Source organism: Lissotriton vulgaris, chromosome 12 (assembly GCF_964263255.1).
Source record: "Lissotriton vulgaris chromosome 12, aLisVul1.2, whole genome shotgun sequence".
Lineage (NCBI taxonomy): Eukaryota > Metazoa > Chordata > Amphibia > Caudata > Salamandridae > Lissotriton > Lissotriton vulgaris.
This window is the reverse complement of record NC_141700.1, coordinates 58946090-59090268: the sequence shown is the minus strand read 5'-3', so window position 1 is coordinate 59090268 and position 144179 is coordinate 58946090. Positions and strand designations below refer to the sequence as shown.

Genomic DNA, 144179 nt, shown 5'->3' with positions numbered 1-144179 from the left:
AAACAAAGTTTGCAAAGCTTTGAAGAACCTATTTACAATAGGGGATTTAAAGAGGGACTGCTGATCTGGTAGCTGCTGGAAGGCGGAAATGGCAGACAAATAACCCTTCAATATGCCCAGTGCAGAACCTCGTTTGGTAGTGTAAGGATAAACATAAGAATGTAGGAAAGAGATACAGATAAGGGGTCAACCTGTTTGGCTGTGCCCCACGCCACAAATTTGTTCCAATGGCTGGCATATGCTGCCTTCCTGGAGGGAAGCAGGGCTGTCAAAATAACATTGCAGCCTTTGGGCGGAAGGCAACAAACTGGCAACTCCCGAAGGGGCAGCCTGATCGAAGGACTGATGGCGATGCTCAACAGCTAAGGATACTAAACTCTAAACTCAGTCCAGAGCCACGAGGATGACTTTGGCTGGTCATTCCTGATCTTCCTGAGAACTCTGGGCAGGAGTAGTATAGGCGCAAAGGCTTACAGGAGGCTGAAGATTTGCTCAAGATGAAAAGAATCTCTTAGCCGCCTTGAAAACTTCAGTGCGCAGAAGTGGTGACATTGCAAGTACGCGGCGGTGGCGAATAGATCTAACCAAGGCTCTCCCCTCTGCTGAAATAGATCTTGCACCACCTCCAGATGGAGATGCCATTCATAATCCACTAGGTGTCTTCAGCTGAGTTTATCTGCTCTGGCATTCAGAGATCCCGCCAGGTGTAAAGGCCCTGACGGTCCACTCATATCCAGAAATTCAGGGCCTCTTGGCCGAGGGTTCACAACCCCACCCTGTTCTGTTTGTTGCAGTACCACATAGCAGTAGGGTTGTCCGTGAACACATGCACTAGCCTTCCCTCGACAGAGGGTAGAAAGGCTTTCAATGCCAGTCACATCGCTCGGAGCTCCAGCAGGCTGATGTGGAGTCCGGATTCCGCCAGAGACCATGGGCTTCTCATCTCCATCTTTCCCGGATGGATAACACTAGCCCATAAGTGATGCATTTGTTACTGTCAGATGTGGTTGGGGAAGGGAGAGGTGTCAGACTCTGAGCCAATCGTGGCTTGTTAACCACAACTGGAGGTCTTTCGCACTGCCCTCCGTGATCTGGACCATGTCGGAGAGATTCCCCTTATGCCGCGTCCACTGGAACTTCAGGTCCCACTGAAGAGCCCGCATATGGCAGCAGGCATGTGTAACAAGCAGGATACAGGCGGCTATAAGGCTCAGCTGTCTCAGAGTCAATTTCACTGAAATCCAGGATAGAGACTGAAACATCAGTATCATAGCCTGTATAACCCAGACTTGCCACTGTGTCCAGAACTGCTCCGATGAAGAGAAGCGTTTGAGAAGGGGTCAGGTGTGACTTCAGCACGTTTATAGTAAACTCCAGTCAGTGCAGGAGGTCTGCCATGGTCCAGAGGTGGAAGACAACTGCCTGGGGCAAGCCTGTCTTAAAAAGACATTAATCGAGATAGGGAAAGACTGGTACCCCTAATCTCAGCAGATGAGCTGCAACCACCATCATCACCTTGGTGAACACCCGAGGGGCGTTGGTAAGGACGAAAGGGAGCAAAGTGAACTGAACGTGTCTGTGACCTGCTGTGAACCACATATAACATCTGTGCTCAGGAGGCACGGGGATGTGGATGTATGCACCCGGCAAGTCCAACACCACCTTCCAGTCTCCTGGGTCCAGGGCAGACAGGACTTGAGCGAGCATGAGCATTTGGCATTTGTCATTGTTTAGGAAGAAATTGAGAGTGTGCAGGTCTAGAATAGAGCAAAGGCCTACGCCCTTCTTTGGTGCCAAAAAGTAGCAGGAATAACACCCACAACCTACTTCTGCTGCCCACATCTTCCCTATGGCTCCCTTGGCAAGAGAGCTGCCACTTCCTGTCGGAGTAATGAAATACGGTTCTCTGTCAGCCTGTCAAAAGTGGGTGGCAAGAGTGAAGTGTTAGTCACAAATGGGAGGAAGTAGTCCTTTGGACAATCTGGAGAATCCAGCGGTCAGATTTTATCAACCTACTGTGGTGCAGGTGATGGTGTATCCTGCCTCTCCCTGGGTGCCTATGGTGGTCAGAGGGCACACTAAAGAGGCTGACCTCTAGTTATCTGACCCAAGGGATCCGGGGGGTACAGAGTCCTCTGCCATGCAGAATCTTGCATGCCATGGTGGCTGGGTGGGTAGAGACGCAGCTGGAAGCCCCTTCACTGTCCGCGAAAGGCGGACTGGGGTTGGTGAGGGGCCATGGAAAGATCAAAGACATGGCTCTAGCATTGTTCTCCTTGAAGTGCTCCAGCGCTGAGTTCATCTTTTCTCTGAATAGACTGGAACCATCAAAGGGCCATGTCCATCAGGTAAGCCAGAACATCCCCTGAAAACCAGAGGTTCTCAACCAGGTGTGGTGCCTAAGGGCCACCAATGATTAAACCGTTCTGCCTAGTGAATCGGTCGTGTCAAGCCCACAGCATATGGCGAACTTAGCTGCATCGCTCTCATCAGTAATGGCTTGGGAGAGTATGACTCAGGCCTCCTCCGAGACTACAGGCACGACCTGCACAACCGTGTCCAAGAGTGAGTGGGGGTATCGGCCAAAAGACACACTGTATTCACCGACCGCATAGGTATCCAGCCTCTTGGTTTCCATGTCCGGTGGAGTGGTAGGGAATGCGCCAGGATTTAGTTTGGAAATGGAGGCTTGAATCACAAAGCTACCCAGGGTAGGGTGTTGGCTGAGGAAGTTGGGGTCCCCTGATGTGGGGCGATGTCAGAGGGAAATTGTCCTGCTGACAGGAGCCCCTATGCAGGACTTGGCCCACGCCCAGAGCAGCATGTCCGTGAGGGCTTCATTAAATGGGTGAAGTGGTTCTGAGGGGGTGTCTCCTGGCTGAAGCACCTCTGTCAAGATGTTAGTCATGACAACTGAATGTCCAGGACCTCGGCTGACCTCCTCACTACCATGGCACATGGGGCTCCTTCCTCCTCTGCCATGGTAGGAGGAGAGACCAGGCCAGTATATGGGGAGGTGTCCAGTCCACTGGCATCCACCAAATCCTTACGCTAGGTGTCCTCATGGGGGTCTAGAAACTGGTATCCATAAGGGTCCCAGTGGCCCCTCCCAATCTTCCCCAAGTCCTAGCCCGTAGCAATAGAGCTCAGGCTGCAGCCTGGAGGAAATTACTCCAATCGCCATCTGACGCCGCCCATCTGGCTCTGTGTTGGAGTCGCGGATAAGAATGCAGTTCACATCCGTCTATAGGTCTAAGGGGCTCGATTGGCACCGGGGGCGTACCCGCCAGGAGAAAACCAGTTGGGGCCCCTCCCGGGGGCAGAAGGGCATGCCAGCAGGGACTGGCCGCCCAAATATGAAGTGCATCGCCTCATAAAACTCGTGGATTTGGGCTCAAGTCGTTCCTGCTCCGGGAAACTGTGGGAGGCACAGAGACGGCGCAGGTTCAACCGTGGAGACAGGCCCTTGTCTCATGGGATGACTTCGACAGATTGGGCAAAGTCGAAGACCTCTTTGAATTCTTGTTCTTCTTTTTCTTGTGGGACTTACGTGAGTGGGACGACTGTGACAAAGATCGATGGCTCAACGACCGATACTGGGACCTTCCTCTCGACCAAGATCAGGACCATCGCAGCTTCGCACAGCAAGAAGCTTGAGGATTGGTCCTTTCCTTCAAGGCCTTGGGGTGTATGGCATGACAATCGACGCAGGTCTTGGCATCATGGTCGTGCTCGAGACACAAGAGGCAGACCAGGTGTGGGTCAGTCACCAACATTTGCCAGAGGCAGGCGCCACAGGGCTTAAACACAGCCGTTCTCGTAGATATCCCTGCCACGAGACAACGTCTCAAAACATTCTTTCACAAAAGATTGAAAAAGTTCAGTCAAAAAGTGACTAGGTGCAACTCTCTCCGAATCTGTGCTCACTGGCAAGGAAAGAAAAGAACTGACATCCGCACTCAGGGATGGCACCGATAAAGGCACTGCGCATGTCGCTCTCGGCGTAAAAGACAACGTCATACAGAGCTGAATTATGCCACCTACCAGCATGCAGGGCTACTGCTCATGAAAAACCTCCATTACCAGTCTGATGCTTGGGGATAATACTACAGTAAGGAATCTGCAGCTAGAAGTCTCTACCAGATTGTGTATTTAAAAAAGTGACACATTTGTAGCCACTGTATCTAACTAATAGCTTGTGAGGAAAATATGCTCAGGTCCACAAACTGGTTCATGTTCCTTCAGAGTTTCATATCCTCTAAATGCCTGTCTTCGAATATCAAGGGCCACTGGTATCATATGAGAGTCAAGCTGCACGGCTTGAACTAGACCCTTCCTAAGTACTGAAACTTTTAACATGGAGTAAGTCAAGGTGCCCCGTGCGCAAGGCAGCTCAATGCCACAAAGAGCCTGATTCTGAACTGGGATTTTTTAAATGTCCATATATTTTTGGCTTCTTTTTTTCTTTGTATTTCATGAAATAAGAAAAAAGTGATCATAAAAGTGAATAAAACCTGAAACAATTTCTCTCATTTCTGGAGAGACATGGTGAAATATGATGGTTCACCTTCCCTCGCTCTCTTCTGGAAACCAGGGTCATCTTTGGCTTCACATTTTAAAGTAGAGGTCACAAGAGGCGATAGTGATCAATAACTTGTGACCTACTAGTCACAGTCCAAAAAATTCCAGAGCTGCCTAGAGAGCTGGAGGACCAGGTCGTAGGTATTTATAATGAAAATGCCATTCTCTTTTGAACTGCTGGCTGCAGAAGGAAAAAAGACAGATACCACTGAAAGCTGTTTCCTTCAGCCTCCAACTAAATTTATAAAGCAGAACTGGATAGGCCAGACTAAGGAAAGATGGGTACACTGCCAGTTTGATACTTAATCTCTACACAGCCTGACATCATTGATGGACAGACTCCCAAAATGTGGCACGCGCCACTTATTTCCAAAAACAATGAAATATGGCAGTGCAGCAGGGAAACTGTAGCGGCGCTGGGGACCCCAATGGTAATTAAAAAGGGTTCACATTGGGTCCAGGGGTGTGTGCTTCCCAAGTAGAGCAGTCACGAGAAGAAATAGACACTGGCATTTTGGTTGTGTTTCTGCAGCTCGCTGGGGTGGCTTATGGAGTGCAGTATAATATTAAAGGAGTCCTGGTGGTCTCTGGTCACTTCTTGGCGGGGGCGGGGATGGTGCGGGTTGGTGCAACAGCTGTCCTCAGACAGATGTCTCCAAGCTGAGACCCTATGTGACAAGTGTCCAGAAAGTGGCATTAAAGGTCCACTTTAGAGGCAAGAATGTATCAAAATACTGTCTCAGTGGTTCTGGTTGGGTTCAGTTTGTGGGACCAAGCCAGAAGGGGTTTCTGTTCCAATCAGCAACATAAGAAGTTTGAAACAAAGTGCTGATTGGTAGGTTTTTCCTTGCCAGAGTTACAAAAAATACAGGATGAAGTAGATTTCACTGTCCAAGCCAGATACTAAAGGGGTTTCCTCTTACCTTTGAACAATACCTGGCTAGTGATAGACATCGATGATACAATTCATTTTAACGATACAACATGCCCAATTAGTACTAATTTACTGTCTGACTTAGCGGCCATGAATATTACCCTACACAATTCAGACCCTACCCACAAGGCGGGCAATCTGCTTGACCCTATTCTATCTAATTTGGATGCAGTATCCTGCAAGCTCCCCTTACCTGTCCCGTGGTCTGACCACTTTGTGCTAGAATTCTCTATTTCATTTGATCGATCTATTAACCACCTAGCAACTACCCCTAAACCTAGAATGACCCGTAACTGGAAGAAATTAGATTCCAATAAATTCAATTCTGTTTTGTCTGATTATATGCCCCTTACTGAGATCAGTAGCATTGATCAAGTGAACGTCATTCATCGCTGGCTCACATCTGCTGCAGACATTTGTCTCCCACTTCGAAAGCAGACATTTAATATACATCACCCCTTACATCACTCCTTGGTTCAATGACCAACTAAAAAAAGAAAAAACAAGCTGTAAACATCTTGAGCGGAAGTGGCGTTCAGAGTACGATCCACAAGCTAAACTACACTATAAAGCTGCTCTAACCAAATACCATTCTCTCTGCAAAACTGCCAGAATTGAATATGTTAATTCATCTATCCTGAAAGCTCAAAATCGTCCTAAAGCCTTGTTCAAGGTAGTGCAGGAAATCTCGGGTGCCACTAGTCAACCCAAGGTCCCATGTCTAGATAAAGCACAATGTGACTCCTTAGCAGATTTCTTTGTCTCCAAAATCGAGAGTATATATGCTGACTTTGGTCCATCTAACGCTCATCCAGTCTTTGAACCTACTGCCTCTACTGCCTCAGACTTCTCTCAGTCGGAAGTGGCGGACATCAAGATCTGGGACCCCTTGACCCCTTCCACACTACATAACTTAGTGAAAAGCATTAAATCTGGTTCCCCTTTGGATCCCTTCCCTCCTCAAATCTTGCTCACTCTTGACCCACCCTCCCTAAAGCGCATAGTGGAATTATTGAATACATCTCTTAGGGAGGCTAAGGTTCCCAACTCCTGGAAACATGGGATGGTCGTACCATTGCTGAAAAAGGCCAATGCTGATCCAAGTAACCCCGCCAACTTCCGACCAATTTCTCTTCTTCCAGTCTATTCTAAGATTCTGGAAAAACATATAAATAAACAACTTACTAGCCATATCGAATCTCATAATATCTTACACCCTTCACAATCTGGTTTTCGTTCTGGTTTTTCTACAGAATCCACCCTGCTGGGAGTCTCTGAAACCATTCGTCATCTGGTGGACAGAGGGGAGACCGTGGCACTTATTCTATTAGATTTAGGTGCCGCATTTGATACGGTCTCCCACCCCATTCTGATTAACACTTTAAAAACATCTGGCATCACTCATTCCGCCCTTGAATGGCTCATCAGTTTCCTGTCCGATCGGACGTTTCAAGTCTTTTCGGCTACCTCGACGTCTAAAATTCATACATCTGCATATGGTGTCCCTCAAGGCTCCATCCTGAGCCCCCTCCTTTTTAATTTATATGTCAGACCCTTTGCGGCTATTGCGGTGCAGGCAGGGCTCTCCATATTTTCATATGCAGATGACACACAGATCATCTTTTCCCTCTCCACCAGTCATCTTTCCACTACATCATCCCTCTGTCATGGTCTCAACAATATTGCCTCTTGGATGTGTAACAATAAGTTAAAACTGAACGGAGGGAAGACTGAACTCCTCCTATTTGGCAACAATCCTCCCTTATGGGGACCCTCTCACTGGCCTGTTCAAATGGGCACCCCTCCCAACCCTTCGAAAACTGCCCGTAACCTGCGAATAATATTTGATGACCAGCTGTCCATGAGACAACATGCCGTGAGAGTCTCCTCCATTTGTATAACCATCATCAAATGGTTGAGGAAATTCACCTGGATGCTTCCTCTGGAAACCCAGAAAACCGTAGTCCAGGCGTTAATAACATCTCGCCTGGACTATGGTAATGTTCTCTTTCTGGGAGCGGGCAAAGAGGTTATTCGGAAATTACAAACGGTTCAGAACATGGCAGTCCGTCTACTGTGTAAACGACCTTATAAATCCTCCACTTCCCTGCACCATCGTAGTCTTCACTGGCTAAGCATTAACAATCGTTGTAAATTCAAGGCTCTTTGTCTTGTACATAACATTAACACTGGCAAGGCCCCCCAGTATTTGAAATCTCTTATTCATCCGTACCTTCCTTCCCGCACTCTTCGCTCATCTAGTCAACATAAATTTCTGATCCCCAGGACGAAGAGAGCCAGAATGGGAGGTCGATCTTTTGCTTTTTTGGCCCCATCCTTGTGGAACTCTCTCCCTTTATCTACTCGGATTGAATCCAACTATCTAAAATTCTGAAGAGATGTCAAAACGTGGCTTTTTGATCTTTAGTTTTGCTACTGTACACTTTCCTCACTGGTTTAGCGCCGGGAAACCTCCGGGTAGCTGTGCGCTCTATAAAATTAAATATAAATAAATAAATAAATAAATATGAAAGGGCTGGCTTTCAGCCACCTATCCACACACTACATAGATCTCTATTGGGAATTTAACTAATTTGTATTCCACATTTACCTGTACAAACCATTAATAAATATTCAACAAACCTCTTAACCAACCAAAACTACACACAAGGTACACAACCAACTGCGGAATATCCAAGATTGTGAGGAGAAAGCACCCAGGTTATGAATACACCAAGGTGTGAGAAGTTTCCCTGATATGCAGTGCTCACTATTCTAGTGATCACTATGTATCAGTCCAAACGACCCTTATTGATGATTGGTTGTAAGTCAACCTTATAGACCAGCTATCCTAGTAGCATGGACAAGAGCAGTCTTTAGGCTAGACTCTAGAAGGCGTGTTAAGCCAGCTATTATACCATCACATATACCCCTTGAACACCAAGTGAAAGGACACCACACAAGTTGTTATGAAAGTAAAAGGATATTTATTTATAACACAACAACCCTGGACTCTTTATGAGGACAGGGCGCTAAGCACAATACAAAACTCTTAAAGAAATACTGAAAGTCGCACAATTTACACAAATGCCCGAGGGGCACGAAAAACCATATACTATGGAAGTGGAATGCGAAATTACTAGCAGGTAAGTACTACTCTCAGAGACTTTAGAACCGCTGGGCCTACAATGCTGAACCCTTAGATTAGAAGCAGGAGGCCTAGGGATGTCGTGTGCAGAGTGGAAACTCTCACGCGTAATGCGGGACAAAGTCTATGGATACTAGTAAATGCAAAGTTAGTGTTCTAGGGCGAACCCGACTAGGTAGGTCAAAAACGAAAGTGGATCTAGACACTTAGAGATTTGTTCTACGCTGGAGCACCGTGGTACTCGGTTTACCTAGCCCAGGGGCTGCGGCTGCATAGGGTTCAAGTGTCGTCGGGAATCCTCGTTGACGAACCAGGAGCCTGAAGTGGAAGTTGCTGGCAGGCGACCAGTGAAGATGTTCCGGGCTGATCCAGGGACGGATCAGTGAAGAAGAGTACCTGTAAGCAGAGGGGACCAAGTTCTGAATCACTAGCCAGTGATTAGGTGGGCACCAGGATGGCACCGGACGAGGTTACTAAGCCAGGCGAAGAGGTGACACTGGATTCTGCTGCTGCACGAACCAGGGGCGCTGATGTCGACCAGGCTGGAGGTCTGCGAGCTGTCCAAAGTCGGATGTCTGCTGCTGGCGATGCTGGATCCGGTGAAGGAGGCAACAAGCCGTGGCTACGGCAAGCCCATGTGGCGACACAAAATGGCGTCTTGAGTGGACCAGGAGGGTCTGAGGAAGGTCCCCTTCAGGAGGAGACTGGGGCCAGTCTAGAGGAGCTAGACCAGCGGTGAAACAAACGTAGGACGTTGTCTGGAGTGTCACTAGCCAACGGGCAAGTGACCGGACAACGTAGCAGCAACCCAGGAGCAAAAGGGCCCCACGCAGATCTGGTGGATGCTGGGGGGGCTGGACTTCGGTGCTCGTGCTGCTTGGGGTTGGGGCTTCTCTTACCCCAGTGCACGCACTCGAGGGTCCCTCGGTGGTCGTGCTGGTTGAGTGTCGAGCTGGTTCTGATGATCGCCGGGTCCTCTGGTCTCGTCGCACCTACGGTTCTCAGCTGTGCTGTAGAGGCAGGTTGAGGTCAGAGAGGGCAGGGAGTCCGGGTCTCGTCGTGCTGGTCAGTCTGGTTCCGGAGGAAGGACGTCGTAGCAAACCGCAAGATACTTAGTTGGTGCCTGCTGCTGCAGGGTGACTACTCCTTAGTCACAAGGGTGAAATCTTGAGAAGAAGTCTTGAGTTCCTTTCGTAGAAAGTAGTTTCAGGATTCAAAGATGATCTAATTTGGAAGGGTCCCCGCTCCTACCTTTATTTTAAAGAAAGGGGCTGGTACGCGACTAGGTCCTGCCCATGGGTGGGACCAGGAAGGGGGGTGGTTACACCCCTCTCCCCTGTCCGGACTTTCCCCAGCTCAGGGGCTGGTGTGCCCCTGGAACTGGTTCAAGCCGGCATATGCACAGTAAGCACCGGGGTGCCACTTGAAGTCACCTTTTATTCAGCCCTGCCTACCTAGGATACACAAAACCCTGTCTGGGATGGTGCTAGCACCGCCCCTGACAGGAAACCCTTTGTCCAAGCTCTCCTCGCTGGAAGAACTCCCAGCAGCAGGAGGTCAGACTTGTGTCTGTGGTGGCAGGATCCATTTTGTGATGCTGAGGCTCGAGTTAACTTTAACCGGGGTTCACAGTTACATACATGTCGTGTCCCTCTAGAAGGGTGGACTGCTAACCCCGTCGCCAGAATTGGCGAGGGGTTAGTATTCCAATTCGTATGACACCTTAATCAACATGTTTTGATAAAGCGATACCAGAGTTGGCAAATAACCGCGAGGATTATAATGCACTTAAGAGTATATGGTATGTGTTATCATGGAACAGCTATTAGAACTTGGTTCCGCAAGCTGCAAACGGGCTCAGCTCATGCCAGAGCACCATCTCACATGATTCCAAGCACTCTGCCTTCAGGATTGTTAAGGCCTGCCATAGCAGTGACTGTTAGGAATACATGTGTCCATTTTAGGGTTAGATATAGGTATACTATATCTAAAGCAAAGGGTGATTACACCACCTTGCCACAGCTGTCGTGCAGCCAGTTGTGTCAGATTTAGATGGCCAGCCAGGGGTGGCATAATACATGCTGCAGCCCTTGGTAGGCCCTGGGTACACCTATGCCCTGAGTTACAGGGTCTGATAAGGTGGCCCAGTACCAATTGGTATATGCACCTAAGGTACATGGAATCCATTTTACAGAGAGAGCAGTAGGCCTTGGGCCCTGAATAGCAGGGTCCCAGGTCAACTAAGTCGGAAAACCAGCAAAACACCAGGCAAAAAGTTGGGGGTAACCACAGTCAGGTATCCACCTTCCTACATAACCCCCCCAAACGAAAGGAGATAAGGCTATCCATGACCAGGTAAGCCTATATTGCCTGAGTGGCCATATGAGGTGGTACATGCACTGGCATGGTTACCCCCTGTATCATGGTCTACTAAGCAATCCCTCACCCTAAGGGTATCTGAGGGTCTCCACCATAGGGAATCTCTACCTGTGGTGTGTTTTGGAAAAGTAAAAGGCTGGTGTGGGAATGGAGTACTGAAGTGAGGCTCCACTAAGGTTGGGCTCAACTTCCTCCAATCACTATCCACCATATGTGCCTTTCTCTCCAGGACTGAGTTGCTGTGAGCTCTCAGGGTCAACCTCTGGCTACCTAAAGCTGGAGGCTGAGTCCCTCTGTTTGGCTTACTGGAGGGACAGGTCAGGTTTGTTTTTTTTTGGCTCCGGGTTTGGCTGTGCCCAACAGTGTCCAGCTGTGGGAGGTCCCTAGCTAATTTTAAGGGGGATCCCTCAGAAGTGTGTTTTATTTTCACTGGGCTAGGATTACTAGCTTCAGTGCCCTTAATCTGCTGATTGGAGAGTTCCTTTGGACAGGGGGCCCTTTGGGGTCCACCACTGGCCTCCCTGACCTCTACAGCCCTAGGCTGACTGAGGCAGGGTAGAGAGGGGCAGGTTACCTGCTCCAGACTGGGTCCCACCTTGGAAGGGTCCACTGACATCAGAGGCTCTGCCAGACTAGGCCTGACCACCTCTGGGGCAGTTTCTTCACAAGGGGTCAGATCAGTTCCCTGAGGAGGCTGATCCTTTCCTAAAGTCTGGTGGGAGGGAGATTTATGTTATGTTATGTTATGTTAATATTATTTTTATAGCGCACAGCTGCCCCAGCAAAGGGGCGTCCTGGCGCTTAGACAGATACCATAACATAACACGCAGAAAGAGAAGAAAAAAAGGGGGGAGCGGCTACTCAGAGACAGGAAACAAAAAAGTTTTAATAGCGCGCCTGAAGGTGGACAGGTTATTTAGAGCTCGGATGTGCACCGGGAGCGAGTTCCCCAGCCCCGCGGCAAGCACCCTGTAAGAGCGGCCACCCATTCTACTGAGTTTGAAGCGGGGGCAGACCGCCAGATGGAGACCCTCCGATCTTAAAGATCTCGGAGGGATGTAGGGGATGAGCAAGTTGACATGAGCCGGCGGCGAGGAGAGTTTCATGATTTTAAAGGCCAGACAGAGCGCTTTAAACTTAATCCTTTGTCTGACCGGTAACCAGTGAAGGGCAGAGATAGTGCCGGAGACAGAGCAATGTCTGGGAAGACCAACAATGGCCCGCGCCGCAGCGTTTTGTACCCTTTGAAGCCTGGATGCCTCAGCCTGGTTTACCCCTAACATCAGCGCACTTCCGTAGTCCAGCCGAGATAGAACCGAGGCTTGGACCACGAGCTGCCGGGTGGGAGGGTCAAAGTATTTAAGAACCGGCCTTATGCCTCGCAAGATACCGTAACAGGTGGCTGCAACCTTCTTCGTGTGACCTGTGAAGGTGAGCGCAGGATCCACCCAGATCCCTAAGTTTTTCACTTCGGAAGCTGGGATGGGAGTAATGCCCAGCTCTGGAGGCCACCACTGGTCTCCCCATAGCTCAACATGTTTCCCCAAGACCAACACTTCAGTTTTAGTGGCATTCAATTGTAAACAATTGGTGCGTAGCCAACTAGCTACTGCCACAAGCGCGCTATAATAGTATTGCTCAAAATTAGGGACGTCAAACCCGCTCAGGCGGTACGGCAGCATAGGTGTAGTTAATTTCAGCCGTGCTTGCTTGCCCCCCCAAATAAGACGAACTAGCTGTGAATTAAGCATACGAAAAAAGAAGGCTCCAGGGTAGTACGGGATATTTATGAATAAATGTAAGAATTTCGGAAGTATGTTCATTTTAATCAACGATATCCTCCCTGCCATTGAAAGGGGTAGTTTAATCCACTTGGAGATATTATCTGTCACTTTTTCCATGGCCTGCCCATAATTAAGCCTCAGTAGAGCGTCCCTATCACTGGTGACGTGGATGCCCAGATACTTAAAGTCATCTGTCTCCCACGTCAGAGGATAGTCCAACGGATGTGGCCGAGTTTGGCCGGTCAAGGGGAAGACCGCAGATTTATTCCAGTTTATTTTCACTCCAGCCACTGCACCGAACTTAGTGATTTCCCTCAATACTGGGTTTAGATGATCCTGTGGCTTGTGAACATGCAACGTTATGTCGTCTGCATAGAGCGACACTAGCAGCTGCCTAGATGGGTATATGAGACTCCTATGGTTATGGTGCTGTCATAACTTCGCAGCAAGGGGCTCTATCGCTAGGGCGAATAAAACAGGGGAAAGTCGGCATTCTTGCCTTGTGCCCCTGGCGACCGGAAAGCTGGCAGATCTAGAGCCGTTAAGGAGAACCAATTGACAAAGGAAAAGGGCATCCCCATATGGGGCAGTATCCCTATCAAGTAGTCCCATTCGACAGAGTCGAACGCTTTGGTGGCATCTAAGAAGACAGCCACCGCCGCGCTATTTGGGTCAATGTCTTGTAGGACCGCTAAGAGGGTTCGTAGATTATGAGCAGTAGCCCGATGGGGCACAAAGCCAGCTTGGTCAGGTAAAACTAGTTTTTCTAGAAGTAAATTAAGCCGCGCCGCCAGTACTTTGGCTAGGATTTTTGTATCGCTATTGAGGAGCGATAGAGGCCGATACGAGTCACAAAGCAGCGGTGTCTTACCGGTCTTTAACAGTAACATTATTTGGGCCTCCCTCATTGTGGCAAGTAAGCGACCTTCCTCCAGGGCTGCATAGAACACCGCTTTAGGTATGGGTGCAGGGTAGTTACGAAGGCTTTGTAAAAGTCTATAGGAAGACCGTCGGATCCCGGCGCTTTCCCGGACAACATTGACATAATAGCCTCTATGATCTCGTCGACCTCCAAGTCATGTGGTAGGAAAAGTTGGGCTTCATCTGGCAGTAATAAGTGCGCCTACATTTTGAATGGAATAACCGGGACTACAACTCCCACGACTCTTCATTTAGCCCATTGGGGCGGGACTTTGTATATATTAAGAGAGCTGCCCACCGCTGCACGAACTTTCCGACAGCCTGTGAAAAAGAGGAAACTCGAAACGCGTCGGCGTTTCAGAAAGCTGCCTATCTAGCCTGCTGTTGACGCTTGTCCATACCTCAAATAAAGGCTGGTAACCTTGTGCAAAATTGTGTGCGTCTCGAGTGAGTTACCATGTGCAATCAACATTAAAAGCGGAGGCTCATCCGCTGAGATAGCACCAGCCCAGGATCCCAAGGGCGCCACGTGAAGGGGATGCACTGTTCATGCTGTGGAGCTTTGCACGAAGGATTTAGGACACCGAAACATGTGAGGGCCCACGTTGGGCTTCATCTGGCAGTAATAAGTGCGCCTACATTTTGAATGGAATAACCGGGACTACAACTCCCACGAGTCTTCATTTCGCCCAATGGGGCGGGACTTTGTATATATTAAGGGAGCTGCCCACCGCTGCACGAACTTTCCGACAGCCTGTGAAAAAGAGGAAACTCGAAACGTGTCAGTGTTTCGGAAAGCTGCCTATCTAGCCTGCTGTTGACGCTTGTCCATACCTCAAATAAAGGCTGGTAACCTTGTGCAAAATTGTGTGCGTCTCGAGTGAGTTACCATGTCCAATCAACATTAAAAGCGGAGGCTCATCCGCTGAGATAGCACCAGCCCAGGATCCCAAGGGCGCCACGTGAAGGGGATGCACCATTCATGCTGTGGAGCTTTGCACGAAGGATTTAGGACACCGAAACATGTGGGGGCCCACGTTGGGCTTCATCTGGCAGTAATAAGTGCGCCTACATTTTGAATGGAATAACTGGGACTACAACTCCCACGAGTCTTCATTTAGCCCATTGGGGCGGGACTTTGTATATATTAAGGGAGCTGCCCACCGCTGCACGAACTTTCCGACAGCCTGTGAAAAAGAGGAAACTCGAAACACGTCGGCGTTTCGGAAAGCTGCCTATCTAGCCTGCTGTTGACACTTGTCCATACCTCAAATAAAGGCTGGTAACCTTGTGCAAAATTGTGTGCGTCTCGAGTGAGTTACCATGTGCAATCAACATTAAAAGCGGAGGCTCATCCGCTGAGATAGCACCAGCCCAGGATCCCAAGGGCGCCACGTGGAGGGGATGCACCGTTCATGCTGTGGAGCTTTGCACGAAGGATTTAGGACACCGAAACATGTGGGGGCCCATGTTGGGCTTCATCTGGCAGTAATAAGTGCGCCTACATTTTGAATGGAATAACCGGGACTACAACTCCCACGAGTCTTCATTTAGCCCATTGGGGCAGGACTTTGTATATATTAAGGGAGCTGCCCACCGCTACACGAACTTTCTGACAGCCTGTGAAAAAGAGGAAACTCGAAACGCGTCGGCGTTTCGGAAAGCTGCCTATCTAGCCTGCTGTTGACGCTTGTCCATACCTCAAATAAAGGCTGGTAACCTTGTGCAAAATTGCGTGCGTCTCGAGTGAGTTACCATGTGCAATCAATATATATATATATATATATATATATATATATACACATATATATACACATATATATATATATATATATATATATATATATATATATATATATCCACGCTCTGTTTGTCACCTTCACACAAACAGTGCACTCTTTTCGGCGGGTGCTGGTTACGGTCGTGACTGACAGACCGATTTCAAATTAAAGCTCGTTTTTCTCCAATATCCCAAGAGAAAATACCGCACTCAAGGTGGGGGGCTCACACAAGACTTTATTTGACAAGCCAAGAAACAAACGTTTCGGTGTAGAGCCTTCTTCTGTCTCATTCCTTCAATCATGAGACAGTGTTTATAAAGCATTATTCAAAACAGGCAGTGAAATGAAAAAGGGACAAAATACCTATCGCGACTTCAAACGCCATTTTGTAGAGGCTAACCATCTACTTCTTTTCCTATGGAAACTTCCCTTCACAATTTGTAGACAACAGTGCTGTGATTACACCGTAAACCTTTTCCAAACGCTTAAATGTGTGAAAAACATTCATTATGTATTTTCTTTCACATAAATTGTTTGGCTATGATTTCGAACCACAAGCACAACCATATCTAGCCGTGTATCGGCAGGTGTCCCTTTTCAGATTGTCATTACATCATGCCACAATAAATTCGAAATTCATGCTATTTACAACATATTAGTGAAAACTTCATTAATTAAAGGTCATGTCAATTTCTAGCAAATAACAACAAACCTAATCAAAAAATGAATCAAAAAATTATAAATCAACAAAATTATAAAAAATTATTGTAAAATACTAAATCGATTTCTAATATCGGGAAAGATCATGCATGTAGAGCTGCAGATCACTACACTTTGCATTAGATTGCCACCTGGTGTTGGGCTCGGATGATTGCATGTTGTCGTCTTGGAAAAAGTCTTTTGTAGTCACGAGATAGGTGACTCCTCCCTTGGACGATAGTGCGCATGGGCATCGGCTCCATCCCTAGATTGTTTTTCGCCATGATGGGAAATGATGGAGTTAGTAGAAGTAAAGAAAAAGATGTCCATGCGTGTGCATCTAAGTAAGATAAGAAGAACAGATGCATACTGGTAAGTAGCATTTTCCATTCGAGGCATATGAGTTGCAGATACTAAACTTTGCATTGATTGTGCAGCAGTGTCTCCCCTAGTGGTGGTCACCTGTATCTGTTGCAGTTGTTTGAAAGAGAGTTTTAAGGATAGCTTGGCCTACTGCAGCTTGCTGCTTGGCTTGCACATCAACACAGTAGTGTTTAGTGAAGGTGTGTGTTGTAGACCATGTTGCTGCCTTGCATATGTCTTCTAGGGGGATGTTCCCTAAGAAAGCCATAGAGGCTCCTAGCTTGCGTATGGAGTGCGCTCTAGGAGGAACTGTTAACGTACGTTTTGCTTTTTGATAGCATACTTGTATACATTTTACAATCCACCTTGCAATTCCACCCTTAGAGATGGGGTTGCCTTTATGAGGTGGAGAAAAAGATACAAACAATTGTTTTGTTTTTCGAAAACATTTAGTCCTATCTATATAGTAGAGAAGAGCTCTTTTAACATCTAGAGTGTGTAGAGCTCTTTCTGCTACAGAGTCAGGGTTTTGGAAAAACACTGGTAATTCTACAGATTGGTTTAAATGAAAAGGAGTAATGACTTTCGGAAGGAATTTAGGATTAGTTCTTAGAACCACTTTGTTACGATGTAGTTGTAAAAATTGTTCTTGTATTGTGAAAGCTTGAATCTCACTTACTCTTCTAAGAGAGGTAATAGCAATAAGGAAAGCTGTTTTCCATGTGAGGAATTGCAGTTCACATTTGTGTAAAGGTTCGAAAGGGGGTCCCATGAGCCTTGTAAGAACCACATTGAGGTTCCACACTGGAGAAGGTGGTAACCTGGGTGGAATGATTCTTTTTAATCCTTCCATAAATGCCTTAATTGCAGGTACTCTAAAAAGAGACAGATGTTGTCTGTTTTGCAAATATGCTGCAAGGTGCAGGCGTATGGATGAATATGCCTTTGTCAATGTAAATGTAGCAAATGATATTCTGGATAGAAGCATCCAGGGGATCAATTTGATTATTGTTGCAATGAATGGCAAATCTCTTCCATTTAGCAGCATAACAAGCTCTGGTAGTAGGTCTACTGGCCTCTTCAGTGATGTTCATACAGTCTGGTGGTAGATTAAGATAACCAAACTCTAAGACTTCAGGAGCCAGATCGCCAGATTCAGTTTATTTGGCTCTGGATTTCTGATTTCTCCATGGTTCTGCGTTAGCAGGGATGGAGCTAGTCATAGCTTTTGGTGTGGAACTAGAGAGAGTTCTAGCAGTGTGGTCAACCACGGTTGGCGTGCCCATGTGGGAGCTACCAGGATTAATTTGAGAGACTGTTGTCTGAGCTTGCGTACTACTAATGGTATTAGTGGTATGGGCGGAAAAGCGTACGCAAATCTGCCTGACCATTTCATCCATATCGCATTGCCCTTGGACTGCAGGTGTGGAAACCTGGCGGTGAAGGTTGGGCATTTTGCGTTTTCGTGTGTGGTGACAAAAGATCTATGTCTGGATTACCCCACTTGTGAAAGAATGGGTGAAGAACCTGCGGATGTAGTTCCCATTCGTGAATTTGTTGTGTCTGCTGACTCAACAGATCTGCTATCTGATTGTGAACTCCTGAAAGGTGCTCTGCCAACAGATATATGTTTTGTAGAATGGCCCATCTCCAAATGCTCTGTGCGAGCTGGGACAGTTGTAGAGAGTGTGTCCCCCCCTGTTTTTGTATATAATACATGGCTGTCATGTTGTCCGTCCGTATCAAGACAGCTTTGTTCTGTACTTGTACTTGGAATGTTTTGAGTGCTAAGAAAATTGCCTGCAGCTCTAGATGGTTGATATGGAACAATTTATGTTGACTGTTCCATTGTCCTTGAGTCGTATGATGTAGGAGATGAGCTCCCCATCCTGTGAGGGATGCGTCTGCTGTGAGCACTAGTTGTGGCACAGGCTCGAGGAACGGCCGCCCCTTTGTCATGTTTTTGGTGTTCCACCACTGCAGAGAGCGATGTGTGCGGCTGTCTACCAACACCAGGTCTGTTAGTTGCCCTTGAGCCTGGTTCTATTGCTGTGCTAAACATTCCTGCAACGGACGCATTTGCAGTCTTGCCTATGGTACTATGAAGATGCAAGATGCCATCATGCTTATTAGTCTCATGAAAAATCTGGTTGGCAGAGATTGTTGCTGTTGAAAGACTGTGACCAAGGCTTAAATGCTCTGTATCCTTGCTGGACTGGGTTACGCTAGAGCCGTAGACGTGTTTATTGTAGCCCCTAGATACTGATGTATGTGAGAGATGAATACAGGCCTCAGCAAGGCCCGTGAGTGCGAAAGGGTTCGCCCTTCTGTACGCAAAGTCCTCAGACTACATAAGAAATTGGCACGGAAACTGGAAATACAAAAACATAGTTTTAATAAACCTTTAAAGGTGGTACTACAGCCCACACAACACTCTACAGTATTGTACAAGGTAGTACAAAGAACTCGGACATGCGGTCCCCTTTTATACACAAAGAAGGGGCTCATAAGTGGGCGGTTACAGCTCAAAAACATGATTTACAACCATATAAGGACATTTCTCGAGCATGATCGATACATGGGTGGAGTTAACGGTTCATGAAGCCCCCCGAATGCACATTCCGATCCCCTCTAAGCAGGAACAGATGTTATACGTACTGGGCATGCGCTAGATAAGCTGGAACTATTTATAGCCTGTTGCTGGGCAAACTCCAGGGGTGACAGTCAGTGAGGTAGGACTTGTCTCGTGGGGAGCACATGGCAGAGCGTATCCTACAAGATGGACGCCGGAAACAAAATGGAGTCCGGGCGCACTTTCAAGTATGAGCGGGAAAACTATACTAAAGACACAATAGCATGTCTTCAGTGAATGCTTAATATTATCGCTGTTTTATTTACAACAGACGACCCTTTCAGCATTTGCTGAAGACATTCGGTTTCCTTGGATAATCTAAATACTCATCGTTTATATTGATGCTCATCATATCCGCTATCTCTCTAGTTATAGTTTTCTTATGGGCAGCATCCGCAACAGCTTGTTTATTGGGTATACAAAGTGAGACACATAACGAACATATCATAGGACTACATTGAATGCATACACAACAAGTGAACAATATGGCAATAATTATGCATAGCCCAGTAAGAACCTTCCAACCCCATGTGGAAATTAAGGTCCAGAACCACCGAGAGAAAGTCCAAGACCCATTTTCTTGATGTATATCAGCTGCAATTTTGTGCAATTTGTTAATGGCTTTGTACACAGAAGGAGTATGGTCAGGTATAAAAACACAACAGCTGCTTCCGATAATTCTGCAAGCTCCACCTCTATCTGCTAACATAACGTCGAGAACCATTCGGTTCTGCAACGCAACAATCCTAGTAATTTGTAGCTCTTCAGTAAGGTTCCCAAGAGCTGCTGCAGTTTGATTAGTAACAGCTTCCACTACTCTTGTCAATCGCCGTATTTTCCTGCTATTCAGAGCAGCTCCCAGAAAGAAAAACAATCCTAAATTGAAGTCTATGTATTGTTGCAGACTAGTGTCCGTTTGATCAACATCATCTATGGATAAAGTCCGTTTGAATCTGTTCTCAGTTACATTGTTTAACAACTTCAAATCTTTGTGATATGATGCAGGTGCCAAAAATACAGGTGGCAATAAAAACGATACATAACATACTCCAGACCATCCAGCTGGTAATCGATAATAGCCCTTATTCCCACATACAAAATAGGTGTTATGTGAAGCAAGGAAAGTACTGTTGTTCAGGCCGTCAATGTTCAGCACAACAATGCAATCGCTAACGCCTACAGGAATGTGGCCTACACTTTGTACACATAAATCAGCTTGTGCTTGTGCCAGAGAAATTATGAACTTCTCTTGTCCAACAGTGTCTCTAGTGTTCGTGAAGATATAAGGGGTCAATTCATTGTCCGGTCGATATTCTTCCCACTCCCATATAGTTCAGTTGGCTTGTGGATAGCCGTCTTTATCTTGATGGCATTCTTTATTTAGTTTGAAAATCAATCGTCCTACGGTAGGCTTCCTTGTAGCAAAAAGCAAAGTGTACCACGCTCTACAAGAGCCATTGTGAGAAAAGGGAAGTGGTATGAACGGTGTTCCCCCTTTCTTTTGGCGAGCTGGCATCATCCCACATATCCAGCAATCTGTGGCATTTGTAGCAAGGTGGATATTATGCAACATCTGAATGTAAGTGTTATTCAAATATGACTGCCGATGTTTCAACTCTTGATAAGGGAGTGTATAGAAAAAGTGCTCATCAGGGACTGGAGTAGAAACAACATACAGTTCACGGGCAGGAGCTTTCTCCTCAACAAACCACATGACTGCAGCGATGACTGCTATGACGAGAATGAACCCTACAGAACCAAAAATCTTTCTTTTATCCATCTCGAGCAAAGTACACTGTATCTTCCTGAAACTAAAGTGTTGTCAGAACTCTTACCCCTGAGGTAGCCGTTGTTTTCTTCACCATCGGGCCAAGACGGGTGTCACTACTCTAATACATGGCTGATCCCCCCCCTTGCCTTATTGGCTCTCCGTTTCACAAACTTAGGGACCGTTCTGACAACTTCTCATACAATTACAGCTTCTTTCCTTGGTCGCAGGTTGTATCTTCTTGATGCAGGCGTTGTTCGGTCTGGGAAGAACTCCTCAGTATCATCAGGTACCACAGCACGGCCTCTCTCCCTAGTCAGGATATCTCGATGGTCAGTCAGTACAGCAGGTTCCACCAGATCAGGTTGCACTTTCCGGCAATGTATCGAATGAATCCAATTTTTGCGATTCGTCACCCGTACTGCTGTTCTCGTGGCTAGGAGGACTTGTTCAGGGCCACACCATCGTGGTTCCAAACTGTTCGACCTCTCAAATGATTTCACGAGGACGAAATCACCAGGCCAGAGATTATGACCTTCTCCTGTGGACCGATCAGGGAGTGCTTCTCGAACCTGTTGATGAATGGAAACCAAGCTATCAGTTAATTGTGCCAAATAGTCATTCATTAAAACACAAGGTACATCATACACTGAACTCGGTTTGGGCACCCCCCACATTTTATCTATGGGACGCCCGAAAACTATCTCATAGGGCGTTAAGCCCGTCCGGGAGTGTGGTACCGATCTGATAGACAACAACGCCAAAGGCAGAGCATCTGGCCAGGTCAAAGAAGTAGAAGCCTGTATTTTCGCAATTTTCAGCTTTAAGGTGCCGTTATACTTTTCCACCAATCCTGCTGATTGAGGGTGGAACATGCGTGGAACTTTTGCCTAATCCCTTCAGGACATACTTAATAACGTCCGCCACAAAATGGGGCCCGTTATCACTCCACAACAATCTACAAACACCAAAACGAGGAAAGAATTCCTTCAGAAGCACCTTAGCAGTAGTCATTGCGGTATTGTCCTTAGTAGGTTATGCTTCGATCCATTTACTGAATGCACAAACCACAACCAGGATGAACTTCAGATTATTGCAACGTTCCAGCTGAATATAATCCATTTGCAATACTTCAAAAGGTGCAGTGGGTGTTGCAAATCCTCCTGCTGGAGTTCGTGTCCCTTTTCCTGGATTATATTTGAGGCAAATCATGCAGGTCTGTACCACTCTCTTAGCTGTGCTAGCAATCTCTGGATGCTCCCATACTTGTGTAAGCAATTTCACAATTGCCGAAGCTCCAACATGTGCTAGCCCATGTGCCATCTGAACCATAGGTTGCACGAAGGCGGTAGGTAACTTCCACCTATCCATCTGCCTATTCCTCCAACAACCCTCATCGTCCAATTCTCCATCTTTGGACCATTGCTCTCGTTCTTTTTCAGTAGCAGTCTTTTGCATTTCTCGTACTTTTTCCCTAGCATCGTGCCACCGTTCAGCTTGTGACTTCACGACATACATTGAAGTAGAGCCAGGCTGCATCGCAGTTTCACGTGCTACTCGATCTACAAAAGCGTTTCCTTGTCCCACTTTGTCTGTCACTTTCTTGTGTGCACTACATTTCACTATAGCTATCCTCTTAGGGAGCGTCAGTGCAGTCAAAAGTTGTTGTACTAATTCTCCATACATGATCTGAGTTCCATGTGATGTCAAGAAGCCCCTTTCCTTCCAGAGCAGGCCAAAATCATGCGGCATCTCAGACGCAGAGAGCGCTTGCTTCAGTATTCAACTAACCCCTGCACAATCCCTCTCTGGAATTCTGATCTACCGCCCCCCGGGCAGTATTAAGCACTTTGTTGACTCTCTACTAGAAGTCACCCTGGCTGCGGCTGCCCGGGCATCCAACTTTCTGGTACTCGGAGACCTAAATCTTCATTTCGATGACCCCAACGACAAAGTAGCTGTAGAGCTTAGGTCGAATCTCAAATCATTCGAACTTAATCTCCTTAATGAGGAAGCTACTCATAACAAAGGTCACTTGTTAGACCCTGTTTTCTCTAACAACACTCAGTTCCTAGTTACTTCACCTTTGCCCATACCTTGGTCTGATCACTTTGTAGTTCCCTTTTCTTGGGAACTCCGTTTGGAAGTGACCGGCGCCCCGCCCCCACGCATTCTCCAAAGAGCCTGGCCGAAACTCTCAGTGGAAAAATTAAAATCGGCCCTGGAGCAATCTGCTCCTGAACCAGAATCTGATGTTCTGCTCGCAGATCAGAATTTTCAGAATTGGCTCAATAGCTCCCTGAACATGGTTCTGCCCCAAACTATGGTGACAAAAAAGAGTAGTACTTTTAAATCCCCTTGGTATACCACAGCACTGAGAGATCTTAAAAAAGCCTGTAAAAAGGCAGAACGTATCTGGAGGAGGGATTGGGCCCTTAGCAGCAAAACCTCCTACCAGGCTGCCCTGAGACTCTACAAAGACGCACTATAAACGACCAAGGCCTCTTTCTTTGAAGAGAAGATTAAACAGGCAGCCAACTCCTCAAGGGAAACCTTCAAAATACTCGCTCAACTGACCAAAATTCCAGCCCCGATCACCCCACAAAATGATTCCACATCTAGATGTGACCTGTTAGCAAACTTTTTTGACCAAAAAATACAGAAAATACTAGACAGTCTTCCTTCAACAGGCACTCCCCTGGCTTCTGACCCCCCCTCCTTCCACCTCAGGTCCTTTACTCAAGACATTTTCGTGCATCTCCAGGGAAGACTTCTGCACAACACTTTCCAATATCAAAAGCGGCTCGCCTTCTGATCCAGCTCCCATGCACGTTCTTAAGCAAATCATGAGTACCATCGCCCCCCTTGCTACTGATCTCTTGAATACCTCTTTCACTACCGGCATTGTCCCCCCGAGCTGGAAACAGGCAAAAATCAGAGCCCTCCTTAAAAAACCAGGACTTGATCCCGCCGACCTGGCAAATTTCCGCCCTATTTCATTGTTACCTGGATTGGGCAAAATCGCCGAAAAGTGGGTGAATCGGCAGCTCTCCGGATTCTTGGAGAGTAATGACCTGCTGGGCAATTCCCAAACGGGATTTCGCCCTGGCCAGGGCACAGACACTGCCCTTATAGTGGTTGCTGAAGAGGCTAGGTGCATCTTAGATTCAGGGGGATCAGCAGCTCTGATCCTCCTGGATCTGAGCGCCGCGTTCGATACCGTAGACCACCCTACCCTTGTCCACCGTCTCTCCAAACTAGGCATTGTAGGGTCCGCCCTCGAGTGGCTGAAATCATTTCTCGACAACCGGTCCTTCAGGATCTGGGAGAACGGTACCACGTCAAAGCCCTTTCCTCTTCAATGTGGGGTTCCTCAGGGATCTTCCCTGAGCCCCACATTGTTCAATGTTTGCATGGCTCCGTTGGAGGACTTAGTAGACCCATTCGGTATTAAATCCATCAGCTATGCTGACGACACCCAACTTGTCGTCTCTCTGACTCAACAAGGGGGATGCTCGGACAAGCTCTCGAGCTGCCTCTCGGCAATCTTCTCCTGGATGACTGATTCCAAGTTGAAACTTAATGGAGCCAAAACGGAGATCATGCTTCTAGGCCACCATTTCACATCTCTGCCTTCTGAGCTTTGGCCCCCCTGCATGGGTGATCTGCCACCAGCAAAGGAGAAAATCAAAAGCCTCGGGGTCTGGTTTGAACCCCAATTAACATTCAAGACCCACGCCCAGAAAGTCGCAGGCAGCTGTTTCGGCCTGTTGCGGTCAGTGCGGAAAGTGCTCCCCCTTCTGCCTTTCCAATCTAGGAAGCTCCTAATTCAAGGTCTTATACTATCAAGACTGGATTATGGTAATGCTCTCCTTCTGGCTGCTCCCAAAAAGACAATTAACTCCTTGCAGCGGGTCCAGAACGCTGCAGCAAGAACGCTCATGGGGGCACCCAGAAGGGCCTCGGCCAAACCACTCTTGAGATCCCTGCACTGGCTCCCCATCCAGGAACGAATTGTATTTAAGACCCTGTGCATTACTCACAGGACATTGCAAGGCAAAGGCCCTCCTGCCCTAAGAAAGCTTATTAGCCCCTATAAATCTTCAAGGACCCTCCGCTCTGATGGGGAGAACCTGGTCTCCATCCCTTGAGTGAGAAAAGCTCGGACGGAGGACGCCGGTTCTCCCTGAATGCAGCAAAACATTGGAACACCCTCCCTAGGGAAATTCGGATGGAATCCTCCTATCCCAAATTCAGAAAATCTCTCAAAACTTTTCTCTTTCCTATAGCAGAATAATTCTATCCCCCTCCCTCCCTCTCTAGGGCTTTTCTGTTTTTCAGTTAAGTTAGCGCTGGGACGCTCAAGGGCATCCATGCGCTTTATAAATCTAATTTCATTCATTCATTACTCCGAAAGCATAGCGGCTGTCTGTGTAGACATTCACGCATAACCCTGCACTAAGCTCGCAAGCTTGTATCAACGCTATCAGTTCTGCTGCCTGAGCTGATTTCTGTGGTATGCGTGCTGTCTCCACTATCGTGTGTAATGTGGTAATTGCATATGCTGCGGAGGTGGTTCCGTCTGGTAACTTTAAACAGGACCCATCCACCCACAGCTCTCCGTCCACATCTGAAAAGGGCGTATCTTGTAAATCAATACGACCCTTTGTCTGTTCCTCGGTCACAAAGACACAGTCATGCGTCTCTTGCGCCTCAGGCTGAGTGACTGGAAAGGGCAACAACGTAGCTGGATTCAGTGTTGCACATCTCTTCAATGTAATATGAGGAGCCAACAATGTCAGCTCGTATCCTGTCAGACAAGCACTAGTTAAATGCTGCGTCTTTGTCTGATTCAAAAGGGCATCAACAGCATGAGGGACCAACACCAACAGCTTATGAGATAAGACTATCCCTTCACTCTGGCGTATTGACACAGCTGTCGCCGCAACTGAGCGAAAACACCCAGGCAACGCTCAGGCAACAGGATCAAGTACTGCCGAGAAGTATGCACAAGGGCGCTGCTTATCGCCGTGCATCTGTACTAACACTGATAACGCGCATCCATCTCTCTCATGCACATACAATGTAAAGGGTTTTGTGTAATCAGGAGTGCCTAGTACTGGTGCTGATCAAAGGGCCTGACGTAATTGGGGAAAAGCACTCTCACATTCATCCATCCATGGGAGGGGAACTGGGGTATCCTTTGTCAACAAGCCTAACAATGGCTTAACTATGTATGAAAACCCCAATATCCACTGTCTACAAAAGGATGTAAGGCCCAGAAAAGCTTGAACCTCCTTCTGCGTAGTTGGTACTGGTGTGTCTAAAATAGCTTGAATTCGATCTGGTGTGAGTGCACGCCCCTCCTTAGACAAAAGGTGACCTAAGTAGGTTACCTTTGGTCTACAATATTGCAGTTTCTTCTTCGAGACTTTGTGATTGTGAGATGCCAAAAAGGTAAGCAAAGACAAAGTGCACTGCGCACATTCTTCAGGGGTGTCGGCAGCCAACAAGATGTCATCGACATATTGTATAAGCGCCACACCGTCAGGTAAGACAAAGGAGTCTAATTGTCGTTTCAATGCCTGACTGTAAATACTAGGGCTCTCAGTATAGCCTTGAGGAACTCTACAAAATCTGTACGATCTATTATTCAACGTGAAACCGAAGAGGTATCGGCTATCAGGATGAATAGGGATCGAAAAGAAGGCGCTCTTCAAGTCTATAACAGAGAACGTTGTTCAGTTGGCGGGACCAAAGTAAGGAGTGTCGTAATGTCAGAAACCACTGATTATTGAGGTATCACTATCTTATTAACCTCTCTCAGATCGATAATAAATCGATAAACCCTGGTGTCAGTATCTTTCTTTAAAATCGGTAGGATAGGACTGTTACACACATTATATGGAACTTCTTCAACCACCCCTACTTTAATCAAGTCCTGCACTATCTGTATGAGCGCCTCCTCCCCCTCCTGCGAAATCCGATACTGAGGTAGGCGTGGCAGCGTAGCTTCCTCCTTTACACTAACGTGCACCGGAGGGATGATCATCTGTCCCACGTCGGTATTGGACGTTGCCCACAAAGATTCAGGCAAAGAGGCCAGTGCAGCCTCCACAGTAATCATATACACCCTCTCCATTGATGGATGATTGTCATTTAGAATAACACATACTCCTTCAGGGGAGCACCGTATCGTGGCCCGAAAACATTTGAGCATATCCAGGCCGACAATATTATCAGGAGTGTTTGGGGAAAGTAGGAATGGACATGGTGCAGCAAACTGACCTACATAAAGTGCAAGAGGTTGTGACAGTGGGCTAACAGAAGACGTTCCATCGAACCCTATTGACGTAATTGTTGAGCCAGACAGGGGAGCCCTCGGAACCAATTTTTTGGACAAAGCGCTACGAGTAGCTCCTGTATCAACCAGGAACCTATCAGTAGAGCCCAAAACATGTGCTGTAACATAAGGACCCCTCTGATCTACTGGCACTTCAACTGGTTCCTTACCCCATCCTACTCAATCCTATGCATACTGTGAATCATGCTGCTCGGGAGGTGTATAGTCAGACATTTGGTACTGATTTCGTCGATCAAAAACATTAGACCCATCTTGGGGTCGTACTGTCATTAGAGTTAAATCTAACTCGGTCATTCGTGTTATTTCCAGGGCCTGAAAAGTTCCCTCTACCCCTCATAGACCCCTGCCCACGCTCCTGTCGCTGAGCGGGCAACAACGGGCACTCATTCGCCCAATGGCCTTTCTGCCTACAATACGCACATTGATCCCGGGCCAAATCAGTACGGCCCGAAGGGAAGTTAGGAAAATTCCTGCCACCCCGATCATTACCTCTACGAGGCGGCCGATATACTTGCACTAACATAACCTTCGTTTTCAGATCTTTAGATTTCTTTTCCTCACTCCCCTTTGCTTCAAGTTCCTGACGCTCATAATACTGAGCCATCGTCAGGAGGGATGCAGGTGTCGAAGTCGTCCAAGAACTTTCACTCGCTTTTAACCGAGCTGCTATACTTGGTAATAAATTCGAGACATATTTATCAACAAAGAGATGTCGACCCGTATCGTCCGTGAGTGACTGACCGCTAAAATCATGGAACGTTTCCTCAAACCGCGTGAAGAAATCCGAAACGGATTCATCTACTTTCTGTTTACAGGATGCTAACATAGTCCAATCAATCTTTTTAGGGGGAATAAGCGTTTTTAATTTAGTTACAATTGCAGTAGGAAGATCTAAAATCGATTGGGGCGGCTTCTGTGCTGGTTTTCTCTCCCTGTCCTCATCCTCAAGATCCGCCCATCGAGCTTTAAACGCCGGAAGATCATCAACCTTTCGTATTGAGCTCCACATATCTGGTGGTAATATAAGCCCGAAGAACAACTCAATATTGGCCAAAGTCATAGTACAAGAATTCAAAGCCCCCTCAACTTCCTCATAAAAGGCTGCTGGATTCTTTCGAGGATCAGGTAATGCTGCTTTCAATGCCATAACATCTGCCCTATTCCAAGGAGTATAAACCCAATTATAGATGAAATACCCTTGAGCATCAGGAGACCCTCTATCCGTACTAGTACCCGCTCCTTAAGGGGGAACGTACAAAGGCGCGGTCTCCCGTATTGGTTTAACATGCACTGCATCGATCTCATCTGAGTAAAGGATGGATGACTGCTTCCCGCCGCCAGCCGGATTCGATGGCTCGTCGCCAGCCTTCCGTTTCCGTGCTTCATCCCGGAGCCGAAACATTTCATCCCGTAACGCAAATAGTCGTCGAATTGCATTGGGCACCTGGGGAGAAAGAAAAAGACCTTTACGCAATTCCTTTGCATCAGCTATCACATCCGCTGGTTCAAGAACATCGGAATATTTGCGAAATGCTGACACTACTTCATTAGAAAGATAATCAGTAAAATATAATTTCTCCCTATCTTCCCATGACTCTAGTTCTGTTAGCAAATCAGCGAATGTAATAGAATCCTTGTTAACCCGATGAGCAATCTTACGAAGCTCAGTCATAAGGTCGGTCGATAACATAGACCGCGTATCCCTCTTCTGGTCGGGCGCCCTAGAATCTTGATCTCCTCCATTCGGGGCAGACGGACCAGCATACGGCGGTGGTGAACGATCTAATAACGAAAAATCATCATCCAATTTATTAAGGACAGGATAGAGAGGCTGACGAACAGGGTACTGGCCAGATATTTGCAACCGACGTTCTTTCTCCTGCCTCTCTTCTAATTCTTTCGCTTCGCGTTTTTTCGCCTCATGCGCTTTCTCACGCTCACTCTTTAGTTTCTCTTTCTCAATCAGTGCTTGCTCACGCTTCTCACGTTCTCGCACCTCTTTCACCCACATTCGTATACATTCAAACATATCTTGTTGCACTCTCCGCTTACACATACATTGCTCTACATACTCAATCTTCCTCAAATCAAACGATCCATACATAGGCCATCACAACTCAGGATCCTTCTTTGTGTATTTCCTCCACAGCGTGCTGTACATTATGGGGGAAAGACCAAATTTGACATACATATCCCTATTCGGCGTCCCCTCTGGGGGAGCCGGCTGTTATTCTTCAAGTACCAACCGGTCATTTCCAAAACAGCAGCACCACTTGCGGAGTGCGCTAAAAACAGGCATGTCTAAAAATAATGCAGAATATGCAATATTATACTAAAATGGCACTTAAAACATTGCGCCGCTCAAATTCACAGGTCAGGAGAAATATCCCCACATTGCCTGCCTATATGGGTTGCAACTCATTTATGACTCTCACAAGATCCACAATATGACTAGTCATTACCAAACAATCAAACAAATTAGTCGGGGCAAGCGTATAAAACTGCCTAGCCAAACAAGACTATCAAAGGCTCGGAGCAAGCATCGTACAGCGATTCTTACCAATCAAGAGCGTCCAGATTCCAACTGCCAAGTTCCGAATTCGCCCAAACGGCCACTACGCGGAAAACCAACAGAAGAGGTCTCAGTCGATGACCAGCGCCACCCAGATGGTCAGATCGGAAGGGAAGGAAGAATACCTCGGGATGCCAGGACTAAAGGCGCCGCTGGCAGTGATCACGTCCCCGGCAAGGTTCCAATTCTTCGTCACGACCAGTCCTTCGAGCATCCGAGTCATCGATGAGCCCCACGTGACGGGCGCCAATTGATGAATACAGGCCTCAGCAAGGCCCGTGAGTGCGAAAGGGTTCGCCCTTCTGTACGCAAAGTCCTCAGACTACATAAGAAATTGGCACGGAAACTGGAAATACAAAAACATAGTTTTAATAAACCTTTAAAGGTGGTACTACAGCCCACACAACACTCTACAGCAGGGGTCTTCAAAGTGTGGGGCGCGACCCCCAGGGGGGCCGTGAAGTGATGGAAAGGGGGTCGCGCATTCCCGATCACACTTCTTCCCCAGGCCCATCTGACTACAGGCATTCAGCCCCCCTCCTCCCCCGTAGTGTGTCTCAGCTCGAGCTGCTGTGACCTCCGCTGGGCTGTGTCTGCAGTCTTATCTCCAGCACAGCCCCGCACCCCTGAGTTTTTCACAGGTCGTTAACGACCATTTGCATATTTACATACCTTTTGAAAACTGGTTACTGAGGCTTAGTTTTTTTTTATAGTTCCAGTACCCCCTGGGCCCCAACTCAGCCTTTTCCTTAAATTTGTATTTTACATTTACTGCAATAGTGTGAGAATGCATTTCATGAAAAGAAATTTTAAAAAAGTAGGGTTGCCAGGAGAAAAAAATACCAGCCATTTCTTTTGTAACACACTGTTTGCTACCTCTCACATTTTGTTTGCTTAATATACTTGCACAAGTGCCACCATTGCCAACGTAACTTTTTTTCTGGTGTTTGAGTGTCTGCCATTTATTGCAGTATTATACCTCTATTTGTACTTTGTACGCTTTTGTAACCTGCACACACATCAATTTTTCCTCCTGTAATGTACAGTTTGCTACCTCTTGTATTTTGGTTGCTCACTATTGTCACTATTGCCTCATGTGACTTAACGTTTGCTTTTGTAATTTGTTCACTTGTAATTTTCTCCTCATGTAACATTACTGTTCCTATTGTGAAGCGCTCTGACACCTTCGGGTAAAGTCCGCGCTATATAAAAACGCCTAAATAAATACATTCGTAATGTGACTTTTCTGTCTTTGGTCCCTTTAATTATCAGTCATGGATCATCGAGGCAGCGCTAGAACACATTTAAAAGTGCTTTCTATTTAGATTTGCTGTTCCAAGTATGCACAGATGGGTGCTGACATATACAGCTTTAGTTGACTGCTTATTTTTGTACCGTCTGGGACATCAAAATAATGAGCAGGCAACCCTAACCATAGGACTGGAAGTATGTTGCAAGATCAGCATATTATTTATTTCCTCCACCCTCGATCCATGATTAATGTCATAATAGCAATAGTTTAACTTGTATCTTAAACCCTACGCCACCGTCATTAATATGTTGAGTTACTTCAAGTGTCTGGAAATGCACCCTGCATTCAGAGAACTCACTTCTCATTCTCAAACTTCACTTTCATGCTCACCCTGCACTCACAGCAATCACAGTGCACTCACACTGATCACCATGCACTCACATCATTCACCCGCTCACCCTGCACTCACAGTGATCACTCTGCAATCACAATGCACTTGCATTGTTCACCCTGTACCTTGGCCTGCAGTCACACTACTCATCTGCACTCATCTGCACTCATGTGACACCTCATTCACCTGTTCACCTCACTGCTCAATTTGCAACTCGCTCAAACAAGCCCAACCTTAACCATGCATTCATTCATCGCACTCTGCATTTATATCTACACCCAAATTCAAATGGCCACCTCACTCACCCTGCAGTCACTCCTCTTTCCCTACTCTCATACTGTTGCATCGCTCACCGTGCACTCACATTGGCACTCTTCTCATCCAAAGAGTGCCGAGAGTGTGAGTAAACTATGCGTAGCACTATAAAAAAAATGTTTGTCAGAAAGGTGCTACAAAGAGATGAGGTGCATTGTTGGTGCCACTGCAACTTTAACCACCCACCCATTGCCTTGTCTGTGTGGCCAATGACAATACCTAAGCAACTACCAACCATAACACTGTACAAGGGTGACTCTTTCAAGCCCCCAAAGCTATAAGAATGGCATGGATGTCAGGAGTTTATCGTTTTTAATGTATATTGAATTAATAAACAGCTGTTCTGCTCATCTCTAAATTACACAGACAGAGCCACCATGTGGCAGACGGTCATAGTGCCTGTGTACACAATTAGGTGCCAGTGCGGAGCACCGGCAACCACCTGCTCTAATTAAGCACTGGTGCTGAGGTAACAGGGGAGAGGGACATTTGTTCAAGAAGGAGTGAAAGAACAAAGTAGAGATGTGAAAGATGAATAGGGGAATAGGGGAACTGGAGAGGTGTAAGATACAAATTGACAACAATTTGAATGGAGAGACTTAATGAGAAGTGCAGATGGGCACGGGAGGTGCTGGGGCCAGAGAGGCCATGAGATAAATGCGAGAAACTGTTAGAGATGAGGGCAGTGAAAATACAGAATGGCAAGAGGTGATTAAGGCTGAAGTGAGAAGTTGAATGGGGAGAGTTCAGAAGTTGTAAAAAGGGGTGAAATAAAATGCCGGCAATATGAGAGAGGGATACGGGGTTGAGAGAGGGATGGAAGGGAGGGGGTGAGAGTAAAGAGGGATGGGTAAATTGCTTAACTCTGCACAAGACCGCCATGGTTTTAGGGACCCCTGCTGCTCCTGGCCAGGGCCAGGTGAGCTTCTAATGTGGCAGCACGTATTCCTACGGAGTGGAAGGCCCATCACAAAGGTTGACTAGACATCTTTCTGATGTTAATTGCTGTATTTTGGTTATAAACTGGTACTGATAGGGTGAAATCTTTCCTCTGTGTTATTGTGTGCAAAAAATGTTTTCAGAAGCCCTGCCTACAGGTTTAGAAATGTTTGTCAGGAGGGGGTCCTTACGACTGAAAATGTTGACAGGGGGGTCTCGGCACCCAAAAGTTTGAAGACCTCTGCTCTACAGTATTGTACAAGGCACAAAGAACTCGGACATGCGGTCCCCTTTTATACACAAAGAAGGGGCTCATAAGTGGGCGGTTACAGCTCAAAAACATGATTTACAACCATATAAGGAAATTTCTCGAGCATGATCGATACATGGGTGGAGTTAACGGTTCATGAAGCCCCCCGAATGCACATTCCGATCCCCTCTAAGCAGGAACAGATGTTCTACGTACTGGGCATGCACTAGATAAGCTGGAACTATTTATAGCCTGTTGCTGGGCAAACTCCAGGGGTGACAGTCAGTGAGGTAGGACTTGCCTCGTGGCGAGCACATGGCAAAGCGCATCCTACAAGATGGACGCCGGAAACAAAATGGAGTCCGGCCGCACTTTCAAGTATGAGCGGGAAAACTATACTAAAGACACAATAGCATGTCTTCAGCGAATGCTTAATATTATCGCTGTTTTATTTACAACAGTTTGGAGGTGTGACTTGGTGTAGTTGATTGTGATCCCTAAGTCGTGCAATGTTTGAATTGTCTAATGTGTGTGTTGGACACACTGATTGAATGACTTGGCTTTTATGAGCCAATCGTCTAGATAAGGGAAGACATGTATTTGTTGTCTCCTGAGATGTGCTACTACTACCGCTAGGCACTTTGTGAATACGTGGTGCAGCTGTCACTCTGAATGGAAGGACTTTGAACTGATAATGTTGTCCTTCCAGTATAAACCTTAGATACTTTCTGTGAGCAGGATGTATAGGAATGTGGAAGTAGGCGTCCTTTAGGTCTAGTGTCGTAAGGAAATCGCCTTGTTGCAGTAGTGGGAGCACTTGTTGTAAAGTGATCATATGAAAACGATCTGATTGTATGTAATGATTGAGGGGCCGGAGGTCGAGAATTGGTCTTAGTGTACCGTCCTTCTTGGGAATTAGAAAGTACAGCGAGTAAACCCCTGTTCCTTGTTCTTGTAAAGGAACTATTTGTATTGCGTCCTTTTGTAGAAGTGACATTGGACGCTGCCTGGGTGGTATGTGTGGAGTGTGAGAAGTTGGCCTGGTATATGATGTTCACTATTCTAGTGAGCACCTTGCACCAGTCCAAACAACCCTTATGGTGATGGTTATAAAGTCAACCTTATAGACCAGCTATCCTAGAGGTAGCATGGACAAAGCAGTCTTAGGCTAAACTCAAGAGGGCATGTGAAGCCATCTGTTTTACCATATGCAATCCCTTTAATACCAAATGAAAGGACACCACACAGGATATATATTCAAAATATATATGTATTTATTTCTAAAGAAATCCCCTGAACTCTTTATGAGCACAGAGGCACAAGCGCATAACAAGTAACTTAATACAACATACAAAAGTTGCACAAATATGGATAGGGCCGGGTGGCCCGCTAAATCATATACTAAAAAAGTGGTATAAGTACCACATCATGAACAATGCTAAGGCCTAGGGCCTTGGGAATCGCTGGGGCTACACTGGACTAACAATGGTTAGGAAGCAGGAGGCCCACGGAATGCGGGTGCAGAGTCTAAAGGCACACGTGTGCACACATAGAAGTCAATGGGTGCGTAAAAATGGAAAGTTAAAGGTTTGGGAGTCTTCCAACTGGACTTGAAGCTAACCACTTGAAACTAGGACACTAGGAGAGTTACTCTTTACAGGAGCACCGCAGTACTCGCGTTACCTAACCCACAGGAAGCGGCTGCATAGGTCCCAAAGTGTGTCTGGTTTCTTCGTGGAGTTCTATGGAGCATTGGAGAAAAGATGCTGCAGGCGGCCAGGAGAGAAGAGTCCGGGTGAATCCAAGGATGGATCGAATATGTAGAAGACCTGAAAGCAGAGGGGACAGAGTCTGGGTCACTAGCCAGTGACCAGGAAGGACCCAGGAAGGAACCAGGCGATGTCACGAAGCAATCAGGTGCTGATGGGAAGCTTGTCTCTGCAGCCACGTGGACCAGGAGGCGTCGACGACGACCAGGAGTCAGGCACGGACTGTCCCACCAAGGCTCTCGCTGTCGGCGGTGTCGGCTTCAGGATTCAGGATTGGGGTCAACAAGCCTTGGCAAAGGCAACCCACGCAGGATACGATGTAGGTTTCTTACTCAGACCAGCAAGGTCTGAGGGGCTGCTTCTTTTGAGGGAAGCAATGGCCAGTCTGGAGCAACCAGACCAGCAGTGTAGTTTCAAAGGATCATCGCCAAGATGGCCACTAGCCAATGGGGAAGTGACCGGGCAGACGCGTCGAGCAGGAAAATGCAAAAGGGCCCCACGCAGAACTCGTGGAGAGTGCAGGGCTGATCTTTGGTGCAGATGCTGCTCGGGGCTGGGGCTTCTCAATCCCCAATGCACAGCTTCGAGGAGGCCTCGGGGCTGCACAGTTAGCAGGTCGCAGACTTTTCAAGATGGCCGGTCCCACGTCTCTCGTCGCCTCCACGGGTCTCAGCTTTGCAGGGACTGTGGATCGGGCTGTTGGATGTCTGGGAATCAGGTTTTTGTCAGGCTCTGGGATCGGGCTCCGGCGGGAGGCGGCGGCAAAGCAAGTCGTCGATCGCTGGATGGTCACTCCTTGATTAATCTAATGTCTCTAGACTCAGCTCCTACCTATATACCAATCTTAGGGGCTGGATTACCTGCTAGGTCCCTCCTGTGGGTGGGACCAGGGAAGGGGTGGTTACACCCCTTTCCCTTTGTCCACTTTCGCGCCAGAGCTGGGGCTGGAGTGCCCCAGCACCGAGTTGAACTGGCCTATGCATGGGACACCTTGTTTGCCCCAGGCAGTGTCTCAATCCTTTCAGCCCTCCCTGTCCCAATACACAAATTCCTGAATGGGGTGGTGCTAGCACCTCCCAAGGCAGGAAACCTATTGTCCACGCCTCCCTCGCTGGAAGGACTCCCAGCAGCAGGAGGTCAGACTTGTGTTGTGGCAGTAGCATCCATTTTGTGATGCTGAGACTCTGGTTAACTTTAACCGGGAATAGTAGGAACAACATGTCTTCTCCCTCTAGAAGGGTGGAATTCTGCCCCCGTCGCCAGTACTGGCGAGGGGGTAGTATTCCAAATCGTATGACACCTTACTCTACATGTTTTGATAAAGCCAAACCATAGTTAGCATTTAACCGGGAGGTTCATAATGCACTTAATAGTATATGGTATGGCAATATCCTAGAACAGCTATAAGGACATGGTTCCGAAAGCTGCAGACCGGCTCAGCTCATGCACCATCTCACATAAAACCAAGCACTCTGCCTCCAGGATTGTTAAGGCCTGCCATAGGAGTGACTTATAGGCGTATATGTGTCTAGATATAAGGTTAGATATAGGTATACTATATCTAAAGAAAAGGGTGATTGCGCCACCTTGCCCCAGCTGAGTGATCAGCCAGTTGTGTCAATTTGGGTGGCCATCCAGGGGTGGCATAATACATGCTGCAGCAGCCCCTGGTAGGCCTTGGATGCACCTATGCCCTGGGTACCTATAGTACACTGTACAGGAGCTCATAAGGTGACCCAGTATCCAATTGGAGATGTACCTAGGGTACATGGAGTCCATTTCAAAGAGAGAGCAGATAGCCTGGGGCCCTGATTAGCAGGATCCCAGGCCAACTAAGTTGAAAACCAGCTAAACACTAGGCAAAAAATCTGGGGGAACCATAGTCGGGTATCCACCTTCCTACATTGAGGGGTTGCTTTAAGTTCCAGGCAGTATCCATACTGGATAATCTGTCTTACCCACTGTCTGTTGTGATGGAGTTCCAAACAGGCAGCAATTGCGTTAATCTGCCCCCCACAGGAATGGAATGCTGTTGGGGGAGCAGAGGGAAGTCACTGTTTTGTGGCGGAAGAGGTTCAATTACTGTGGTTACCCCGACCTCTTCCCTTGTTGTTATTCCCTCTATATCCTCCTCTAAAATATCCCTTGTTAGAGGATGTTTGTGTGTTAGATTTGAAGGATGTTGTGTTGTCTGCACCAGTTTGTTTGGAGTCCCCTCTATAGAAGGAGCGTCAAAAGGAACCTCTAGTTTGTGTGGACTGTAAAGCTCCCATAGATTTGGCGGTGTCTGTATCCTTCTTCATTTTTTCAAGTGCTGTGTCTACTTCTGGTCCAAACAATTGGTTTTGATTAACTGGGTGATTTAAAATGGTAGTTTGGACTTCCTGTTTAAACCACGCATGACTTCTAAGTACTACACTAGTTTTTACAGCTCTAGATGCAGTGTCTGCTATATCTAGTGCGCACTTGATTGAGGCATTAGAAATGAACTTGGCTTCTTGTATAAGATCATTTGCTTGTGCCTTATATTGGTCAGGTAGATGGTCTAGCAGTTTCTCTAACTGATCATAATGAGCCCTATCATATCGGGAAAGGAGGGCTTGCGTATTAGCTATACGCAGGGCTTTAAGTGGGATGAAAAAACTGGTGGGTCTCTCAAGGGGGCGTGGCCAATGTAAATAAGGGCGTGCCTTAAAACACCTAAGCTAAAAGTTTGTGCTTAACATAGTGTGCTGCCCGACTGGTATTTTGTTGTTTCTGTCTTTAAATCCAGATATATGATACAAGTAACATTATACTTACAACAAACCAGGACTATTGGCTTTGTCAGTGGTTGTTTATTGCATAAGATAAATAAGCAGCAACTGCGGCTTGTATATAATATTGAAAAAGCTTCCACATAAAGACCTGGTGACACCACGACAATGTTGCTGCTCCTTAGTTTCGAAAAGAGAAGAGAAATCCAGAGAGAAATTTACTCTCTTTAAAGGATTTCTCTTCCCCTATAAAGCACGAAAAAAGAAGGACCTCCTGTGCGAGGGCACAAAACAGAGCCCGATAGAGACCCGTTTCGAGGTCTCCGTAAAAAAACTACCGGTGCTCAGACCTGGTGAGACCCGGCCCACTTAAAGCCCTGGCTATACGCCATATGTTAGTAGCTTGCGCAGCTATTCTTTTGCCTGAGGCATCTATGACCTTGGATTCTTTGTCAGGTCGGGGTGCCTCACCTGAAGTTTGTGAGTTTGCTCTCTTCCTAGCATTGGACACAAATTATTAATCTAATGGTAGTTGCCCTTAAATGTAGGCTGGATCGGCAGGTGCAGGCCTATATTTTGTCTCAATTCTAGAATTTAAAATCCTAGTGCGTACAAGGTCTTTAAAAAGTTCTGGAGCATGTTTGATGACCCCTTTAATCATAGGAAGAATTTGAACTGATCTCTGTGATTGTTCAAATGTATCTTATAGAAAACATTCTTCTGCCTCATCAGAATGCATAGTGACCCCATGGTAAATGGCAGCTCTGTTCAATAGGTGCCCAAAGCCAATGTTATCTTCTGGGGGAGAAGATTTTGATGGGTATGACTGTGGGTCAGGAATATCTGGTATATCCTGTGGGTTTGGGTACTCCCATACTGTGTCATCTGTAGGGTATGGGAAAGGCTCATCTGTGTCTATCTCTCCTCCTAAACTATACTCATCATCATTTTGAGGTGAGTGTGGTGATAAAAGAGGAGAATGTGAAGGAGACATCTGTGGTGAATTGTTAAGAGGAGCAGGAGATGAAGGAGAAGGAAGTATAGGTGAAGAAGGGTGCATAGGGGATGTGGCAGAGTCCTTCTTCTTGGCAGAAACCACAGGTGTGGATGTTTCATCTGCTTTCCTTTTCTTGTGTGGTGTAGTGGACACATGACCTGTCTTTGGGTCAATGTAGATCTTCTTTAGCAGAGGATCTGGCTGGAAAAGTTCTTCTCCTGAAGAAACCTTTGTCTGCGCCGATTTTTTGGTACCGGGCGAGGTTGCTGCTTGTCTTTAGCCTTAGGAGTTGTTACAGTGTCCTTTAGCGTAGTTTTCGTCACCGAGGGTGTTGTTTTCGGTGTCGTAGGCTGTTTCAAGGTCTTGGACGGGTCGGAATCAGGCCTTATCAGTTTCAGCACCGAAGACTATGTCTTCGGAGTGGAAGCTGGCATCGTTAGCTTTGAGGCGTCGGACGCTGGCTTCGTACCCTTGTCTTTCGAAGTCGACGGTTTCGGAGCCAAGACTTCTTTTGGTTTAGATGCCGAGGGAGCTGGTGGGATCGGCACGTGCGGCTTGCTCGGTACCGAGCTACCGGAAGGCTTAGTTACTTTCTTCGGAGCCGGGCTCGATGGCGGGGCTGTCAAAGTGGTTTTTCGGTCGCGACTGGGCCCCGGAGGCGGAGTGTTGACCTTTGCCTTTGATATGGGTGCTGTGTGTGGTGCAGGGACAGTAGTACTCACGCGCTGACCCGATGTTATGGAGTCATCTGAGTCGTCTGCCTCTGATACGATTTGGAGATCATCGGAATCTTCTTCGGGAACGAGCAGAACCTCCTCGTCAAAGATATCCACCGGTTCCGGAGCTGATCTCTGCATGTCGTGTCGACAGGCCCTCTGATCTCTGATGGTTTTCTTGGATCGAAAGGACGCGCAGGCTGTACAGCTCGATTCATCGTGTTCTGGCGATAAGCACAGATTGCAGAGCTCGTGGTGGTCACTGCGTGGAAACTTTGCTCTACACCCGGGGCATCTCTTGAATGGAGTCCTTACCATGAGGTGTAGACCTCACGGCGTGGATAGGCCCAACGGCCCGCGTCGACGACCGGAATCGAGCTGATAGAGTCGAAACGATGTTAGTCGGTATCGAAATAGTTTGGAGAGTTTTGGGACTTTTTTTGCACTTCGAAGTGCTTGAAAAGTCTATTTCTAGCCGGAGCGGAACACTTTTTTCCGAACCCAGTGGCGGAAAAAAACAATCTAAGGATGGAGCCGATGTCCATGCCCACTATCGTCCAAGGGAGCAGTCACCTATCTCGTGACTACAAAAGACTTCTTCCAAGACGACAACAACATGCAATCATCCGAGCCCAACACCAGGTGGCGATCTGATGCAAAGTGTAGTATCTGCAGCTCATATGCCTCGAACACATAGTTGTCATACTGTATGTCCTGACTAGTACCAGTGAATCATGGATTCTAGGGAGGAACGCCTGTAGGCCCAAGAACACTGCTTTTAGCTCTAACAAGTTGATATGTAGCTGAGCTTCTTGTATGGTTCAATGGCCTTGTATTTCGAGGTCTTGGAGGTGTGCCCCCTAACCTTGTAGTGATGTGTCTGTCGTCATGACATAACTGGGACACTGAGGTTCGAAGAGCAGAACTTTTGATAAATTCTTCCTGATCCTCCACCATGACAGTACTGCCTGCATTTGAGGAATGAAGGTGTTTTGATCCTCGAAGGACCCATTGGATTGCACCCTGTGAGAAAGTGCCATCTTTCTTGCATTGGTATGCCCCCACGTTTTGGTGAACTGCTGATGTGCTGTGACTGAGTGTGCCCTGGGCTCCTGCCAACCAGGTACCCAGGGCCTGTGTTCCTTCCCTAAAACTGTGTTGAAACTAAAACCCAAAGTGGCATCTCTGGCCACCTAAAAGCCCCTAGTAAATGGTACCCTTGGTACCCAGGGCATGGTGACCAGAGAAGACCCCTAAGGGCTACAGCACTTATTGTGCCACCCTTAGGGGCCCTGTACTCAGACACCCACACACTGCCTTTGCAGGCTGAGTGTCTAAGTACAGAACTAAACAAAGAGTGGACATGGCACACATCCCTGTGTGCCATGCCCACAAGACCCACTGCCCTGGCATACCTCAGTCACCCCTCTAGCTGGGTGCCCTATGCCAGTGGTGTGGGTACAGGTGCATGAGCCCTGTGCCCCTACAGTATCCAAGGCCATTCCTGGGCACTGTAAGTGCAGTCCTACCATTAAAAGTATATGGTGCTGGGAGGTCGACATAGCAAACTCCACAGCACCATGATGGCCTCACTGAAGACTGAGAAGTTTGGTATTAAACTTCTCAGCACATTAAACCCACACTGATGCCAGTGTGAGATTTAATGTAAAATGCACTAGAGGACATCTTAGAGATGCCCCCTGAAACCTAACCTACAATCCACGTCTGGGCTGAGAGGCTGCCTAGGTTGCCACAAAGCAGACATTTTGCTGGACCCCTGGGTGGAGAGCCCCCGCTCTCCTGGGTCTGCAACAATGCACATCCTGGGCGAGGTGCTAGGTCTCCTCCCCCAGGATGGGCAGGGTGAAGCTTCAAAGACCTGCAGCTTCTGTGAGCTTCTCCAGACCATTTGCTGCACCCAGCAACTGGCCCCCACCAGTTCTGACCCCCACTCTGGCGGGAAACCCTACGTCAGGAAGGGGGTTGTGCCAGCCTGTGCCAACCCCACCCCTCAGGTGGAAGAGGCGAGGTGAAGCACAACCCCGGGCTCCGGCCATCCTGAGGATGGGGAGCCCTGCCCAATCACAGCTAGGCTCCTGTCCCCCTCCCACCGGAGAAGAGCAGACTAGAGGGTTTACCCACCCCAGAACAGGGACCTATTGGTCCCAGCCCTTGCTCTACCAGTAACACCCCTAAATTCAGTAATTAGGGGCTCCCTAAAACCTTCCTATCTCAGATCCCGATAAGAAAAGAGGAAAGAAGATCAAGAAGAAGACGACCCGCAGTGCAGCTGCTAACAACAGAACAACACCAACTGACTTGGCCCCAGCCCTACCGGTCTGTCGATCCTGGAATCTGCTCCTGCTTAATCCCGGCAACTCCTGCGGACAGCGACCTTGGGACCCCCGGAGGACCTGCCTGGACCCTCTTAAAGACTGGGACTCCCATAAGCAGAGGCTCTGCTTCAATAACCATACCCCTGGTACCAGCAAGGAATCACAAAACCAACCCACTCTGCACCCGCTGAGCCCGGCCCGAGTGATCAAAGACCACGAGGACGTCCCCCCAGCGACTGGGACCCAAAGTCCAGTGCCCAAAGACCCTCCTCGACGAACCAGACGACGCCTGCAGCCTCACAACCAGGGACCCCTTCAACCGCGACCAGCTGAGGGTAAGATTTCCTGACGCCCAAAGACACCCCTGCACCCGGGGCCCTGCTGCCCCCTGTGCCTCCCTTTGGGGAACCTACCTCTTCTCCCGGATCCCAACTTACCTCTCCAAGTGGTGGTCGCAACTGAATAATCACCGCCCCGAGTCTGCAGCCTTTGTTCCCTTTTTGCCTTTCCTATTGAATAAAATTGAGCGCCCGACGGCTCAAAAGCACCCTGCATCCACACACCCGAGTGCCTCTGGCCATGCACCCTGTGTCCTATCCTACTTCCCCCTTTGCCCTGAGCAAGTGACCAGGAGCCCAGCTCCCACAGTCGCGTGGCCTGCTAGCCAGCAGCCACCAACCGAAGGCCCCCTGCCTCTCATTGGATAACATTGGGCCTAACTACCTCTGCACCCGGCTGCCCCTGTGCCGCTGAGGGTGTACCAACTGTACCTACCTGACCCTGGGGGACCCCTGAGTCTATGCCCAGAACCTTAACTTCATTGGTGGAGTCCTCACTTGGAAACCAATAACTCACTTTCCTGCCATAGGATAACATTGACTGGTTTGATTTGAAAAATCTTCTAAGTGTGAAGTTTTGATACTGTAAAATATTCCTATAAAATCAGCCGAATACCGAATTCCGAAGAACTCATTTGTGATCAGGAGAGAAGCCAGTACTGTACCTTGTAGCCCAGTACTGAACCGCAAAAGTAATCCGAACCGAGTTTACTAGTAACCTGTATTTTCTCCATAGGAATCCATTGTCTGCTTTTCCATGAAATTTCTTCTGTCTACTTTTGAAAACTTGAAATATTCTTTAAAAATCGTACATACTACTGAAACGTAATTACTTACCTGTCTTAAGTAGAGATCTCAGTGCTGGACCTAGGAGCCCAGTACTGGATTACAAAAGTAACGAGAACGTACTTTACCTCCAACCTGAATTTTCTCCCATTGGATACCATTGCTAGATTCTCACAGAAAAGTTTTTAAGTGTGAACTTTTGAAATACCTTTATATTCCTTAAAAATCATCGCAATAACCAAAACGTTTTTACTAAACTGTTTTCAGCTTAGACCCCAGGACTGAATCTAGGATCCAGTCCTCGAATTACAAAAGTAATTTACAAAGTAATCAACTGCATTTTTTGTAGAAAAACCCATTGAGCTCAATGTTAGATTGTGTTGAGAATTGTGTTGCCTACTGCAACCCCTGTACCTGTTGTGTTTACTAAGTTATTACCTTTCTGCAAAGTAATTACCTCAGATCACTCGTAATTGAGAAAAGTATATTTTGATACCTGTTGGTTCTAAAAATAAAACAACTATATCTTTTGATATAAAAAGAATTGGCCTGGAGTTCAGTCCTTGAGTGTGAGAAACCTTTTGCGGACTGAGTGTGTACAACAAATCCTTTACACTGTCCTCTGGTACTGCCTTACTGCTCAACCAAGCTACCATTTTTGAGAGTAAGGTCAGCCCTGACTTTAACCTCTGTTATACCTCTGGGGTTGGTGGCCTCTATACACACTGTACCTTACTTTGGTCCAGTATATATAGAGCCACTTTCTCACACACCCATTGCATGTCGAGAAGCTCTTAATGTGTAACCGTCAATTGGGAACTAAGGGGATGCAGGAAGACACAGGGGCGTAGCTAGAGCTTGTGGTGCCCAGGGCTATCCTTCAGATTGCCGCCCCTGGGGAGGGGGCTGGGGAAAAAGGACCGAGAGTCACGAAGTATCACCGCTAATAGTTACCTCAATCATGCAAGTTACATGCACATACATGACACGGTCCAAGGCTACACAGTTAAATACACTGGTGACCGGCAGTACAAAGGAGAACACACAGACTGCCACCATACTAACACTTACGTTTGTGACATTTAATTGCAGCTCTCTCCAGTACCTGCACCGCCACATATGCAGTGCAATTCTTAAATCAAATATGAAACAGGGAGGGAGCACACTCCTGACCTCTTAACCGGGTCGCCCCTTCGCATTATGGTCAATGCAGTTCATACACCTCAGGATAAAATTCGTGGGTATAACACCAAGTTGGTGCAAGCAGGTGCTAGTATCTGATGTCTCTAGACGCGAGACATGGCTCGCGTTTCTGGATAATATCCGTCATCAGTAGAGATAAATCCGGGGTGGTTAAGAGGCTGCAAACAATCCAGGCTTCGTTGCCTCTCGGGCGCAGAGGTGCATCGCCTACAGCTCGTCAGCTAAGGAGGCTCAAGGAAGCCCCAGAAACAGGAAACAGGGAGGGAGCACACTCCTGACCTCTTAACCGGGTCGCCCCTTCGCATTATGGTCAATGCAGTTCATACACCTCAGGATAAAATTCGTGGGTATAACACCAAGTTGGTGCAAGCAGGTGCTAGTATCTGATGTCTCTAGACGCGAGACGGGAGCCGGGTTACGCACCTGCGTGCCACGAGTGGTACCGAACCTGATGATATTTTTTGGCAGCCTATGCAGCACCCCTACATACATGCCTATTCCCTGCTGACGAGAGGTAACAACCTCAAAACACGTGTCCAGGGATGGCCAACGCGACTTGGATTTTTTGTTCAAGACCCTGACAGAGGCGCACCCGCTGATGCTAACTACATGGACCGCAGTGCTTTGGGGCAACACGCTGATAGGACAAGCAGTGTGCGACCAATTGGACTTTCATTTATATTCAAGCTCCCTTGAGCTGGTGGGGCTGACGAGCCGGGTTACTCACCTGCGTGCCACGAGTGGTACCGAACCTGATGATATTTTTGGGCAGCCTATGCAGCACCCCTACATACATGCCTATTCCCTGCTGACGAGAGGTAACAACCTCGAAACACGTGTCCAGGGATGGCCAACGCGACTTGGATTTTTTGCTCAAGACCCTGGCAGAGGCGCACCCGCTGATGCTAACTACATGGACCACAGTGCTTTGGGGCAACACGCTGATAGGACAAGCAGTGTGCGACCAATTGGACTTTCATTTATATTCAAGCTCCCTTGAGCTGGTGGGGATGACGAGCCGGGTTACGCACCTGCGTGCCACGAGTGGTACCGAACCTGATGATATTTTTTGGCAGCCTATGCAGCACCCCTACATACATGCCTATTCCCTGCTGACGAGAGGTAACAACCTCGAAACACGTGTCCAGGGATGGCCAACGCGACTTGGATTTTTTGCTCAAGACCCTGGCAGAGGCGCACCCGCTGATGCTAACTACATGGACCACAGTGCTTTGGGGCAACACGCTGATAGGACAAGCAGTGTGCGACCAATTGGACTTTCATTTATATTCAAGCTCCCTTGAGCTGGTGGGGCTGACGAGCCGGGTTGCGCACCTGCGTGCCACGAGTGGTACCGAACCTGATGATATTTTTTGGCAGCCTATGCAGCACCCCTACATACATGCCTATTCCCTGCTGACGAGAGGTAACAACCTCGAAACACGTGTCCAGGGATGGCCAACGGGACTTGGATTTTTTGCTCAAGACCCTGGCAGAGGCGCACCCGCTGATGCTAACTACATGGACCACAGTGCTTTGGGGCAACACGCCGATAGGACAAGCAGTGTGCGACCAATTGGACTTTCATTTATATTCAAGCTCCCTTGAGCTGGTGGGGCTGACGAGCCGGGTTACGCACCTGCGTGCCACGAGTGGTACCGAACCTGATGATATTTTTTGGCAGCCTATGCAGCACCCATACATACAGGCCTATTCCCTGCTGACGAGAGGTAACAACCTCGAAACACGTGTCCAGGGATGGCAAACGCGACTTGGATATTTTGCTCAAGACCCTGGCAGAGGCGCACCCGCTGATGCTAACTACATGGACCACAGTGCTTTGGGGCAACACGCTGATAGGACAAGCAGTGTGCGACCAATTGGACTTTCATTTATATTCAAGCTCCCTTGAGCTGGTGGGGCTGACGAGCCGGGTTACGCACCTGCGTGCCACGAGTGGTACCGAACCTGATGATATTTTTTGGCAGCCTATGCAGCACCCCTACATACATGCCTATTCCCTGCTGACGAGAGGTAACAACCTCGAAACACGTGTCCAGGGATGGCCAACGCGACTTGGATTTTTTGCTCAAGACCCTGGCAGAGGCGCACCCGCTGATGCTAACTACATGGACCACAGTGCTTTGGGGCAACACGCTGATAGGACAAGCAGTGTGCGACCAATTGGACTTTCATTTATATTCAAGCTCCCTTGAGCTGGTGGGGCTGACGAGCCGGGTTACGCACCTGCGTGCCACGAGTGGTACCGAACCTGATGATATTTTTTGGCAGCCTATGCAGCACCCCTACATACATGCCTATTCCCTGCTGACGAGAGGTAACAACCTCGAAACATGTGTCCAGGGATGGCCAACGCGACTTGGATTTTTTGCTCAAGACCCTGGCAGAGGCGCACCCGCTGATGCTAACTACATGGACCACAGTGCTTTGGGGCAACACGCTGATAGGACAAGCAGTGTGCGACCAATTGGACTTTCATTTATATTCAAGCTCCCTTGAGCTGGTGGGGCTGACGAGCCGGGTTGCGCACCTGCGTGCCACGAGTGGTACCGAACCTGATGATATTTTTTGGCAGCCTATGCAGCACCCCTACATACATGCCTATTCCCTGCTGACGAGAGGTAACAACCTCGAAACACGTGTCCAGGGATGGCCAACGGGACTTGGATTTTTTGCTCAAGACCCTGGCAGAGGCGCACCCGCTGATGCTAACTACATGGACCACAGTGCTTTGGGGCAACACGCCGATAGGACAAGCAGTGTGCGACCAATTGGACTTTCATTTATATTCAAGCTCCCTTGAGCTGGTGGGGCTGACGAGCCGGGTTACGCACCTGCGTGCCACGAGTGGTACCGAACCTGATGATATTTTTTGGCAGCCTATGCAGCACCCCTACATACAGGCCTATTCCCTGCTGACGAGAGGTAACAACCTCGAAACACGTGTCCAGGGATGGCAAACGCGACTTGGATTTTTTGCTCAAGACCCTGGCAGAGGCGCACCCGCTGATGCGAACTACATGGACCACAGTGCTTTGGGGCAACACGCTGATAGGACAAGCAGTGTGCGACCAATTGGACTTTCATTTATATTCAAGCTCCCTTGAGCTGGTGGGGCTGACGAGCCGGGTTACGCACCTGCGTGCCACGAGTGGTACCGAACCTGATGATATTTTTTGGCAGCCTATGCAGCACCCCTACATACATGCCTATTCCCTGCTGACGAGAGGTAACAACCTCGAAACACGTGTCCAGGGATGGCCAACGCGACTTGGATTTTTTGCTCAAGACCCTGGCAGAGGCGCACCCGCTGATGCTAACTACATGGACCACAGTGCTTTGGGGCAACACGCTGATAGGACAAGCAGTGTGCGACCAATTGGACTTTCATTTATATTCAAGCTCCCTTGAGCTGGTGGGGCTGACGAGTCGGGTTACGCACCTGCGTGCCATGAGTGGTACCGAACCTGATGATATTTTTTGGCAGCCTATGCAGCACCCCTACATACATGCCTATTCCCTGCTGACGAGAGGTAACAACCTCGAAACACGTGTCCAGGGATGGCCAACGCGACTTGGATTTTTTGCTCAATACCCTGGCAGAGGCGCACCCGCTGATGCTAACTACATGGACCACAGTGCTTTGGGGCAACATGCTGATAGGACAAGCAGTGTGCGACCAATTGGACTTTCATTTATATTCAAGCTCCCTTGAGCTGGTGGGGCTGACGAGCCGGGTTACGCACCTGCGTGCCACGAGTGGTACCGAACCTGATGATATTTTTTGGCAGCCTATGCAGCACCCCTACATACATGCCTATTCCCTGCTGACGAGAGGTAACAACCTCGAAACACGTGTCCAGGGATGGCCAACGTGACTTGGATTTTTTGCTCAAGACCCTGGCAGAGGCGCACCCGCTGATGCTAACTACATGGCCCACAGTGCTTTGGGGCAACACGCTGATAGGACAAGCAGTGTGCGACCAATTGGACTTTCATTTATATTCAAGCTCCCTTGAGCTGGTGGGGCTGACGAGCCGGGTTACGCACCTGCGTGCCACGAGTGGTACCGAACCTGATGATATTTTTTGGCAGCCTATGCAGCACCCTACATACATGCCTATTCCCTGCTGACGAGAGGTAACAACCTCGAAACACGTGTCCAGGGATGGCCAACGCGACTTGGATTTTTTGCTCAAGACCCTGGCAGAGGCGCACCCGCTGATGCTAACTACATGGACCACAGTGCTTTGGGGCTACATGCTGATAGGACAAGCAGTGTGCGACCAATTGGACTTTCTTAAATCAAATATTGTAGCGTGAAGAAAAAATTGACGACTTAATGTTCACTATAAGACAACACATCTTTGCTAACATGGATTTGTATGACTTCGATGCATTCTCAGAATATGTTTCTACAAATTGCAAAATGCTCTGACATCATCCTGAACATTTCTTTGTAAATATGTATGTTTAATATTTGGAATCATTTCTCACATTTTTTTGTAAAAAAATAACTGTAGAGTACTTTAACGTCATCTGTGTGTGATATAAAATTTCAAATAAAGAAATAAAAACTTAGAAATTACCAGCATTCGCAGGGTTCTATACTTTATGGAATGTTCTCCGACACCCCACTGTACAACCGGCGGCCATGTCTAAGTTTCTGCAGTTGCAGAGCAATGCCTGCAATGTTCAGCTCATGGTTTGTGCATGTGGAGTGGCGCAGCTGGCACCAGAAGTACAGGTAAAAACAGCAGGCCGGACATAAAGGAAGCATAGCTGCCAAGGTTTCAGATTGCTAAGTGACATTTTTATAATGTCAGCGTAATTATGAGTGACATTTCAACAACTATGAGTAACACTTTTTTCGCAAGGAAAATCAAGCAATAAAAACAACGGAAACATAAATATCAGAAATTACACCCATTTGCGCAAAGAGAACTATAAGAAGATTTTAAAACGGCAGCAAAGTACTGGAAATGGAAAGGTACACGCATAGCTTAGAGGTCACAAACCCTCTGCAGACTAATTTATCTCAAAAAGACACTTTGAGCAATTTGATAAAAAAATTCATTCGCTGATAATAGCAGGGCGTGCAGTGCCGCTCGTTATTTATTAACAACCTGAGGCTGAAACTACGTTGCATTGCAAGTCTAAGCAATTAACATTGAGACACAATTAAGCATGGGGGTGCATACAAGCCTCAGGAGAAAAGATTGAGAGGGCTCAGCCACCACCCCTGGTACTTCACTGTCTTTCAATTTGCTAAACTCGGCCCTAGTGTATATCCGTACTAATTGTCTGTGATACCATATTTGTGAATCGCAGATTGTGTGAATCATCGAGGGAACACGTACCTCAGGGCATGCCTATGTAACAGTTTTGCACTGCTGACATTGTTTAATAAAAAGAAGTTAAAAAAATGTAAATACCTTGATAAGTCCCTTATGCCAACTATGCACCGTTTCAGTATGCATCATAGCAGTTTTCACCAACATGAAAGAAAGAAAGGAGTAACCAAAGAAGTAGACTTAGAAAAGCAAATTCGGAAAAATAGATTCCTGAGAGTTTCACGTTAAACTTTAGGAAAACTTAAAGAGCAGAATTTATAATGGCTTTATTGGGCAGGTATAACATGAGCGTTTAGCCTGTAAAAATGCTGCTTAATCTTTGAATATTAAAAGCAATATATTTGTGCAGTTGTATGTAGCGCGGACTTCACTCGGAGGTATGTTACAATATGAAAACCCAAGGGCAGTTCTCGGGGTCGGGTGAATCTCCCAGCTGTCAGTTCCTGTGAGTTGGAGAGGGAGCGTGACCTTCAGTGGCAGGAGGCGGAGAGGTGAAAGGAGGGCGAAGAGGCGGCTGTGAAGGGGGCAGAGTTCACAGAGCCAGTGCAGCGGGACCGTCCGTGCATGACTGCACTGCTGCCCATCGATGGTGCACTCTGCTGCAGACTGTTCTCAGGCTGCCTGGCCACTCAGACTCATCCTGGGCCCCAGTGGCGCTCGCCAGCCAGACTCTCACTGTGAGCCGGCGGCTGCAGAAGTGTTTTGCGCACCCGGGCCGCCTGTCGTGATCATGCCTCTTGAGCGGCCGGTGATGCGCACCACGGCGGCAGCTAAGCTCAGCATGACTCTGGGACCTCACCTGTGGCTCGTCCCCGCAGTAGCCCGTGTCTTTGCGCACGCTGGAGGTTGCCATTGCCCAGGAGTGACTGCCTGACTCGCGCGCGCAGCACACCAACTTGCGTGCAACGTGCCACAAGTGCTGCGCTGCCTTGCTGCCTCCAAAACAGTGCCGCAGTCCGCCCCCCTCACCCCCCCTAGCTACGCGGGTGGGAAGACATCATACCCAACAATGATTTGAAGATTCTCACTGGACCTTTTTAAGTCGAGCTGACCTGCACTCAATGCGAAAGCATTGATTGCTGTCAGCAAGACAACTATTGTTACCCGTATTTGGGAATGTGGACACGAGAGGTGCACAAGCGCAGATTTCACCTCGCGGGCGCGCACAACGCCGTGCCCCTCTCGTGTCTCATTCCCATGCGCAAACACAGCCACACTGACTCATGCGCACACACATTCCCACCCGCACACACGCATCCCCTTCCTCCTCTCCCCACACACGCGGGGCTTACATACACACACACAAACGCGCACACACACCCTCCCAACCCCACTCGCCAGGCACACGCAGGCCTTCCATCATTGTTAGAGATGGCGGCGGGGCTGTGCATAGCTGCGGGTGGATGGCGGGCGGCACGTCTCAAAGCAGAGCGTCGGTCTGACGTATTAGGCTCTCACCCAGTTGTCACTCTGGGTTTGTTGCCTACGTCATTCCCGGCATGCCTTGCTCGTTTCTGACTGCCATGCGCCGGAAGTTTCAGTTTCGTTAGCGCTCGCTGAACCCCTGTTAAGCGAGTGTGTGTCATCGCTGGAGCTGGGAGGTGTGCGGGGGATTTCAGGAGGCACGCCTGTGGGCTGGGAGCTGCGGTGTGAGGAGCGCCACAAACAGGCTTGCACATTCCTCAAGCTCGTCCGTGTGATTTTCAATACCCGGCCTGCTATAGGCCTTTTACTGCGTGTTGTTTTGTCTATTACGCGCATTTCAGGCACAGGCACGGGCACGATCATTGAACGCATATGGTGTGTGCGCGCACCACTCGCGGCTTCCGCCTCCGAGGCGATCTCAAGTTACTGGGAGGTTTTAGCTGAGTGTGCTGCACTGCATCGACCGGGAGGAGGTGAACCAACTGCGCTTCACTGTCACGGGCCGGGACCGGGGCAAGCCCGCACCGTGGAAAGCCCCCATCAATATCATGGGCACAAGAGAATGCAAAAAAGAATCGTTGTACTCAGCGCATTGATGCCATAGTGCGAGTCAACTCCAGGACGGCTGGACTAATGGCGGCTCTTCTGTAACGCCACGACCACAGCGTGACTCAGGGCTGTGGAAGAGGGGGGCATATACCTGAGAGCCGCGTCGAGCAGGGAGTCCGGGAGGCCCCCGCGCATATCTGCACATAAGATACACTGAACTAAGTCACGTCGCTGTAGCTTCCTCTGCTTGAGGTGAGCGCCCCAGAGACTTTATCAACCGTATTTACCGTCATCCTTACAAAATACTGTGTGCACAGCCTTGATTCTGGCAACCATTTACTAATCTGCCAGCACTGTATTTATTTAAAAGAAATCTGTGTGTACACAAACACTACATATTCACGAATATACATGCATGTGATGTATGCAGATGCCCAGAGTGCGCAGTGCTGTTTATTATCGTTACTGAGTGCAGCGAGGGACACGGCGAGTTTCCGTGGATGCCATGTCTATCCCTCAAAGTCATTTAAATAGCGTATTTTTCTTTGCGGAAGTGCACATCCGGTTCCTGCCAGGGTGATTCTGAGCACGGGGTTATATCACACGAGTGAAATTAAATATCTCATTACATGGGCCTCTTACAAGACGGTTAGTTAGAATGTGTCGTGCTCACACCATTCAATTCACAATTGCACTAATACCCTTGTACATATAGTTATTAGCAGATGTCATTAGTAACATTTAATTGGCTCACAATTATTATCATGGTATGTCACATGTATAGCACGCGAAAAGCACTTCAGTATGTGCTTAGATAGAACGCATGTTTCAGTGCAGACCCCCCCACACCTCTCACGGTGGCCCCGTGATCTTGCACCAGCTTCTCTTCAGCCCATGCACAAGATATGTAGGCTACATAAGTGGCGATATACTCTGCGCAGCAGCCGCATGGCCATCTGTGTACATTCCTGCAGATGAAGGTGATGTGCTTAACTTGCACCATAGCACTATTCTGTGGAACTTCACCAGCACGTTTCAAAATGTATTGAATTAATGTAACCCCTTGCAAAATTCGCAGAGGGCACGGTGATCTTCTTTCCCCCAGTACAATTCTGCCATTTACGTCACGTTTTTAACCCCCGATACCATCCTGAAGGAGGGAGTAATGATGAACTTAGCCAAATGAACATGCTGCAGGAGGGTATGGTGATGTGTTTATGGCCTGTACTATTTAGATGGAGAATGCATTGATGTGCTTAACTCCATGTAAATTCTACGGGAGGGTATACTAAATCCCCTGTATAATCCTGCTGGCCGTGGCAAAATGCATAATAACCTACTGACTGTACTATTCTGTAGGAGGTTGTAGTGAAGTGCGTTATAACCCTCTGTACTATGCCCAGGAGGGCATGGTGGTCAATACCCACTGTTTAATCCCGTAGGTTGGTGTGATGCTGTAGTTATCTCATGCAGACTGTAAGAGGATGTACTTAACCCCTTGCACAATCCTGTTGATGTTTGGGGTGACATGCTAAACTCATGTGCAACCTGGTGATGTGCTTGACCCGACTGTCCACATGTACACAGTGGAGACATGCGGATTGGGCCGGTTCAACAACAGACATTAAGGTGCAGAACCTCCTCTCACTCACCCTCTCGTTAGAGGACCCCTCCCCCTCTGGACAGATGCTGCCGCCCCTCTCCATCTGGAAGGGATCGGGACGTAAAGTGCCAAAGCTCGGAGAGATGGGAAGTGTTACTTTTGCCTCCTTCAGAAATGCTGTGAGTGAGAGTGTGTGCAGAGTGAGAGTGAGTGCTGCGGAGTGAGAGTGAGTGCTGCAGAGTGAGTGCTGCAGAGTGAGAGTGAGTGCTGCAGAGTGTGAGTGAGTGCTGCAGAGTGTGAGTGAGTGCTGCAGAGTGTGAGTGAGTACTGCAGAGTGAGAATGAGTGCTGCAGAGTGAGAGTGAGTGCAGAGTGAGAGTGAATGCAGAGTGAGTGCAGAGTGAGAGTGAGTGCAGAGTGTGAGTGAGTGCAGAATGAGTGCAGAATAAGTGCAGAGTGAGTGCAGACTGAGTGCAGAATGACTGCAGAGTAAGAGTGAGTGCGCAGGAAAAGACCACACACATAAGACCACACACACACACACACCACTCTCACCACCACACACACACCACCACACACTCACCACCACACACTCACCACCACGCACGCAACCACACACACAACCACACACACAACCACACACACACACCACCAGCCGTCACTGCACACTTTCACCGGGCACAAACACCACCAGCCGTCAGTGTACGCTATCACCGGGCACAAACACCATCAGCTGTCAGTGCAGGCTTCCACCAGGCACACAGCACCAGACATCAGTGCATGCATTTACCAGGCACACACACCTCCAGCCATCTGTGCACACTTTAACCAGGCACACACACCACCAGCGGTCTGTGCACGCCTCCACCAAGCACACACACCACCAGCCATCAGTGCACAATTTCTAAAGGCACACACACCACCAGCCATCAGTGCACACATCAATTGTTAACGCATCCACAATTAACTATTGTAGCAATCGCAGTATGGTGCACTTTACTTTTAAACATATTCATCTAAAGCGCAGCATGCCACCATTGCTACAATTCCAATCCAACCCAGATAATTCCACTACACACCACATGCGGGACGTAAAGTGCCAAAGCTCGGACAGATGGGAAGTGTTACTTTTTGCCTCCTTCAGAAATGCTGTGAGTGAGAGTGTGTGCAGAGTGAGAGTGAGTGCTGCAGAGTGGGAGTGAGTGCTGCAGAGTGAGAGTGAGTGCTGCAGAGTGAGAGTGAGTGCTGCAGAGTGAGAGTGAGTGCTGCAGAGTGAGAGTGAGTGCTGCAGAGTGAGAGTGAGTGCTGCAGAGTGAGAGTGAGTGCTGCAGAGTGTGAGTGAGTGCTGCAGAGTGAGAGTGAGTGCTGCAGAGTGTGAGTGAGTGCTGCAGAGTGTGAGTGAGTGCTGCAGAGTGAGAGTGAGTGCAGAGTGAGAGTGAATGCAGAGTGAGTGCAGAATGAGTGCAGAGTGAGAGTGAGTGCAGAGTGTGAGTGAGTGCAGAATGAGTGCAGAATAACTGCAGAGTGAGTGCAGACTGAGTGCAGAATGACTGCAGAGTAAGAGTGAGTGCGCAGGAAAAGACCACACACAAGACCACACACATAAAACCACACACATAAGACCACACACATAAGACCACACACATAAGACCACACACACACACACCACTCTCACACCACACACACCACCACACACACCACCACACACTCACCACCACACACGCAACCACACACACAACCACACACACAACCACACACACACACCACCAGCCGTTACTGCACACTTTCACCGGGCACAAACACCACTAGCCGTCAGTGCACGCTTTCACCGGGCACAAACATCATCAGCTGTTAGTGCAGGCTTCCACCAGGCACACAACACCAGACATCAGTGCATGCATTTACCAGGCACACACACCTCCAGCCATCTGTGCATACTTTTACCAGGCACACACACCACCAGCGGTCTGTGCACGCCTCCACCAAGCACACACACCACCAGCCATCAGTGCACAATTTCTACAGGCACACACACCACCAGCCATCAGTGCACACATCAATTGTTAACGCATCCACAATTAACTTTTGTAGCAATCGCAGTATGGTGCACTTTACTTTTAAACATATTCATCTAAAGCGCAGCATGCCACCTTTGCTACAATTCCAATCCAACTCACATAATTCCACTACACACCACATGCATACACTCCATAACACATGGCTAAAAGACATCACTCACTCACCCTCACACACCCTCGCACCCTCCCTCACTCACTCACCCTCACCCGCCCTCACCCTCACAACCCTCACACACCCTCACCCTCACAACCCTCTCACCCTCACACACCCTCACTCACCCTCACACCCCCTCACCATCACACCCCCTCACCATCACACCCCCTCACCCTCACACCCCCTCACCCTCACCCACGCTCACCCTCACACCCCCTCACACACCCTCACAACCCTCTCACCCTCATAACCCTCTCGCCCTCACAACCCTCACAACCCTATCACCCATCTCACCCTCACCACCCTCTCACCCTCACGCCCCCTCACCCTTACACAGCCTCTCACCCACCCTCACCCCCTCACCCTCCCTCACTCACCCTCAGACACCCTCTCACCCTCACACACCCTCACCCTCACAACCCTCACACACCCTCACCCTCACAACCCTCTCACCCTCTCACCCTCACACACCCTCACACCCCCTCACCTTCACAACCCTCTCACCCTCACCCACGCTCACCCTCACACCCCCTCACAACCCTCTCACCCTCACAACCCTCTCACCCTCACACCCCCTCACCCTTACACAGCCTCTCACCCACCCTCACCCTCCCTCACTCACCCTCACACAGCCTCACAACCCTCTCACCCTCACCCTCCCTCACTCACCCTTACTCACCCTCTCACCCTCCCTCACACACCCTCACCCTCACACACCCTCAACCTCACAACCATCTCACCCTCACCCTCACTCACCCGCATAACAAAACATAGCATAGCATAACAAAACACAACACAGACTAGCATAGCATAACAAACAAGCATTAGAAATGCAATCGGGCTCGGATTTATTTGAGTTTGAGCTAATGGCATTGTAAATGCCAATGTCTTTTCGCCATGTGTTATGGAGTGTGTGCATGTGGTGTGTAGTGGAATTATGTGGGTTGTATTGTAATTTTACCAATGGTGGCATGCTGTGTTTTATATGAATATGTTTAAAAGTAAAGTGTACCATACTGCGATTGCTTGGTGGAAAAGTGCACTGCCGGCTGGAGGTGTGTGTGCCTGGTGGAAGGGTGCACTGACGGCTGGTGGGTGTGTGCTTGGTAAAAGCGTGCACAGATGGCTGATGGTTGTTGGTGTTTGTGCATGGTGAAAGCATTCATTGACGGCTGGGGGTGTGTTGTTCTGTGTGTTGTATTCTGTGTACTGGTGAGTGTGTGGCGGTGAGTCTGTGGGGGTGAGCCTGGGGAGTGTGGTGGTGAGTGTGTTGTGTTGACGAGTGTGTGGTTTTGAGAGACTGAGGTGTGTGGTTTCTGTGTGCCTGGTGTGTGTGTGGTGTATGGGTCTATGGTGTGTGTGTGTGCTATGTGTGTGTGGTGTATGTGTGTGCAGTGTTTTCTGCACAATCACACACTGCCCCTACACATTCACACACTGCTCACCCGCACACTCCCAATGTCACCCTGCATAGTCACACACTGTTTATTCTGCACCTGCACTCACCCCCACTCTGCACTCACCACCACTCTGCAGTCACCGCCACTCTGCAGTCACTCTGCAGTCACCGCCACTCTGCAGTCACCGCCACTCTGCAGTCACCGCCACTCTGCACTCACCGCCACTCTGCACTCACCGCCACTCTGCACTCACCGCCACTCTGCAGTCACTCTGCACTCACCGCCACTCTGCAGTCACCGCCACTCTGCACTCACCGCCACTCACCACCCTCTGCAGTCACCGCCACTCTGCAGTCACCGCCACTCTGCAGTCACCGCCACAATGCAGTCACAACCACACTGCAGTCACCGCCACTCTGCAGTCACCGCCACTCTGCAGTCACCGCCACTCTGCAGTCGCCGCCACTCTGCACTCGCCGCCACTCTGCACTCGCCGCCATTCTGCACTCGCCGCCACTCTGCACTCGCCGCCACTCTGCAGTCACCGCCACTCTGCAGTCACTCTGCAGTCACCGCCACTCTGCAGTCACCGCCACTCTGCAGTCACCGCCACTCTGCAGTCACCGCCACTCTGCACTCACCCCCACTCTGCACTCACCCCCACTCTGCACTCACCCCCACTCTGCACTCACCGCCACTCTGCACTCACCGCCACTCTGCAGTCACCGCCACTCTGCAGTCACCGCCACTCTGCAGTCACCGCCACTCTGCACACACCGCCACTCTGCACACACCGCCACTCTGCACACACCGCCACTCTGCAGTCACCGCCACTCTGCAGTCACCGCCACTCTGCACTCACCGCCACTCTGCAGTCACCGCCACTCTGCACTCACAGCCACTCTGCACTCACAGCCACTCTGCACTCACAGCCACTCTGCACTCACCTCCACTCTGCACTCACCGCCACTCTGCAGTCACCGCCACTCTGCAGTAGCAGAGTTTAAATGGCTCACGTTTGCCACTTTAAATGCTATGTGGTTTTGCAAAGAAGGGTTCATGGCCAAGGTCCTCTTTAGGGTGTCTGGTATAACCTCCTGCCAATGTATTGCCAGTACCCAGGTTTCAACGGCCTCCCATAGGGGATAACTTCTAAGTGTTAGCTGCCAGGGCATGAACCTTACCCTTCCTCTTAAGTGCTCAAATGATTATTAGAGTGACAAGAAAAATTGAAAACCTTTCTTGTTTTTGTTGCCCTTGCGTCTGTTCTCCATCTGTCCAGTTCTTTTCTCTTTCACGCATCGTGTGTCCTTTTTTTTCGCCCTGAACCTGGCAAGGAAAGAGTTCACCGACGCACGGTTCAACCTTTGGAATTGTTCGCATTTTTCATGCTGCAAATTGGCAGCCCGTCTCTGGCTGTGGAGTGGGCTTCTTGGTTCCTTCTGCTGCGTCGGAGGCAGACACACTTGTATAATTATTTTGGCGCGGCAAACTCGGTCTGACAGATTTTATCTATGTGATGTAATTAACAACAGGAGAGCCAGGGATTTTCACCAAATGCCTGTTCACATTTTCCTCAGTGGGCCTCGGATAGTAAATGCTGCGTGCTGGGGCCTAAACTACCGCCATTTTATCACTTCGCCTTGACATCTTTCATATCCCCGCTCTCATTAAACAGCGGGAGCCAAGCTCGGACCAGGCTCACGAGATCAGCGTCATGGGCTGCTTCCGATGCCTGCCAATGGTCTTTTCCGCGTACACAGACCCCTAAAGACATTCAATGAAACAGGGGTACAATTCCGTCTCTGGAAATGGAAGGAAGAATTGCACTTTGAAACCTATTTTTCGTTTCTGCGTGGGGGGTATTTCCACTGTTGATAAACTGATATCCCCTGCACCCGAACACGAACAAAGTACCTGAGTCACAAAATCCTCTATAAATAAAAAATACACATAGCCACAAATGCATTTAGGCAGTTCATCAATGCCTGTGTGCACGTGAGGAGGACGCGCGCCCGACAAACTCACTGCTCTATGGTGAACGCGCGCACACCATCTGGAATGCATTACACTGCCAGCCTGACAGCTCCTAATTAAGATTAATAAGTCTTCCGTGCACGTAACCGCACACTTTATGCCATGAAACTGAAATAAATGACGGACGAAAACTAAATATAGCCCCTCACGTCAAGGCTACTAAATAGACAGCACAGCGAAGACGAATCACTAGGCAAATGCCATAAAAAACGCGGCGCGCACTAAGGAATGTGCCAGCCTGGACCTCTTTCAGAATTCTTTTTTTTTTCGAATACAAAAGAGCCCGGAAGCTCCGCCCCCACTTCGTGGTGACGCAGGCCCGAGCCCTAAAAAGCAACAATAGAAAAACATAGCATAGCAAAACACAACAACACATAGCATAACATAGCTTAACAAAACATATAATAGCTTAGCAAAACATAGCATAGCATACCAAACACAAAAAAGCATAGCATAGCATAAAAAATAGCAATGCAAAACAAAGCATAGCATAGCATAATAAAACACAACAAAACATGGCATATCATAACAAAACATAGCATAGCATACAGCATCACTCAGCACCACCACAGCACCACTCAGGGGCACCACAACGTCACTATGCAATACCACAGCATCACTAAACACTACAGCATCATTCGTTCGCCATCACAACATCACTCAGCGCCACCACATCCTCAATCTGTGCAACCATTCAACAACAACTGGTTCAAATATGTTCTCTCAATGTTTCAAGCTTTATTACAAATGTAACAAAAATATGTTAATATTTAACTTCTGTTCTTGGATTTTCGTCCCAGTAAAATACACTGAACATAATCTTCACAAAAGTTATTTACAAATGTTTAAGTTATTGCCATTATAAATTACAATAACTTTTATTTATGTATTCATTATTATAAAAAATTAAAAGCCATTGTTATTTGGAATATCAATACATGTAAGTCACGTAAAGACAACAAATATTGCATTAAAAAAGCTATAGGTGTCACATTTGCGAAAGTTATAACTATTGGCATTGTAAATAACAGAGCTATTAATTTTGCTATTTTCAAAAACAAAACATAAATAAAAAAAAGTGTCATTTACAGTACCAATAGCTCAAACTTTCCTAATGGAAGACCTATTGCATTGCAAATGCTTGTTGTTTGTAATTGTTACGCCAAAGATTTTCTGAGTGCGTTCTTCTGAAAGGTACGCTTTTGCTTCCTTCGTCTGAAGCTTGGCTCCTAGAAATTGAAGAGACTGTGATGGAATGAGAGAAGATTTTTCCATATTGATCCGTATGCCTAGGCAATGGAAGAGATCCATGCAGCATTGTAGTGAGTGCAGGGTGTCTTGGTATGATGCACCTTTTATTAGCCAATCGTCCAGATACGGATATATCTGGTGGCCTTGTTGTTTCAAGTGCGCTGCTACTGGCGCCATGAATTTTGTGAAAACCCTTGGCGCGGATCTAAGACCGAAGGGTAACACTTTGAACTGGTAGTGGCGCCCTGCCACCGCGAATCGTAAATACTGCCTGTGTTTTATGTGAATTGGGATATGAAAATAGGCAACTAAGATCTAGGGATGCAATGTAATCTCCCCTGCGTAGCATCAGGAGGATTTCCGGAAGAGACAGCATACGGAACAATATTTTTCTGATGAAGTTGTTAAAGCCTCTCAGGTCCATTAATTTCCTCCATTTGGAAGACTGCTTTTTCCTTATCAAGAAAAAAATGCAAGCAAAATCCTATCCCTCGCTGTCAAGGCGGAACTTCCTCTATCGCCCCTTTCACAATAAGAGACAACATTTCTGCCTTGAGGGCTGAAAGGTGTTGTTGTTTCCTGTGAACAGGCAGTTGATTCGGGTTTTTTTGTATGAATTCTAGGGTATGGCCTGATGGATCACATCCAGTACCCATCTGTCCGTTGTAATCGACAGCCATTGAGGATAAAAAAAGAGATAATGGTCCTGTTTGAGGTGTGACGAGGAGGTCGGCGCCTTGCATTGTCACGGTCTCCGATTGGAGATCTGTGATTTTCCCCTCGCTGCAGACGTCCCTCTGGGCTGCTGCTGGTAGGACGTATTTGAAGAACAAAATTGTTGGTTCCTGGAAAATTGGGTCTGGAAACTAAGAGCAGCACAAGAGGATACGCTGATGGGTCACTGTTGGTCCGAAATCAAACAAAAGGAAAAAAGGCATGGAAAAAAATACTGGAAGAAGCGTTGAAAAAGCTTGATATGCAAGAGACGTGGAACATCGATCACACCTTCGCAGCCTTTAAAAAAGCAGCCAATGGTGCGGCAAAACACAAATCCTGGATTGCTGACAAAGCAACATTAGCCAAGAAAAAACACAGCTGGATGGTACTGACCACGTATGAGAGACTGCGGCTGGGAACCTACACCACAAAAGATCAGATCCCGGCATGCCGGCAAACATGGCAAACATCATTGTGCAGACTTTGTGGCCTTTCTGAAGAAACCTTGATCCACGTCCTGTGCATCTGTCCTTCTCGGAGCAATTTGAGACGTATTATCTCCTTCAAATATTTCGCCTTTACCAAATCAGAACATGTCGGCCGGCAGTCATGTTAGTATTGAACATCCAACAGCTGCAAACAGCCTGCAGGGCCACCAGTTTTTTTCAGAAAGCGAGTCTTCTATTGCTGAAAAACAAAAAGGAGGCGATCAATGGGATAAAATTCAAAGTCTTAGCAAAACAAAAGACTTTGAAGTCTGATAATGAAAGATAGACTCTATTACTTTGAAATGTACACTAGTATGCAGATGCATTTTTACCTATTTTATGGAATAGGTTCTTTGAAATTCTCTCCCTTTTTTGTAAAGGTTTTAATTAACCATGCACAATAAAATTTTACTTACTCCTTATCAAGAAAAAAATGCAAGTAAAATCCTTTCCCTCGCTGTCAAGGTGGAACTTCCTCTATCGCCCCTTTTACAATAAGAGACAACATTTCTGCCTTGAGGGCTGAAAGGTGTTGTTGTTTCCTGTGATTCGGGGTTTTTTGTATGAATTCTAGGGTATGGAAAGAGATAATAGTCCTGTTTGAGGTGTGACGAGGAGGTCGGCGCCTTGCATTGTCACGGTCTCCGATTGGAGATCTGTGATTTTCCCCTTGCAGCAGACGCCCCTCTGGGCTGCTGCTGGTAGGACGTATTTGAAGAACAAAATTGTTGGTTCCTGGAAAATTGACGGTACCCCTGTTGATTGTAAGGCTGGTATCTGTTAGACTGGTAAGAAGATATCTGATTATACTGGCCTCTAGATCCTCTTCTCCGAAAGCACTGGAACTTATTTTGTTGCAGAGAACCTACGCTCTCGCTGTGTCTGTGTCTGATTGTATTCCTTGCAGAGCATCATCTACATGTTTGCCAAAAAGATTTTCCCCATCAAAAGGCATATCCACAATTTTCGCCTGGACTTCCGGCCTGAATGCAGTAACCTTTAGCCAGCCTTGTCTGCGGGCGCCACAGCTCCGGCCATCTGTCTGAATGCCACCGAAGATATGTCCATGGCTATATCTATGGATTCGGAGGCTGCCCAAGCCCCGTCCTGTAAAATGGTGGTTGCTTCTTCCTTTTTGTCGTCTGGCAGATGAGATAATAATGGTGCGATGTCCGACCACATCTGCCTATTGTATCTGCTGATAAGAGCCAGTGTATTTGAAGCTCTAATCGAAGCTGCTGCCATCACTGCAAAGCGCTTTCCTGCCACATCTATCCTTCTTCCTTCCTTGCCGGGAGGAGCTGAAGTAGCAGAGACCGTATTTTTGGACTGTCTCTGCGCCGCCTGCATTACCACCAATTCCGGGCGTGGATGCACAATTAGGCACGCTGGAGAGGACTCGGGAGCTCGATATTGTTTCTCAATTCTGGGTACCGAGGATGCACCGAGGCTGGGTTCTTCATTATCTTTAAACCCTCGTTCCAGATATGACCGATCATTGGAAGTGTCCTGATAGACTTCCTGGATGATTCTTTGAAGTCATAGAGGAAAAAATCAGTTTCCTGCACTGGCAGAGGAAGATCAAACCTCTTGGAGGCTCTTTACATGATGTCGTGGAATCCTCTAATGTCCTTCTGCGGGTAGCTTTCCAGGGATGGCGACAGAAATGGAGTAGTAGGTAAGATATATAAATCCCATTTGTCGCCTACTGGATCCTCCTGAAGAAGTTCCCCTTCTTCTGGCTGTTCTTCCCCTTCGCTCTCTGCGAAGTCATCTCTGATTGTGATTATCGGAGGGGTGCGCACCTTCTGCACCGAAGGTGGAGGCTAAACCACCGAGGCCGGGCCATAGGTTGTGATCCGCCTGGAAAACAACTGGAGAAACACCAAGATAACCGATAACTACTCCACCTACAAGGACGCCATGACGGACTACCGCAACCAAATTAGAACAACCAAAAGAAACTTCATCCACAACAAAATCCTCACCAACTCCAAGGAACTCTTCAGCATCATACAGGAATTCACCAACCCATGCAGTGAAGTCACAGACGTCACCCCGTCTCATGTCCTCTGTGACAAACTCGGAACCTACTTCCACTTCAAGATCATCACACTCTACAACAACTTCGATCAACCACAAGATGCCGCAGCCAGCCCCCGCCTACTCAAGACACCAGCAAGCCCACCATCTCCTACTGGTCACCAATCACGACTGAGGACACCAGCATGACCATGAACGGCATCCACTCGGGGGGGCCCCACCGAGCTCTACCCCCCCCCCCCACACATCTACCACAGAGCCACTCACACCATCGCACCTGAACTGGAACACACCATCAACACCACCTTCAAAACCTGACCTTCCCTGATGACTGGAAGCGTGCTGAAGTCACGCCCCGGCTTAAAACACACACGGCCGACCACACCGACCTCAAAAACTACCAGCCGATCTCACTTCTCCCCTTCGCAGCCAAAGTGGCAGAGAAAATAGTCAACAGAGAACTGACACGATTCATTGAAGAGCACGCCGTCCTCGACCCATCCCCATCCAGATTCTGAAGATACCACATTCCTCACTGGAAGAAGTCAAAGGATCAGACTACCGCCCTTTCCCTCCGCCCCTAAAGAAACCACCTGCAGAGTCCCACAGGGGTAATCTCTGAGCCCAACCCTCTTCAACATCTACATAGCCACCCTCGCTGCCATCGTCCGACAACACAACCGTAACATAGGGGCCTATGCGGACGACACCCAGCTCATCCTCTCCCTCACCAAAGACCCAGCCACTGCAAAACTCAATTTCCAGAGAGGAATGCAAGAAGTCGCGGTCTGGATGACCAACAGCTGCCTAAAACTCAACACCGAGAAGACAGAAGTCCTCATCCTCAGAACCACCAACTCAGCATGTGACAAGACATGGTGGCCCACAGCCCTCGAAAACCCCCTACACCTTCAGACCACGCCAAAAACCTCTGCATCATACTCGACTTATCACTCACCATAAACCGACAGATCAACGCCGTCACCTCCAGCTGCTTCAACACCCTCCGCAAGACCTTCAAATGGATCCCCCCTGAGTCAAAGAAGACAGTCAACCACGTACTGATCACCAGCAGACTGGACTATGGCAACACACTACGCCGGCATCAACAAATCCCTACTCCGCAAGCTCCAAACAATACAGAACACCATGGCCAGACTAGTCTTCGGCATCCCCCGGCTCGAGTATATCAGCCAATACCTCCAGAAACTCCACTGGCTCCCTGTGGAGAAGAACATCACCTACAAAATCCTCATGCACGCCTACAAATGCCTACACAACAACGGACCCAAGTACCTCAACGACAGAATAAACCTCTACGTACCCAAAAGAAGCCTGCGCTCCTCCAACCTCGCACTGTCTGAGACCCAGCACATCCCCAAAGCCAGAGCTGGCGGAAGATCATTCGCTCACATCCCAGCCAAGACCTGTAACGAGTTACCGGCAGACATCAGATGCACGCCCTCCCTGAACACCTTCTGGAAGACTCTTAAGACCTGGCTCCTCGGCTGAAAGGAGTTGAGTACCCCTCCTCCCCATCCCCCCTTAGCACCTTGCGAACTGTACTCCTGACCTCTTGCCCCTTGTGTGGTGGAAGCTCAGGGCAGTGTGGGCGGGAGGTAACCCGGGAGCTGTACTCATCACCTCTTGAGCTGACAGGAGGTCTTTGATCTGGGCTTACATTGATCAGAGAAACCATGGGCGAAACTGTAGGCATCGACCCAAAACAAAAGAAGGGAAAAGCTATCAAATATAATACCGATAGAGAGAAAGGAACCGTGAAGTCCAAAAAGAACACCGGAATGGCGTTGATCCAGAGCACATGTCTGAAACAGGACAGCAGAGAGAAAACAATCTAACAATGGAGCCAATAAACATGTGCAAAGAAGAATTCTTTGAAGAAGATAAAACTTGTACACATCCAGGCACAAAACTATATGGCAGGAGTATGCACAGCATGTGTATCTACAGCCACACGTCTCGAACAAAATATTTACAAAATTAAAAGAAGTACTCCACTGCTAAATGCTCTCTTTCTTTATCCACTTGACGGTCTTCCATGCAAGGTAAGGAAATAATCCAGAAGTGCTTGTAAGAATCTCCAACAAAACTTAAAAAATGTGTCCCAAACGGTCAGTTTTTAAAATGGAAACAGAACAAAGAATCTTTATTGTGCTTTTTGATCATTCATAATTCCAAACATGATTTGATAATGAAAGTAGCCTTAGAATATTGCATGTAATTAGTTCCCAAGTTCCAACGGATATGCTTTGACCCAATTAAATGGTTATTAAGAGGAACAACTCTACCATCTTATGGATCAGGCATTGTGGCAATATGCACCAGCTACTTACCCTGAAAATTGAGATGGCTACCCTAGATGGGAATTTGCATGTTCAAGTTTCTCTCAAGAGACTTGCAAGTAAAGACCACGATTCAAGAACAAGTGACCTTTGAAGCATGGCTGAAAAATGCACAGTCACAGGAGACTTTTATGACTTCTGTAGCGGCAGAGTACACAGCTCTCCCTGAAGAAAGGATATTATACCAAAACTAAAGAAGGTTTATGTTACTTATCCAGTAAGCATCTGTTCTTGGCATGTAGAGCTGTAGATTCATATGCTTTGCATACTCCCGACATCTAGTGTTGGGTCTGGATGTTTGCAAGTTGTTTTTCTTCGAAGAAGTCTTTCCTAGTCACAAGGTAAGGTGACTCCTCCTTTCGGTGATAGTGCACATGGGTATCGACTCCATTGTTATAGTGTTTCCCCACAAGAGGGTGAGAATGGAGTAAGAGCGTGTGGTATAGAGATGTCCATGTGTATGAATGTATAATAAAGAGCTTCAACATCTATAGGTGACTGGGGAGGCGGTGGGCACATGTGAATTTGCAGCTCTACATGTCAAGAACAGATACTTACTGGGTAAATACAAGTTTGCTCTATATAAAACTTTATAAATAAATAAATAGGCATGTGTGCTGTAGATACACATGCTTTCCATAGACTACAAAGCAGTATACTCCCAAAGCGGTGGCAATCCTGTAGATGTTGCAGTTGTTTGAAACAGTGTTTTAGGTACTGCTTGGCCTACATAAGCTTGTTTGCGTGCTAACTCATCTACCCAATAGTGTTTGGTAAATGTGTGTAGTGTAGACCATGTAGCTGCTTTACATATGTCACCTAAAGGAATGTTACCTAAAACAAGACATAGTAGCCCCTATATTGTCAGTAGAATGCGCTCTAGGGGGTATGGATAAAGTTCTTTTGGCTTGCATAGCATGCTTGAATGTATTTAACAATCCATCTTGAAATACCAGATTTAGAGATGGGATTGCCTTTGTGAGGTGGAAAAAATGCGTCAAACAGTTGTTTTGTGAAAATCTTTGGTCCTATCTGTGTGGTATAATGCTCTTTTAACATCAAGTGTGTGAAGAGCCTGATCTGCTATGGAATCAGGTCGAGGAAAAAACACAGGTAACTCAACTCATTGGTTTATATGAAAAGCAGAAACAACTTTGAGAAGGAATTTAGGGTTGGTGCGAAGAACTACCCTGTCTTTGAGGAGCTGAAAGAAGGGTTCTTCCAAGGTTAATTCCTTTATTAGCTCATCAACTCTTCTTAATGAAGTGATTGCAATGAGGAAAGCAGCTTTCCATGAAATTGCAAAGGGCAATTGTGCAATGGATCCAAAGGTGGACCCATAATCCTTGTAAGGACACTATTAAGATTCCATACATGTGCAGGGGGAATTCTTGGTTGTATTACCCTTTTCAAGCTTTCCATGAAGGCTTTGATCACTGGAACTTTAAATAGTGATAAATGCTGCCTGTTCTGCAAGTACGCAGCTACCGCTGCAAGGAGCAAATGAATAGCTATTGTATAAGCCAGTATAGTTTTCTTTAAGTGAAACAGGTAACAGATAATATTTTGTATAGAAGCATCTAGAGGATTGATTTGTTGTTATTACAGAAGACAACAAATCTTTTCCACGTTGCTGCATATCAAGCTCTGGTAGTAGGCTTTCTTAGTCATACAATCTGGTAGTAGATTTAAATAACCAAACTCTATGACTTCGGGAGCCAGACCGCTAAGCTTAGTGTGTTTGGGATTTTGATGTCTGATTTTTTTCATGGTTCTGCGTAAGGAGCCTGGAAGGGAGATGCAGCTTTTGATGTGGAACTATTGACCGCTCCAACAGAGTATCATGGCTGATGGACCCATGTGGGAGCTACTAGAATTACCGTGAGGGATGTTTGCCTGAGCTTCCAAACCAGACACGGAATGAGCGGGGGGAGGTGGAAAAGCATAGGCAAACATCCCTGACCAGTTAATCCATGGAGCATTGCCCTTTGAGAGCAGGTGTGGAAACCTGGAGCCAAATTTGGGCACTTAGCGTTGTCGACTGTAGCGAACATATCTATTTGTGGGAATCAAACAACAAGCAAGTAGAGAGGCAACAATGAGAGTAATTGTACAGTGCTCCAATACATCGAGATGAAACAAATGTTCTACAATAATGCGAAAAAAGTATATTTTTATGTATCCTTTTGAGTATTCTTGGTACAAGATGATAAAACAGACAGCCGGCATTCTTGGTACAGGATGATCAAAAAGACAGCCAACGCGTTTCGCCTGGTTTGGGCTTCCTCAGGGAAAATACTCAGGTTCACAGGAATAGTATTGGTTTCCTGGAGTGGATAAGCAAAGGTATAGACTTATTGGTAGAGGTATCCAGTACTTCAAACAAGGGGGGGTAGGAGGGACATGAAGTAGATGAAATGTGAGTCAAAAAAAACTTGTCACCGTATTTTTTTCATAATTTCTTTATCATTCCACTGTCAACATCCCGCTGGGAAATGAGTGTATGCTGTGATATACAACACTCCAATATGATCAAGTGTTTCTCGAGCGGCCCCCGTAATGTACAGGGTCTCTCGACTCGCCAGCAATTCAAATCGAATTTCTCGCGGGAATCCCCATTGTTGGAAGAATGGAAGGAGAACTTGAGGATGAAGTTCCCACTCGTGAATTTGCTGCCTCTTTCTGCTGAAGAGGTAGTCAATATGATTGTTTACCCCTGGAAGGTGTTCTGCCAGAAGATAAATCTGTGTTGAATTGCCTAATTCCAAATGGCTTGAGAGAGGTGTGACAGTTGGAGAGAGTGCTCCCCCCTGTTTTTATACATAGTACATTGCTGTCATGTTGTCTGTCCGGACTGACAGCTTTGCCGATCAGGTGAGTTTGAAAAGCTTTGAACGCTTGAAACACTGCTAGAAGCTCTAGATGGTTGATGTGGAGGATTTTGTGCTTGTTGCTCCATAGGCCTTGTATTGTATAATTTTGGAGATGGGCACCCCAACCGGTCAGAGATGCGTCTGCTGTGAGCATGATTTGTGGTATAGGGTTGATGAAAGGCCGTCCTTTTGATGCATTTTGTGGGTTCTACCACTGCAGAGAGCGATGGGTGAAGCCTTCTACCAACACTACGACCTCTTCCACTGACGTGCCAAGCACTCTTGTAGAGGACGCATGTGGATGGAATCTTACATGGGGTACAATTGTGATGCAAGACCCCATCATTCCCAGCAGTTGCATGAACACTCTAGCTGGTAATGTTTGGTTGGATTGAAACTGTAGTATCATAGACTGAATGTTGTGAATTCTGGCTACAGTGGGAGAGGCTAGAGTTTTGATAGTGTCTAGAGTGGCCCTTAGGTAAGATTGCATCTGTGAAGGATGCAGGTGAGATTTCTGTGCACTGGCCGTAAAGCCCAGTTGATGAAGTAGGCGTCTCGGGGTATGAGTGTGTTGCAGGCAGTTTTGTGCTGGCATTTGATGAGCCAGTCATCTAGGTTGGGGAAGGTGTAAATATGTAGTCTTCTGAGATGAGCTGCGACTACTGCCAGGCATTTGGTAAATACTCTGGGAGCAGTAGTGACTCCAAACAGGAGTACTTTGAATTGGTAATGCTTGCCTGCTATCACAAATCTGAGGTATCTGTGATGAGCTGGATGATTTGGAACATGAAAATATGCATCTTTTAAGTCTAGAGTAGAAATAAAATCTGGGAAGAAATAACAATGAAGGAGTGCCCCCTGGATGAGAGGAAAACAGCAATTTGCTCTCTCCTATTAGGTATGGCTAGGGTAAGCACAAAGTGCCCCAAACCCGTTAACTGGACAGTAGTAGTCCTTTAAGAAGACCCCTCACTCACCAACCTGGTTGGTGACATGCTTCATCATTGGGGTCCCACCCCATAGGCCGAGTGCCCATAGGGTGTGCTACGACACCTGACTACAGTGGAGCGGGATATTGTTTTTTGTTATATGTGCTAATTATAAATGAGTGAAGGTATATTAAAAAGGGCCAATACTACTCCGTTCAAGATTTTATTCCTGAGCGTCTGAACCCTAAATAAAACAAATGTGGCACCTTTGCCCAACTAGGAAGGCTTTGGTGTCTCGAGAAGTGTGATATATTAAAAAAAAAAATTTAAATAGCTAAGTCTGCTATGTGAAAGAAATTATAAAGTAAGCTAGGTCTACATGTTTCAACCAATATAAAAATTCTTTGGTTTTCGTCAGGACCGTGTGATTTACAAGGGGAGGTACGCACACGCTAAGGCGCGCCCTGCCCACATGTAATTTACAGACCGCAAATAAGGGTCTGAATGTAAAAGTGTGTTCAATCCTGGATTCAGGAAGCCCTGCACGGTAACCAAGTAGGTTTTACCGACAGATGACCGCTTTCAAAAAGTGACGGAGAATCGCCGTCTTGGTTCATCCAAAGCCCAGGAAGCGACAGTAACCGCTTTAAGTGTTTTTTCCTGAATCCAGATGACATGCCCGAAATGCATTGGGACTGAATAATAATTGATGCATTTATTATTTATTAACCTTTGGACCACCATACATGTGATGGTTTGAAACAGACTTTGAAGATAACCAGACATTAAAAGCCTTCTTGAGACGTAACTTTGTGCTTATAATCTTTGGTTCAAAACTTTATTAAACCACCTGGTCTGTTTAGGCTGAGCGCAGGGGGACAACTGCTAACGGGAGTTGCACCAAATATTCTCCATAATGCTTCAAGCCAAACAAAGCGAAGCCCCAGCAGCACGCAACACTAGAATAGTGTTTCTTTGCAACACAGTGGTGCGGGTCTCCTATATGTTCAAAGGGAGGTTTTTCCATTTAGCAAACAGATAGTCTAAATCTTTCTCAATTTTCCCCAGGTTGATCAACGGGATTTTGTCTAGTTCTTGGACTACTTTGATTCAGAGGTATCTAAATTCTCTACTTTGAGCCATTTCTGTAAACTGTGTTCCAGCACATTATTTCAGTCTTATCTGAATTTACAAGGTACCCTAAAACCTTACCAAATTCCCTCAGAGTGCATTCGAGTTGCGGTATAGAGTGTTCTAGATTTCTGGTATAAACTATAATGTCATCGGCATATAATGCCAGTTTACACTCATAGGCCGAAGATTTAAAAGGGATAATGGCATCGTTCAGTCTGATGGTCTGCGCTAGAGGTGCTATGTAAAAATTGAATAGAAGGGATGACAGGGGGCATCCCTGCCTAGTCCCCCTCTGAATTGAATAACTTGTTGTCAAAGAACCGTTCAAAAGAATTTTAGCCGAAGCATCTGCATAACAATGCTCCACCATCTGTATAAACACTGGGCCAAAGCCTATGGCCTCTAATGTCCCCCAAAGATACCTTCAACACACCCGTTCAAAGGCTTTAGCAGCGTCGATTGAAACTACTGCTAGGGGATCTGTCTTTGCAACTGCAAGGTCAATGTTGCCTATGAGCAACTGGGTTTGTTCTTGAATCACCCTGCCTGGCATAAAGCCCTTCTGGTTTGGATTTATTAGATTAGATGCCAATTTCGCCAATCTCCCTGCTAAAATTGCCATAAAGATCTTATAATCGGCATTCAGCAAGGAGATTGGACGATAAGAGTCTGCGGCCAGGGGATTCTTTCCAGGTTTTAAAATGAACACCAAAGTAGCCGCACTACAAGATTTTGGCATCACCCCTTAGAGCAATATATTGGGTTAAAGAGAGTAAAAAGGACCGGCAGGAGGTCTTCCTGAAGTAATTTGTAAATTTCATTAGGGAGGGCATCTAGACCAGTGGCTTTTAAGTTTTTTGCTCGTTTTATTTGGATCTTTATCTCCTCTATCGTTATGGGGGCATCAAGTGTCTCTCTGGAGGCCTCAGTGAGGCTAGGCAAATGTTTATTTGCTAGCCAGGAAGATATCTCAACCCGAGTCTGTTCAAGGTCTTCTTTATAAAGATCCCAAAAAAGTGAGAGTAAGGTGTTTTGCATTTCCTCCTGGTTAGTTGATTTATTGCCACTATTATCTATAATTAATTCATTGATGTCGTTCTTGGCTCTATCTAGCCTGGCCTTCCAGGCAAGGAGTGCCCCCGCCTTCTCGCCATATTCAAAGTTCTCCATGTTCCTGGATTGCCACTGCGCTTTGCATTTTTGATCCAAAAGTAGCCTACATTTTTGTCTAGCCTCCTCCAACTTTTTTATCAACTAACTCAAATTTCCCCTGGCCTCCTACCCGAAGGTTACTCCTTTCTCCCTCAAGGGCGGCTATCAGCCCTTCTAATGCTTGTAAATCTTGGGCTTTTTGTCTATTTTTTAAACTAAGTAGGGCGTTCAGATGGCCTCTCAGGTTGGCCTTGTAGGCATCCCATACCTGGTCAATGGAGGTTGATCCCAGATTAAAAGCAAGGAATTCGGAGGAAGATCTACTGATTGATTGTATGTATGATCTCCCTGTCGGCGAACATCACTCTATTAGATGTCCATCTAGGATGTACACATTTCCCACTGATGGCATATACAGTTATTAAGGGGGCATGATCTGATAGATGTATTGGCTGGACCGAGATATTTACAATGTTGTTTAAATTTTCTTTATTTGCCAACAGATCTCTCTGCTGTCTTTTTAGTGTTGTGCTTCTTCTGCCTATCCTAAGCGCCGGGACGCCCCTTTGCTGGGGCAGCTGTGCGCTATAGAAGTGCGCTATAGAAGTCTGATTTAACATGTAGTCAATCCGAGAGGAGTGTCTGTACTTTTTACTGTAGTACGCAAATCCCTGGATATTTCCTTTCTTAGATCTCCATATGTCCAATGAGTTTATATTTAGAATTAGGTTTTTCATTACCCTTCGTGATTTAGGGGTTGCGATTGTATACTTTAAGTTGGAACTATCCTTCTCGGGGTCAAGTCTTATGTTGAAGTCTCCACCAATTATCAGCAGGGGATTTGCCAACATTAAGCACCCCTGTAATTTAATCAAACATGAAGGATCGTCTGTATTCGGACTATAATACAATAAACATGTCATCTCCACCCCCCCCAACATCTAAAAGAGCAACTACCCACCTACCAGACTGATCGGTTTGGACAGACTTAATACTACAGGGCACTCCTTTCTTGATCACAATTGCAACCCCTCGACTGCTCAGAGTCTGTTGCGAAACACAAAAACACTGTACCCAAGGGGTCTTAGAAAAAACCTCACTAAACTCATTTGGACTTATATGTGTTTCCTGAAGTAAGCAGATCTGTACTGGGGCAAGTTCTAAATATTTCAGGATCAATCTTCTCCTACGTGGACACCTCAGGCCATTTAGGTTCTATGACAAATATTGGATTTTGCGGCCATCCGACTCTTTACCCATCGCTGCCTTGGGAACCATCACAGTTACTGCACTCCCTTACTGTCTTTTTACTGAAAGTGCGAAAGTTGGGAATACTGAAATGTTTTGAATCATTTACAAATTAAACATACATGTAATGAAAGGCAGAGAATCACTAAGATGGAAAGCATATACTGGGAGTAAAGTAATCTGTCAGAAAGCTTTACCTATCATAACCATAGCTGACATGTGCAAATGTCAACATTGTAGGACATACATGTATGATGTGGTTGATGTAAAGGCAGATGCTGGAGCCCCTCCCAGCAGGAGGTTCATCCACGATCATCCTCCTTGATTGGAGCGCGGCTTTTGATACAGTGAACCATCAAATTCTGTTTCATCGTCTCAGGAAGGTAGAAGTGTCAGGCCATGCTCTCTCCTGCCTTCAATCCTTCTTGGAAGGAAGGTGTTTTCAGATGTTTGAAGAAATCACCACCTCGGACCCTTTACCTCTGCAGTGTGGAGTTCCACAAGGCTCCTCCCGAGCCCTACTCTTTGATATTTACATGGCTCCACTGACTGATATTGTTGCCCCTTTTGGAATCCACATAGTGTCAAATGCCGACGACACGCAGCTGGTTGTAGCACAGAATCAAGCTGACCAGTCGCCCACAGTCCTCCATTCTTGTTTGGAGGAAGTGGTCAAGTGGATGAGCCTTTCCCACCTCAAACCAAACGGCAACAAATCCGAGTGGATGGCATTGGGACATCACTTAAGCGTCAATCTCAAACCCCTTTGGCCAGCCAGCATGGGACTGCCCGGCCCCAAAGCATGAAATAAAAAGCTTAGGCATCTGGCTAGACCAAGATCTCTCCTTCAAAACCCAAGCCAGGAAGACGGTCGCATCATGTTACGGCCTGCTTAAAATGCTCGTAAAGTACTCCTGTTACTTCCTTTACCAGCAAAAAAGCTTTTAATACAGGCCTTGATCCTATCTAGGATAGACTTTAGCAATGTGCTCTATCTGGAAGCCCCCACAGCAGTGGTCGCCAGATTCAAAATTGTCCAGAATGCAGCTACAAGACTGTTCACTTGCACTAGTTCTGCGAAGCCCGCATTGCACTCCCTGCACTGGCTTCCAGGAGAGAATTAACTTCAAAGCCCTCTGTGCGGCCTACAAGTCTCTGGAAGGGAATGGTCCTCCTATCATCAAAGCTCTGATCCATCCATATAAAGCCTCCAGAAGTCTCCGCTCCGACACGCTTCATCTGGCAGAAGTGCCCAGAATCAAGAGCGCCAGAAGCGGGGGTAGGCTTTTTCATACAATGCCGCCAAACTTTGGAATGTTCTCCCGCTTCACCTTCTCAGTGAACCCATCCATTCTATCTTCCAGACGCACTTTAAGACCTGGGTTTATCCTTAATCTCTGGCTTGCTCCCCCTGGTTTTTCCACTCAGCGCTGGGATGCTCCATGTATCCATGCGCTTAATAAAAACCCATCCATTCATTCATTCTTGATCCGGGCCACTGTGTCGCATAGCGCCAAGCAACCAATTGGTGATAGTGCGCTCTAGAAATATTTTTATAACATTTATAACATAACATACAGTCATGTGCAAAGAGCCTAGTAAGCAACACAAGAGGCTTGAGAGAACTCCGCAGCTATTGCTAAGCGTAAGCACCTGATGAGGGCAAAGATGGTTGGTATGGATGTCAGTGCTTGGACAGGCCAGCGGCTGTGCAGGCTACATCTACCAATGGTCTGGAGGAGCTCAAGACCAGATGTTTTGGCTAAAGTGCTTGGCATTGACAAACTGATTGGCTTTGACTCCCCCAACCCCCCCATCACCATTGCTACTCCCTACCATTTTACATCACAGGTGGGATATCGTGAGGGCCATGTTCTTCTGCTAGCTTATTCGCTTGGCCTTCTGGATCCAGGATCATGTTTGGGACCACGTGTGGTCCCTTTTGCGTCTTCCTTGTCTTTGATTGCTTATTACATCCTTGTTAGTCTGAATACAACAACGCTGCTGGCTGGCCAATACTTTTCTCTGGGGACTCCTTAGCACTGGACCACAGCCTTGCATGGAATTTGGGGGTTTGTGTCCATCAACCATCCCTCTACCGAATTGTTTATTACCCTTCACACTAGAAAGTGTTTTGAGAAAAGTGAGCTGAAACTTTCCTTGTTTTTGCACACTGCTACACATACATGATATTGTTGTCTCTCTTATTAGTTACTAATATTTATGACTCATTCTCAAGTCTATTTTTGTCAGTTTCATTTAATTATTTTATCTTCAAATTGTTTTTGGTACAGAACTCCGACTAAAGTGCTGCACAAATTCCATTTAATAAACAATCTGAAAAGTGCATTGGAAAACCGAGAGCGCTCACTTTGAGAGTAGCGGGGGAAGGCCGGCTTCGATCTGAGCACTGTCACCTACCATGGGAGTGGAAGATGCTCCAAAAATGTTTTTTTATGTGCATAACAGTCTAGACCTCTCTTTTGCCCCTACCCTCCCTCCTCTATGAGGGAGATAGGCGGGTTTGCCTCAGACTCCCTAAGGCAGAGAAGATTACAGTTCTGGGATGGATCTCTGGGACTTCTGCACTGTAATCAAGGAACAGGCAGGAAATCAACTCCCTTGTGGGCTGGACTAGAGAAATGACTTTATTCTCATCCAGCTCCTGAAGGGGCTTTTCAAACCCAGTTTCATCTTCCCTTAAACCTAAGCTTTCTACTTAACATTTAAAGCCATATAAAGAGTAGGCACTCTGGGCTGGTAAAACATCCTATCTTTTGTCTCATATCATAATATTTGCTGTGTCATCCTACAACAGTGAAATTGCAATGTCTAGGCCAAGCCATCAAGTAATCTGATCCTGTCTTAAATGGACGTGCATTACATCAATTTAAATGATGAAATAATAAATCCAATCGAACATATAATGATCAGAAATAACATGAACGATATGAACCTGGTAAATAATGCACGTCAGAGATGGGGCTTAACACCACGTAAAACCTAGCAATTCCTGCACCTTTTCGGGATCAAATTAGCTGTTGTGAAACTAGAGGAAAAATTATTATTAACCTATATATTCCAACACCATTGCTTGATCGATAAAGCCTACTACACTTGGTGAAGCAATGTATGGATGATGACTTATGGGAGGGCGCACAACAAAGGCAACAATCTTTCCGGTGTATACTCTTTTCTAGCTCCTGATTCCCCATCAGTTGAACAGCCCCAGGTGCCCGACTTGATTTAGAAACATATTTGTTACTTCTCCTGCGCCTGTAGGTAGAGCTAGCTCTACCTCTCCAGTCGGGGCAATATCATGGTGACACCACTGGAGCATATACTCCACCACCCCAGAGTACTAACACTCCTCCTTTTTTTCCAAGCCCTCTGAGGGAGCGAGGAGAATGTAACATCGATGATGACAAGTCAAACAACAGGGACACTGTTGCTTGTTGGTGCTGGAACACAATCCGTAGCGGACTGCTCTGAGCAGTCGGTCATCCTCGTACAGGTATACAGAGAACACACACGTCCCAAGATGGAATGCAGCTACTGACATCACCTTTGTGAAGGCCTGCGGTGCAGATGTTACACAAAATAGGATGACCATGCAATGTTACTTTAAATTACCATAACGCGCTGTTCCCTCCAGTGCGACTGCAGGATTAATATATGAAGTCTGCATCCTGCAAGTCGAGGGACACCATCCAAACTCCTGCTTCCAGCTCCAGAATAACCTGAGCTAGAGACACCAACTTGAACATTTTCTTGGAAAGGTAAACGATCAAGAGCCTGAAGTATAAGATCGGACGAAGACCCTTGTCAATCTTGGGAACCAGGAAGTATTAGGAGTCTAAGTTCCTTCTCTGACACCAACCCAACAGCTGAATCCAAAGATGTTCCTCTGACTGAAGGGACTGAGGGGGGAATGTGGGGATGAGCCTTTTGAAAGGGTAGAGTATATCTCCTCTTCCCAAAATTGGTAAGATCCATTGGTTTAATAGGGTTTTCTAGGTCTGTAGAAAGAAAAGGAGAATACCCACTCTCCAGCGGGCCGGACATTTTCCTTTAGTGGTGAGCAAAAGTGGCTTTCTAGGTGGTGCTGGGCAGGAATAGAAGAGGAAGAGCTGGAGGGCTGATAGGCATAGTGTAGCAGCTGTTAGAGGTGTTGGACCAGTAAGGTGGGCAACTCCTACAAAAAGGTAAAGCCCATAGAAGCTCCCCTTAACTTCTGCAACTGCTTTTAGTCCTGGGCCATAGAATGGAGCCCAAGGGATCAGACCGTAGCCCTACCCACCTTAACACTCAACCGCACAGTGCCTTGTCTGCCAACAGCGGAGTCCCACCAAATGGCTTGTTCAGGAGACTAACATGCAAACCTCAAAGAAAATGCAGTTTAGCGTAGTCAGTCGTACCTGCTTGCAGTGACAGAAGACCCCACAACTGGCAACAGAATCTGCTGTATCCAGGACCACTCGAATAATCTGGAATAAGGTATCCTGTCCCTCCCTAACAACCTCAGAGAAATGGTCTGAGGTGATCTGGGGAATGCATGTTCTTCACTTTTAGACTTCAGTGCCAAGCTACTCTCTGAGAATACTTTTTCTTATCGCCTCCAGGTTTTGGAATCCGTCGGCAGGGGCCATAGGGAATTCTCCTGCACTCTGTTTACCACAGGAGGACACCTGTACCACTAGGCTCTCTGGTGAGGGATGAGAGGAAAGAAATTTTGGGTCTCCTAGTACTGGCCTGGATCTGCTTGTTACCTGTTGACTGTTGGAACCGATCGAGGCTTGTTCTACGCATATTTCAATTAAGCTTCATTTGAGCACATCAGGTCTCACAGCCTTGAAGAAGAGGGTGCGTGTTGAAGCACCTCAATCAAAAGTTGGTCTTTATCTCCATAGTTGGAAAAGGAAGCTCCTAGACTTCAGCTACCTTCCTAATCACTGCATGAAACAACACTTTTGTAGGGGAGTGGAGATTGGTGCTGGTTCTTGGGGGCACTCTTCATTTTGTAGCCACATATCCAGACCACAGGCAGTGTCTAAGATGAGGTCTGCATACACAAATTGTTCTTGCATAGTCTGCCTGCTGTGCCGTCATGGCACAGACTTCAGCTGAGAAGATTTGTCTATGCTAGGTATCCTCCATCAGCCATTGATCCTCCTTTTCAAACCTATGAAGAATTGCCATTTTTCTGTGAGATATCTTGTGGAGGGGCGGTCGTCGAATCAGGCGCAGGTGCCAGAGACTTAGTCAGAAGCAGCACTGGAGCAGACAGTAGTGTCAGACTAAAGCCTGGAACCAGCATGAACCTGGCCAGTGCTAGGGATCCCTAGCGCAGGAGCCCTAAGGTCGAATGGTGCAGAGGGACGGCTTACCGGACAGAATCTGAACAAAGCCAAAAAAGAACCCAAGGGGCCTGGAGGCACACCAGAGGGGGCCTAAGGACACCTGAAAAGAGCAACCATGGCAATAAGGAATGGAGTGCCTTTGGCCACCGCATAGGGAATTCGGTCTTTGAAGGCACAAGAGATGAAGCTGTGAATGGAAGAGGTGTTTAAGGGCTGGTAACTGGCACAACCGCAGGCACCAAAGTGAGAGACACCTCAGGAGCAGGTTCCTTGGGCCAGGCCATGTCGGAAAGATCCAGCACAGAGGTACTTGTTCGAAGGCGAGATCTCAATCTTTTACTCAAAACAGCCTCGGCCCCCGATGCTTGGCAAGGACACTGGCCATGAAGAGTTGGACTTTGTATTCTTGGATGGCGTTGGCATGTATGAGGCTACATTTTTCATATGCTCGATCCCAAGCACCACAGACAGTCCTCGGGGAAAGATAGTTGCCCTTGCAGGCTTGATAGGGTTTAAAGCCTGACTTTTTAGGTGGTGACTTTTTCCCTCCCACTGCACTGAACACTTTAGTTACAAAAGTCTGTAGAAAAAAAAATCTATTGATCTCGATGGAGAAGAGCTGTGGATCCACATGGAAGGAAATAAAAAAAAGGGAAATGAAGAGAGTGCACCGGGATGGGTGCCGAAGGGCTCCAGTTACGTCACCATAGCGTCGCTTCCCTTGCAAAAGTGGAGCCATCGCCCCCTCCAGTGCAGTAGAGCTATGGAGAAGCTTCAGGATCCAGTCTGGCACCTAGGGATATTCAACAGATGATGAAACTGCAAATAGAAGGATTAATCAGAAAAACATCTCAATATAGAAAACTTTAAAAACACCTAATAACAGGTCTCCTGCTGAATAATGGCCCATCAAAGATGACCGGCCTAGCGCAAGAGAAAGAAAAAGACAACACAATGGAAATACGTTTTCCATACTTTTTATTGTTTTTCTTTAAACACCCAGCAGCATTTCACCACACTCAGCATGAAATGCACCCAAGAGGGAAGCCCCGCCTACAGGAAAACAATTACATTTGGTCTGCCCAATAGAAGAGGCTCAGTGGGGCTGGACCAGAACTGTTGTACAGTGTGGTGAGGGACAGGGGCTCAACCCAGCAAAGCAGGTTTATCCTCCCCACCACTCCTGCGAATATCCCTATTCCTTAGAAGGGAGTGTATGACTCAAGGCTTCAATGTGGACTGAGATCAGGCACACAAGCCCAGCACACACATCTAAAGTAAAAGAAACCCAAAACTCCCTGCTCTGTATTGCCAAATGTTTCTATTATCTTTACCCACCGGTTCCATATCACAAAAAAAAACAGTGACCGCTACAGTGGCAGCATTATTCAAATTATATATATATTTATATATATATATTTTAAAAAACACGTCCTCAGATAAGATTATATGCAAATAAATAGGTTTTTGATGGATGTGCTGAAGATTTCTAGCAGCCATGCTGGAAAGGGAGGCTGAAGCTTGCTAGAGAAAGTTCACAAGTGCATAGGAAGGTGGAGCTTAATTGTAGTCGTGCTACTTGCTGGAAAAGGGATGTGCATCTGTACTTTGATAGCTGAAAATTGGTCTTGTAAATGGGCTTGGAGGGTACCCCCTCTTCACATGCAGGCACGGACAAACCATGGTAGTGTTCCTGCAAGCGTGTTCCTTGCAAGCGTAACATCTTTCCCAAGAGTGTGCGTAGGCAGCTAGCTTAAAATCAACCCTCTAACATCCATTACATTTGTCACCTGAAGCCATATTTGGCAATTACTATATTGGTTACTACTGGCTAGCTGAAACTAGAAACAATTCAGATCCATTTTTCCCACAAACATATTTGAGGCAGAGAACTTACTGCAATTTACAGCATAACTGCTCTTCCTCATGCCCAGAACCAGGGGGAATTAAAGTCTGGTATAGTCAGCCCTCCACCCCACAAAACTTCAGGGGACTGTGATATCAGAGACAAGTCAATACTAAGAGTCCACGCTTTCTTCCTCGAGGCCCAAGGACTCTAGCAGTTTTGACAGTGAAGACCTGCTGAACAAAGATCATATTAGACGCACTTCTAGATCAGACTGAAATCCAGCTTATTGCAAGAGAGGGTGCTGGAATTATCCATCCGGTAGAATGTGAGATTTGGACACCATTCCCACTCTTTGGTTGGGGAGGTGAAGATATAACGGCGACTCGTCTCTCATCCAATCCAACTGAAGCTCTGGGGAGGCTGGTGAGATGAGTTAAGCAGCAGCCCAACTTCTTGAACTACAGAACTGCAGTTTATGCAAAGATTTCATTTCAGTGAATTCCAGAAAAGTAGATTTTAGGTTCCCCAGATCTGCTCTACTCCTCCAATCAGCTCGAAAATGGACATTCTAAAATATCTATCATTTCACAGCATAAATATTTTGGGGCTTTAAGCACTCAGTCACAGTTGGGACCTGTACCAAAGAACAGGATACACCATCCAATTTACAAGCCTACATTTTCCAACTGTTTCCTGCTGGGGCTCTCAATAACTGATTAATTGAAATTTAGCTACTTGACTCTGTACCAGCTGTCGCGTAACATCCTCGTTTGCAGATAGCAGCACATAAACAAGCAGAGACTAGAAGATACAGTGTGTGATGTCCGCCAGGGGTTATTCCAGTGCCACATGTAGGACACGGCTCAATGAGGCCAAGCAGCAACAGCATTGCACGCATTTCCTTCTCCCAACCCCATCCCAAGTGTCCAGGACTCAGCCAAACCGAGACGCGTGTAATATTAAAATGAACAGCAAGCCAATGTTGGTCTGCTTCTTCCTCCGCGCCTCTTCCTCGACTCCATCCACATGTGCCGCGGGGGACCAAAGTAGAGGAGAAAGGGGCAAGAGGGTTCTTTTGACAGGGAACAGTGCAGGCAGCCAGACTGACGGATGGATGGACGGATGTACACCGGCAGACTTTTCCCTTTTTCACACAGCAGTACGGGTTGGGGTGCTGGGGTGGTTGATGCCAAGCGTCTTACACAGCCAGCCTGCGAAGTCCACCTCTTCTATCTCAGACCGCTTGATGAAGGTGTGAGTCTGGAAGAGAAACGGGTCATATGAAAAAATAGATCCGAAATAATTTATTAACATTTAACTGTCACATAATGAGCTGTATGGTTACAACTTTGATTACTCTTCAGCAGCCGAAGAACACCAGCCTCCTACCACACTTCTACAGGATAAAACTAACAGTAACTGCTTTGTATCTAGTCAAAATCACACAACTTAAAAGCAACCAGGCACGGTCAAAGCATTCAATGACATCAAAATTACTTACTTCTTTAAGATTTCTAAAGCCATCCCAATAGAACAGTTGGCAGCTTTTCTACTACTGATTTCGATGCGGTGCAAAGACATATCATAGGTTTGGCTTTAAATGGTACATTGTATTACCCACATTTTATATTGTGGTCTCCAACCACTGGCATGTCTTGACCAACTCATTACGAATAAACACGAGGTTCACGTGTCCCTACAAAGCAGGAGTTGGCTTCAAATTATACTGTGCTGGACACTGTATAACTGGGACTTAAGTCTAGACTATCAAGTTATTTTTGTTGCTTCTCTCTACCTCCGCGAGGAGTTGGGAAGGTCATGTTACAATAAGAACCAAGCTACAATACTACAGTTACGCTTACATACATTTTCATTTGTAGCGTGAATCCATTGCAGATTCACCTGTGTGAAATTCCAGCACATGCCCAGTAAAAGACACAGGAGATGCGAGCGCCGATCCATCTGGCAACAGTGGCGTAAGCAGTTGCTCGGCCAGCTAGACAGCATCCAAAAGGTTATAAAATCTGAATCTCTAAGTCCTGCTTCTGACAAGTAAGAGGGCAAGCTGAGCTATCATGTAGATGTCGAGAAAAAACAGAGGACAAAATATAATTTAAATACACATCTGTCCTAATTTTAGAAGTGAAATATGATCGAGCCCTCGAGAGTAGCTAGGCCCAAAGGAGAACGGAGCAGTGTTCCAGAGAGCCTAGAGTTTCCAGCGGTCTAGAGCTGGGACCTCCAACGTCTGGCCTGGAAGGCCGGACACTTGCCAGATTAGCATTTCCCAATTTAGATAAATGTAGTTATCTTAAAAATCGAGCATGTATCTGGCCTGCCAGGACAGACTTGAATAACCCTGGTCTAAAGCAGGACTTAGGGTATGGTCCAAAGGAAGGCAATCTTTCATAAAAGGGATTTCTGTCGCATTACACCGTAGGCTCAAATGGTTTATGCATCAATTTTGCTAAATTCAGGTTGAGTTTCAAAGAGATTGTGAGCATTTCCTCAGAGGAATGAGGTGGATGTTTTAAGTTATGTGTATTTGTATGGTTCACTTCTTACCAAGGAGTGTATTCAGGCATGTAAAGTAGGATGGAGCTCCCCAGCTCTTGGCCGACTGGTATAGCCATTTTTTGTGCAAAATTCAAGATCTGAGCTGGGGGAGGTGGTTCAAGGCTTTGGGAGCCAAGAATGAGCAAAAACACCAGCCCGCTCTGGTTCTTTTGATGCGAGGGATGTGGGCGAGTAAGAGGCTGGCATCGAGTGCAGGTTTATGGCGCGGTGTGGAATTTGCAGACTGTTCGGGTAAGTGGGGCCTAGGTTGCGTTGGGCTTTGTATGTATGTTCAAGAAGTTTGAAGAGAACTAGTTTGCGAACAGGGTCTTTTAGATGTGCGGAGCTGTGAATGCGTGGTGGGAGTGCGGCTGTGACCTATCCAACGGTTGGCATCACTGGATGTGAAGATAGCTCTCCAATCTGCTGCAATAGGCCCGTTTGACCTCTCTGGGAAGGTACTGCAGGTTTATGATTGAGCCATGAATCAGGAAATGACAAGAAGACCCTGTCACTGCAGCAAGAGAGCGGACTGACCTGGCCGGTCACAGGAGCTAGAAGCTAAGCACCAGCCACCTGGACTGGGCTCCAGTGCGCAGGCCGGTGGCCGGTGCCACCAGTGAGATGAGATCTGGCCAGAGGTTCACCAAGAACATTATCACCTTCGAAGCAGCTATGGAGTAAAATCAGAAAAAAGGGGAAACCCTTGTTAACCTCTGCTTGTGCATAGCTGTTCTTCTCGTGGATGGTGTTTTTACCTACAATAAAAGTTACCTTTCACCTGCTTTCGTGTACGGCGTATTTTACAACCTCGCATTGGTTTTGTAGAGCTTTGCTCTTAAGTTTAGCAACGTGACTGAACCGTGTATCCCGACAGGGCGCGCCGTCAGAAGCGATTTCTCTACAGGGCGGCCAAAATATTCTTTGAGCAGTATTAAATCAACATCAGTGGCGGCGGCGCAAGCATTTGCTGCCGAAAGCATCAGTGGTTTAACACTGCCCTCTAGAGGCGGTGAATGTGAAGAGCAGCTTCCAAATAAGGGCCGACCTTCTCAAGGAAGAGATACTTATTTCAGCACATGCGCTGTTGCTTTGCAAAAGATGTGAACTATAAAAGGCTTGGAGTCCGTCCATTGCTTCCCATTGGCCAGCTTCACTGTCACTCTTAACCTGCCTCCTAATAGGCCAGCGCTTGCAGATGCAGCTACCTGTTCTTTCGGAGTATCTACCATGTACTGATTGATTACGTTTGATGTACATCCACTGAGCGCTGTGATCCAGGTATTACTTTATTTATTACTGTCTGCGTTGATTCTTCTCCACATCAAATGTTTGCAAATCTTTTTCCCCTCTTCCAACCCTCCACTATCCTTCTGAATCCAAATAACTGACTAATATCCACCACTCAAATTACATTTCTACTTCACCATACTAATTCAACAATAATCTTTTATAGGTTCCAGAGTTCGAGCTACTCGCCGAAAAAGGGCTTCAGCGCCTCGTCAGGGGTAGTAAGCGCTATATAAATGCAATTATAATACAATACAATACATAGATCAATAACTGGTAACACACTGTAGTGCAACATAGTTGCATTTATATTGAATACTCCTTCCACCTCTCCTTGCTTCTTCCTCAACATCACATCAGATTTTTACACTGTAACATCCAATATTAGAAGTGCATTCACATAGCACTTACTAGCCCTGACAAGGCTTTGAAGCACTATAGGACAATATGGTAGGAACTCATACCTACCTTCAATAAAACACAAAGCCACTCCTCACCACAATGCCGAGCCACACCACTCCACACAAATTCACAAAATGCCACACCACACCACACAATGCCGGCCAAACCCAGTGCAGAGGGCCACGAGGCAAGTAGAAGGTAATGGACCTAACAGTGGGGGTTGAGGCCTTTTAATCCGGATGTCCAGGGGCCCCACCTACAATGCCACTCCCCTTCTCAATGTGACTCCATGCCACTCCTTAACACTCCACTCAGTACAACTCCAACCCATTCCAAGTAATAGCGGTCCACTCCATACCACAAAATGACACTCCAACCTGTCCACACTACACAATGAAAATTCTACTCAATGCCACTCTAAGCAACTCCATTCAATGTTATGCCACTCAATACCACACCATGCAACGCCACTCCACGTCACACAATGGCACTCCACTCCAGAGAATGACACTCAATTCGAGTCAATACATTTAAAATAGGTGGTACTTATTGGCTTTGCCAATGCTGGTTTAATAAAGGACAGGAATGGGCTAACGACTGCTTGTGCTAGAGGGTGTGCATTTCCCACCAAGAACCGTGTAACAAAATAAGGTCTGCCATGATAGTGAGAATGAGGTACTATATCTAGGAAAAGGCTTTGAAAAAAAATAGTTTTAAAAAACAGTTTTAACTGATACAAGAATATGTACTAAGAAACAATGCAAAACATGGAAACAAAACAGCAGCAAAAGCATCCACTAGAGGGGGACTGGAAGGGGATAAATGGAAGCAGTGCCTAGAAGTGAGAAGAGTCGATCACGGATATCTAGGCTCAGAGCTCCAAGGTGCTGAAGTGCTTGGGTGCCTGCTTCAGTGAAGGCCTTTCTTGGAATCTAAGACTAAGGGGCTGTAACTCAAGACGCCCCCTCCCCCCCGGAGTTTTGTATAGCGCAAACTTGACCCCAAGGTATTGGGTATCAGAGTTTTACATTAGCACCAGTTGCATTACACAAGGACATTCATTTTTGTTTGGCACATGGAGATTAAGTAATTTGCCCAGAATCACAGGATGTTGACAGTCATTGCCAAGACTCAAACCAGTTTCCCCAGATTGGAGGTCGACTGCCCTAGCCATTAGACCAGGATTAAAAGTGTTTTACTCTCAGATTGACACATTCAGCAGATGCAGGGTCTCCCCTTATACCTTCTGATCTGATGTAGTGAGCCAGGGCATACCCAATGCATGCTGTTAAGCGTTTCACGGAGGGTGGCATCAAAGATGGAGACTGGCACCAACAGCTATTGAGACACTGCAGATGGCTTTGAACTGCACATTTGTGGTGCGGTTGTTCCAGACCTCACAGTGCAGTGTTGCCAACGCTGTGGGAAGTAATAGATTTAAGACAGTTTACAGGCCACAGGGACTGTTCCCTCACAGTCCACCCTACCAGCCCGACCTCCCCCAGCAGCGCAGAGGAGGGGCGGGGCGGGTGTTGCACCGCAAGGATACTCCGATTATGAGCAGAAGGCATTCAGGAAGTTCACACAGAAGGCTGTAGGTTTATGCAGATGGCAGCTTACATGTTGCTCAATGAACACTGCAGCAGCTCCTCTCTGCCCAACACAATGTCTCCAATTATCAACCTTGGCCACAGAGTGGCTCTCGGCCTTCTGTGGCTTATTAAGCCTAGCTAAGAGTGCAAGTAAGGCAGGGCAGCAGCAGATTTGAACAACGTGGTTGTGCTGGAGGCTGAATCGGCGTGGCGCAGTTCGCAGTGGAATAGCTTTTTAGGTCTCGTGGAGTTAACCGCGCGTAAGCGCGGTCTCGCCAGAGACCTATAGTGAGCGACACAGCTTTCCAGGAGACAGCACCTGGCCGCACGCATTTCCTCTGCCAGAAGGCGATTTGTGCGTGCCACGCGCACGAGAACGCACTCGATGTGGCCAGCTCCTGTCTCCTGGAAAGCCGTAACACACAGCCACACCTCCCCCTGCACGCATGCGCACTCCCAGACACACACGAGCGCACATACACGCACGCACACATACAGAGACAACCCCCCCGCCGTCGCACACACACACACAAGCGCGCACACACGCGCACCAACCCCCCCCTACCCATGCTGAGCAGTAGCTATCATTGCCCCCAAGAAGCATCGCGACATGAAGAGGACTGACCCCCGCTGCTGTGCACTTCGCATCCCCCACCAGAAGGTACTGTTATTGTGTGCGACGTGCGCTGCGGACCCGAAGTCTGTGAGGCGCGCACCCCCTCGAGCCCCCTGAACGATCGTACACTGTGTGGCCCTACCTGGGAGATGTCCCCATCCGGTCTCCCGGCCTTGGTACGAACCAGACAGCTCCAGCGCCCAGTACGCCTCGCCCCCCTTCCTCAGCGCCGTACGCTTCATACGCGAGACGCGTGAGGTTTAGCAGGGCCACTCTAGATTTACCGTACGAGACGAACTGAAGCGCTGCGAAGCGTACCAGCGTTAGCGAAAGGGGTCCACACGCGGCACACGGTGCCTGGACCATTGTGGGACTAAGATTAAGCTGTGAAAGGTCATTTTGAGACCCAGTGACACGTGTTATGTACAGGCGATACATGTACTGCACGAGGAGACGCAGGTACAGGGGCAGAGAGGCAGGAAGTGTTCCATGTGATATTATTGCTGGTGTAATTTTGGAAGTGTGCGCATTCCCACATAGTACAACGCCCCGTATTTTTTCTGTACAGTGTGGTTCTGTACTTTACAGGTAGCAGCCTCTCTGTGTGTCCCCCTGTGTTCTGCAGACCCTTTCCTGTATTAGTCTGTTTCCATATAATACTCTTGTGAAGTGTAAGCCTCCACAGGAAGATAGAGGTGCTATGCATAAGAACTATATTGTGTGGTTCAGTTAAAACCAGGTTAAAAATCATTGATGATGAGGCACATGTAGATGGAACAGTACCAAACAGAGCACATTACACGTATTTACAAATTGGGGGTATCAGTTGATTGAATGGTTTACCCACATTCGATTTTTGGTCACATTGTAAACCATTGTTAGAGTGTTAGTCCTAAAAAGTACATTTGAATATGGGTACCCTCAAACTGGTTTCGTCAATCGGGAGGGTATCGTGTGAATGCCTTTGTGCAAACAATGTTAATATACCAATTGCAAATTAAAGACAAAAAATGTATGCAAAGCATGGTCATTTACAATGCCAGTAACTCAAACATTAATGCTGCGAGACCTATTGCATTGCAAATGCTTGTTTTCAATTACAGGTACATGGGAGGTATCTGCCAATATGTCCGAGGGAAAAACACACTTAAAACTGCTTGAAGAATACAAAAGACACCATATAGTACTTTGTTTGAATGGTATTCTAGCACAGCATTCTCTATTGGAGTTGGCACAGAAACAATGTGCAGTCTCAGTTTCTGATGAACTGCAATAGCTGGCCGCCAGGAGCCGCTGCAATAGAGGGCAGTCCAGGGAAACATGCTGAAATATTAGCTTTCCTCAGCAGTTCTGACCACCGACGAGGATATTGCTCAACTGTAGATCACCATGGGGACTGCTGCGCTGCTTTTCACAAGTAACAGTACCCAAAACCGTGACCACAGAAAGGTAACCCTAAAGGACTTTAGGGAAACAGTGGTGTTTCACAGTTTGATAGGGCCAGGCATTCCATCATCTGCAACATTTTAAAAGCTACAATTACATAGGGTTCATGAAACACAACACACTGTTTTACCTAAATATAAAAAACATTGCGCAAGATCTGCAGTCTTGAAACCCTATTAAACATGTTGTTTGCATCTTGGTCATAACTCCGCCCTATACCAACACCAGCCTGGAGGTAAAAGCTACTTTAGACCTTAAGAAAATGCATACCAGAGTGGGACAAAGTTGCTTCATGAAGCAGTACTTAAACAACAAGAAACACTCGGGTGAATTCATCTCAGATGCCATAAACCTCTGCTGTATTGATGTCACAGGGACTGTGTTACAAAATGAGCTTTCACCACCACTCAATTGTGTTTGATGTGGAGAAGAGTGCAGGCACTGATCAGCTTTTACGTACTGTGGATGCGGACGACATTGAACTGGTCTCAGCTGAAAAGTCTTAGCACTTGGGAATATCAAATTCTGAATCAGTGGAATGGCTCTTACATTGTCCTCTCGGCAACCCACTTTGATGATAAGGACGAATGTACCGTGATCATGTCACCTTCAAGAGCAAATAGAGACATTTTCAGGGCTGTCCATAATACAGTTTGCAAGAAATTGACAGTATGGAAAATCAATATTCCTTCTCTAGAATCACAAATGCTTGGAGAGCTTGTTCTAAATTAGAGCTCTACAAAACATTTTGCTTCTTGGGGTCAGAGCTAAATGTTTGAAGTCGAGCACTCCAAATCTTCACGGCATGGACTGGTTGGAGCAGCATAGGCAGAGATGAGCACAGGGGTGGGGCTTATGAAATCATTTCAAGGGTACAGTTTCATAGCTCACCAGTACCAGCAGCCCTTTTAAAAATTACAGCCCTTTGGAGCCTACTCTGTCCCTTAAGAAAATAAGCACTGGCAAAGCCAGCCAGTTTTGCCTAGGTGAGATCTATTAGATATGTTTGATTTTTTTTAACACTTGTTGCATAGCAGCGTGAGCTGCTGTGCAACATTGTTTGAAGAAACAAGCTTTGCAATGCAATAGCTCTCGCATTTGCGAGAGTTTGAGCTGTTGGCATGGTAAATGACAATGCCTTTTATTTACGTGTTGGTTTTTAAAACATAAATAAAAGGCATTGTCATTTACAATGCCAATAGCTTAAACTCTCGCAAATGCGAGACCTATTGCATTGCAAATGCTTGTTGCAGTCTGCAGTGTGAGCGGTGTGCTGGGCCCCAGTAGATCTGTGTGCAGTGTCCTGATATTCTGTGTGCAGTGTCTGCTTGGCTCTGTATGCAGTGTCCACGTGTGACCTGTGTGCTGGGTCCCGGAAGGTCTGTGTGCAGTGTGCTGATATACCGTGTGCAGTGCACAGATTGGTTTGTGGACAGTGCCAGAGTGGTTCTTTGCACATATCCGCACAGGTCAGTGTGCAGTGCACGGGTTGGTTTGCGTGCAGTGCCAGAGTGGTTCTTTGCACCATATCTGCACAGGTCAGTGTGCAGTGCACGGGTTGGTTTGCGTGCAGTGCCAGAGTGGTTCTTTGCACCATATCTGCACAGGTCAGTGTGCAGTGCACGGGTTGGTTTGCGTGCAGTGCCAGAGTGGTTCTTTGCACAATATCCGCTCAGGCCAGTGTGCAGTGCTCGGGTTCTTGTGTGTGCAGTGCTCAGTGGGGTTTGAAGAAAGGGAAACTTTACACCTGTAAGGTGTGGCAGGTTTTAACCACACTCCAGTGGTAATTACTGCTGACTTCAGTAGCGCCATATGTCACCGCTTTGTAAGGGGGTACTCAGTTGATATGATGTTGGTATCTGGACCCCCTAATTCCGCTCTAATGTTGGCAGAAGTTATATTTGGTACAGAGGTTAAAATGCAGTGGGGGCGGTGCCTTGGCACCCCACCCGACGGAATAATGCACGGATTAGGCAGGTCCGAGTTCCTGGCACGCAGATGAGGGAGCAGGAGTAGGTTTGTGGTTGGCAGACGCATGGGTGCCTGAGCTTTCAGTGTCTCGTGGGTGTGTGCAGTGTCCGAGCAGGATTTGTGTGCAGCGTCCGGTGTGACTTGTCTGCAGTGCCAAAGTGTGATTTGTGCACAGCATCCTGGCGGGACTGTGTGCAGCGTCTGGTGTGACTTGTGTCCGGTGTCAGAGGTGGGTCTGTGTGAAGCGTAAGACAAGCACCACCAGGCAGGAAGTCGCTCAGTACCAGCAAGTTTTACCACTGAAAGTAATCACACGCCATCTTTACATACCATTAGGACCTAAAAAAATAAAACCCACTACGACGTGAAATTCTATCCTGTGAAAACAGGCAGCCTACGGAACAAGCATTTACAATGCAATGGTTTCGCCTTTGGAAAAGTTAGAGTTATTGGCATTGTATATGCCAAAATTTGTATTTATGTTTTTGTTTCGAAAACAGATAAGTAAATGGCATTGTCATTTACATTGCCATTACCTTTTTTTTTGCAGTCACTTGGCACTCTCTAGCACTCCCTAGTACTCTTTATGCACTCTGCATTTCTTATGCACTCTGCATTTCATATGCACTCCCTGTGCACTCTGCACTCCCTATGCAGCACTCTGTATGCACTCTGTACTCTATATGCACCCTGCACGCTCCACTTCCTATGCACTCTGCACTTTTTATGCAGCACTCTGTATGCACTGTGCACTTTGTATGCACTCCACACTTCCTATGCACTCTGCACTCCCTATGCACTCTGCACTTATCATGCACTCCCTATGCAGCACTTTGCATAGAGAGTGCAGAGTGCATAGAGAGTGCAGAGTGCATAGAGAGTGCAGAGTGCCTAAAGAGTGCAGAGTGCACTCCCTATGCACTCTGCACTGTCTATGCACTCTGCACTCCCTATGCACTCTGCACTCCCTACGCACTCTGCACTCCCTACGCACTCTGCACTCCCTACGCACTCTGCACTCCCTACGCACTCTGCACTCCCTACGCACTCTGCACTCCCTACGCACTCTGCACTCCCTACGCACTCTGCACTCCCTACGCACTCTGCACTCCCTACGCACTCTGCACTCCCTACGCACTCTGCACTCCCTACGCACTCTGTATGCATTCTGCATTACCTATGCACTGTGCACTGTCTATGCACTGTGCACTCTGCACTTCTTATGCACTCTGCACTCCCTATGCACTCTCTGCATTCCTTATGCACTCTGCACTTCCTATGCACTTTGCACTCTCTATACACTCTGCACTCCCTATGTACTCTCTCTGCACTTTGCACTGTCTATGCACTCCCTATGCACTCTGCATTACCTATGCACTCTCTATGCACTTTGCACTCCTTATGCACTCTGCACTCTCTATACATTCTGCACTTTTTATGCACTCTCTCTCTGCACTCCTTATGCACTCTGCACTCCTTATTCACTCCCTATGCACTCTGCATTCCCTATGCACTCTGCACTTTGTATACATTCCCTATGCACTTTGTATGCACTCTTTATGCACTCTCTCTGGACTCTGCATTCCCTATGTACTCTGCACTGCCTATGCACTTTGCACCCTCTATGCACTCTGCACGCACTCTGCACGCACTCTGCACTCTATGCACTCTGCACTCCCCCTGCTCTATGCACTCCCTACTCTGCACTCCCTTTGTTAAAGTTTGAGCTTTTGATAAATGGTGTTTTGTATCTTCATTGAATTATGTGTAAAACGTTGATGTGTTTTACTTTACACAGAAATCTGGAGTGCATTTATAATGCAATTATTTGCAGAGAGAGGGAAGGGATGAAAGAGGCCAGGAGTAAGAAAGCTCAAAAGGAAGCGAGTGCAGGATAGAGAGGGAGGGCAGGAGGGAAGGAATAGACGCAGGAGAGAGGGAGGGCATAAAGGAGTGTGAGGGCATGAGGGAAGGTAGGAAAGTGTGAGAAAGGCAGAAAGGAGAGGGCGGCAGGTAAGAGAGGGAGGGCGGAAAGGAGAAGGAGGGCTAGAGGAGGAGAGAGAGGGAGATGGAGGACAGGAAGGTGAAAGAAAGAGGTGGAAAAGGGAGGGCAGTCGAGACTAAGAAGGCAGAAGAGAGAGATAACAGAAGAGTGGCATTGTAAATGGCAATGTCTTTTCGCCATGTGTTATGGAGTGTATGCATGTGGTGTGTAGTAGAATTATGTGGGTATGATTGGAATTGTAGCAATGGTGGCATGCTGCGCTTTAGATGAAAATGTTTAAAAGTAAAGTGTGCCATACTGCGATGCTCCAATAGTTAATTGTGGATGCATTAACAATTGATGTGTGTACTGATCGCTGGTGGTGTGTGTGCCTGTAGAAATTGTGCACTGATGGCTGGTGGTGTGTGCGCCTGGTGGAAGCGTGCACTGCCGGCTGGAGGTGTGTGTGCCTGGTGGAAGCGTGCACTGACAACTGGTGGTGTGTGTGCCTGGTGAAAGCGTGCACAAACGTCTGGTGGTGTGTGTGCCTGGTGAAAGCGTGCAATGACGGCTGGTATTGTATGTGCTTAGTGAAAGCGTGCACTGACAGCTGGTGGTGTGTGTGTGGGTGTGTGTTGGTGTTGGTGTTCCTGGCGAAAGCGTGCAGTGACGACTGGTGTTGTGTGTGCCTGTTGAAAGTGTGCACTGACGGCTGGGTGTGTGTGTGTGTGGTTGTGTGCCTGGTGAGTGTGTGTGGGGTGTTTGTGTGGTGTGTGTGTGGTCTTATGTATGTGGTGTTGTGTGATCCTCTGTGAGATACCGGGGTCTGTCGTCTGGAATGGAAGCTTTGGTCAGATGGGGGGAGCATGGAAATGTTGTGCTCCTGTGAAAGAGCTGGTAGGTGATTGGGGTCCCCCTTAGGAGCCAAAGACTCTGAAAGCAGTGCCCCTGTCTTTAACACCACCACTCCAGTATGCCTCAAGTAACATGTGCCAGGTCTTCTACAACGCAGGGGCAGAGAGGAGAGGCAGGACAACGCAGGGGCAGAGAGGAGAGGCAGGACACAACGCAGGGGCAAAGAGGAGAGGCAGGTGACAACGCAGGGGCAGAGAGGAGCGGCAGGACACAACGCAGGGGCAGAGAGGAGCGGCAGGACATGGGGCAGAGAGGAGCGGCAGGTGACAAGGCAGGGGCAGAGAGGAGCGGCAGGACACAACGCAGGGGCAGAGAGGAGAGGCAGGACACAACGCAGAGAGGAGAGGCAGGACACAACGCACGGGAAGAGAGGAGAGGAGAGGCAGGACACAACGCAATTGCAGAGAAGAGAGGAGAGGCAGGAAAACGCAGGGGCAGAGAGGAGAGGCAGGACACACTGCAGAGAGGAGAGGAGAGGCAGGATACAACGCAGGAGAGGAGAGGCAGGGGCGGAGAGGAGAGGCAGGAAACAACGCAGGGGCGGAGAGGCAGGACACAACGCAGGGACAGAGAGGAGAGGCAGGACACAACGCAGGGGCAGAGAGGAGAGGCAGGCGACAATGCAAGGGCAGAGAGGAGAGGCAGGTGACAACACTGGGGCAGAGAGGAGAGGCAGGTGACTACGCAGGGGCAGAGAGGAGAGGCAGGACACAACGCAGGGGCAGAGAGGAGAGGCAGGTGACAACGCAAGGGCAGAGAGGAGAGGCAGGTGACAACGCTGAGGCAGAGAGGAGAGGCAGAGGACAACGCAGGGCCAAAGAGGAGTTTGGAACATAGCTCGCTGTCCACATAAGGAGGGATGCTGGGTTCATAGCCAGGAGCACAGCTTGCTGCCTTCAAGGAGAGATGGAGAGCTGGTGCATGGCAGCTAATGTGGACTCCCGCTGCAGGGTATGGAGAGACCTAAAGTGAGACTGTCAATATATTAAACAGCATCCCCCCCTCCACCTCCCCCACAGGAAGCAAAACAATCTTGAAGCACCGCGATGTACAGACCCCAAAGCCAGGGCAGACGGAGCGAGTCTTCAGCCCCCCGAGCCAGGAGTCCACAACCCTCATAGGAGACAGCCACAGACCTCAGAGCAAGGGTGCACCACCCACCGCGTGGGGCACACCAGAGTCCATAGGGTAGAGTGATCCACTGTCCTCATAGCACGGGCTGGTTACCCTATGAAAGCAGGAGTCCACAGACGGGAGGGGACGGGCCCACAGTCCTCAAAGCGTGCCGATGCACTGTCCTTAAAACGGGACCCTACAGACCTTAAAGTAGGGGATTCGCAGACCCTATAGCTGAGAGTCCACAGTCCTCACCGCAGGTGGTCCGATGACAACACAACAACTGGTCCACCTCCCTCAGAGCAGCATGTCCACGGACCTCAGTGCAGGAAAATCCATAGTCCCGATAGAAGGGGGGCCTGCTGTCCTCTGTAGAGAGGAACCCACAGTCTTCGGAGCCAGGAAAACCCCGTTCTCAAAGCATGAGTTAAATGTCACGGAGCACAGAGTCCTCGGAGGTCCGCTGAAACCACAAACCAGGGAGCAGACGATGTAATGACCACAGGTCAGGGGAATCCACAGTCATCACAACAGGAGGAGAGGAGGGGTGACCAGGGTCTTCTGTGCACGGAGACGCACATAACTCAGACGGGGGGTCCTCTGTACAGTAAGATGACACCCCTCATGCATGGACTGGGCCACACTTCTGGGAGATCCGCAGCCCTTCGGGAAGGACGGTCCAGCGCGCCTCCCCTGACTCGCACACAGCGCCTGGTCAGGTAGAGGAGGAGGTCAAGGCGCTAGCCTGAGCTCGCGTGAGGCACAAGGTTGTGCAGCCGGGGCCTGCCGAGGAAGAGGAGGGTCCAGGTGCTTTGAGTGAAAGAAGCGCAGCAGAGGTGCTGCTGAGACCCCCGGCCTTGGTGCCCGCAGGACACAGCGTGGCTGGGGAGGACGGAGGCGGGGGCCACAGGAGGTGGCGTTAAGAGAGGGGTGGGGGTCCTCGTGCAGTCCGGTGGCTGAAGCGGGGCGCAGGACAAAGCGCGGCTGGGGAGAATGGAGGCGGGGGCCGCAGGAGGTGGCATGAAGAGAGGGGTGAGGGTCCTTGTGTAGTCCGGGGGCTGAAGGGGCCAGCCTCGGGAGCGGAGAAGAAGGCGGCCGGCCAGGATGCTGCAGACACGGAGGCAGGCTCAGCCTATCCGATGCGAGCCTGGGGTAGCGGAAGTGCAATTACATTCCACTTGACCTTCACTTACACATACATATTTATACATATACAAACACACACTCTGCCTACTCATTTACACTCTTACATAAACACACTTAAAACTGCCAGCACGCACACAACCTACATATATCTAAAAGCATTTTTCCCCTTACCTCAGCTGCGAGGGAAAAGCATTCGCCAGCTATGTATACCCCATTTTTTATGAAGGCGGGTGCACAGCGGCTCTTTCATAAAGGGCGAGGCGGCGTCCGGGGCTCCCGAAGCTTCACGGAGTCATAACAATATATTACATATATTTGCCACTACGTCCTGAAGGAACTTGATGCCTAATGATGGTTCTCCTCACAAACTCTCCAGCCTTGTGGTACACACGTCTTTTTCTTCTCCAGTAATTTCTAGTATTGTGTTCTCCCGTGTTAATTAAGAACAGAATCAAGGTGATCCGAGCAGTCACAGACCATTGTAAAGGAGATGTCATGACTGGGCCAGGGAAACTAGGACCCTGGGGCAAAGGGCAGAGGCCAGAGGACATCGGACACCGCTTCCGATGGGGGGAGGGCACAGGAAGGGACAGGAGACACTACAGGGCTGGACCTCGAGGCAAGAGGTCAGGAGACATGTGAGCTGAGCGCCAATGCAATAAAAGAAGGCTTGTCACTTACCATCGCGTCCTGTCTTTCCTTGGGGCAACAGAACACGACAGGAGCAGTTCTCCAAGTCCCAACCCGCCAAACTTGATGTTTCCACAATCCTTTAAAAATGGTGGACTCTCTGGTCGGCTGCAGAACAGGAAACATCCTCCGCCCTTCCTCAAATTCATGAAGAAGCCTTTTAAAAGCATGACGTCCTTAATAAAATCCATGACAAGAGCTGAAGGAAAAATCCTGCCGACTCAGAACACTTCATGTGAATGAGGAATGCGCCCCAAACCTTCTTAAATGTCCCATTCTAGACTATCACATGGGCCACCTGTCTGCTTTTCCAGAGCGTCAGTATCCACATTTAGCTCATTTAGTAGACACCAGCAAAGGGGAACTTGTGATCTCCCCTATTTTGCAATTGTTAGAATTATGAATATATGAAAATGCCTAATTGCAGATTTATCCTTTATAGTGAGCAAAATGAAGAGGACTTTAGGCGCCCCGCGCCTAACAGAGCACACTCGCTCCTTGCCCCGGCCGGTCCCGGTTGCTCTCCCGCCCGCTCTCGACAATCCTACGAGCGGCGGGGGAGTTATGCAGGCACTCGGCATTTGGGACGGCAGGCCGGGGGCACAGGGGCACTCACGGTCTCCTCGGCGGGGATGGGTCTCCTCCGGGAGGCTCTTCGTCGTGCTTCAGGTGCAGCTCCTCCGCCGATGGCCCAATCAGGTCGCTGCTTTGCAGGCGAGCCCTCACAACCACCCGGGAGTCAGCCAACGGCAGTGCGGCTCCCGGGGCAACCCACGATGACGAACCTTGAGCGGCCAATCCCTGCACAGCTTCAGTAGTGACGCGACGGCGCACGGGCCAATCCCGTCGCGGCGTCAGTGAGGGGGCTCGACTCCTGTGGCCAATGGGAGCGCGGCGGCTTCGATCTCAGCTACCGCAGCTCCCGGTCACGAACACAGCTTGCAGAGGGTGTTTCTGGCCCCGGGCCGCGACGGTGATTTAGCGGCCAGAGATTTTCGGGCCGCAGATCGCGGTCAGCCTGCTTCCTCGCCAGCAGATCGACACGGGGGATTATAAGGCACAGGGAAACACCACGGGTCTCCCCTCACCCCTGAATCTGTGCCGATGAGCACAGCGATCGGGCCAGCTCTTCTCGGGGGCGTTCCCGGCTTTTGGCTGACGTATCATGACGTAGCCAAAAGCCAAAGATTCTCGGGAACGCCCCCGTGTCTGGTCCAGCATTGACGGACGCCTCTCTGTTCCAATGGCTAGCCTCCATTTATGGAGCTAGCCAATGAAGCAGAGAGGCGTGTTCAAGTCACCCATACTAGAAACTACAGATTTCTCTGGAGGAGGAGCCTAACGGCTCCGCCCCCCAGCGAAACCTAAAAAGCAGGGTCGGGGTTCAAGCTACACAGGCTTGTTCAAGTTGCACCAACAGATTTCCAGGCACAATCTGGCACTAAAAGCACCCTTACAGAACACCCTCCACCCACTCGAGGGAAGGTGTGTTCTGTTAATAGGCTGGGAAAGAAAGGTTGAAATGAGGGATGTGCAGCGTGCTCCGGAGGGGGTGGCAGAGCTTGACCAAATGCATAGTTAGGAGCTGAGGTCAGAGCCAGTTACACAAAGGCCCTTTCTTAAGGTCAGGAGCAAGCAATGCTCCGAAACATTCCTTGCATCCAGAGGGCTCTTTTGCCAGCACATTGATTCTTATGGCGGAGCCGCTCTGCCTACCCACCTAAATAATGGATGCGCACAGCTTTGGACTTTGGAGGGGAAGGGGGTCCCCAGGGTCCCAGGATTAGGTCATGGACCCCAATGACTTGTGCCAGGATACTCTCAAGTAATAGAGCGCGCTATAAAATGGTTTATACATACAACGGGGGTGCTGCCTGATTCTGCCCATGGTGCACAATCACTCGAGGGGTCCAGAGATCTGGCGGGCCCACGGCTGCCACCAGTATCCAGGAAGGGATTGATCTGGGACAGCCGGTGAGCATCACAGGGAGAACGAGACCGAAGACCTGGGAGGTCCGAGCCGCCACGCCCTCTCGCCCAGATTTCACACAGAACGAAGGACCCTGCAGGCTTCAGACTGGGGGTCCCCACCATCAGCCACCATGAAGGGGCAGAGGGCTGATGGGGGGAGTGCTCTGCACATTGCGTGTGTACCAGCCTAGCTTCCTTTAGGAACCAGACGCTAGGTGGGAGCAAGGACTCGTCACCAGCCCCAGATGTCCGTGAGCTTTCACATTTACAGTCTGGTAAGGAAGGGGCAAGAAATGAGCTCAAATTCCAGCGGAGCATTCGGACCACCTAAAGTGCGATAAATTGATAATAAATTGGGCAATTGTTTAGGTGTATTACTTACTACCTTGAAGCGCTATGGAAATCCGGGTGAGGTCAGAGGATTGAGTTTAGCCTAGGATTGAGTTTAGCCTAGCATTCCAACAGCAGTCCATATCTCGCAGCAATAACATGTTGAGTGCAGGTATGTACAGACCTTGATTAATAAGTAAACACTTGAAATAAAAGAAATAACGGCCATTGACTGAGTTGATGAAAGGCTTACTACAATTGCAAGGTGGAGTTAGCGCTATTCCTTCCTCTGAAATAAACGCATAGAGATACTGACGAGTTTAAGCAAGAAGCGCATCACTAGAGAAGCAATGGTTTTACTGAGCCCAGCAAACAAAGCAGAAAGATGAATGCACTACAGTGCAGGTGACCATTACAACAGGCTGGGTTCTAAGAAGGTGAAAACAGAGATGCTAAAATGAAGCAAGCGAGGAGAGGCTGCCCGTGCAAAACACAGTCTGCTGGGATCCCCCTGTCCTCCTCGTGACCCCGTGCGCCTCAGTGCTTGGTGCCTGCTTCACACCTGTGGAGAAGATTTTTCTTATCTGCTTGTTAACTAAACAAGCAGATAAGAAGTCTTTACGGCAGCCATAAAGCAGGCCAGGGTGTCCGGAGGGCTGTCCGAAATAGGACAGCGTGGCACCCAAAAACCCTCCTTTCCATTAGGAAGCCAGCGTTTACCATAAACGCTGAGGCTACCCAATGGAAAGGAGGGGCGGGGCTTAGAGTCCCCTTTTTCTAACAAAATCTCTAGCAGAGGCGGGGCAGCTTCGCTGCCACACCCACACGAGACCTAAAAAGCACTATGATGCGCTGCAATATATTAAAACAATTGACAAAGCCAAATAGCTCTTGCGTTTGCAAGTGTTAACTTTTTTTGTGGCGAATGGCAAGGTTTGAGGGGGCAGGAGGAACAGTGCGGAGGCGGAAGCACAACAGCAGGAGGAGAGAGGCAAGCAACATGAGAGAAGGAAAATGCTACTTACCAGTATGCATCTGTTCTTGGCATGTAGGGCTGCAGAATCACACACTGTTGCATTAGATCACCATCTGGTGGTGGGCCCGGATGATTACACATTGTTGTTGTCTTGGAAGAGTCTTTGTCTGCTGGATGACTCGTCCCTTAGACCGTAGTGCGCATGGTCATTGACTCCATTGTCAGATTGTTTTCGCCATTGGGCAAATGATAGAGTTGTATAATTACAGATAAAAATGACCATCTGTTGTGTATCTAAATAAGATAATACTGGAACAGATATAGGTAGCCGAGGAGGCGGGTGGGCGTGTGTGGTTCTGCAGCCCTACATGCCAAGAACAGATGCATACTGGTAAGTAGCATTTTCCGTTCGAGGCATATGGGCTGCAAACCCCACGCTTTTGCATAGCTTGCACAGCAGTTTCTCCCTTAGCGGCGGCCACCCACATCTGTTGCAGTAGTTTGAAATAATGTTTTTAGTACAGTCTGGCCCACACTTGCTTGTTGTTTTGCCTGCACATCTACACAATAGTGTTTTGTAAATGTGTGTGTAGTAGACCATGTAGCTGCTTTTCAAATATCATCTAATGGAATATTCCCTAAGAATGCCATAGATGCTCCTAACTTACGGGTAGAATGAGCCCTAGGAGGAATGGAGAGCGCGTTTTGCTTTTTGGTAGCAAATCTGAATACACTTAATCCATCTAGCGATGCCCGATTTAGAAATAGGATTGCCTTTATGTGGAGGTGAAAAGGACACAAACAGTTGTTTAGTTTTACGAAAAGGTTTTGTCCTATCAATGTAGTATAGAAGTGCTCTTTTTACATCTAGTGTGTGTAGAGCTCTTTCTGCAACCGTTTGTGGTTGTGGAAAAAATACTGACAACTCGATTGATTGAGATGGAACGGTGAAATTACCTTTGGCAGAAACTTTGGATTTGTTTTGGGAACCACTTTATTATGATGAAGTTGTATAAATGGTTCTTGAATTGTTAATGCCTGGATCTCACTCACTCTTCTTAGTGAGGTAACTGCTACTAAAAAGGCAACTTTCCATGTAAGAAACTGTAACTCACACTTATGCAATGGTTGAAAAGGTGGACCCATAAGTCTTGTGAGAACAATATTTAAATTCCATACTGGAGAGGGTGGTATTCTGGGAGGAATTATTCGTTTAAGCCCTTCCATAAACGCTTTGATTGCAGGTACTCTAAACAATGACAAATGTTGTCTGTTTTGGAGATATGCTGCTATAGCAGCAAGATGTAATCTGATTGAGGAATACGCTAAATTAGATCTTTGCAAATGTAATAGGTAACATATGATGTTTTGTATAGAAACATCCAAGGGGTTGACTTTATTTGGGCAATAGACAACAAACCTTTTCCATTTTGCTGCATAACATGCTCTAGTGGTAGGACGTCTTGCCTCCTTAATGATATTCATGCAATCAGGAGGTAAATTTAGATATCCAAACTCTAAGACTTCAGGAGCCAGATCGCTAGATTGAGTTGCATTGGATCTGGATGCATAATCTCTCCATGGTTCTGTGTTAGTAGATGTGGGGAGAGTTTTAGTTTGTGATGTGGTACTACGGAGAGCTGTAGTAGCGTGGTGTACCATGGTTGTCTCGCCCATGTTGGTGCTATGAGAATTAATGTGAGAGAATGTTGTCGTAGCTTGCGTACCACTAATGGAATTAGTGGGAGAGGAGGAAAGCGTACGCAAATTTGTTCGACCAGTTCATCCATACCGCATTGCCTTTGGATAATGGGTGTGGCTATCTGGCGGCGAAGCTTGGGCATTTGTAGTTGCGGTGTGTGGCAAACAGATTTATCTCTGGTTGTCCCCACCTCTGAAAAAACGGCTGAAGAACTGGAGGATGAAGTTCCCATTCGTGTATCTGTGGTCTTTGACGACTTAACAGATCTGCCAATTGATTGTGAACTCCTGGCAGATGCTCTGCTAACAGAAAAATGTTTTGAGGGATGGCCCATCTCCAAATGCTCTGCGCCAGCCGGGAGAGCTGTAGGGAGTGTGTCCCTCCTTGCTTTTGAATGTAATACATTGCTGTCATGTTGTCCATCCGGACTAGTACAGCTTTGTTTGACAGGTAATGTTGGAACGATTTTAGAGCTTGAAAAATTGCTAGTAACTCCAGATAACTTATGTGGAGTACTTTTTGTTTCATTGTCCACGTACCCTGTACTGTGATTTTTTTTTAATGCGCTCCCCATCCAGTGAGAGATGCGTCTGTGGTTAATATCATTTGTGGAACGGGTTCTATAAACGGCCGGCCCTTGGAAAGGTTTTTGGTGTTCCACCATTGCAGAGAGCGATGTGCCCGGTCGTCTACCACCACCAGATCGGTTATCTCTTGTTGAGCATGATTCCACTGACTTGCCAAGCATTCTTGTATGGGGGGCATTTGTAGTCTTTCGTATGGTACTATGAAAATGTAAGATGCCATCATTTCTATTAACTGCGTGAACACTCAAGCTTTTAGTGAGTGTTGTGGCTGAAATCTTTTGAGGAGAATCTGTATAGCTTGTATTCTTATTAAGTTGGGGTATGCTATTGCCCTGGAAGTATCCATTGTGCACCTAGATACTGCTGAGATAGGGACGGTTGTAGATGTGACTTCTTTTGATTTATTGTAAACCCTAACTTGTGCAGCAGGCAGATTGTCTGACTCATGTGCTGTACACATTAGTTGTATGACTTGGATTTTATTAGCCAGTCGTTGAGATATGGAAGACATGAATGTTGTCCCTTCTTAAGTGTGCTGCTACTACTGCTAGACACTTTGTGAACACTCTAGTTGCTGTTGTTACTCCGAAGGGGAGCACTTTGAATTGGTGGTGCTGACCTAGTACAAATCTTAGGTCTTTTCTGTGAGATTGATGAATGTGGAAGTAGGCGTCCTTGAGGTCTAATGTTGCAAGGAAGTCGCCTCTCTCTAGTAAACGTTAGAACCTGTTGTAATATGACCATTTGAAAATGGTCTGAATGTATGTATAGGTTTAGGGGTCTTAGATCTAGAATCGGTCTGAGAGACCCGTCCTTTTTGGGTATGAGAAAATAGAGGGAGTAAACCCCTGTGTTCTGATGTTCTTTTGGTACTAGTTCTATTGCGTTCTTTTGCAGTAGTGATTCTACCTCTTGTCTTAGTAGTGAGAGGTGTTCCTGTGACATAGGACATTGTCTGGGTGGCATTGTTGGAGGAGTGGAAGTGAGCTCCAGGCAATACCCTGACTGAATTATTTGTCTTACCCACCTGTCTGTGGTGATGGAGTTCCAGACAGGTAGGAACTGTTGTAATCTTCCCCCGACCGGAGTGGAATGGTCTGGGGGGATGGAAGGGAAGTCACTGTTTGAGAGTAGAGGCGTTGCGATTGTTATTGCCTCTGCCTTTATTATTGTTCCCGCTATACCCTCCTCTATAAAATCCCTTATTAGGCGAGGTTTGGCGCTTTATAAGTAGAGGAGGTGTTGTCAGTTTGGAAACGTTTAGAGGCGCCCCTATATGAGGAGCGACAAAAGGAAGGTCTATGGGCTTGCGTTTGTAAAGCTCCCATTGATTTTGCCGTATCTATCTTTTTTCATTTTTTCCAATGCACTGCCTATATTTGGACCGAAAAAGATGTTGGTCAAATGGCTGGTTTAATATACTGGCTTGTACTTCTGTTTTAAACCCAGAGATTCGTAGCCATGCATGTCTGCGCAAAGGTACCCCTGTATTTACTGCTCGAGATGCTGTGTCTGCAGCGTCTAGTGCGCATCTTATGGAGGTATTTGTTATTACTTTGCCCTCTTGTATTAAGTCAGCAGCCCTGGCCTTATTTTGTTCTGGCAGGTGTTACATGATAGACTAACTAATCATAATGAGCCCTGTCATATCTTGCTAACAGAGCTTGAGTGTTAGCAATCCTCCATATATTTGCAGCTTGTGATAAGGATGTTTCCCTGAAGCTTCCAAAAGCTTAGATTCTTTGTCAGGGGGTGGAGCATCCCCTGTTGTCTGCGAGTTGGCTCGTTTTCTCGCATTTGACACTACCAGTGAATCTAGTGGCAACTGTCCCTTAATATATGCTGGATCATAGGGAGCCACTTTGTATTTCTTATCCAATCTGGGGTTAATTACCCTGGCTCTGACTGGGTCTTTAAATATTTCTGGTGCGTGTCTTAACACTCCATTAAGTATTGGAAGTGTGGTTGTGGTCTTATGCGACGTTAATAGTGTGTCCATAAGGAAGTCTTCTTCTATTGGATCTGTATGCAAGTCTACTCCATGGAAAGTAGCTGCTCTATGAATGAGCTGTGTGAACCCAATGGTGTCATCTGGTGGAGATGGTCTAGACGGGTATACCTCGTCTTGTGGTAGATCTGGTGCATTGTAATCTTTCCATATTTTTTTGTGTTTGTAAAGTTTTATTGAGCATAAGAGCATCACATACAATATTTGCATCATATTTAGCGACATCATCATACTGCTGCGCTCTGGATCACATTACCAAATCTTCTGAAATAAGAACTAACAGAACAGAAAGAAACAGTGCCATATGTCAAAAGCGCACATTCTTGCAGAAATAGTATTGCGATCAGTTCCTTTAGTTTACAACTCAGCGCGTCTCGCTGGAGGCTGCCCGTCCCATCAGATCTCTCCAATACAGATGGTCTTACTACGCACAGGTGATCATTCTGCATTGGTGTTTGGGCGGAGTGAGCGCGATCGATCAGATTCAACTTCAGCCTGGGTCAACAAGTATTCACGCAGTGGCGACCATATGTCCCTAGGACGTGAGGCACGGGGCAGCTCTTCCGCATATGCTTCCAATTGGTCTCTACAGTACACCATGTCCTTGAGCCATTGCTCCACTTTTGGATATTGTTTACTGCCCCATGTAAACAGGGTGCGCCTCTTTGCCAATAATAAGGCCAACTGTACAAATCTACAGACTATTCCCTTTTAGGGTCTGGCCATACCCCAGTAGACATATAGGTGCGTTAATTAAGGGCAACCCAGTCATGTTCGCCAATAGAGCCATCATTTTCTCCCAATATTGGAAGACTCGAGTGCATTGCCATGTCATATGTACAAATCTCGACTCCCCCGTTCCACACCTCTTGCAACTTGCAGTCTGTCTCAGCCCCATTTTCCACAGCTTGTGAGGAGTATGATATACTTGGTGTATAAATTTTATGTGAATGATGCGAAGGTTGCTGTTGGACGACAAGCGTCCAGTTATCGAGCAGATTTCCATCCACTCTCCCTCGGTTATGCTAGCATCTAGATCGGAGTTCCAGCGGGTCATGTATGAGGCCGAGTTGTATGGCGTATCTTTTTGTACCGCCTTGTATAGTTTAGTGACAAGTTTGCGCTTAGTGGGCATGGTTATGACCATTTGCAAAACGGGCAAGGCTTCGGGCTCTTCCGGAAAGGTCTTGTAGTGTTCTTTCATTGCGCGCCTCAATCTATAGCACGTGAATTGGAAAAGGAGTGTTGGATTCTGAATGTAAGCTAATTCCTCTCCTGCAATTTGTGCTCTCAGTATGTAGGTCGCTCATGTGTGCAATGTCTGCGTCCCTTAGTGCCCGCATGGACCCCCGATCTCCGCCAACTGACATGCTGCATGTCCCTCGATGGGCAAGGCAGGGGCATACAATGGGAGTCTGTTCGTCCTTCGACCGATTGCCTGCCACGCCAGTACCGTGGTATCTAGCGTGTTAATCTCCGTCAGGGGCATGTGTCGGTGAGCGTGTGTCAATATACCGCGCAGTGGAATGGGGTGGGCGTCGCATTCTTCCACCACGACATGCGGAACAAAGTCGCGTGGCTTGTACCAATAATACGCATATTGTGCTTGACAGCATAGGTAGAAGACATAAAAGTCTGGTGCATTGAATCCCCCCCTGTCATACGCTAAGGTCAGAGTTTTCCAGCTAATGCGCGGCTGCTTAGCGCCCCACACCAGCCTCAGTAACTGTGTCTGCAGCATTTTTAAAAAGTGTAGGGTGAGTGGAATTGGTACATTACTGAATAGGTATAGGAATTTCGGCAAGACCACCATTTTTATTGTGGAAATACGGTCCGCTAGAGACAATGGGAGACATTTCCACTTGTCTATCTGCTCGACTAGTGCCGTATACGCTGTGCCATAGTTTTCAGTCAGCACGGTCTTCGGGTCCCTATGTATCCATACCCCTAGATACTGGACAGGATCCGCTGACCAAACTAGCGGGTATTCAACTGCAGGAGGGGTGGTTATTTCCGTCAAGGGGGATGATCACAGACTTATCCTAGTTAATATTCAAACCGGAGAACAGGCCGAATTTAACATACTCGCGAAGAATGGGGGATAGGTATGCATTTGGCTCTCGAACGTACAGGACCACGTCATCCGCATACATTGAGATCCCTACCGGACGATTAGTAAAGTTCAGAGCTGCAGCCCTGTGCATCGTACGTATTTTGCAAGCCAGTGGTTCCAGGACGATAGCAAAAAGTAATGGGGAGAGAGGACAGCCCTGACGGGTGCCTCTGCCCACTGCGAAGTGCTCAGACGTGTCTCCACCTACTCGGACTCTTGCAGATGGGTCCGTGTATAGTATCTGAACCCATCTCAAATATCGAAGGAAAGCCCATCCTGCGTAGTACGCACATCATGTAACGCCATTCTATAGAGTCGAATGCCTTTGCGGCATCCAACAGGACCGCAACTGCAGGTAGCTCAGGATTTAAAACATGAAGCATAGCGAACATAGTGCGCAGGTTGAGGGAGGTGGAGCGATCCGGAATGAATCCGGCTTGATCAGGCAATATAAGGAACGGCATTAGAGGCTGTAGTTTTGTGGCTAGTATCTTCACAAGAATTTTGGCATCTAAATTTATAAGGGATAATAGACGGTAGGAGTCGCAGCGGTCAGGGGGCTTATCCCTTTTTAACAGAGTAATTACCAATGCCTTACGTAGCGAGGGGGGAAAGATACCCGTGTCATATGCTTCTGCGTACATCCAGAGCATATGAGGGGCTAAAATGTCAGCATGCGCTTTGTAGAATTCTGCAGTCAGTCCATCGTGACCCGGAGCCTTCACGCTTGGGAGTGTTTTAATGGCGTCTTTTACGTCCTCCACGTCTATCGGGAGGCTTAGATATTTGCGGTGTACATCAGACAGCCACGCACAGGCGATGGCGTCCATGTATGCGTCCATGGTCGGTTCATCCATCCCCTCCGGTGGAGGTATACAAGGTGGAGTAAAAGTCGCGAAACTGTCCCACTATGGTGTTAGGAGTGAAGTGTGACTGTCCATCTGAACTTGTGATGTTGTCAATTGGGGGCTGACAGCCTCTACTGTGTAAGCGCCCTGCTAGCGTTCTACCAGGTCTTCCCCCTTCCCCGTAGCGTTGAGCTGTATGCCTCCGGGATAGGTATTTCACCTCGGTTTCTGCAAGTGTATTGTACTCATCCACCTGACCATGTATTTCTGCGAGCAAGGATGTTGATGGGTTACTTTCATACTGTGTTTCAAGCACCCGTAACTTTGCCTCTATGGTGGTGAGCTGGCCTCTTAGGTCCCTCAGGATCCCAGCAGTCATGCCTATGCACGTGCCCCTAATAGTAACTTTGAAGGCCTCCCATAGTGTTTCCGGACTGTCAACCGATCCCGTGTTGTTCTCAAAATATTGCACTATTGTGGATTTTATGGGATCTGCGTATACTGGGTCTAGAAGTGAGTCTGCACGAAAGCGCCATGTGAACGGTTTATGCGGGTTGCAGGGGATGTGTACTGTTAACATCACTGGATTGTGATCGGACAGCGTTCTGGGAAGGTTCCCAACGCCCGTAACCCAGCTGTGTGTCCCCTCACTCAAGTGCCAGTAATCTAAGCGGGACCAGCCTCTCGTCGCAGGTGTAATGTGCGTCCCCTCCAAGATCCCTGCATTTCTGTGGCGCCATGCATCAATCAGTCCAAATTCAAGCATGCCATCTCTCACGCACTGTGCGACCTTCGCCATTCGTGCCGTCTACGGACTCGACCTATCTAAGTTTGGATCAAGATGTGTGGACGTCTCCACCCATCAGAATTTCAGTTTCAGGCCAATCTCGTAGAACTCTGAACATATATAAATAGGTCGTAGTGTCATCTGTGACTGGGCCATATACATTTACAATCGTTCTCATTACCTGACCTAGTCTCCCATCACCATCGCCCAGCGACCTTCATGATCCGTGTGTGTGTGTGTGTAGTGCTGTGAAGACTACTCCTTTCTTTACTAGTATAAGGACACCCCTGGCATAACTGGAATATGAAGAGGCCAAGCGGTATGACGCCCAACGTGTTGCTACCATGCTCTCCGACACACCGGTGAGATGAGTTTCCTGCAGAAGCGCAATGTGCACATGTTGCCTGTCTAGTTGTGCAAACACCTGCCTAATTTTTTTCGGCGTGTTGAGCTCCTCACGTTCCATGTGACACAGTTATATGTAGACCCAGCCATGCATCAGGAAGTAAATTCTAGTGGTCGCTGCTAATCTAATATTCTGGGGGCGTCCCCAGCTATTGCAGTCGCATACCATAATGAACCGCACTGAATAGGACATTGGCATAGAATAAACCAACATCCCCGTCCCTCCCGCCTCCCACTTCAGTGTTCCCAACCTGCTAAAGCCATTCCCCCCATTTATTTCCGAGACAATTCAGTAACAACAAACTCAAGTCCCATCGGGGATCACCCATTGGGGGTCGCAGCGGCTCAATCCCCTCCCAGTAAGAACCAGGAAAGGTGCCACCTCAGTTATTATTTGTTCCCCAACTCAAACCTCAGTGTAAGATGTACACACTACAATTCTGAACAACGGATGTGATTGCTAATGTCGACCATGCAGCCAACGTAGCCTTCATATCCAGCCCCCATATACTCTTTGCGGGACTACACGGAGCAATTCGGGAAGGTACGCTGTACCCCGCTTACTGTTCAGTCCTCAAAGTCTGACGTCTGGGATGTGGGATGTGGGTGGATGCAGCTTCTCGCGCCCGAGCGTGCGCACGTGCTCCATCGCATGCTTGGGGTTGGCGAAGATCTTGCCGTGTTCCATGGTGCCTATTCTCAATCTTGCGGGATAGGACATTGTGTACTGGATCTATTCTTTCTGCAGTACCTTCTTTACAGCCTGGAATTCCTTCTGCGCTGCCTGCACGGTCGCTGTGAAGTCCGGATAAAAGGATAAGGCATTGCCCTGATAAGTAATGGAGTCTTTCGCTCTAGTCACACGGAGCACTGTATCCCGATCTCTAAAGTTAAACAGCCTTGCGATGATGGGTCTCGGGGGTGTTCTAGGCAGAGGACGCGCTGCAAGTGCTCTGTGCGCTCGTTCTATTGCAAATAAAGGAGAGAGTTCGTCCTTTCCACAAATGTCTCGGATCATCCCCTCCACATATTCCTCCAGTCGCCCTACATTTGTGGATTCTGGCAGGCCCAAAATGCATATATTATTCCGACGCGAGCGCGCTTCGATGTCCTCATTCTTGGCCTGAATCACCGCTAATAGTTTGGTGATATCTGTGGTCTTCTCTGCCACCTGTTGTAGCCCCTCCTCCGCATCCGATATTCGCTGTTCAGCCTCTCCCAGCCGCGACGCCTGCTTGTCCAGTTTACCCGAAAATTGGTCCATTCTGCCATTCAAAGCTTCCATTTTGCCTTCTATGCCTGCAGACTCGCCTGAATTGCCGCCAGTGACTTCAAGGGCCATGGGGGGGGTTGTCCGGTGCCTCCAATTCGGAGTCCAACGCTGTCGTTCGGCCAGGCTTAGCACTCTTCCTTAGCTCGAATGTCAGTTTGGGCTGCGACTTATCCGGCTTGCCCATGGCCTCAGAGATGAGAATCACAGTCTTTAGTAGTGTACGCCTGCAATGTATGGCGTTAATACTCTTTGCTGCCGAGCCTGAAGGCTGGGCGTTGAAGGTTTCGATCGGTGTATACCCGGACCCGAAGGTGGGGGTGGAACCGAAGCCTGTCCCGGTATGAGGATGAGGGGGGGGGTGAACAGGTTGAAGCTCTTACTCACGACCTGTTGACCAGCTGGAAGAAGATAATCATCTTCGGATCGATCCTCTGCTCCGGAAGCTGACTTCTGCTTCGGAAGCGACGTCTTCTTGCTGTTCTTCGACGTCTACCTCGATCGGCGCCTCGTCGATGATTAGGTCTGGTGTGGACGATGACTGCTCCATAGCTCTTCGAGCTAGAAGGTCCCTGATTGTTTTCTTGGACCGGAACGAAGCGCAAGCCTCACAGTCTAGACTCTCGTGGTCTGGAGTCAAGCACAGGTTGCAAACCTCATGAAGGTCGGTGTGGAGGAACTGGTGTCCACACTAAGTGCACTTCTTGAACAGTGTTCTTTCCTTGAGCCAATGGCGCAATTGGGCCAGACGGCCCCGACGAGCGCTGGAATCAAGAAGTGGATCCTTTCTTCGACGGGGGCGACCGGAATCCGTGTCGAAGACTATATTGATGTTGTAGATTGATTTATGGATTCAAAAGGAGATTGGTAACAGGACTGAACGGTGACACATCAGAGCCCGATGGCGGAAAAAAAACTGACGATGGAATCGATGACCATGCGTACTACGGTCTAAGGGAGGAGTCATCCAGCAGACAAAGACTCTTCCAAGACAACAACAAAGTGTAATCATCCGAGCCCACCACCAGATGGTGATCTAATGCAACAGTGTGTGGTCTGCAGCCCATATGCCTCGAACAGTGCATGGGGAAGGTAGCAGCAACTCAACGGACAGCGAAGTGAGAGCCAAGGGCTAGCAACACAAGAGCGGTGGAGGGGAGGAACCCGCAACAGTGAGGATGTCAGAGGGCAAGCAATATGAGAGGAAAGGTTAGAGTACGGATGTAGGAGGAAAGGAGAATGAAGTGAGCAAGCAATATGGTAGACAGCAGTGGAGTAGGTGGGACATATTGCAGGCACATGCACTCTTAAAATGCATGAAAATAAAAAAAAGGTAAGTTTCTGCCAAGAGTTCATGGTCAGTGAAAGGGCACTGGCCATAGACAGGAAACTGTACTAGGTCCATGCTCCACAGCACTAACGCTTGAAGCCCCAGGAGGAAGTAGGGAGCACTGACCAATATGAAGCGATGAGAGTGAGAACTCAAGCCAAGCAATGGGTAGGCTCTAAGCCCTTTTTAACCCCTTCCACGCTGATGACGAGCTGGGCTCGTCATGGCATAGCCTCCTCGCACGCTGATGACGAGCCCAGCTCGTCACGTAACATGCGCTTTTAAAAATCTCAGCGTACGAGCGGAATTCCGCTAGCACGCATGAGGTTAAGTTTCTTTTTGCAAAAATGTTTGCCGACAACGCATGTGCCTCGTCTCAAAACCTAACAAGCATTTACAATGCAATAGGGCTCGCAGCATTAAAGTTTGAGTTATTGGCATTGTGTATGACAATGCGTTGCATAAAATTTTTAGCCAACTTTGACTTGGTGAGCAGTGAGAGTGTGTGCAAGAGTATGCTGTTCTTGAAAGCAGTGTGGTAGAGAGTGCAGGAATTTGGGTGACCTGAGCAATGTGGATGATGCACCTCTTGCACGGGGCTGACGCAGTTATTATTCACACAGCTCTGATGATGTGCACTCACTACTCTGCACTCACTACTCACTACTCTGCATAGTCAAGTGCAGCAGGTGCTTGGTAAACTTGCTGAAGGAAATCGAACCATTAAAAGTTTGACAAAAGTGAGTGATGAAAGTTTGAGGCAGCTTCGACTCCAAAAGTAACAGTGAGATTGAAGAGTGGGAGATCCCACATAATGAATGAAAACCTTGTTTTGATTGTATTTCGGCGGTTCCACATTGCACCTAACGCACCTGCACTTTACGGTATAACACAAAGTGCATCCGGGGAGAAGACCTCCAGCTGAAATGGGTTGCTCATAAACTCAAATGAAATATAATTCTCTTTAACACAACACACCTACCGTACGCTGTGAAGTTCTTTGCTTTTTGTGTACTTTCACAGCCTACACACGTGTTCCCGCATGCCATACTTCATTTTAAGTTCCACAATTGCCAGTGAACTTAAGATGAATTTTAACTCCAGATATGGGAGAGCCTTACCGGAAACAGTCAGCCCCTTCACCTCTGCACCATCTGCATATCAACAGCCTTTCAGCATTCGAAACCTATCGTGGGGCGGAACTTCCGTCTTTTGAAGCCCGGGCCCACGGAGTGCTAGGTCAGAGGAGCGGTGGTGAAGCTGAAGAAGGCTGAAGAAGTCCGGAGTGGCAGTAAGTGGGCCTGGGGGTGGGGGTCTCGGTGCGCTTGTGTGTGTGTGTGTGTGTGTGTGTGTGCGTGCGAGAGTGTGTATGTGTACGACGCCGGGGGGGGGTCTGTATGTGTGCGTGCATGTGCGCTCGTGTGTGTCTGTGTGTGCGCATGCGTGCAGGAGAAGGTGTGGCTGCGTGTGTGTTAGAGCTTCCCAGGAGATGGCCACAGCGTGCGCGCGCGGCCCGCTCCGATCGCCTTTTGGGAGATGCGCGTGGCCAGGTCCTGTCTCCTGGAAAGCTGACTCAGTGACGCCACGAGCCTTAAAAATGAGTTCCCACATGTCACTCCCCTATTTTCAGCAAGGGTGCCCTCAACCGTAATGCCAGTGAGAAAAATGTTCCCCATGTAAAGCCAGTCATAACTTTTCCATTGCACCTGCTAAGCTAATGATAGCGACAGACTTTGCCATCTCAACAGCAACACCAGTATAAAAAGGGGTTAACTGGTTTTTAATACAAGCAAGGAAGCAATGTAAAACAATGATAATTTAAGTGAGGTTGGCAACTCGCAACCCTGGGCTCCGGTCACACAGTACCATCAATATTAGCTAGAGCCCTCTCATCTTTCCACTCCACTAGGCCATCGCTGCAAACCAGGCCTGTGACCCAAAACAGGCTGCCTGATGCCTTTGTGGGGGAAAAAATAAAACTCACATTTAATTTGCATTGAGCTCCATTTGCCGAAACAAAAAGCTTAGGAAGTCCCAAATTGCTTCTAAGTACTGGATGAATTTGAACGTGGATAAAAGTCTTGTGCCCTAGAACCACCAAAAAGGGTTTTAGTTAGAGAAGGCACTCATTGAGACAGGATTTGAACCACAGTAGCACTATTTCACCAATAGCAAAGCCTCTAGGTAGGATATTAAGCCGTATGCCCTGAGCCACCATATGAATATCTGCAGAGAAGATAAGCAAGAAGGCTAATCCTTGTTCAGCATGTGATAGGTGGCATCAGTGATGTTTAACATTGTCATTTCAGTGCAACTGCGGGACCAGAAGCCAAGTAGGAAGTAGTTAAGCAGTCTTCCAGTGGTGTACTAGCTCAGTACTTCGACCACACATTTTTCTGAACTTTTTTTTAAACAAAAGGCAGTCTGGTGGTAGGTAAGTAGGTTCGTTGATGTCTAGCTCAGCTTTTTTCTTTTAACATGAGATGCCAACAAGGCCGTTTGAAAGATGTATTTATGATCCATATACAAAGAGGGAGAAGAGAAGGGCGGTCTAATTTCGCAAAACTTGTGTTATGGGGTCCAGAGTACCGCAAATTGACTTGGTCGAGGAGATTACATTGGTCAGTGAACTGATTAAATCTTATCCAAGTCTCTAACAGCAACTTGGGAATTATATTAGCTTGGCAAGAGGTCACTTCAAAAGAACCCAAAACACAGTCTGGTATTGCTGAACTTTTTACCTTAAGCAATATGCCAGATCTGCACTGTACCCGGCCTTCATGGCTTTGGTCAGATTGAGAGAGGTCCCTGATTTGGGGTTTAAAAAGGTCAAATGATTTTAGTTTGACTTTTGGCTGCTTTCATCTATTCTTTGAGTAAGTTGTCTTTTTATTAGTAGGTTGGAAAGTATGCACATTCTCCTAGACTTTCCTTCCCAACCTTTCACCTCAACACCATCAATTGAATGAACAAAAGCAGTCTGAAGAGGAAAGGCCCAATAGCAAACCATTCTGCTGGATCCCTTACCATAAGTAGCTTCAAATCCGCCCGTTCTGCTGGATTCTTAATTAGGCTGAAAATTCAAGAACAAATAGAATTTAATACATTTTATTAAATTCACGAATTCACAAGAAGCAGAAACTGTTGGGGTGTACAATTAAATAAGGAAGGACACTGATCTGGGATTTAACCTTATGGAAGAGGATTATAAATGTACTTAGGGAGGTATGACAAAACACCGGGTCAAGTGAAAGACGGGGTATCTTCCTGCGAAATGCCAGGCCCCTTTCTGTATAGATCTTATTAGTGTCTGAACACATACAGCTAACGCCTGTCTTTATCTGGATGCTAAAAAACATACTAACAAAAATGTGTGCCACAATGGGTGGTTCACCACTAAATACCTATTTTACAGCACTTTATTCAGTCTCATCAGCTTTAGACACATGAATCAATTGGGAATTCTCGGTGAAGCCCTATCATCTGAGATTTAGATACAGCCCAAAGATCCAACGAACGCAAAAACCACTCTAGCTGAAACAGGAGACTGCCTGTCAATTCACTTCTATGGTGTCACAGTGATCACTATCACAACTTCAGAAACTTTAACACTTACCATTTATGTACAAAATCCTGGAAGTCATTTGTGAACACACCACTAGGTAGTTTCGGCGGGGGCTGTGGAGAGAAGAAGATATTTTCCCCTTAGACTCTGAAAGGAATACTTAGTGGAGGTTTGTGAAATTAAACTCAATTTCTCAACAGACCACTCTGCGTCCAAGAAAAGATCACTAAGCTGAAACAATTTTTAATCTAAATCAAAGAAGCGATACTGAGAAATGGCTGTTTCCATATGTCCTATATACATCAAATCACAAATGATTTCGCCTGTGAACCACCGAGAACAAGTGTTCGTACCGCTATCCATGTGATAGCGACATGGAGCACAGGAACCCAGTCAAAGAAATCTTGCGCACTAACCTCATTCACTATGTAGTCCAGCAGCTCGAAGATTGCCATAGCTGGCCTGCTATCAATCCCGTGGCCTGAAAGAGAAATACTCAGTTTTTACATCAAAGCACTTGGAGGGGGGTAGAGGAATGAGGAAATACAGAAAGGCCTCTCCGACTACCAAATCAGAGGGTTTTTGAACTTGTTGCATTGTCCATCTGATAAAGGACTCACCATTATATATAGTGATATATTTACAGGAGCAACAGACCAATTCCAAAAAAGTTATTACACTAGATTAGGTTTTGAGATGATATACATCCACCTTGTAGGACGTTGGCTCTATATAGTGCTCCAAAATGAGGTACACAGTGCAGAGTTCAGGCGACCCATACTGGTTTACAGGAGTTAAAATAATAATCCCAAATGCTCTTTGGTGGTAATGTGGGCGAACAATTTAGGCTGATCAGAGGACAGTGTTATGCATTTATTGCATACACAGTCAGTGCAAGTGAGACTGAAAAAAATCCGACATCCATTCATAAAAATAACACCAATTTTTATATGAATTTAGACACAAAGATCATCTGAATCATGTAAGTATTTTAGGAGATGGTGATTTTTCAAGACTTAAAAAATGCACTTGAATTGCTCTTTAAAACAGTAATTTTATCCTACTGGGGAAAAACATACTGCATGTGGTCACTTAGCAACAATTTATGGGACTGTTCTACAGGACTGAAGGTAAGTACGGGGCTAGTACAAGGCAACACCAACCGGTCAACTCGGTTGGTCCTGGGTACCCAGGTGCAAAGGTGGTATTCAGCATCGGTGCCCCGTTCAAGTTAATGGGAACCAGTCCTGTTGAAAAGAGGCTGCAAGCGGGGACGGGGGGGCAGTCTGGTAGAACCCACAGGGGGGCTCCAGTATGGAGGATCTAGGGCATGCAGGAACACTCGGGCTGGGGGCTCGTATGAAGTGGGGCTTTGTCTGGCGGGGTCGCGTCACTGAAGACTCTTCGCAGTTTTCGGTTATTGCAGAAAGAGGCTGCAGGAGGAGACTGGGGGTCCAGTCTGGCCAAACCCAAGGTTGGGCTCAGCTTCCGAGGTTCTGAGGACCATGTTGACCCTGTTACCTCCCTCGAACTCTGGGTGCGGGTGCAGGGGGGCTTTGAGGTGTCGAGTTGTGGTTGGTCAGAGGCTCACTGTCTTGGTGACCTGGTTAAGAGGGGAAACAGGGCAGGAGGGCCACTCTCTGTACTGGCATGGTGGATCCTGATGTCCCTTGATGGCAAGTCTTGCTTTGTGCTGTTTGAGTCTGGACCACCAACAAGTCTTGGTTGGTGCAATTGCTCCGGTATTGGTGCTCGACAGCTCCTGGAAGTCCTGCCGTCTCCAGACTCAGTAAGGGGATGAATCTGACCTCCTGGAGCACAAAGTCCTTTCTCCTGTTGCACTGCTCCTTTGGTGAGCCCAATCTGATGGTGTTGGTAATGGGGGAATTGTACATGTTTAAGAGGACTGGTCTGAAAGATGATCCTTGTGGGACACCGCAGATGGTCTCCTTGCGTTCGAGGTGAATGGTGAGAGATGGACAACTGCAACAAAAGCCCAGTTTCCTGCACACTTGAAGCGGAAGCCTGTGATGTCTCGAAAAGGATGCTTGTGGTGATTTACGTGGTCCAATAAAAGACGTAACTGCCTACCAAATGTGGAGTTTGAACCTAACTTATCATTCGAATGCTCCATCCAACAAAAAGTTTTAATATCTTTTTAACTACTCAAACTTGGGTTATGCACATGAGAGCTATTCGGTTTAATGTACAGTGAGATCAAGGTCCTGGCACTTTGCTTATTAAAAATGTAAGCAAGCAAAGAAGTTGAATTGCAAGTTGTTAAATAACCAGTGTCCAACAAAGGTGCAGGAGAGTCCGGTTCATGCCAGATTTTTATGAGATTACCATAAAATATTTACGCAAAAAAGATTGAAAAGGAAATTGTTTTCAAATGGCTTTACACTAAAGAGCTAGAATAAATGTCTCTTCTGGGAGGCATATTGGACATACGCTGATTAAATGACATTACATGCTTATTTTGTTCCAGAAATTCATTTATAATTTGCTCATTAGCAAGCTACAAATGCCATCAATCTTTGATTTGGAAATATCAGGAAAATACTTTTTAATGCACTGATGGCGTTTGAGAATTAGATCCATAACACAGATTATAACCATGACACGAGAACTAAGTTCATAATAGAACCACAAAAACATGTTAGCAAACTATATGAGAATTCTATTCATACATTAATTACTAAGCTGAACTGGACGGATCTTATGAGTAGTATCAGTAAGCGCCATTCCTTAAGGTATGGAAAATATTCCCATAGTAGACAAACAAGGCGTAATCAAACTGATGTCACTGAATTATTCCGCTAATAAAACAATAGCAAGAGTAAGTTTGTGGTTCAAAGAATATTCTGCTCCTAAAACAAGGCCTAACCTAATGCTGTATGAGAAGTCTGCCCTCAGCCCTTTGCTACTAGAACCACAGAGCCAGAGCTGAAATAATTAACCCTCAACAGAATCTCCGTGCCAAATCTTTCCAAGCCGATGAAATCATTCTGATGAAGGAAACGGGACATGCAATACAGCAATGGAGTCAAAAACAAGCCACTACTTATATAAATTGGGATTATTTAATTAATTGTGAATGGAATCTACGGTTTTAGTTGGCTAATGAACTTAAGCTAAGAGAATACTGCAAGTGTAAAAATGGATTTTCAAACTAAAAAACATCCGAGACCATCTTTATTTTCTACCAGAATTTCACAATAAATTCAAACAGATCTGGGAAACTGTTCAGGCAACAAATGAAGAGGCATCTAACATTACAAAGGAGTATCTTGTGCTTTTACTAGGGATACGTAGATCATCTGAATAGTCCCCCTGTACTGAACTGATACTTTTATTTTCTAATGTCTTCACTAAAATAGGTCATAAAAACCAAGGAGTATTATGCGAAACTGGCAACATTGTTGGAATACAGAAGAAAGTTAATAACTATGTAATAAACATTTTTAAAATGTTTTGTGTGAAATAATGCAGGACTTGCACCCTTTCGGTGAGAGATCCATTGAAATGCATACAATGGAGTTCTATCTCCTATTCCAGTTTCCTGGACAATCGCTAGTGACGTGCAATGTGAGTTTTCTGAATTTAGGAAGAAAAGATATACAAGCGACTACGTAGGGAGCATTTGGCCCAATGCAATGGTAGATTTAAATTTCAAAAACCTTGTAAAAATAAGAACAATCAATCATGTTTATTCAATAAACTACCAAACCTTGTGACTCTTGTAGTGAGATAGCATAGGACTACTGCGTGCCTGGGCTGGTTATAGATTCTGTGAATTAAAAAAGTGGAGACATTCTGAATATCTGAAATAATTTTCTGAAACAATTTAAAAATGTAAATTTTGAGTAGAACCAATTGTAGACAAAGAAAAGGACAAAACATGATTCCAGACCCGAGTACTAGATGGGGGAATAGATTCATAGCATGCGCATCCAGAAAAGGATTCATGCTGCAAACCCATGGTGCAGCGAAGGAGCCTCATGGGTATATTATAGGCAGGTTTATTACATCCATTTATTGTGGGAGGGCACATCCTGTCATAGAAATTTTTTAACTGCCAATGGTGCATTAAGGAACTGCAGGCAATTGGGCTAAAGTGGACAGTGGTCACTTTGAGTCTGTGAGCTGCATTTCAGACTGCGAGGCATTGTTTAGGCAGACATTGGTATATAACTCTGAACAGTATGGTGCAGACCAACAGAGTGTGAAGTGTTTATTTGGGACGGCGAATAGGTGGTTTAGATGTTGGCTCTCTATATCATGGACCAAAACAAGGTGCAGTGTGTAGAAAGTCCAAACAGACGTCAATTGGCTTACAGAGTTAAACAGATATTTACGGTCAGTTTCTGGGGGTCTTCTGGATTATCCAGTTATCCAGTATTAGGGGTGTCTTTCATAGATTCACATGCCTGAATCATTCCCCGTCGTCGAGACGGGAGCCTCCGGTACATAAAAAAGTAATGTCCTATAGACATACATAGAGAAAAAGGGCCTAAGGGCCTCCCCTTAGTAGCCTTTCCTTGTCCTTATGTAAAAAGGACCAAACTCTCACAGTCAGCCAATCAGCTCCGACCTCCCTCTAGAACCTTCCTGGGAGGAGCCTCAGTCCCTCAGATTTTCTACCGCACGTTGTGCTAGGGAGTCTCCAGCCTGAGCTCTCCTCAGGATTCCTTCAAATTCAACAGACTTTCTTTGAAAGTGATATCTGAACCCTCAACTCTTCAAGGATTACTTCACTACACTGTCTTGGCAGTAAGTGTTTTCTTTCCACTGCTTCTTCCATGTCTGAATCACAGAAGAAAGCCCTTTTCAGGGCCTGCTCTTCCTGTGGGAAGAAAAGGATCCATGTGGATGATCAGCACGACCTGTGCTTGTATTGCCTTTACCCGGACCATGTCTCAGACAAATGCAAGATTTGTAGGTCTTTTCCTAAAAAGACCGTGAGAGATAGGGAAGGTCGCCTTCTCATTTGGCTTGACAGGCTTAAGGACAGAGACAATCTGGACTCCTCTGTGAGCAGTGTTTCCAGGACCTCAGCTGTCTCTCAAAAGAGGCCTAGAGTGTCTTCCCCTGGCCCCTCAGACACTCCTCCTAAGAAGACCCACAGGAAGTCTTCAGAGGCGAGATCTGCGACATCTTCAGTGTCTGCTAAGGACGATCAAACCTTTAAGAAGCCTGCTCCGTCATCTAGACAAGCCCAGAGGACTACCTCAGTCACAACCACAGTGTCTACCACATCAGCGTCGTCGCCTTCAGCGACGACGACGACATCTTCCTCATCTTCAGGTAGACCTGTTTCCTCTATTATACTCATAAAATCGTCGTCGACGACAAAGACCATGTCGACAACGAAGACTACACCGTCGACGACGCCGTCGTCATTGACGAGCCCATCATCGTCAAAGACGTTGCCAAAGATCCCACCGTCGACGGCGAAGATGTCGACGAGAGACTCGACGACGAGGACGTAGTCTACGAAAACACCGTCGACGAAGACGTCGACGACGACTTCACAGTCGTCGACGACCAAGAATACATCGCCCACTCCACCGTCGACGAGGACCCCGTCGACGACGAAAGACTCTTCGTCGACGGCGAAAACTCAGTCGACGAAGGACTCGACGACAACACCATCGACGGAAGCCTCGTCGTCGAAGATGGCACTGTCTGAGCCATGGGAGAAAAAAAAAAAAAAAAAACACGAACCTGGTGGAAGTATCGACCCTCATGTTGCCGCCGTCGACTCCCCCCTCGACGACGACAGGCTCTGATGCGAAGTCTGGCAAGCATAACAAACTGCAAATTACCCCGGAAACAACATCTCCGAGCAAAGTGGAAACGCAGCCACCTCAGGAAATCTTCCAAAGTGAAGAATCCGAAGATGATGACAACCAGGATCCCGCTACTTTGGTCTCGGACCTTCACATCAAATGCCAAAGCACTGATGAAGAACAGGAAGACTTCACCTATCAGGAACACTCTGTCCATACTAGCGTCCGCACGGAAGTCACCCCCATGATATGCTTACCGGCGACCCTTGTCAATGACTTGAGATTCCTTGTACAGGATTACAAACAATGCTTTCCGGATGCGGACAGAGGCAGTCAAGCACCTAAGGCTCAGGCGCCTGAGGACAAGGGGAATCAGACACCTACAGTCCAAGTACCAGTGTCAGCCCCAAAACAAGCTCACCCTACCCTCAAACCCACCATGACGTCCAGCCTCAGGTGGTGGTCTCTTGAGACGAAGATGAGGAGGAGGAGGAATTGGAGGAAGGAGAGGTCCAGGAGATACACTCGGACCACTCGGACCAGGATGAAGAGGATGAATATGTGGCATCATCCCCAGCTTCACCACAACCACGTCAAGCGGACTCCCCGCCTGTGGACATTGCCGGCTTCCATAAACTTGTGGAGAGGTCAGCGAAGAGATTCCATATGGCTGTGGAATCAACAGAAACGGACTGCTTCTTGCATGATTTCAAAGAACAGACACAAAAGTCCACCAAATCTATTCCGATTATAGAGTTCTTGTGGGAACAAGGAAAGAAATTAATGCTGACACCTGCTTCTGTAACGGCGGTTGTTCCTCGCCTAGACAAGAAATACAGCGCACCACTTACTGCGGCGGCTTGCCTCAATGGTCACCCCAAACCAGACTCAGTGGTGACACAGGCGGCCCAGAAACACTCCCGTAACCCTTCCTCCCCACTGTCCGCTCCCCCGGACAAGGAAGGCAGGAAACTTGACACGATTGGAAAACGCTTCACAACCACATCGGCCATGACCATCAAGGTGGCTAACTCCATTGCCTTGTTGGGACGTTACAATCGCCAACTCTGGGAGGACATAGCCCCTTACGTGAAGGAACTGCCTGACACAGTCCAGGGTGAGGTAAAGGCTCTCCTGGTGGAAGGTCAATCTTCAGCGGCGGAACTAATTGACTGCGCTATCGACGCAGCCATGACAGGCTTCCGTCAGCTTGCGGGGGCTGCAGTCCTACGACGTCAAGGGTGGCTGAGAGCGACATCATTCCGCCAGGAAGTGCAATCAAAGGTTCTGGACATGCCCTTTGACGGACAACACCTTTTTGAGGGAGGAAAAAAAAAAACAAAAAAAAAAAAACGACGAGGCACTGCAGACCATTAAGAAGGACACCGACACGGCAAGGGCACTGGGCACTGGGCACTCTGCAGTCCAGAAACCAGTCCTTTCGAGGCAACAGATCCAGAGGTCAGTCCTCTTATCGAGGTTCCTATCAGAACAGGTCCTCCTATTCATACAATAGCAAAGGCCAATACCAACACAAACAGCAGCAAGGCCGCCAATCTTCGTTTGGAAGATCTAGCTGCAGAGGAAAAAATACCAAAAGGGGCGCTGGCGGCCGCCAGTGACCGATTACTCCAGCCAGTCCAACCACCCTCTCCATCCTTTCAAATTGGAGGAAAACTGACCCATTTCCTCACCAATTGGCAGTACATCACCACGGACCGGTGGGTTCTTCAAATTATTCGATTCGGCCATTCTCTCGAATTCACCTCCATCCCTCCCAATACACCTCCACGCAGACGGACGCACAAACACCTGCGCCTGCTTCTCAAGGAACTTTCGATAATGCTACAGAAGGGAGAGATCGAAAGAGTGCCAGCATCCTCAAAGGGGAAGGGATTTTACTCCCACTTCTTTCTTGTACAACAAAAAGAGAACAAGTGGAGGCCCATCCTGGATCTCCGGGCGCTCAACGCCTTCCTACGGAGCCAATCGTTCAGGATGGTGATGATTCAAGAAATTCTGGGCATTCTAGAAAGAGGAGATTTCATGACATCCTTAGATCTCCAGGATGCCTACTACCACATCCCCATCCTCAGAAGTCACCGGAAATTCCTGAGGTTCGAGGTGGCGGGCCGTCACTATCAGTTCAAAGTCCTGCCATTCGGCCTCAAGTCCGCGCCGCGGATTTTCACGAAGTGCCTTGCGCCGGTGGCAGCCTTCCTATGTCAATTGGGTCACCAAGTCTTCCCCTACCTAGACGATTGGCTGGTGAAAGCACCCTCACCTGGAGACGCAGCCGAATCCTCCAACGCCTGCACCACTCTTTTTCAGAGGCTGGGATTAACGCTCAATCTCAAAAAATCCTGCATGGTCCCCTCAACGAAAATTACCTTCCTAGGGGCCACCTTCGACACGAAGTGCACAAGAGCCTTCCCCTCGAAGGAGAGGACGGACAAGATCTTATCTCTGGCCACGGCTGTGGCGGCAAAGACACCTAAAAGTTCGGACTTACACCTCCCTCCTAAGGATGATGTCTTCCTGCATACTCCTCATCCCGCACTGCAGACTCAGGATGCGCCCGTTGCAGGAGGCACTCACGAGCCAATGGACTCAAAGTACTGGCTCCTTCGAAGACATTATTCGGATCACACCAAAAATGTCCAAAGGTCTGGAATGGTGGAAACGTCGCAAGAATCTAACCGTAGGGTTACCGTTTCTCCTTCCAGCATCACCTCTGGTGATAACCACAGACGCCTCCCTAGAGGGATGGGGCGCTGTTCTCCAGGACCTTCAGATCAGCGGCAAATGGGACACTCAGGAAAAAAAAATTTAAAAAAAATCGCTCCATATAAACCTTTTAGAGCTGAGAGCCGTGTATCTGGCTCTCCAGGCCTTCTTGCCACGCATCCAGAACTCCCCGGTGCTCGTCAGGACAGACAACACCACGACGATGCACTAGCTCAACAAACAAGGGGGAACGCGTTCGCTCTCTCTCTCACGCGAATCGCAAAAGATCTGGAACTGGCTAGTGCTGCACGGAATCCCGCTCAAAGCGGAATATGTACCCGGAAAGGACAATACCATCGCGGACGCCCTGAGCAGGCAAAGATCCCTCTCCCACGAGTGGGAACTATGCGACAGCGCTCCGACTCACATCTTCTCTCAATGGGGAGTCCCGAACATCGACCTGTTTGCCACCAAGGGGAACGCCAAATGCCCAAGCTACGCAAGTTGGCCTCCCCAACAAGGGTCACTAGGAAATGCATTTTCCATCGGCTGGTTCAGCGCCTTTGCATACGCTTTTCCTCCATTCCCGATGATCCCGAGGCTTCTCAGGAAGATGAAGGCGGAGCCCTGTACCCTGATCCTAATTGCCCCGTTCTGGCCGAGGCAACACTGGTTCTCGGATCTGCTTCGACTCTCCATCAGATCACTGATTCGCCTGAAACAGCACCCGAACCTCCTGACAATGTCCAACGGGCAAGTACAGCACCCGAACCTCCAATCGCTCAAATTAATCGGCCTGGCTCCTGAGCACAGAGAGTTCGGTGGCCTGAATATCCCACAGGACTGCAGGGATGTATTAGCTAAAGCAAGGGCGGACAGTACAAACAAAACCTACACTCTCAAATGGAAAAGGTTCTGCCTTTGGTGTTCGGACCGGGGCCTGCGGCCCCTCACCATTACCCATGAACAGATACTACCATACCTCCTGCATTTGGCTCAGTCGGGACTAGCGCATGCGTCCATTAAAGTTCACCTGGCGGCTATCTCGAGGTTCAAACAATGCCCCTGCGCTATACAAAATTAGAACATTCTAGGTAATGTTAGAGTCCAAAAAGATAATTGGTTTGTATACATCCACACTTTTGAGTGACTTTAAGAGAATCAATCATTCACATTGAGGTAAAAAAGTTCAATAAAGATGTTCTGTTCTTGGTGTGAAGTGTCTGTTTATTGTTTCTTTAGTTATGCCAACACGTGTTTCATCGCAGGGAACACACTGCGAATCTTCAGGGCCTAATGAAAAACACTGAAAATCGAGCTGGATAAACCCGTTTTGTGGCGGTGCTTCTATTTGGTTACTTTCTGGGTATTCAGAAATCCATGAAAACGCTGTCGTTCCAATGACGGTTTCGACCGTCATTGGAACACGGCACCGGGAACCTCAAGAGGGAGCAGCGAACTAACAAGGTGTACCCGCCTTGAGAAAGCAGAGCAATAATTCTCAGAATTGTGTCGACTCCTCCCGGTTAAAGTACAGATTACTACCGAACAGATATATAGATCCATCAATCACGCAGACAGCGTTTTCATGGATTTCTGAATACCCAGAAAGTAACCAAATAGAAGCACCGCCACAAAACGGGTTTATCCAGCTCGATTTTCACAGTGTTTTTCATTAGGCCCTGAAGATTCGCAGTGTGTTCCCTGCGATGAAACACGTGTTGGCATAACTAAAGGAACAATAAACAGACACTTCACACCAAGAACAGAACATCTTTATTGAACTTTTTTACCTCAATGTGAATGATTGATTCTCTTAAAGTCACTCCGAAAGTGTGGATGTATACAAACCAATTATCTTTTTGGACTCTAACATTACCTAGAATGTTCTAATTTTGTATAGCGCAGGGGCATTGTTGTTTGACTGTTATTGTGTGGATCCTTTGGTCCAACTTTGAGCGGTTTTGTGGGATTACCGCCCGCCCTATTGCCTGTACCATCTACCTTACAATTCTTTCCTCTCGGCGGACACACAGGTAGTGCGCCTGATTACTCTGGTACCTTAATAATCCCCTTGCTGCATACGGCTATCTCGAGGTTCACCAGAACTGTCACAGGGCCTTCTCTGTGGTCCAGTCGGCTAGTCAAGCAATTCCTGAAGGGGCTCTACAGATCCTTTCCGAGGCCTCGGAAAGTCCCTCCTACATGGCAGCTTAATCTGGTACTCAACCAACTCATGCGTCATCCGTTTGAGCCCATTCATCGGGCATCTGTTAAACACATCTCATGGAAAACAGCGCTCTTGCTCGCTCCAACATCTGCCAGAAGGGTTAGCGAGCTGCAAGCTTTGTCCATTCAGGAACCATATATGCAATTCAGACAGGACAGGGTGATACTGAGACCAAACCCTAAATTCATTCCAAAAGTACCTTCGGACTTTCATCTCAATGAACCAATAGTCCTTAAGTCCTTCTTTGCCAACCCTTCAACAGCAGCGGAACGGTCGCTGCATTCTTTGGACCTTATGAGATGCCTAAAGTTCTACCTGGACAAGACTAAGGCTCTCAGGAAATCTTCACAACTGTTCGTGGCATACAGCAGACCGAGAATGGGCCTGCCTCTCACGAAGCAAAGCATCTCCAGATGGATCTCCTCTGCGATTTCATTCTGCCACGACAAGGCCGGCCGGCCTTTGAACGATCATGTCACTGCTCATTCCACCAGGGCGATGTCCACATCAGCAGCACTGTTCGCTGGAGTGCCGATCCTGGACATCTGCAGAGCGGCGACCTGGAAGTCACCGCACACTTTCTCCAGACACTACTGCCTGGATATCGAACTCCAGAAGGATGCGGCAGTGGGCCAGGCGGTGCTTCGCCATCTTTCAGTAAGGTGAGCCTTCCTACATCCCGCCATCCAGGTATGCACATTCTTGCTCTTGTGATATTCTATCTATGCTGTCTCCATGTTGTATGATATTATATGCATTATCTAACATGACGGCAGAGCAACTTTACTTTACAAATGTGCTCCTATGATTGCTAGCTATTCTGATTCAGGCATGTGAATCTATGAAAGACACCCATAATACTGGATAAGAAATGCGTTACTTACCTGTAACAGCAGTTATCCAGTATTGGTGTCTTTCATAGATTCATATGCAACCCTCCCGCCTCCCCTGGAAGGACTCACTTCCCTCTCGGACTATATTACGCCAACCTAGCTGGGTGCGTACGAAAATCTGAGGGACTGAGGCTCCTCCCAGGAAGGTTCTAGAGGGAGGTCGGAGCTGATTGGCTGACTGTGAGAGTTTGGTCCTTTTTACATAAGGACAAGAAAGGCTACTAAGGGGAGGCCCTTAGGCCCTTTTTCTCTATGTATGTCTATAGGACATTACTTTATGTACCGGAGGCTCCCGTCTCGACGACGGGGAATGATTCAGGCATGTGAATCTATGAAAGACACCAATACTGGATAACTGCTGTTACAGGTAAGTAACGCATTTCTTGCCTACCCTGGGGTGTCTGTAGAGAAGAGGTGCTGTCTGGTTGGCAGCTTTGCGCGCTACACCAGCGGAAATAAGGGTGGGGGGGGGTCACCTGGAAACAGGCTGTAGAGGGAGACTTTGAAATCTCTGGGACCACCCAAGGGGGGGCTCGGGTCACAAGGGCCCTGGCAGCAAGGGGGCACAGCCGGTTCGTCTGTACCCAGCTGGGGCGCATAGTGCTGGTCTAAAGAGCAAGGAAAAATGTGATCATTCATTCGCAGCCTGGACTACTGCAATGTGAAAAATAAGAAAACAGGGACAGGCTGTTTTTTTCCGTTCTTGTAGAACATTGTTCTATCTAAATCATTCTACCCTGGAAAAGACGTATCTTTTCAATACCAAGAAATTCTAGTTGCTGATGCTTAGTTGCTTTAAGCAGTTAGATGACAGGTTACTTGAAAGTACAGGCAGTACATCGCATCCAAACTCTGATGAGTCTGAGCTGATGGAAACACAGGCATTTAGGGATCTAGCTTGGAAGCATGTGACTGAAATTACCTCAAAGTACTCCACACCAATACAATCTGAAGGATTAATATTATGCGGATAGATTCCAGAATGATGAGAATTCTATAGTGCTCTTTCTCCCAAATGGGTGACTGTAGTATCCCCTTTCAAAGCCTTTCCTGCAGAACTGTTTATCTTGTAGGAAGGCATGAGCTCTCGAGCCACCATTCTGAGAGGATGGAATAGAACTGAAACACCAGATAACATTTTGTAGGTTACGGATTCCAAGAGAAAAGGATATATTTTCCAGCGTTTAGAACGATTTAAACGTACTGGCACATGAGAAGCCATACTGGCCAGGTTAGATCCAAGTGTTCAAACTCCTGAACTCAGCTGGCTGGACAGAGGGAGATAAACGTAAGATCTAGATCAGCGTTTGAGCAGGTAACTGCCTGCCCATGTGGGTTGTCTATTCTCTCAACATTTGAAATAAATCTGGAGGACATATTGAGCACAAAAGAAGTGATGCTGTCCCCTCCAACCATAGAAACTGAAAGCAACTTTCCTACGAAGGCTTATACTGCATAGGAAAAGGAAATTATAAGCTGTGCGCTTGACTCAGTGGCCATTCGTCAAACTGTATTACAGAAATCTGGAGATCACTGGTCAGCACAATATATGACCATCCATAATTTAGCATCACTGTAAAGTAACATACTCACAGCTGATGGGGCGTCCTGGTGGTCTCGGCCTAGGTGAGATGCTGTGGGATTCACCCTCTGCTCCATCCAGCATCGGTCGACCAAATATTGCTTCAAGTTCCTTGGCATCAGGTGGCGGGATGGGGTATCTGCCAATTGAAAGTTCTACTAGCGACAGACCCATACTCCAGATATCGGACTGCACTGAATAATGTGTACCCTGTAACCGTTCTGGCTGAAATTAAGAGGTGGAGAGAGAATTAAAATAAGTTGCACAGCATTTGCGAGATATGCCAGAAAAAGGATGCTTTTCAAATTTCTGCATGGATGACAGACATTAAATGCAAGGAAAAATAAGAATCAGAAAGTGAAAATTAATATTGGGGGCCTGCAAACTTACGGTGTGTGTAAATCAATAAAGCAAAATGACAACATGTACCACTTTCATTGATGATCTCTCACCATGACTGCAATTATTCACCGCACACACATGCAGTTTACAAAGGGATGATACAAGTCTACGCAGTGCTCAGGAATTTCAATAAAATATTGGTACACCACTCTACAGTCCTGCCCATGTAACCTTTGAGTATTTAAGTTACATTTAAAAGACGTCATCCGGTGAGTGAGGTTACAGTTGTTCCTTCAAATGCAGACAAGCACAACAGATAGTGAAGGAGGTAAACAACCTGCCTTATGCTGGAGCCATCACATTTGGATAAAACATCCTATATGAAGGTTCACTAAATCAATACGAACAAAAGTACATCTACAGGCCCGAGCAACTATTAAAGTGAAACACTGGGAGATCGAGAGCCACACAAAAATACATTTCCCATTTCAGTAAAGGGGCCCTTTTTACTCAAAAGAATCTGGTGACGAAACATTGGAATGTTCTCCTTTCATAACATACTACCAGTGAAGGAGAAAAGGAATGTATAAACAGTTCAACCAGGGCAATACGTTTAATCCACGACACATAAGGGATCATAGAAGACACAAAGTTCATCTTTGGTGCCCAACAGCAAAAGTCTTTTGGAGGAAAAAAAATGAAATTAAATCTGTTGCAACGCTCCTAATGGGCACAGGCTCTGGTGCATAGAACATTGGCAACGAACCGGATGGACACCTTGGGGTACACTGCACTTACCCTATGGTATGTCCAACCTAGCACAGAGGAATACAAGGTCAGTGAAATCCATTTGTTAACCTCAATCAGGGAGGATCACACAAATGAATTGGACTATACTTCATCTCTACCTCATACATCCTCTTTGGTTTGTGCATTACAAGTAACACGTCAGCAGTGCAATATATTTAACTGCTTTTTGATTCCTCCCATCTATAAGACGCCCTTTATGAATTAGACGCCTGCATTTTACATGGAAAAGTCAGATCTTTTTATTGTTAAATCTGCTGCAAGTTGAAATAAACTATTCTTTACTTTTAAGACTGTCCTCATTCATGAAAAGTAATTTGTTTTGGCGACTAAGGTTTCTCTTTTAGAGTTTGGCGCGCTTACAGCTCAATATAGCAGTTACAACTGCTTTGCGCCACCTCAAGTGCCCCAGAAGTACAAAAGCGAGACACTTACCGACATGTAGGACCTCGTGCCCACAAAAGAATTGGCCATGGAGTCTATGAGTTGCCCGCTCACTCCAAAATCACATAACTTAATTTCTCCTCTGGAGTTCACTAGGATGTTCGAAGGCTTTACATCTGAAACGAGAAGCCATGCATGTCAGCTGGTTGATAAAAGTTTGAAATAGGGTTTTATCAGAAGGAATAAACACAGACACTACTCTGGTCTGGCACAGGGAGGGATACAAGGATGTTCCAGCAATGGAGGTAAACAGGAGTCCTCTAGTAGAGGAGAAGCACATAACAGCTGGGAAATAAATCACTAAATATTAATACCACAGTGGACCAGGAGTCCTCTAGTGTAGGAGAAGCGTACAAGGACTGGCCAGGGAATCACAGTACTGGAACCACGGAGAGTAGGGAGTAATCCATTCCATTACAAGCAAGCAACGGCTAGGATGTGAATCAGTGCATTAGTACTACCTTCAGCCAGGGTGACTAGAGCAGAAGAAGTGATCAAGGACAGGAGTACTCTAGAGTTTCAGAAGGAAACAGGAGAACCCAAGAGCAGATATGATAATTGTGCAAAGGGTGGGGAGCCTTTCAACGGATAAAGAGAAGTATCCAGGGTGGGAGATCATGTGTTGTTCTAGTCAGAAAGAAGCAGGAAGGGCTAAAGTAGGCCACTGCAAAGGTTTTCAGCTCATCTTAAGCAAGACTCACCTCTGTGCATGATCTGATGTTTTTCTCTTAGGTATGCCAAACCGCGGAGTACCTGAGAAGAAAGGACAAGTGAGAGACCGGAAAAAAGCCTAATCACTGCATAAAACTGATAAAGAGAACAGACTTCGCATTGCTAGAGCACGAGTCAAAAGAAACCAGATCATCAATTTTACTTCTAGACACTTAAAACATGCAAATCATTGACTGCAAAGTTGGAGATCATGCCATATGGAATAAGTGGCATTACTATACCAGGACACTTCACCAAATCCATAATTCTTTTATTAACTCCCGGTAGCTTTGTTTAAGGAACAGGCAGCAATGTCAGGTCCAGCATGCATCACCAACACTCTAATCTTGCCACAGATTTTTAGAAAGTTCTTCCCTACAATGTGCGTCTTTCATTCCGGTGTTGCAGTCTTTGGAGACTCACCGCAATACTGACTTTTCCCAGTATCTCTTCTGGGATCCGCCTGGCTTCTTTCAGTACTTGATCCAAAGATCCACCGTCCTAAATAGAAGAAATAAGACAATCCTGAAAACTGGAGTCCAAATCCCTCTCTCTGACTCCTAGAGACCTAAACACAAGGAAAAAATATACTGACCAGATCGACAGAGCGGAGTGCAGAATTGCAAGATCCAAGGAACGACAAATATATATATATATATATATATATATATATATATATATATATATATATATATATATATATATATATAAAATAATAATTTGTGATGCTTTTCTTTTTCTGCTTGTATTCAACCTGGGCACAAGTCTCACACATTGAAATTGGAGAGGAATGTGTTCTCTTTTCCCAATGCTTTAAACATCGCAAGTAAAATGAGTAAGGTAAAAAAAAAAGAAAGCAAACATTTTGTTCCCGATCATAATTGCAGTGTTGCACGTTTCATATGAGCACAATGGACTTATCAAGGAGAGATGGATCTGGAAGCGAAAGTAGTATTCTAAGAGAAACAGCATTAGATAATGATTGAAAATGCAAGTGATGGTAAAAAGCAGGAGAGTGGTGGGTCTGAAAACAAAAAAACTAAGTATGGGGCTAGGTCACCATGCCTGCAAAAAGACAACCGATCAACTAGCAAGAACAGGGAAAGTACCAATGATTTAGACGAGACAAAAACAGTGTGGTGTCATGTTGGCAACGTGAATTTCCCCAGCATCTTGAATGTTGTACAACTGCTGCAGTAATGTCCCCCTCTCACCCAACCAGTATGTGAAGGGAGCTAAAGAATCTGATATTGTAGTGAAGGCAGGGCCCTGCGAACACACATTGCTATGTTAGCATGAGCTTATTAGACGTTTAAATGCCATTTTGCCGCTTTTGCACACAACACTGCATGTACCTGTTGTTGTAAGTTAGACTGCTTGATTTTCTTCACAAGAGAGATGCTCGTTTTGAACATTCCTAGACTTACATCGAGACCTCAGTCTGTACAGTGTGTGCAGAAGCCTTCAAGGTTACCGTAACAATGTAAGCTGTTATTCGGGCTGATCGGCTCACGCTCTAGACACAGCATGCACCTAGCTGCAGCTTACTGAAATTCTAGCGCCTTCAATATTGCACTGCATGCATGATTAGGGCACTTGGAGAAAATCCTTTTCCAGAGAGAGAGCTTTGCTCATCCTGATGTGATTCACTTCTGCTGATCCTGATGTGATTCACTTCTGCTGATCTTGGAGGTATTGGGTTCCCCATTCAAGCCTAAGAGACCTATTATTTTATAAAACCTTGTTCCTAGCTGGGGAGGGTGGTACACAAGGCACTATAGGACCTGTTTCCACTAACATTATAAAATGATTTCTACCTTTGTGATTTATGGAATTGTAACAATGCTGATAGTATTATTTTTAATCATATGCCTGCTTATGTTAGCAAAAATACTGCATCTTAGAGCACGTCGTTAAAATAAACATTTAACTTTTCTGTGTCTCTAATTACTTATGTTGTGGACTGGTATGAGATTAACAAAAAAAAAGAGTGTTCTTGATTCCCACCACTCCTGAGAGTAACCTAAGTCGCATGCTCTGGGTTGTCTAATCATTGGTAGCTTCGCTATAGGACGGAAAGCTAATGTGACACTGATGCTAGTCTGTTCGGGGTTCTAGGTACTGAGGTGAGTTTTTTGGTACACCAAATTCACTGAGGTCCTGGGTCTCTGTGCACAGTTCTGTTTATGAGCAGAATCCCCGCAAGAATATTGGCTGTAAAATATGAAAATTGGCCTCTCCCCTCCATCCCAAGAGACACCGCGTGAACACTGATCAGACTTACCATGTGTTCCATACAAATGCTAATCTCTCCATCGCTGTAGAAGGCACCGTAGAAACCCACAATGTATGGAGAGTTACACTCATGCAGCACTTGCAGTTCCCGAATAATCTGATTCCGGATGGCTGGCTTAATCTCCAAATGAATCAACTGGGAAGATGAAAGGGAGAGAGGTCATTATGGCAAGAGTATAAGGATACATTGATGGGTGGATAGTGGAACAGAGAAAAACATCAACATGACTAGGGTTAGCCAACAACTGAAATAGTGCCAAGAACGTACACTTCTGGTTGTTGTGACAAGCTGGCTAATCTTTTGATTATGCCGATTGCATGCATGCAACATTTTTATATTTTAAGGATAGCTATATTTACCACATGGCCAAAAAAAAAAAAAAACATTGGGGCACGCTGTACACCACGTTGTTCTGACCTGAACACAAAGTAAACATGACCTGGCTGTCACAGAACTGATACACACAAACTAAAAGGAAATGCTCTTGAAAGCGGAGATTTATTTGAAGGTGGTTTACAGTTTAACTGTTTCACTCTCAGAAATCGACAAATATTCAGAAGGAGAAAAACAAAAGGATTCTGTGAATCACGTCCAAAAACCTTCAAAGATCAACTAGACAGCAATGAGCAGCAAGGGTACTGGGGTGGACTGGGACAGGTTAACATGAAAGAGGCACGCTGGAGCGACAATGTGACCACCAGAGGCCGGTAAGAGGAAAACGTTTACGACCACAGTTACAACACTGATTCCATTTTAAGGAAACAGTCTCAACCTTCTGCATATCTAGAGCTGTTTCAACCTCATTAGGAAACTTTCTCTTGCTTAACTATTTAACTTCCAAACCTGTCAGTCCGCACAGCTATTGGCCTGGCCGTTATGACTGGTAGCATTTAGAATCATTAAAAAAATAACTTTTTTGCCGAAATTTAAAAATGAATACATTTGGAAAACAGAATGTTTTCTTTCTGTATTTATTTCTAAAAATCAGTAAAAGCGGAAAACTGAGCCGTTATGGTATTTATCTTCAATTGCCGAAACGTTCAGTCTGTTTCCTGTGCATTCATGAAAATTGGTAGGTCTTTTCTACTCCAGTAACATAACTTCTTAGCTTTATCCATGCTTACCCACAAATCTAGCAGTTTTCTTAGTAAAGGACAGTCCTCATATTTTAGATCCATCACCATTTTTAGTTGCGCATTGCCTTTTACATGGAGATGTGGTTCAGTTTTTCATTTTTTTTTTTTCACAACCAATTTTATTGAGCAAGCGAGCAATAAAATTGTGGCACCCCACAGGCCGGAGATCACCACAACAATACAGGTAGAGTAAATCAAATGAGTAGCAAATGTTCAAGCAGGCATCAAGAATAGGCTCAGTATGAATAAACCCCCAACCCACCCTACCCCCCGACCCCCGTCCCCCCAACTTCCAGAAACTCCCCCCCACCCTCCCCCCCCGCACGTGTACATATAGCAACAGTTAAAAGGGTGTAGGTGTAGTGCGACAGGAGCGTCGCAGATTCGGGCCAACAATGTCCGTACAATCAGATGTCCTCTTCTCGCTCCGCTGGGGGATCCAGTGACAGACCCCGGTAGTCGGCCCACCGCTTCCAAATTTTGTAGTGTTTGCGTGGGCAGCCCCTCGCCTCAAAGATCGGCCTTTCAAGGCCCATGAAGTAGTCCAGCCCAGCTTTCCACGCAGACAGGGGAGGGGCCCTCACAGCCTTCTTCGCCCGGGCTAGGTCCCGTTTGACAACAACAAGCCCCAAAAGCAGCAGATGACGCTTATAGATGTTTCCACCAATGCCCTCCATAACGTGCAATAACCCTAGCCGATGGGTGCGGGGAAGGTCCCAGCCCAGGACCTCAGATAGACAATTCCATACACCTCTCCAAAAACCAGACAGCCGACACACGACCACACAGTGTGTATCAGGGATCCAGGCACCGTCCCACAGCGCAGACATTCCGGGGATGCAATCAACCCAGCTCTCCACAATCGTTCACAGGTGTAGTAGGCCCGGTGCAGGTATTTAAATTGGATGAGTTGGAGCCGTACAGCAATGGCGGTTCCACGCGGGGATTCTAGTGCCTCCCTCCAATCGTCCTCATCCAGGGGGCCGACGTCCCCCTCCCAAGCCGCCCGAAGAGAATGCAGCGTAGAGGAGCAATGGATGACCAGCGTCTGGTATATCCGGGATACCTTCCTATCCCCCAGGTCTCCCATAAAAACCTTTGCCTCGACTGGGCTGAACTCTGGCAGGGAGTCCCGGTTGGCAATGCTCGGGGTGAGGGCATGGCGCAGCTGCAAATAGCGGAAAAACTGGGACTGAGGCTTTGGAACTCCGTGCGGAGTTCCTCGAAGGATTTAAGGGTGGTGCCGGACATGACCTGGCCCAGCAGCGAGATACCTATCGCTTCCCAGCCCTCAAAGCCGGCCAGGGCCGCTAGCTCCGGGAGCAGGCCATTGTGCCAGAGCGGCGTCTCAGCCGTCAACTTGCCCCACCAGCCCATGCGGCGTAGGGCCTGTCTCCACACAGCGAACACCACTCTGGTAACCGACGGTAGTGCACGACGCAGACGGGCTGAGTATAGAATGGTGTGCAGTGTATTATCGCCCATAAGCGACCGTTCCAATGCATACGCCGGGTCCCCCCTGTCACTGTACCACCACTCATTAAGAACAAGCAGTTGGGAAGCCTGGTAGTAAGATAGGAGATCAGATGTGGCTAGGCCCCCGCAATAGGTATACAGGAAGCATGTTTTCAACGCCACTCTGGCCGTTCCACCAGGCCACAGGAAACGACCCAGCGTCGAGTTGACCTGGCGAAACCACTGCGGGCCAAAAGGGTAAGGGAAGTTCTGAAGTTGATATAACAGGCGCGGAAGCGCCACCATTTTGAAGATGGACGATCTTCCAAATATAGTGAGGGGCATTCTGGACCAGGTCTTGACATCGGCTTGGACCCGTTCCCACACCGGCAGAATGCCACGATCCCAAGCCACGGCGCGCGACTCCGAAAGAAATACGCCAAGGTACTTCAGCCCATCCGTCGCTACTCGCAGACCTGCAGCCCAGGGGTCAAGCACGGCCCCGCCACCCAGCACCCATAGGGTCGACTTGTGAAGGTTGAGTCGAAAGCCGGAGATCTCGCCAAAGACGCGCATGACCTCCAGAACCCGGGGGCCCGAGTGTTGTAGGTCGGTGAGAACGAAGAGGATATCATCCGCATAGAGTGCGATTCTATCTACCAATTCACCACTCCACACAAAGCCGCGTATCTGGGCATCAGCACGCACCCGAGACGCTCGGGGCTCCATCGCAAGGGCGAACAGGTATGGGGACAGTGGGCAGCCCTGCCGGGTGCCCCGACCACTCCGAAAGCGCCTGGACGTGGCCCCGGCCACCCGGACCGAGACCGTGACGTTGGTGTACAGTAGTTTCAGATACGATAGGAACACCGGACCAAGGTTAAGGCGGGCCAGGAGTGTAAACAGTATGCCCAACTCACAGAGTCAAAGGCCTTGTCCATATCCGCTAGTAGGAGTGCCGCCTGCTCATCCCGAGACCCCATGGCATCAACCGCCGCCTGCGCCCGCCGGATATTGTGGCGAGTTGCCCTACGGGGCATGAACCCGGCTTGGTCAGGGTGGACCAGGTCCGTAATATAGGGCAGCAGGCGGTTCGCCAAGGCCTTTGCCAGGATTTTGGCCTCAATGTTTGAAAGTAAAATGGGTCGGTACGAGTCGTGCCTGTCCGGCGCCCTGCCTGGTTTCAGAAAGACCACGATCTCGGCGTGGCGCCAATCGGGCGGTAGTTCCCCTTGAGCCCGTGCTGCCTCAAGCGCGCGCCTGTACTGAGGCCCCAGCTGAAGGTGGAACTTTTTGTAGAATTCGCACGGGTAGCCGCTCGGGCCCGGCGCCTTCCCTGTATTGAGCTGTCCCAGGGCCTCCCCAAGTTCCTCAGCCGTGAGCGGGACTTCTAGCGCAGTTCTGGTGTCATCGGAGACGGCCTGCTGCAGCAGGTCATCATGATATGAGGATATCTCCTCAGTCTCCAGGGAGTCCCGGGGGGCATATTGTGCCTCATAGTAATGGGCAAAACTAGCTGCGAGGCGGGCCGGGTCCGTCACCACCGAACCATCCTCCGCCGTGAGACCGGACAATGTGAGAGGCTGGAAGGTGGCCTGGCACAATCTGTGAAGCATCGTACAGGACTTGTCACCCCATTGATAAACCCTGCTACGCGTGGCGAGCCACGCCTGTCTGGCCTCATCATGCAGGACCGAGGCATAGGATTGCTGCGCCTGCAAGAGCTGCCGTATCGCAACCTCACCACCCCCATCCCGACCACGCTGTTCCAATATCTCCACGCGAGCAGCGGCGGCGGCCGTAATGGCCTCCCGATGCTTCCGACGCGCGGCTGCACACCAAGCGATGTCAACTCCCCATATCGTGGGGTTCAGCGCCTCCCATACCATTACTGCGTCCACGTCCCCCACAAGGTTATCGCGCAAATAATTATCAACCGCTTCACGCAAGTGATGCACATACTCAGGTTGCTGTAGGTGCCACGAAGACATCCGCCAACGGAACGGCTGTCGTTTCGTGGGGAGGTCTATGGTAGCCGCAACTGGGGAGTGATCAGACAGATCTCTGGGTAGGATTGCAGCGTCACTCACACGGCTCAAACAAGTTTCTTTCATTTTTGAGGTCTGATTACGCTCTTTATTTTTACAGGCTCAAATTCCAATGCCTCATTAAGTGGCTTTTTAAAATGTCTAATTGAAATGGTCACGTGGACATTATCAACAGGAATGCAATCTATTCTGGAATGACTTTGGGGGATGAGTGATGAGAAAAAAATTACTTCTTTACCATAAGGGTAATTTACGTTTTTACTGAGAATGTTTCTGCAATTATGATCATTCACCATTGGGCCATATATAATAAAAGCATATATCTCATGCCAAAACAGATGGTTGAGATGGGGCAGGGTTGTGTGTGTGGGTGGGGGAGTTTGAGTTCCACTATAACAGCCAGCTATATAGTCTTTTCGACTATGACCAGTCTAAACATATCAGACTACCTAACGTTCAAATTGGGTCAGACTCTAGACCAGGTTAAAAAAAAAATTCTTCTAGAAATGAAGTGGTTTTGAAACTTCAAGAGTTGCTAATATCAAACCATATTCATGCCCACTTTCAGTCTACATTCAACAAGAACGCAGGATTTAAAATACTCTGGTTGCGGTTTATTAATTTTGCTGATGGGCTTCTCATCTTTCTAAATATGGTCACTTTCTACAACATTGTACGACTCTGGCCAAAGGTGTCCCCAACTCACGTTTGAATGGTTATGCTTATCCCACATGGAGATAGAGAACATTAGGCCATGTTAGAGACCGGTGTGTCAATCACATATGCACATCACCCAGGTACCCCTCTGGATTGACCCTTTACTTAATAGTGAGGAAGCAACTGAAATGTCCTTTCTGACCAAAGCAATCCAGAAGAAACCTAAACCTTTTTGTGTGTCCTGGCCTTGTTGCAAGAAGACAGGCTAACATCTCAGGTTATCACTGGAGTAGACTTGACGATGGGAGCTTAGAATAAGTTACAAGTTACAAACTGCTCAATGCTCTATACACGTAACACCATAGCCTTTGGTCAGTACTCTAATTTCAGAATCTGAAAAATCTCCACAACTTTGATTAGCAGAGGCTCAAACGACAGTTAAAGTGGGTTCCTTCGTGTACCTCAACTCTAATATTTTCACTTGTCATACCCAACCTAAACTAGGTGGTAGGGATTTACTGGTCAACTCCAAAACAAATTTGGAGAATACGTTGTAGTCCAGTTAAACAAGACAAAAGCTCACTCTGGCTCCTCTAGAAGTAGGCACTTAATACAACCAAGAGACGGAGTCCACATCTGCATATAAAATTAGAGAGCATCCATTTTCCGTTTCCAAAGATTCCCAAGCTTGTGATCAACTCCACTTTTATTGGACATTAAACCTGCCCTTTTGTTGCAGGTCTTTAGAAAATCCATCATGATCCTTTCGTCCAAATCACCCCTTAAACGCATGTATGTGCTTTAATTCTTCATAGAGAAAACAAGCTCCGACTGTGCGCACAACATATTATGGAGAACTGCATGCATAGTAGATGAATCTGACCTGTAAATCATTATATAGTTTACAAATCAAATGCTTACGAACTGTAACAAATAGTACCCAAATATCAAGCTCACACTTTACATTCCAAAAATACAAATGTAAACAAAGTCAGCACAAACAACTTCATCTTTGCTTTGTAGGTGAAACCAAAACAGGAGAACATTTAAATCTAAACAGTCAGGTTGGTCTACAATTTAAATCACCAAAATCAATAAAACTAGAATTTTTTTTATTTTACAAAGATGACACTAGTGAGTTCCAGTAAGGAGCCTCCTCAAACACAACATTATACCAATGGATCGAAGAACACATCCTCACAAAGCACTTCAGATAATATACTAAACATTGAGAGATAAGGGGGTCTTGCAGTGCACAGAACTAAGAACCCATCTGAAAAACATTTCGATGGCACATTAGAATACACCCAGCATATGCAGCTACTACTAGCTTACCTTCCGTGCCATGATGAGCCCTGAAGGCTTGTGCCGCACTTTGGTGACCACACCACCATTTCCTGCACCCAACTCACAGATCCTGTCGAAGTCGTCATCCTTCAGTTCCCCAACTTTGGCTTTCTGCGTCAAGAAAGCTTCCAATCGCTTCTTTTGTTGCTCGTCAAGCTCCAATTCCTCTAGTTTTTTCTGCAGATCCACTAGATTCGCTCTGTAGAGGGGGGGACGGAGTAGTTAGAACGTTTTTACCGATGCCATGCTACTGTGAAATGACCAACTATCCCCGGGGGGAGGGGGGAGGGGGGGGGGGGGGGTTGGCAGGACACCCATTTTAAGAGTTGTCTATTTGTCCCAAAAAACAGCACAATAGATGAATCTTTTCAAAACACTACTTTAATCCCGTTTATTCAAACTGGTATGCATTTTCAAATTACTGCATTGGCCTACTAAACCTTCTGTACGAATTCTAACACAATAGTTGTTATTCTCCATATTAACCGTTGAATCTTTGTAAGTGAATTAGATCTCCATAGCTTAGAGCATGCACAGAATGATCACAAGAGTCGCAGAGTGGTACGTAAACTTACCGTCCACACACCCCACTCTTACCGTCCCATACGATGCTTTTGAGATTAAGTTTAACTCGTCTGTAGAGAGAGCAGTTGGGACTAACTAGGAAAAAAGTCATCACACTGAAAATGAATCTAGTGATTTTTTAGCCCCTCCCATGCGGTCACGATTCTGCGCCTGTGCGGCAGAATCGCGAGTGGGCGGGTTTATGACTGCCCCAGCCGTCATCAGCACACGAGCACCGTAGTGCATGACGGCTGGGGGCCGTCATCAGCATGGAAGGGGTTAAAGTGCTGAAGCAGATTATACAAACAAAGTGTATCTGGCTGGAAAGTAAATAGAAGCAGCCATGGAGGGAAAAGGGAAAGATTGTGGAAGAGCCTCAGTGATTAATTTGAGTGTCTGATAAGGCAGCTACTGAGAACCAAACGAATAAGGATGGAGCCAGTCTCAGCAGGATCAATGGCATTTCCAAGAACTCCCAAAGGAAAATAATTTCTATCAACAAGCTCCGAAATGCCCAAGGGAAGCATCGATCTGGCATGGGCTCTTAAGTGTGTATTTTTTTTATATTTAGCACCATTCAACCCCAAATAAACAAGGTGTGAAACAAGGTGTGAAACTTCATTTGAGAGCACTCGATGGAAATAAAGGTGCTGGTTTTATCTCAGCTCATTCGCGAATCTGCCCCTGTTCTGCACTCTTGATGTGCATGCGTTCAGACATACGGTGGAACTGATCTCTTCAACATCGAGTTAATGTCAGAGTAAACCACATACATAGGATATGTAAATCTGAAATGCAGGATGTAGCATAAGCTGGAAAACGCACTAACTCAATTGATTTAAAGGAAATCCGAGTCTTTTTTTGCGATGAGCTTCAAATTAGGTCAATGCAAAATAAAATGTTAACCCTTTCTTAAAATATCTGTGGAATTATTTAATTTCCCCACAATGCTACAGGCCTGAAGGTAAAATAGAAAGTAAAGCTTCTGGGCTATTTTGAGGAAAGTTGCACATCCCCAAATACTTGAGCATAGAGTTAGAATTGTACATTTGACCTCAGTCACCGCAAAGCTCATGCTGCCGTAAAGGTGCAACTGAAGGCAAGAGTACTGAACAGCTAAAAGCCACTATTTTTACCCAGTCTATCAGGGAACTACTGGTCTGCGAAATACCTGGGCAACAAGCACTGACAGCTGTGTTTTTGAAAGAAGCTCCAGTCTCAGGACCCAGGTGTCTGTTTTACTGCCATTGTGATTTAATCAATTTGCGCACATTAGATCCTTTGCTGCTACTTGAGCACAATGAACTACTACTTCCAGCTCTCTTTGACACAAAGATAATCAGGGACATCTAGAACTCCACGTATGGAATCTTGTTTGCAAGTCAAAACGTACAAAAAAAGCTACACTGCATTTGCCACTGGCTGTGGACCGTAACCTATGATTTATAGAAACCTGTTAATTTTATCTCCAAATGCGGATTTCATTTTCTCTTCAGAAATCTTAATCTCTTTGCAGTAAGATGCATTTGCACTCTGGACTGTTAACGGACTGATTTTACATGCTGCTTGGGATGAATTGTCCATTTTGTGGGAAATGGGTTTACCAGGATAACCCACAATCTTACCACCACCTTTGGGATCGCTCACCATTGTGTACAATGTGGAGCCCAAGATCCCTCAAAAACTGTCTTTGCATGCTCTATTCAGTTATCCATAGAAGATTAAATAAATGCTTGAATTTCAAGTACAACACGAATAAGAACCTGTCACCTAAAATACAAACAGAATGCCAATAACGTAGACGAGGTTACCGATTTGGATAATAGTTGTGCATTCAGTTTGCAAACAAGGGTTTTGTGGGCAAGTAGGTGTTCAGAAGACATCACTTTGGTACATCATTCAGGTCCCTTCTACTTTTTGCCAAACAGTAAGCATGCAAGGAGATCTGCACGGTCCAAAAAAACAAACACATAAGTACGTTTTGAGTGGAGAGAGTAGTCTTGATGCAACTTTACAACATATTCAGTGCGTGCGGCAACGGCCGAGCCATGTTTGAAGTTCCCAACGAAAAAACCAAATGACAGTTAGTGCTCAATGCTACTGAAGTTCTGAGGGTGCCTTTTCATGTAGAAAGCAAATACAAAGATTCTAAAGCATTAAATCATGTATCTAAATTTACCAACAGTTAAATGCCAGTTTCCATTAAAATGCTTGAAGGCTCACAGTCAAGAATGCGCCACCTCCGAAAGTCACCAAACCACATTTCAAGAATTCTCTTTACTACTAAAGCGCTCCTGGAATTATCACAGCCAGCTGGTTTTCAGACTGTTTCAGCAATACTCCTTGGATATTGGCACTTTTAACAGACCACCACAATAGGACTGCTGGTCAGTGGAGAGCTGTAACTACTGTGACATGCATGATCTTCTGGGAGGCTTCCATCTTCCTGTTCACAAGGGATGAACGTATTTGGAGACTACATTTGTTACACTTATTACAAACTACATTATGTGACACAAGTATCCTGTTGATGCAATATCCCCAAAGGAGCATCAAGTCTTGCCATGGACAAAAGTGTCAACGTTTGCAGAAGACCGCCACCAGCTGTTCCTAAAGTGTGTGTGGTGGGGGGGGGGGGGGGGGGGGGGGGGTGTAAGACAAGGTTGAATGCCCATGCAAAGTCGTGAACTATTCAGAAACATTTTTTGTCTAGCCATGGGATTATTTAAGACTGATACAATATGCAGTTTGCTTCTTCACAGACCACTCCTGACCCACTAAAACAGAAGTTGGCAACATCCGGTGAGACTTTTGAAGTTCCCACTGTAAAATACAAAGTAACCTCTTGCAGGCCTGAAACTGAGCTGGCAAAACACGGGCAAGGTCAAAACTGAAACAAGGGATTTAAAAATTCACCTTCAAGGTTTATCCTCCTTCAGCTTATGCTAATGCACACAAGTTGCCAAAGGTCACATGGCGAAAGCACAGTAAATAAATTGCATATATGTACGGTGACATGCTTCAAAAACACGAGCTTACATTTTTAGGAACACACAGAAGAAATGTGTCAATGACCTCACAAATTGCAACACTTCACAGACACTGCAATCCTCACAAATCAGAGGCGGGTCATGGGTCTTTCAAAACAAGAAACAAATACAAGTGATTAGGTAGCTTTGGAGGGGTGGAAGCGGTATGGATTTTGAAGCACTATGTGAGCAACAGAGGACAACACTTGGCTTTTGTTGGGGTTAAGACGCCCCTATTCGTTCTATAGCCCTCTTGCAAAGATCACACAAGCCGAAGACGTGGTCCGCTGACAACTAGAAGACACTTACTCGGTGGAACCATCAGTGGTAGGTGTCGGCCCTTCTGCGATGGTCGGGACAATATTGAGAGCGGGCAGCATAGGCTTCCGTTTGGCCGGCATCATGAAGGTGGAGAGGCAGGAGCGGAGCGCCTACACCAAGCCGCTCGATGACCTTTTCTTCTAAATAAAATCAGCTAATTGTTCTTACTGGGGCGGTCCCCCAATTCAAGAGTCACAGAGGACCGATTCCCTGGTCATCCCTAGTGCTCCTTTACACAAGATACAAAGAGGCCTTTATCAGTATTTCTGCACCATGTGCGCCTTGAGAATGTTTGCAAAGCAATTGAATTTCACTGAGCGTCTTCCTTACTCGAATGACATCACTTGCATAGCATTCGCGTATTTTAAAAGTGCAGCACGTAACGTGATCTCCTTGCAGTGTCCCTTTGTAAACACCTTAGGCTGCTCCTCAAAAGGCAGTTTTGCTGCTTACTCTCGCCTACTGAAGCCCTGTGCCTTACCTCTTACACCCTAGAATCACAAGTATTCCACCCTCAGGCCCTATCCCTCCACATGAACCCTTGCTGTCACTCAGAACTGGCCTCCTACTGCGCTCTCGCTATACCTTGCCCTTAAAGTGTCCTCCTGCTGCCGCCTACACCCCTAATCTAGCCCCTTCTAGGCCCATCTGGCACCACACCCGTACCAATCTTAATCTTTCTTGGACCAAAGCCGAATGTGTCCCTTTCAAGGCACTCCGCCAGCCTAATGCATCTGACCTTACCAGAAAAGGCTACCTGTGGCAACCCTGCACATGCTCTGCCTGTCCCGTCCCATCCCACTCACCCCGAATAAACCCTATGGCCTGCAGCCCACCCTCCCAGTCACGTCATGTCCCCCAAGTTGCAGTGTGTTCTCTTCCTAAATAGCTGCTGCCTCTCCCCTTTCTAAGGAAGTCCTCGCTGGCCCGCCCAGGTCACACCCTCTAGGGAAGGTATGTGACAGCACTGGGATGGCGTGCCTTTGCGGCCAATTAATGGCGAGGGGGACGTAGTTGTATGATGCGGCGACTTCCTCTTTTCCTGCACAGGGTCCCCCCGCTGTCTTCCCACCCGCCAGGAACCGGCAAGGCCGCTGTCTCCGGGACCCAGGCAGAGGGAAACCGCAGCCGGAGGGAAATCCCGGAGAGGATCTCGCGAGAGCTCGCCCTCGCGGAAGCACGGCCCAATATATGGAAACTGACGTAGGACAAACGATCTGATCAGCAGTCGAGTTTGACAACATTTTTTAAATTACGATACTGTTTTTGAATAATAAAATTCTCATTCTAACTATTTCATTTGAAATTAGTTCATTTTTTATCGTGAATATTATAATTATCACATTACAGGGGTGAATGTTTTATCCTTCAAGATGGCTGCCGCCTTTACAGGTTTCTGGCCCTAAATGTAGAAGGAAGGCTTTACATGCATGTAACCTAAAACTGCGAAATAGATATGAGACTAACATATCAGACGTTTCTGACCGACGTGTTTCCCGTAGTGCGGAAATTTGGGCACCCATCTGGTTCAACCGAGCGAACTTTTGACGTTCCATAGGACCTCCTAACAAGAGGCATAAGAAGAGGAAAAAGTCATTTGTGAACGGTACAATTAAAGCTCGTGGAAATTATATTTATTCCGAAGCTATAAAATAATACACTATATTTGTAATAACTATTCACGCATATTAAAAACACGAGCACATATATACTAATTTTAATTTCTGGCGACATTAAGCACAACGATGATTTAATAAAAACGATTTTGAACCCTCTTTATACTTGTTTTTTATTAGCTTTGTGATTTCAAAATGACTGCTATATACACCCTAGAGTTACACCAGCAAACGCGTCATCCTGTTCTTTGACGTACCCCTGGTTTATGGTTTTGCCGTTCTTTCATTTCCCTGCGCTTCTACTTCTGCGTCTTTTGATTCGGGAGTGCGCATGCTTGAACCTGCTGCAGTCTGTCTCTAGTCCAGAAATAGGAAGTGCTGGTGTCTGTTCGCAGAGCAAACGCTTCAAAGAAATTTGCAGTGACATTTAGTTGTTATATAAGTGACAATGAGTTTCACGTTTAATCAGTCGTCAAAATACATAAAAAAAAGTGTGGGAACTGTGAGCCTTTCAACAATTTGTTCGAGTTAGTGACTGGGTGGGCGTGCTCAAAGTCTAAGC

The 144179-nt window shown here is 47.3% G+C and overlaps 1 protein-coding gene across 1 annotated transcript; it reads right to left on the bottom strand.

The window, feature by feature from the left end:
• Positions 1–79116: 79116 nt before the first annotated feature.
• Positions 79117–143170, bottom strand: MAP2K2 (mitogen-activated protein kinase kinase 2). Its single transcript, XM_086947087.1, has 11 exons — positions 141990–143170; positions 138076–138286; positions 131433–131579; positions 129572–129649; positions 129139–129190; positions 128429–128553; positions 126856–127069; positions 114037–114101; positions 113672–113733; positions 113083–113128; positions 79117–81264 (listed from the first exon to the last, which is right to left on the bottom strand). Exons 1-11 carry the CDS (start codon positions 142082–142084, stop codon positions 81154–81156), a joined length of 1206 nt encoding a protein of 401 aa, XP_086803213.1. The 5' UTR covers positions 142085–143170; the 3' UTR covers positions 79117–81153.
• Positions 143171–144179: the final 1009 nt, after the last annotated feature.

What these genes read in the sequence shown, in the direction of transcription:
- MAP2K2 (XM_086947087.1), bottom strand. Translation starts at nt 142,084, where the DNA reads ATGATGCCGGCCAAACGGAAGCCTATGCTGCCCGCTCTCAATATTGTC. An exon ending in TGGGAAAAGTCAGTATTGCG is followed by an intron (nt 129,191 to 129,571) that starts GTGAGTCTCCAA and finishes CTTTCTTCTCAG; the next exon opens with GTACTCCGCGGTTTGGCATA. An exon ending in ACATCAGATCATGCACAGAG is followed by an intron (nt 128,554 to 129,138) that starts GTGAGTCTTGCT and finishes TTCTCGTTTCAG; the next exon opens with ATGTAAAGCCTTCGAACATC.